Below are 144,179 nucleotides of genomic sequence, written 5' to 3'. Positions count from 1 at the left end.
ACGGAAACTGGGTGGGCATGGAACAAACCCATCCCTAATTAGACTCTAGCTAGTTCTCTGTTTTGATATGCATTCAGGGCTCTTCTGTGTGTGGGGAGCAGTGCAGGATAGTAAAGGTACAAGCTCGCAGATGAAAAAGATGGAACTTGAGCTCTGGCTTGGGTGTAGCAGGATTTGGGCAAGGCTGGACAAAGCGTGGGTGACACAGGAGAAGAGCGGAGAGGAGAGAAACTGCAGATTTGGAATCAAGAGGACTGTAGAAAAATGTCTTAGAATTTGATTGGACTGTAGATGCCAATGTGAAAGAAAAACACAAGTCAGAGAATTTAGTAGAAGATTCTGAGCCTGGGGGACAAGGGGCTGTTGGCACCATGGGTGTTGATGGAGACTTTGGAAAGACGTGATTCTTTGGAGCAGAGAGTCCACGTGGTGCTGACTCCACCCTGCACTCTGTATCTGGGAAAGGAGAGCATGATGGAGCTGGGATCCAGTGTCCAGGGCTGACCTCTCTCCTGTGCACCACTCCCTATTCCTCGTAACTCTTACAGCAATTTCGCTGCCCTAAGGAAGGAGACAGGTGTCCCCTACACTTGTTTTCTGGGATAGAAACCCAGTACGGGATCCTTGGACTTATCAACTTCACCTAAAGAAATTAAAGTATGAGTTATAGGATTGTGAAGGGTGAAACGAGTTCCTGGATTCTTGACAATTATGTGATTTGACAAAATCCACATTGGAAAAAAGTAACACAGAGTTTGGAAGGAGAGAGGAATATAATTAAGCCAGCTGGAAATATGGCGTCAATATGCCTGTTCAGGGGAAGGATTAGTGCATTTGAACAAGGTCACTGTGACTCAAATATTGTACTGTCATGATGTTATCCTGAAAGAGCGTAAATAAATCTAACCTCTTGTGAACGTCCAGATAATACAAATTTGGAAAGATCTAAAAACCAGCTAAAACTGATACTGACAGCTAAAGACGAAAGTTGTTGAAACACTGAAAACTACGATGGGATGATATGTTAATGGTTTGAACTAAAATAAATTTGGTATTTTTGGCTAGGGAGAATTTCCCATCTATGCCATACTGTCTGAGATGTTAAGATGCTCACATCCACAGTTAAGAGGCCAGGGAAGTAACAGAGATATGCCCAGGGGTCTTTCTAAACGACGACATTTATTTATGGCTTTCCTTAGAACATGATCAGAGGTTTATGGCAACGAGGAACCATATCTAGTGCTTGAAAGATTTCTCCCTTAGAAGTATTGATGGCTTCAACCAAACAGATTGGCTTTGAGCACAGAAGGGAGGAATCAATTAAAGAACAATGCTAAAGGCAAGACTTGGTGAGAAAGAAAATGTTGGCTAGCAAGGAAAGAGAAATGGAAATTTTGAAAATCCACTAGAGAAGAATAAGGGAGGGAAGAGAATGGGTAAGGGAAGAAGGGGAAGGGAGGGGATGAAGTAGGTAAGGCAAAGGGAGAGAAGGGGAGGGGAGGAGAGGGGAAGGAGGAATGGAAGGGGAGGAAGGAGAGGAAAGAGGAAGGGGAGGAAAGGGAAAGAAGGGAGGGGAGGAACAGAAGAAGGGAGAGAAAGGGAGGGAGGGGAGGGGAGGGTGAGAAGGGGTAGGGAGACAAGGAGGTCTTTGATGAGATGAAGGAATTAAAGAGGGGTTGGTCAAGTCCTGCTTTTGATAATTCCATTCCAGGTAGAGATGGACTACTATGACACTGGTATGCAGGAGGTGATAAAACGGAGAAAGATCAGTATTGGGGGCGGGGGGAGATTTGAGAGCTGAATTCAGAAGCAGATTGAAAACCAGATGTAGTAAAGCGCATAAAGGAGCATGGTACTAGGATGAGTGTCCTGAACTTGGACCAGAGACCTGGATTCTAGTCCCACTTCTGCCTCAAACTTTGAGCAAGTCACACCATCTTCCTGGGCTTGTCTCTTTATACGTAAAGTGATGGGCTCAGACTAGGGGACCTTGAACATCCCCTCCCTCTTCTATAGCCATAAACTCAGTGAAATCAGAGACTTACATAAAGGGAACCTTCCAGACTGGAACATGTATTTAGCTTTTCTAAGTAAAAAATGCTTTGAATGGGGGGGAAAAAAGGTTCCACTCAACACTTGGCGAGCAGTATTTGTTCTGTAAAATAATTAGCAAGTAAGCATTATTGAACTGGGTTGTCCCATAATTACGAGAGAATTAAAAGGAAAAAAAGAATTTAGGAGACTCAATATTCCCTCACATAGATCAGAAGAGTGATTAACATAAACTATGGGTGGATGGCTAATAAAGATAAAAGCAGGAGGAGAAAGCTAAGATCGGATGAAAAGAGTGCCAGTCCAGGGGTCAGGAGCCTTGAGTTCAGTCCCAATTCTGACTCTTCCAGGATCTGGACATGTTATTTCTCCTCTGTACCCCAACTTCCAAAGGAACCTAAAGATCATGGATGCCAGCCTCTCATCATGTAGTCATCCACCTGTAATCATTAAAATAGTCTTTCTGCTCTCTGTATGTCTACACTAAGAAGATCCAACTAGGAAGAAGAAGCTAGTTTATGTATTTTCAGGAGTAGTGCAGGGAACTGGCCACAGAGGTGACTGGAGAGCTGAGAAGGCAGAAGAGGACAGCAAAGCAAGAGACATTAACAACAGCAAGGAGCTACTGCCACACTGAGCTGGAGGGACAGAAGAGAGGAGGTGCTGTTGCTGGAACCCAGAGGCCGTGGTCACCTGATAGAAGCTCCAACCACAGTGGGTCCATCTGGTGGAAGCTGGAGGAGCCATAGAGATGTGGCCACTGTCAGAGGTGCCAAGATCTAAGGGATAGATGGTGGCAGAGAACATCTGTGGCAAATGCAGACTGCCGGGGTCAGCACTTCCTCCACACGAGCAGGGAAATGGCAAGAAAAGGATCTGAAGACAAGCAGGCCAGGACTGGCATGAAATCCAAAGTCTACCTTCTTACCATGTTCACCTATAGATCCTGCAACAACCTAGGGTCCAGGTCTTCCACACGTTTGAGGACATCGCTACTGCCATGCCTTGTTTTCTTTCTTTCTCAGCATGATGTTCAAACTTCCTCACACAGAATGGTTTTCAAACCTCTCTCATCATCCTAATTCCTCTCCTCTGGGAGCTCCCTGGTCTGTCCCCTTAAAACGTGGCTTCAGATGTTCACAAGACCCCAGGTGTCCATAATACCAGCTCATACACAGGACTACTCCCGCCCTTCTCCTGGCAACGTAGCTGTTCTCTCACTGTTGACTCACACTGAGTTTATGAACAATCAAGACCACATATCTCTCCCATGTGATTCCAAGTCTTCTCTGACTTGTCCTAGCAGGGTAATGTACATATTTGATAAACACAACTAAATTCATCCTCTCAATCACTGATTAAAAAAAAAAAAAGTAGAACAGACCAAGGACAGAACCTTGTGTCACTCCACTCAAGACTTCTGTCCAAATTAACTCAGAACAATGACTCAAAGCTCACTGGGTAGGGTTGCTCAACCAGCTTCAGATTCACCTAACAACAAGAGAATTAGGCAAGATTTCATCAAAATCTTTACTTAAATAACAATTTATGGCATCTGTGGCAATCAGGTCCCTTCACTTTGCATCTGAAGAACAGAGTGTACTCAACTAATATTTGCTACTTTGAAGGCAAATAAAATTATCTTGATTTATACACCTCGACACCTAGTGACCCTGTGTAAAGGAAGTCCGCATGGTCATTTTAATAGGACATGAGAATGTATCCATGTTGGCTGCTGGTGAGCACCATTTTCTTCTCAAAGTTTGTTCTAGACTTCTGCTAGCAGGCACCAAGAATGTCACCAATATGTTATTCCTGGCATTTATTCCTTTCTTCCTTTTGAAAACTGGGGCAATATTGCCCCATCCAGTATTTGAGTACTCCCCTATTTTCCTGAAAACCCAATATACTCCAGAAGGAGCTGGGCCAGAGCACAAGAGAAATTGGGCCCACATAGCTTTGTTCTTTCTCCTTCGTTCTCTTCCTCCTCCCTCTCTCAATTTCCTTCTCCCTCTGAATCAGTTATTTATTTATTTATTTATTTTATAGCTGGGGTGGAGGAGGAAGAGAGAGAATCCTAAGCAGTTTCCACACTTAGCATGTGGAGCCTGATATGGGGTTCGATCTCAGGACCCTGGGATAATGACCTGAGCTGAAATCCAGAGTCAGATGCTTAACCAATTGAGCCACCCAAGAACACCTGAATCAGTGCTTTAGAGTCACTATAACTGCATTAGCTGCTCCAGAAGCTATCCTATAGGCAACTCATGAGGGCAAAAGCTAAGAATATAGAACAACTTGATGCCCAACTGCCCAGGTCCCCACACCCTGTCTCCTACAAGGTGGCTTGATTTGGATAGGGCTGTGCAGGGGACATACTGTCCACAAAGAAAATGTGAAAGGAAATTTTCTACTCCTTTCCTCAACCCAGAGGAATCCCCTCCGGGCTCAATGAATGCTTAGAAAATGCAAAAATGAACACAAATGACTCACTTCCTACTGAGAGGAGACAATGCCCATGACAATTCTTGATAATCTTAAACTCTTGATACATATACAGCAATTATTTTGTTAGATGCAATCGTCCATCTCTCTCCCCACTATAAAAAAAAAATGAAGTTGTTGAAAGTTCACAGACATTGATTAAAGATGTATGCAAAGATTTAGGCATGAAGTGTTTACTAATGCTATCAGTTATACCAGAAAATTGGAAACAATCTCAATACCCAACAATAAAGGATTGTTTAACTACATGATGGTATATCCCCATACAGTAGAATACTGTGCAGATATTAAACATCGTGGCAAAAAGTAGATGGAATAATGTTCATAACATACTATTAAAAGGAAAAAGCAAGCTAAAAAAGCAGAATGCTACACACACAAAGAGAAAAGTTTTTCAAAAGATGTGTTATAGTTACTATAACTAGTGCAATTATGACCGGATTTTAATTTTTCCGCAGTGATACTCCTGAAGTAAGGAATGGCGGACAATAAAAATTTATTTTTGCTAGCCAGAAAGAAAGAGGAAAGGCCCCCCCCTTTCAAGGTTGTCTTCTGCCAGATGAATATGAAGCCAGTTCAGACCCCACTGTCCAGCTTGCCTAGAGCCCCATGGGCAGAGCTTCCTTGGTGCCACGATCCACCTCAAGAAAAGTTATTTAAAATGGGGCTGTCCTAGCCAACCTCTCATCCCAAAATACCAAGGGCCACTTCAGCCTAGAAAAAATGGCAGTGCCAGAGCCCTGTGGGGTTTTGAAGCCGAGCAGCAGCCCTAGCGCGTGAGAGGATCCTCCCTCCTCTCTCTAGGCTGCTTGCCCAAAGGTTTACAGACAGCTCCCTTTCCATCCCACAAGAGGAGACAGGCAGATGAGTCATAGCACTGGCTTAGATTAAAGGAGTATTATTGTGTTCGCAGAAATGGATCTACTCTATTATCCGTTTCTTGACACCTTACATATAGATAGGCTTTTCCCACCAGACTGGGCAAGTTTCTTTAAAAGCCAATGACTTTGTTAGCTAAAGCTAAGGAATGACCAATAAGAGCTAGAAACTCATCTGTCTGAAAAGCTGCCAGGCTGAAAAGATGTAGTGGAAACACTGAGGAAAGTGGTTTATAACCCTCAGACTTTAGATTCAAGTCTGCAAAGTGATGCCATTCTTCTAAAAATACACAGAAGAACTACGGAAATCCTTTCCTCTTTTCTAAGAGCTTTTCCTTTCCTTCTTTTTCTTTTTAAAGAAATATACTAGGTCTGGCTTGTAAAGGAGATTCACCACCTCAGATTTCACTGTTTTCGTGGGGGTGATGGTCGTGAGATACTATTTTAAGGACTTCCTTCTCTTATACAGATTTTTCCACACTGGGAGGATAGATAAGGTATGTTTCACTAGTGTTCCTCATTAAACCCACATGTGTGCCAGCAGTCATTTCCCTTTGTCTTGCTATCCCATGACAACAGATTGCATGTCATAGGAAACTGGAATGGGGACCTTATTTGGTTTGGATCTCTCTTCTCCATTGTTTAATTCCACATTCAATTTTTCATTCTAGGTCTGCTTTTTTTTTTTTTTTTTGCAGAAATATACTATGACTGAATATAGGAATAAATAAATGAATAGGTGTTGTTTTTCTGGACTCATACACTTTTCTGAAGCACTTTGACCAGCATCCCCCATCCCCAGCATTCTATCTCTGGGATGAATGTACTAGTTATTCAGTAAAGATCCAATGACTCTGAGGGTTGCTGGGGGGGGTGGGGTGGGGTTATGGACATTGGGGAGGGTATGTGCTATGGTGAGTGCTGTGAAGTGTGTAAACCTGGCAATTCACAGACCCGTACCCCTGGAGATAAAAATACATTATATGTTTATAAAAAAATAAATAAATAATTTAAAAAAAAGATCCAATGACTGATGGGCCTATACCTACCATAAATGTGTGCTCTCCATACCTTGTTTACCGTTAACCAAGTTCCAGTAGTGAGCTTCCCCATTTTCTTTATTGCTGTGATGTACAGATACCTCCGTGGGATTCTGTCTCTCTCATCCATCAACCTAGACCATCTGTCCATTAAAACAAACAAATAAATAACCATTAAAAAGCTTCTACCAGGGCGCCTGGGTGGCTCAGTGGGTTAAGCCGCTGCCTTCGGCTCAGGTCATGATCTTGGGGTCCTGGGATCAAGTCCCGCATCGGGCTCTCTGCTCAGCAGGGAGCCTGCTTCCCTCTCTGTCTCTCTCTGCCTGCCTCTCTATCTACTTGTGATCTCTCTCTGTCAAATAAATAAATAAAATATTAAAAAAAAAAAAAAAAAAAGCTTCTACCAAGTGCCAGGAAAGGAGGTGTAAGGGAGCAGAGAAAGTTTCACATTTCCTGTTGTTGAATCTAGGGTTGGCTTTCAGAGGAAGCTGGATGTCTTTCCAATCTAATATACTCTGTTCTTTGCTACCTTGTTTTGTTTTTCCTTAAGAATGCAAAGCTATGGGGCATAACTAACTGGGTGCCTCAGTTAGTTAAACAAATCTCTTGATTTTGGCTCAGGTCAAACCTTTGGCAAGATCCTGGGCTCCAACCCTGACTGGAGCTCTCCAGTCAAAGCAGAAAGCAGACTCTGCTTGGGATTCTCTCTCCCTCTCCCTCAGCCCATCCCCCCCCCTCCCCTGCGGCACACAATATAATTAATTAATTTTTAAATCTTAAAAAAAAGGAATGCAAAGCTATGATGGCAAACTCTTTAAAGGATACCAGCTATTTATTTTTTGAGTATCAACTTTTACACAACTGTCACTGTTACTCTTTTCATTAAAAATGTGATTTAAAAATATTTTTTCTAAATGGGATCCATTAGATCTAAGAAGTAATGTTCTTCCCACTTATCAAACATTAACTGTGTGTCAGGCATTGAGTAATAGCTTCCACAGTCATTATTTCATTTACTCCCTTAACAACCGTCCTATGAAGGAGATGCCAACATATGAGGAAACTGAGAGATTAAGCCATTTGCCCAAGATCACACGGCTAGAATGGGAATCTTTTGACTATTCCACAGAAACCCATCCAAATTTTGTCAACTAAAGCCTATGAGTTCGGCCACCAAGAAAATGTTTTCTGAGGACGCAAACTAGAACCGTACTTGCATTCTATGAAGCCCATACCTTCACTAAAAGAGGCAGTCAATCAGGCAGCCAAAAGGCCAAACTGACTTGTTACACTCCACCCTACCAGCTGGGAGCAGGTCTGGACATCAGACAAGCCTGATTTCAAGTCGCAGCTCACTCACTCACTGGACATGCGACCACAAGAAAATTATTTGCTCTCCCTGATATTCAGTTTCCACATGTATAAAATGGAAACAGCAATATAGGTCGGAGTCTATGAAAATACCAACTTCCAGCTCTTTTTGAACCCCCCAAAAAGCATCTGCACGTGGTTCAACCCAAACTCTTCAGTAGGTCGCTGTACAGATTAAACAAAACCACACAGGAAACAATTAAATGGCACTTCTACGTAGACTGTGTCCTCCCGACTTCATTTCGTTCTCGTCAATATAGTCTGCATTTTCGGTGGCACTTTATAAACACAGAGACTGGCCTGAAGTTACGTAAGTGCTGGGAGTTGATAATTCAGGAGACAGTACGACTGCACGGATGGTCGAGAATTAACAACCAGCGATCTCCCGATCTTCTGAGGCCTTACAGCTCCTGCTCAGGGCGTCCCCCCACCCCCACCGGTCCCCGTCATTTTGTCTCTTAATTACTAAGTAAATTCACAAATACCTCTTTCTACAAAGTGAAAGAGTAGGGGCTTCGGAGCATGTGGAGCACTCCTCGTTAACACGAGGTTTGAAAATCCCATTCTCCGCCCGAGTCCAGGGCGCCAAGGGGCGGGGCCGGGGCGAGCAGGGTGTGTCCGCGGCGCGCGACCGCCGCGAGTTAGGCCCCCAGCTCGCGCCCCCAGCTGGGCCGCGCGGCGCTTCGCCGCCCGCCCGCCCTGCCCACGCGGGCAGGAATCGCAGCCGGAGCGAGCGTACCTGCCGAATGCTGTTCCCTTGCTCGCCAGGTGCCAGGCCCTGCTCTCGGCTCCTCACGTGCATTATCTTATTTACTCCCCCACAACATTCCCGGCAAAAGGTAACTGTCATTTCCTCATCTGCCAAGTGAGGAAACACCTCAGGGAGGTTGAGTTTCTTGCCCAAGGTCCCGGAGCGGTGGACTCGGATTCCAGCCAGGGCAGCCCCGGGACTTCCACACGGAACCCGTTTTTTGTTTGTTTCCCTTACGGGGTAGAGGCGCTTCGCCTCAAAAGCCAAACAACTTGGCCATCCGCAAGCGACCGCGCTCGGTCTCGCCGACCGGCACGACCTCACCGCTCGCCTCAAGTCCAGGGCTCCGGGCGCGGGCGCGGGGCGCGGGTAGGAGGAGCGGCACCGCCCCCAGGGTATTTAAGTCCCGTCTGGAGCCCAAGGGGCCGGTCGCTCCCGCTCCTCCCAGCTCGCGCCTCCCCTCCCCCTCCCCGCTCTCTCCCCGTGCGCCCCCACCCTCCGCCCGGCGCTCGCCTGGCGCGCGGGCAACGGCCGGCGGGGCGCGGGGAGCGGGGCGCAGGCGGCGCTCGCCTCTGCGGAGCCGCCCCCCGGCCGCCGCCGCGCATTGCCCAGCCCGCGCCGCCAGCGCTGCAGCCGCCCGGCTGCCCGTCCCGAGTGCGCCGCGGTCGCCGGAGTCCGGACGCCGGCCCCGTGCAGCCCCGCAGACGGGCGAGCGGCTGTGGACGTCCGACCAACAGCCCACAGCATGGATTCGGATTCCGGCGAGCAGAGCGAGGGCGAGCCCGTGACCGCCGCAGGTACAGAGGGGCCGCGGCAGCCCAGCCGAGAGGGCCCGGGCCGGGAGGAGGGGAGGCTGGGGCAGGAAATCGCGAGTATTTCTCGGAGCTGCCGGGCGGGAGGCCGATCCCTTCCAGGCCAGGACCGGGGATTGCTCCGCTCCGTGAGTTTGCTGTGAGGCTTTCCACTGCACTTGGGCGCGCGGGAGGGAGAAGAGGTGCATCTGCGGGTGGCTCTCCGCGTAGCTGCGTCCTGCGGCGGGCTCGGGTCGCCCGGGCTGGGTGGGGGTAGGGAAGGGTTCGGGAAATCAGCGTTCTGTAGTTTGCTGCAGCGAGGGTTGCAACACATCTGCCCTTTGAAATAACTTTCTGTGCGGCGACCCTGTCCTCGAACCCTGGCGCCAGGGACGCTGCGGGACAGGTGACCCGGTCCGAAGGCGTGACAGGGGACTCCGGGAAGGAAAGGACCCGCGGGTGGACGGGCAGGGGTCAAACCACAGCTAGTGGCTGCGGTTCCCTAGGCTGCTACACGAGCGGAGCAGAGGGGCTCGCCCATCGCTGCCCCGCAGAGGCAGAGGAGGTCCCAGCGGAGGAGTCCGGGAACACAGCCACGGCTGGGGGGAGGGGGGTGCTGCGGGGGCGTAGACGCGGGAGTCGGGCTTCGCCTTTAAGAGGCGCCGCCGGCTTTTCACAATCGATAGTTATCGAAGTAATGGGTGGATGCTTGCTTTGGAAAAAATGAATATCCTCCCCCGCCTCTCCCTGATACTGAGCAACAGGAGGAAGCCACCCACAGCCTTGGGTCGACTTACCGCTGGGTTCTGCCCACCTTCACCGGTCCGCTCCACCTGCCGCCCACGGGTCCACGCACGGTAGCACTGATCGCCCAGCCCACCTGTCCCCAGCTCCCGGCACCCTCTGGGGCCCTGAAGGCTAACCGCGGCCGGCAGGCAGACTTGTGACCTTAGAGTTGACCCTCCTGTTACAGACCTGAGGTCCTAGACTAGTCCCCACTCTTCCCTATGTCAGACCAGCATCCTAAGAGTGGGGACCAAGTGCCAGGAGGCACTCTCAGCCCAGGCGTGGGTGAAGGAAAGGCAAGCTCAGGAACCAGGCAGGACAGCGCCAGGCACTGTGCCAAAGGCATCTTCACAGTATCTAGCTAGGTGGTTATTAGTTCCATTTTACAGAAGCCCAGAGAAGCTAAGTAGCTTGCCCACGTCTCATAGCAGGGAGTAGCCAAGGGCAGAGTGATTCCCTATCCACTACATGGTACCCCTCCGCCTCTCACAAGGTGGCTGTGGTCAACGCCTTTGGGTGGGTGGAAGAGATGAGGCCGGTCAAGAGGCAGGGTGGCATTACCAAGATGCCTGTGTTGAGGATTCCTCTGTGTGTGTGTGTGTGTGTGTTTGAGTGTATGTGTAAGGGTTACCTCCTTTGTGCAGGTAGGTGTGGATATAACTAATTGACCTGAGCCCTTTGCCTACTTGTATATTTCTGTGGCTAGGAAGCACCAAGATTTTGTGTCATGGGGGACTTGTGGATCTCCTCGCATCTATTTAAAGTTCCAGTGGGTGTTTATCTAAGTGTATCTGGAAAGATGGGGTAGGGTTGGGGGCTGCTGACCTTGACACTTTACTGTCTCAAAATCCCAGGAACTAACATGCTGTCCTCACCCCACCTTCAGGTCTCTTACGCAGGTTGATGTTTCAAGGAGAGGAGAAGGAAGCTTAGAGAAAGAAGAGGGAGGAGAAGAAGGGGGAGGAGACAATCCAGAGGAGGAGTTGGTGCTTTGGTAAAAGGGGAAGGAAGGAGTTCTCAAGTCCTGTTTCTTCTCTGCCAAGCCTTCCCAGCCCCAGATGGGTGCGTGTCTGTGTCAGGCCCCTGCGCTAACAGCAGACCTTACCACTGAGGTCAGATGGGTCCCATGAAGAATAGGGCAGCCAACTCTATGAGCTGTCACCATGTGTTTGTGTCTTGCTGTTTCTTACAGTCATTTCTTCTCTGTGCACGAATCTCTCAAGCTGAACATTTAATTGAATATCACAAGCCATTCTGCTAAATGGCATTCCATCTCATTATTCTTAGTCTGAAACTATTTTTCGTGACAAAGCTTCAGAACTAGATGCTAATTCATTGCCTTGCTGTAGTTGCATCCTGTCAAATGGAAACCCTTGTTGCAACTTCAGATACAGGTTAAATGAAGCTATCCTTAGGGGTTGACCTTTGTCTCCATAAGGAATGAGACCATCTGTGGACCTGTATCTGTGCAAGCTGGGTGCCTTTGTAACTGGGGACAACAGAGAAGTGGGACTTCTTGGAGTATTCATTGTGTGTGTGTCTGTGTGAACCTAAGTGTTGGGGAGTTAAGATGTGAGGACTGTTTCCTCCTGAGTGGCCTTCCCTTTTAGAACTTGGAAAAAAAAAAAAAAAAAGCCCTGCCATGAGATGTACCCTATTAAGGTCAAGAGCCTGTATTCTTGGAATCAGAAGGACCTAGGTTTCATGCTCTACCTGTTGGGCAAGTATCTTAACTTTTCCAAACCCGTTTCTCCCTCTGTAGAATGGAGATAACAGTAGTACCACAAAGAGGTTGTGAGGATTAAATAAAATACCACATGAAAAGTGTTCCCAGTAATCTTTCAGTACATGGTAGCTGCTATGTTGATTATCACCTGACAGGATTATTTATTGTAAGAATACTGCTAAATAATGTACGCCAGTGCTTTATAAAATGTAGATCAGTAGACATGTGTAACACATATTATTGTCATTATTATCATATTAATGTAATTGCCTGAGAAGGTTTGTATGAATTTCACTCTCTCATTCTCTCTGGGGTGAGTGTGTGTGTGTGTGTGTGTGTGTGTGTGTGTGTGTGTATGTTTATGTTTGCTAGTTGGTTTGGAGGAGGTTATCTTTAATTTACCTCTTCTATCCTCCTCATCTTCCAGCTCAAGGTGTGAAGATGGAGACATTCAGAACTATTACCTTCACCATCCCCCTTTCCTCTAACTCTGGGTGAAGTAACACAAAGCAGAGAAGCCCTTACCCAACCCACCGGCTAACTTGGAGATAGTCATTTTCATGCCACTTCAAATGAAACAAGAGGAGGTAACCCTTCCAACCAGTGAACTGTTTTCCTTCAAGGTAGCAGGAGGCCCAGGAAGTCCTCATCCTTCCCCTTCCATTTTTACCCATCTCAGTCACCTTCCCAGTTACAAATTGGCAGAAGAGTAAGAAAGTCTCCGAGGACCACCTACTCTTGACCCCTTTCAAGAGACGTTTCCAAAGATCTCCCCAGTGCCTGTGGTGCCCTCATCGAGCAGGACAACACTGTGCATAGTGGGTGAAGGGGGGAGATGAGATTTGTCTCCAGCTGTACTTTCTGTTTTTCAGGAAGCACAGGATGAGGCTTCTGTATCATTCTGCTGCCTGAAACTCTACTCTGCCTTTCTATCGTTTGGGGTTCTTTCTATGATTAGGAAAGAAGCAGGGTTTATGGAACACTGGATTCATTCCAGAGACCCAACTTGGCAGTCTGTCATTTGGCAAACCCCCGATCCATCTCTCAGAAATTTTAGCACTTGGTATATTAACTCGACAGTGATTAAGAATCTTTCCTAAGAAGCAACAAGCAAGTAAACGTTAGCAGTGTCAGCTTTTTCTCTTTTAGGCCCGTAAAACAAAGACAGTCTATCCAGCTGAGGGCAAACAGGCTCCTTCCACTCACAGCTAGGTGGTCCGGGACCGTCAAGTGCTGGGGTTTCTTCACAACCCGGGCAGGTGCAACAGAAAAGCATTTCCAAGCAGTGGAGTCAAGATATGGTAGGGGAGCTTCAAGACAGTAAAGGAAATTGGAAGACAGCAGGCCTCTAACCCTGCCTTTGCTATCCTTCTCATTGCCTAGGTCCTCAGTCTGGTCCTTGTAAACAAAGTAGCAAGGTGGATCAGGCAGGTAGGGTTTAAGTAGGTAGGATTCTGTAGGTGGCTAAGAAGAGGAAAGGTGTTCCAGAAGTCAGACACCACTTGAGCAAAGGCCCAGATAAGCAGGGAGGTGACTGGGTGGAGAGCATATACTAGGGAGTACTGGGAAATAAAAGTATTGGAGTGATAGGGCCACATAGAAAAGGGTTCTTAGTAACTAGGCCTGATGGGGCCAGAAGGGACCCTGATGAGCTGATCGTTATGCAGAGACAGGACTGACTGAGAGCTGGGTTTGCAGGAGCTGCATCCAACAGACACGGAGTGCAGGACTGCCTAGGCTTGGAGCACCGGTGACCAGGGGTGGCCGCAGTATCAGGGCAAGTGGCAGCGCTCAGGCGAAGCAGAAGAGGGAGGATGCAAGTGTCATTTCTGAGAAGCAAGCAACAGAGGCTGCTGACAGACTGTATAAAAGCAGTGAAAGGAGAGGGAGAGTGGAAGGAGACTGGCATGCTGAGTCGGGGTGAGGGCCGGGAAATACAGAAGACGGACTCCCCGACCCATGCTTCCCAGCTGCCCCCCTTCTTTCTATCAGGCACTTAGCGGTGGTGTTTTGCTTACAGGCACTTGTCCGCTGTGAACAGTAGACCATGCTAGAGCACTAGCTTCAGGGGATTATGAGGTTTGGCAGTTTGTTGATTCTCATTGTTGGGTTCCTGGTGGAGACTGTTGGGTAACCCTTGTTGACTGACAGATTGACAGTGGATGGGCTGGCCAGCCTGGGACGGAGACCATCTGAGGATGAGGTACCATGTGCCTGTTAGTCACTGTCTTGAGTCTTGTTCCTGTTTGTGGACATTTCCAGGGACCTCTGCCTTGTTCACACACTGTCTGTAACTGCTTTATGGGTCAGGACCTTGTCTTGTGCTTCAGGTTCCTGAGATTTTATGGGCATAATAAATGAATGTGCATCTTGAGGAGCCTCCTGGGAACTCTGCACTGAGAGACCAGACAGCCAGAAACCTTTCCTATGCAGTGGAACTGCCAAAGCTTGCCTTCAGTGTTTTAAGATTTCTTGTGCTATCTGGAACCCGGTGTTGGGAAGTATGGGGAAGGCAGAGAGGTAAGGACACTATCCATTCTGTCTTCCAGGGCTTAAGATCAGATGGGGAGACAGGACACATATAGCAATGGCCATGGCCTGCACCAGTGCTTGAAGACTCCTGACCCCTTGCCCTGGTATTGTACCCAGCCAAATCTCTGTTGTCTTAATAACAGCCACTTCCCATTGTGTGCTTTAGGGTTATTCTGGTACATTCTCATCTCTTGTCCTGGATTGTTAGCTCCCTAAGGGCAAGGATGGGGTCATTTTCACCTGTATCACCTCCCACTAACACCTTGAATCCTGAACACACTGGTAGGTTTCTGGCTGACTGGCTGGCTGGCTGGCTGTGTGCCTGCATGGATAAGTGAAGACAGGCACAGCACAGGGATACTGGAGGTTCAGTTCCAGACCACTGCAATAAAGCAAATATTGCAATAAAGGTAGACCAGGGAATTTTTAGGTTCCCCAATGCATATGAAAGTCACATTTACACTGTAACATAGTCTCTTAAGTGTGCAATTGCATGATATCTTTAAAAAAAACAATTTAAATACCTGAATTTTAAAATCCTTTATTGCTCAGGCACCTGGATGGCTCAGTCAGGTAAGCATCTGACTCTTGATTTCAGCTCAGGTCATGATCTAAGGGTGAGATGGAACCCCACGTGGAGCCTGCTTAAGATTCTCTCTTTATGGGGCGCCTGAGTGGCTCAGTGGGTTAAGCCTCTGCCTTTGGCTCAGGTCATGATCTCAGGGTCCTTGGATCAAGCCCCTATCAGGCTCTGTGCTCAGTAGGGAGCCTGCTTCCCCCTGGCTCTCTGCCTACTTGTGATCTCTCTGTCAAATAAATAAATAAAATTAAAAAAAAAAAAGATTCTCTCCTTGTCCCACCCCCCCACCTCTTTCTCTCTCAAAAAAAAATTTTTTTTAATATTTTACTGCTAAAAAATACCATTATCTGAGCTCTCAGTGAGCTATTATAATCACTGATCACAGATCGCCATAATGAATGTTAATAATAATTTAAAAATTTGAAATATTGTAAAAATTACCAGGATGTGTCACATCTTTATGTCACACTTCATGAGACATAAAGTGAACAAATGCTGTTGGGAAAATGACACTGCTAGACTTACTCCACCAAGGTTGCCATAAACCTTCAGTTCAGGGGGAAAAAATCTGCAAAGCTCATTAAGCCAAGTACAACAAAATGGGGTATACCTGTATGTGTATGGATGGATGAATGGATGGATGGATGGATGGATGCTGTTGTAGGCTGTTTCCCCAGGAAGTGGACTCTGTGATTGACGTTGGCATGCACTGGTTTATTTGGGGAAGGAAAGGGAAGGGGAGGGACACTGGATTAGGCAGAGTGAGAAGCTGAGCTCCAATGCACACTCAATAATAGCCTCTAGCTCTGGAGCTAGAACAGCCCTTCAGAACTGTTCTTAGTCAGGGTGAGGGGCCAGGCCTTCATGTCCCCTTAAGGGGACAAGGTTGGTCATTAGATGGAGGTCATCCCAAGGAACAGGGTGCGAGCTTGGGTGAAGCTGTCCCCGCCCACTGAGAGCTATCTACAGGCCCCCAGAGGCTTGTAGCATGCTTGGCCCTTCATTCTCCAGGAGGAACCTGGGCAGGACATTGCGATATCCCCCGCAGGTGGTCCCCAGAATTCTTCAGGAGCATTTCATTAGAAAGGGCAGCCCTCTCTACCAGCAAAGCTCAGGGGATAGTCATTGAGCTGTAAATTTTACCTAGACCTCCCTAAATCCTAGATGGATTTATTTGTCAGGAAAATTTAGATTGCCAGATGAAATTAGCCATTCCAGACCTCATAGCTCTGCACCCAGTTGTTCAATCCATTCAATCCAAGAGGTATTGGCTGATCACCTGTTTCATGTTCAGAGTGGCACAGGGTGCTATGGTCACATAGAGAAATAGAATTCGGTGGGACCCTACCCTCTAGAAATTTGCAGCTGTGTTGAGGAGAGAAAACACCCACCCAAAACTGAATCTGCAAGACGGAGGCATCACCAAAAAATGCTGTAGAATCTGGAGCAAGAGGCATTGTGGTCTGGAATTCTGGTGGTGAGCTTCATGGAGGAAATGGGCCTTGAGGGTAGCCTTGAAGGAGTGAAAAATTTAGATGGGGGTAGAAAAAAGAGAAGGTGGCAAGGCTGGGAGCCTGTGAGGAGCTTGGCCTGACCCAGTAGGGATCTTCTTAGAGGATCAGCAGCAGAAAGTTGTCGTACTTAAAAAGTAAAATTGGGGGGCGGCTGGGTGGCTCAGTGGATTAAGCCTCTGCCTTCGGCTCAGGTCATGATCTCAGAGTCCTGGGATGGAGCACTGCATCAGGCTCTCTGCTCAGCGGGGAGCCTGCTTTCACCTCTTTCTCTTACTGCCTCTCTGCCTACTTGTGATCTCTCTCTCTCTCTCTGTGTCAAATAAATAAAATCTTTTTTTTTAAAAAAGTAAAATTGGGTGTCATAGTGGTACTTGTAGCCAACGTGTAAGTTTCTAGAGCTGGAACAAGAATATGTGTGAGTGTGTAAACATAAAGCCCTATTTCCTATGCTATTTTTTTTTCTTTAAAAATGTGGCACGTGTTTTTTAATTTGTCAGCAAAACCAAATTATAGTCACACTTTCCATTAGCACTCTCCACTAACTGGTTCCTTTTCCTCCAGAGTTACCATTGGCTCCCACTTGAATTCACATGCAGATCTCTATAAAGACACTATATACATAATTTGGTTTTGTTTTTTTCAGTCACTTGGCTTGCAGCTCTTCATGTAAAATGCCTGTGTAGGTGGGTGTTTGGGCTGTATTCTGGACAAGTATAGAAATAAAGGATAGAGAAAATTTTAAAAAACAAATTTTAAAAAACAAATTTTCTCTAACAACCCGATCTAAGAAAACGTATAAGGAGAGTGAGTACCCTTGTCCCCCATATATATTAAGGCATGCCAAAAAAATCTATTACTTTTTTGTACATCAGAGATGAGTTTGTTTGTTTTTAGGCAGTTGCATGGTCCGAATTCTGATGCTGCTTTCGAACAGTCTTCACGTTCATATTGGCTTGCCTAAACATCATTGCCTGGGAATAAATTCGAGCCTGTTCATGGAAAATCTCCTAGTGTGCAGACTATAAAAATGGAAAGCTTGGTGGCACAGAAAGTGCTAGACACACCCTAATAGAAACCAGTATTTTGTAACTCGGTTCTCCAGAAAAAAAAGACATTTTGGTGGTGTCCAAAATACTGGTTTAAACTGTTGAAAAACCTCAGGAGCAGCCACTGTCTTGTAGGTTCTCTTCTCAAAAGTAAAATATGCTTTCTGTGAAACTGTTCTAACGGTGCAAGGAAACATTTTGGTGATACGTAGTTTTATGGAGATTCCTAATTGATATTTTTATAGTGGAGGCGTCCTATTTCACGCAAGGGAGGAAGTTCTGTCACGGGCTGTTCTGCTGAGCACGCATGTCCAGCAGGTCTGATTTGGGGCCTGTGGGTTGTGCTGGGAAAGTCAACAGAGATTTTGGTGTAGAACGTGGGAGGGAGATGATGGGGCCTTCTGCAGGGCAGGCCTCAACAGCGACTCTGTCTACCTGTGCCAGTGTGCTTCCTTGGTTTCCTTAGGATAACACTGACACAGTGAGGGAAGACTGGGGTTGGGGTTATAGAGGAAAGGGCATGGGGTTTAAGAAGTTGTGGCAAATATCTAACAAGATGAGAAGCTGTGAGGATGCTCTTTGCCAGCCAGAGTCCAGTCCCAGAGGGCTAGTCCTAAATGTAAAATAATAGTGATGTTTTGAATTTTACTCATTTATTTCATGTTAACTAAGCACATATAATGTATTCAAATCTGGACTGATTATTTATGTGATATTTAACCCTTATACCAGCCTTCTAGGATATGTACTAGAAATAGCCTCATTTTATAAACTGGGAAACTGAGGCACAGAGAGGTTAAATAACTTGCTCAGGAATGTGCATCTTGTCAGTGGATATGAAGTCAGGGGAACTCCAAAAACAGTGCTCTTGTACAAGGTAGATTAGGTAGTTAAGTTGTTGGATGCCACCAGGCTCGTTTGTATCCCCCTTCAGCTCCCATGGGGCCCAGAATCCTGACTGTTAGGTTTCTTCATGAGGCTCCTTCTGGTAGGACATGCCATCTCCAGAAGGCCCTGTGTTAAGCACGAGACATCACCTGCATTAGCCCAGTAGCACATTGGCAATGACTGGCTGGCCCAGATTCCTGTTCTAGAGTTGGTGAAGGGTGGTTTGGCAGGGAGGATGGAGAGAGGGGCACCAACCTCCTACCGGGGAGAGAAGGTTGTAGAAGGACTCTGAAGCCATGCACATCTCCAGACCATGGGACATGGTGGGTGGTGAATGTAGCAAACAACGAAGACAAGAGAAGGACTGGAAAGCAAAGTCAGGAGAGATGCTGAAGACAGACAAACATTCCTTTTATCAGAGTGTACTTAAGCTTGCTGGGTCCTCAGGCATTTTTTTCCACTCCAGCATTAAGTCATCCCAGATAAAGAATTCTGAGGGCATGATGACCCATTGGATTCGAGGATGAGCAGAAACCCAAGGGTGAGCCTGCCTCACAGTGAAGAGAAGTTGAGATTCAGAGCTTGATTACTGGGGTTTGGGTGTTCCTGCAGTCTCTTACTTGCTGCTTTTTAGTAACATTAGTTTCTGACCAAAGGAATGCAAGCTCATGGTAGAATGTGTGTAAAAAACAGTACAAAGAAGGAAATTAAATTGAGCCCTAAGAATAGATGTGCTTTTCCGAAGCCAAAAAACAATCCTGAAAAAATGCAAGGGAACTTTCTTTGGGGAGGGAGCAGTCTTTTTAAGAGAACAAGAGCCCCCACAACGCAATGTTTTCTTGGGGACAGAAGCCTCTGGTTATGCTGCCAGGCAGTGTCAGAACCAGAGCTGGAGGCCAGATCTTCTGGCTCTTCTGTCCTTCCCAAAATCATACATAATTTTTAGAAAAGGATCAGAGTTATTCTGGATGTTGTGATATCAAAGGGACCCTGCTCTGTGTCCTCCCAACACCTTGTCCTGTGTTCTTGCCACCCCTTCCGCACCAGGCACGTCTGTCCAGACTCAGGCCACCACAGACCCACACCAGGCCTTACCCCTCTGCCTCGCCCCTCCTCCCCTTAGTCAGAAGGGCCCTACACAGAGCCCTCAGAAGATTATTCACAGTTTTTAATAGCCAAAACACGTTTACTGGGTTTTATAGATGTCCAGTGACAATTACAAAGGTTAATCTACTTTTGAGTTTAATAGTTACTGGTTTCAGGGATAGATTTATTGACTTCTAGTTCTCCAGTTATGATTTTTATCTGTGTTTAGATTGACTGTTTTTGTAAGGAAACAGGGAAATTTGTTCATCTGTGTTAACCTCTCTACCCTTAGGATTTAAGGGTATTCATATTGAATGATTCAGTCTCAGTGAAACAAGGCAGGCAGAGTTCAGTTAAAACAGAGTCAACTTTAAGAGAGCCCAGAGCAGGATCTAATGGGAATTCAACAATAATATCTTGGCTTTTTTTTTTTCCTTTCGAATTCTCCGACCATATGTAATCCCGGTTTTCCCAGACCCTTCTTCCATTGCTCCTCCTGTGTCCATCATTAATACTTTTTTCCTACACATGTCTCTTCAGGCTGAGCCCTCAGCCTGGTCTTTTCTGACAATATACTTTCATTTGGGAGAGACTATTCATTCTAAAGGTGCAAGGCCAAAAATTCCCAAAGCTGCAGTCTCGCCCAGTCCTCTCTCCCAAAAAATCCTGCCTTTCAGGGCATCTGGGCCTCTCCTCCTCACTGGCCAGGAGGCCCCTCATCTCAGCACCTCCACACCCAGACCATTACCTCTCCCTCAGCTTTCCCCCGGTTTTCTGTGGCCTCCTTAGCCACTAAGTTATTTGGAGTGAAACAACAGTAAAGGCAGAAGAACAATGAAATACCCTGTACACTTGATCCACAGCAAAACCAGGACATGGATAAAGCAGGCATTATTATTCTCAGTTTACAGATGAAGATACAGAATCAGAGATTACTCCAAATCACAAAACAGGTGCTGAATTTTCACTATTAAAAACTGCACCACCACCCCCACCAAAATGAGGGCAGCAGCAAACCTACGTATCCAACCTAAAAAACAACATTCAGTCAAATAGCTACTGAACGATTAAATACATAACAACATTTCCACACGACAGAAAATTCTTAAGAAAAATCTGGGGGGCGCCTAGGTGGCTCAGTGGGTTAAAGCTTCTGCCTTCGGCTCAGGTCATGATCTCAGGGTCTTGGGATTGAGCCCTTCATCGGGCTCTCTGCTCAGCAGGAAGCCTGCTTCCCCCTCTCTCTCTGCCTGCCTCTCTGCCTACTTGTGATCTCTGTCTTTTAAATAAATAAATAAAATCTTAAAAAAAAAAGGAAAATTAATTTGAAGAACATATAGTAGTATAAGGAAGAGTTTGCAATATAATGCATAATGAAAGCTTGATAATCTGTGATCTCACTTGTGCTCCATACGTGCATATGCACACATATTATATGTACATATATTTACTTATACACACACACGCCCCTATACATACATATACATACACTCGTTTTTATAGAGAAGGGGGAAGAGTCTCCTTCACACTCATTTATACACATAAACTTTTTTTTAACTTTTTAATTCTGGAACAGAATTAACCATTCTATATGATGAGTTTATGGGTAATTATAATTTCCTTCTTTGTACTCTTCTTCCAGATATTTCACAGTGAGTATATAACTTTTAGCAGGACATCTTAATTTAAAAGCATCAAGTGAGATCTGGTGGCCTAGTCCACTGCTCATCCTGTGGGCTTTTTTTTTTTTTAAAGATTTTATTTATTTATTTGGCAGAGAGAGAAAGATCACAAGTAGGCAGAGAGGTAGGCAGAGGCAGAGGGAGAAGCAGGCTCCCTGCGGAGCAAGAAGCCTGATATGGGACTCAATCCCAGGACGCTAGGATCATGACCTGAGCCGAAGGCAGCCGCTTAACCAACTGAGCCACCCAGGCGTCCCTCCTGTGGGCTTTCTTTTAGTTTTGTCCCAGTTCCCTCCATCTTATTCCTTGAAAGCAGTTCTTCCCTCACTTCCCTGTGATCTTCTTTCCCCTCAAACAAGTCCTCCCTGAGTCTCTCTCAGGGCTTCTTCTGGTAGGAGGCATGCTCCAGGTTTCTCAGCCCTCTTCCTGCTCACCCACTGCCCGGGCTGTGGCCCTCCACTCTCCCTGGTGCCTCCCCCGCATCATTCTGTCCCATCTGGGGCCACCTGGCCTAGGCTTCATGGGCCCTCGTGACATGAAGAGGAAGTGTGGGCCGTCAGAGTAGGTAATGAATAGGTAATGAGCTCATAGATTTGGGGTTCAGAGTCCAGCACGGGGTACCAGAGCCTCTCAAGCCAAATGCAATGCTGGAATGAGCTTGCTGACTCAGCCATCTTGGCCCCTGAATGTGGCCTCGCTGACGCTAGCTGACTGTCATTGTATGCAGCTGGCATGACATTTCTCTGTCCCTGACCTCTATCCCAAATATGAATGACTATGACTTTACACTTTTTCATTTACACATTGATTTTGTGTCTTTATTACTTTTTAAAAAGTAGGGTGAAAAAAGAGGGGTGAGCATTTAAAATCCTATTATAGAAGGATTATTGGCTTTTAGGAGGTACTGGTCTACTGCCACCATTGGTCTGCCATTCTAAAACAAAATTATTATTGAGGAGCTGTATGATATTAAATATCATGTGTATCTGTTTGTGTGTGTGTGTGTGTGTGTGTGTGTGTGTTTCTAATGGAATTAGAAATTTAATTGAGGATTTCTCATGCAGAGGGTTTCTTGGAGCCGAAAATAACAGACATCGTGGCCCCAGTGTTCTTTACTGCCTCCCTATGTCCACCTTATTCTGCTCTAGCTAACCAAATAGGGGTAGCCCAGTCAAGAAGCTTATAGGAAACAGAAGTGCTAACCATTTCAATTCACCTTTATCAGAATTTTTAACCTAGGATTTTGTCTATCTTTACTTTCTTGGTTTATGATATACAAAATGATTATTTTTATCTCTTTTCGGATATAAAAATATATATTGACTATGTTCACCCTCCAAGAAAACTTCATCCTCCCATTTAAAAAAAAAAAAAGTCATTTAATTTTCCCTTGGAAAGCAAAGTCAGTTCTTTATTAAGCAGCCATATCTCCTTCTTATCAATTGCAAGGGAGTGAATATGACCACTGTGCTTTTTAAAAGAGAGATCAGGGAATAGGAAAGGCAGAATAGTCAAGATAGGAGTGAGTTCTTAGAGAAAGTAGGCATTTATGCCAATAATGGATGATACATCCTAATACCAGCATTTGTAGTAAGCACCCAGGAATTATCTCCAGAAAGCTGTCACCAAATACCCCCACCCCAGGCTTTCCTTCACCCCAGGAGGGAGGTCAGTGATGAACTGAGGCATGGGTGGGATGAAGATGTCTGGTTCCAAACATCCTTGGATTTTGTTTGTTTCCTTTTTTGTTAAGAAAAAAAAATCACATAAAAATAATTCTGCCAAATTGTCATAACCCAATGAGAGAAACTGGAGTCTAAGTAAAGTCTGAAGATAGTTGATAATTAAGGTGTCAAGATTATCTTAAGGCAGTCTGGAGGCAGGCAAGAATGAAGAGCAGCTGGTCAGGACATCAGGAAGTCAGGTCACATGGCAGGGAGGCAGAGCGGCAGGGGGCGCAAGAAGGGCCACGCTCTTGAGTCACTAGGCCTGCAGCGGTCCTGCCTTTCATGGTTGCCCAGCCTTCTGGGACCTCTTCACCTGGAGGATAGTACCTCTTAAAGAGTCCAACACTGAGAAAAGCTGGCTCCCCAGCAGCAGCCTCATGACCTCTTACCTCCTTCCAGAAGCAAGTCTCACTCCTGACCTGTCCCCTTCTGTCCTGTTTCCCTGGCCCCAGATCGCTGTCTCATCCTTAATGCTCCCCTTCCCTGCAGCCTTTCCCACCCAGGTGCATCTCTCTATTTCCTCTCCCTGAACCCCCCACTCACCTCACAAGCCCTCCTAGGCATTAGAGGAATGAAGGCAGAGGAAATTCTGAGTCTGAGACGTGCGGCCATGACTGGTCATGAAACAAAGATCTTAAAGCTTCCAGAGAGAATAACCAGGCCCTTTTACCAATGGACTAGCTTTCCAACTAGCAGCACCAAGAGCTAAATAACAGTGGTACAATGCCTTTGAATTCTCAAAGCAAAGGATTTCCCAGATAGAGTTCTGAACCCCATCAAACCATCAGTCGAGTGTGTAGATGGAATAAAGTCATCATAAGACACATTAGGTGTCCAGAACATTACCCTACCACATTCCCTTCCTTAGGGAGCTGCTAGATCAGGAGTCAGCCAGCTGAGGCCCCCAGGCCCCGTCCGGCCTGCCATCTGTTTTTGGATGGCCCATGGGCACTTTTACTTTTTCTTTAATGGCTACGTTTAAATGGTTCTATAAGTACCCAGATATATTTTGTCTTTTGGCCCTTTGTTGTCGGGCTCTTTCAGGTAGTTTGCTGATGCCTGTGCTGCACAATGTGTTCCACTGAAACGGGGTGTAAGTTAAGAAAGAGGAAGCCATGAGACGGACACAGGAGAGAAGGGAAGAAGGATGGAAGGAGCACCAGGGTGGGGGCCTAGCGGGGGCTTAAGAGGGAGAGGTGCCCAGATTTGGACCAGTGCACCAAGAGTGCCCCAACAAGTCTCCAAGAAAGAAAATTAAAGTAAAAGATGAGTTGATGTGTCTGAGCCCATTGAGAACATTGTATTGTGCTAGGAACTTTGGGAGTAAATTAGTGCTAGGTAGATAGAAAACTAACAAGAAAAACAAGGCAGTATTTAACTCCTGAGAAAATAAGATGAATAAAAAAGGAAATGCAGTCATGGAAGCTATAGAGCATACATGAGTCACCTACGAATGGTATCCAAGTCACAGTGATGTAAATCACTGAAGTCTGATTTAACCAAATATTATAAACCAGAATTAAATGGGAAAGTGGAAGGAGAAATGAATGGGGGAGAGCTAATTTCTTGGCTTCCATAATAGGAAGTTAAAAGCACAGTGGAGGACTAACAGTATAAGCATGTAATTTATGTCTTTATGTAAATATAAAGAGGTAATTATTAGTTGAAATAGCTAAAAGAGTTTAAAGTGTTTTTCCATGAAAAGCCAGCATCCAAAGTGGGCCAGAAGATGCTGCATTTTGGATAAGCCCTAGAGTGACCAGACTTTTAAAATAATGTACCCATATCACTTTGAAAATAGATTTCTAAAATAATAAAAAGGAAGCATGACTGGTGAGCTGGAGGAGTGATGTCCTGGCAAGCATGCCCAGGTGGGAAAGAGGCTCAGTGGGGGTGACCTCAGGCCCCTGGTTGGAGGAGACAGGCTTCAGTGTCCTGGGGCCACACTGGTTCTGATTATTGTTATCTCTCCTGACATAAGTGTGAAGACATTTCAATAAAATGTCAAGACTTATAGCCATTTGCTCACGCAATGAATGTTCTCTGCGTTTCATCCCTGGCTGGAGCCATGGGATAAATACATCATGATGCCTGCCGTCCAGCCGCTCACAGACAGACGGCACATGACGTGACTCATCCAGCTGGCGTGTGATGGCTCTGCACTGGGCCGAGTAGACTAGAGGGAAATGTGGTGGCAGGGATGCGTGCTCAGAGGTCAGAAGTCCTTCTGTGGAGCCTGGAAGGTCAGATAGGAATCGGGAGGAAGGGGGTGAGGGAGGCACCCATGTCACCAGGGAGCAAGATGTGCAGAGGCACAGAGAGGACCTGGGAGTGATCAAGCCTGGTACTGGGAGACCTGGGTGTGGCCGGCAGTCAGGAACTCAGAGTCTGAAGAAATGAAGCTGGAGAGGGGAACAGAACATAGATGCTTGGCCCAGCAAGGTAGCATGCCATGATAGAGCCTGTTCTTGTCTCCCCCCCTCCCCCAACGACATTGCTTCCTGACTTGTCACTACTGGTTTTTTGAGGTTTAAATTTATTTGAGCCCCTACGTTGTGTCAGAGACACAACTGTGGATACAGCAGGGCAGGTCCCTGCTTCTGCAGTTTGCAGTGGACAAACCAGTGATATCAGGCAGGAGGTCCTTAAATAGGCCCTGTGTTGGGGGTGGGGGGTTCTGGATAGAACGACTGTTCAAGGGAGGGGTGTAAGGAAGAGCAACACAACATGTTTGCATTCAGGTAGAAGCTGCATAGAGTAAAGCATGTGGGGCTGGGGCAAGGATGAACCACTTTCTCTTTGGGCAGAAAGGTGGTATGACAGGGAAGTGAGACCTGGCAGGATGAGCTGGCCCTGAGGGTTTGGGCAGAGCTCCCATTGGCAGCTATGTCAGCACAGGGCGGCCTTCTGGGGCTGGCAGTCTGTGGCTTGGTCTGTGGGAGCTGAGGCCAGCACAGGGACAGGCCTCGGGGAGAGTCTGCCGACCGCCTGTTCTGTGGTGACCACAAGCTGTGGTCTGATGGAGGAGGCAAGGACCCCAGGAAATTTATGGAGGGGACATTCTGGAGGGAAGCCACAGAAAAGGAAAGCTGGAGTCTCCAACATCAGTGCCCTGGGTTTTTCAAGGAGAGAAAAAGGAGGCATTGCATTGCTGAATTGGGCAGTTGCAGAGCAGAGCGAGAGCTCGGTGGATGATGGAGAATCTGTGAGAGAAAGGAGCCTGAGAATCCATCCTATGGGCATCTGCTCATATGTCATGTATGCTCGGTGCTGTTCTTCTATGGACTTAAAAACTCCATTTCTGATTCTGAAGAAGTTAATATAAAATTAGCAGAATCATCTCGTCCAGCTCCCCTATTTAACAGACCAAGAAACCAGGAAGGTGAAGGCTTGGGCCCATGATACACAGTGAGCACAATGGGAGCAGTGGGGCAGCCTGGGGTCGGCCTCGGTCCTCCACGCCCTGCTGTCTGCACAGTGACTGAGAACAGGGACAGGGGAGCAACTCCGTGGCCACAGCTCTGTATCCTGACCTCACAGGACAGCCATTGTCAGCATCTGGGGGTGACCACACCAGATGACTTGATTTGAAATGGTAAAACAAATCATTTAGAGACATCTTCTGCCATGGGACAAGTATGGAGAAAGTTTAATTTAGAAAGGAAGCCTCAAAGAAAGACACATTTGTGTGTAACTTCCAGGAACACGAGTTCTCCACAACTTGTTTTGTTCCTGAGTGATGTGAGTGGGACGCTCTTGGCTGACAGCGGTTCTGTCTGAAGAGGGGTCCCAGCCGAGTGCAGGAGTCCAACCTTGGAGACTTTGCAGGTGAATGAGAGACCTGCCGTTTCACCTCCCCTCTGCAAACTCCATTCCCTGAAATGGCCTTTCCCCTGGACCAGAAATGACCATGGCCCCAGTGGATATCCCAAATGTGGTCTGACTTATGTCTTAGATCTCAAATCCATGGACAAAAAAACAAAAACAAAAAAGCAAAAAAAAACAAAACAAAACAACAACAAAAAAACCACAATTACTACAGAATATATGTAAGGGTTATTATTAATGATATATTACATGTGCCCCTTTCCTGTTGTTCCGCTTTCAAATTGACTGAAATCCAAATATGTCATTGTACAAAATTTATATTTCATTAAAAAAAAAGTAGAACATTGAGCAAGGCACGGTACTGTCTGCCAAATCTTCTCGCATCTAGAAGTACCTTCTGGTTTCTTCTCCCTCATGTGTTCTGACCTCTCTAGTACAGCTACTGTTTATTTATTTTCTTTTTTAAAAATTTTTTATTTTTTAACAAACATATAATGTACTATTAGCCCCAGGGGTACAGGTCTGTGAATCTCCAGGTTTACACACTTCACAGCACTCACCATAGCACATACCCTCCCCAATGTTCATAACCCCACCCCCCTCTTATTTATTTTCTTTAAACTCACTAAGCTGTGTTAATCTAATCACAGCACCTTCCAAGAGCCTCATTCCTTTAGGCTTACCTGCCCACTATCTCGGGCCATTATTTTATTTTTTTTCCAGTATAGACTGGAATGCATTCCATCTTATTGCCTGATTTTTTTTAAGGTTTTAGGTTTTATATCTACACTCCAAATTTAAAGAATTCCAAAGGCTGACATTTTTATTACATCAGTCTGTTCACTAATTTCACATATTACCAAGTTGGCATCCTCCCATGACTCTGAATGCGGCATCCTACTGGTGTCCTTGTTAACAGTCTGCTGGCCTGAGCCTGGGTTTTCAGCGCCTGCCATGGAGAACAGTGTGGGAGCCGCCGGCAGAGAGGGGATCACCCAGAGAGACAGATGTGGCCCATGTTATTGTGATCCCCAGCAGCTCCTGGGTGTTAAAATATCGAGTGAGCGTGAAGGGATGTGAATGGGAAGGCTCTGGGGGTGGCAGGAGGGTGGGGGTGCTGCCATGGAGAGAGAGCTCCTGCTGGAGTGGAACACGGAGGGTGTGGTGGGCAGCACAGCTGGTGCCCCAGGGGATGCCGCCGCGCGCAGGGGTGCAGACGGGCAGGACCCAGCTGGGCCGCGCAGGTGACTTTCTGGGAAAGGCAGGGCATGAACTTGTGCTGAGTTCAGAATGTTCAGTAGGTACGCCATGCCTCCACACACCGTGCCAGCATGGATCCTGAACAGATAGAATCCGGGCCTCAAAGAATGAGAAGGAGCACTCTACATCGTTCAATCGGTTATTTGTTTACAGACATTTATTGAACAACTTGTATGTGGCAAATGCTGCCGTCGTTGGGAGGATACACAAGTCCTCTGAGCATCAGTCCTGGAATAACTCAGTGCCAATCACAGTGCAGCACTGGAAAAGGACCACACTGGATATGGGTGCGAGCATGGGTGCAAGGGCCCCCCTTCCTGGAAGGACGTGAGTGCTGGAGAACAAACCTTCGCTGCCCCTCTGCTGCCTGGGCAGGGATCCATGGGACTCCATGGATGTGATGGGCACAGAAGACCAGGGCAGCTGGGGTCAGGGCACTAGCCCCAGAGGAAGCCCACTGAATTTCTGGTGCTGCTTGACTGTCAACTGCCTGTCTTCAGCCATCTGGGCTAGGGCAGAGCCATCCATGTGAAGGGATGAGCTGCCCTTTGGCGTCTGATTTCAGCGCGTCCTCTAACATCCAACAAGCAGGCATCTGAGGGGATGAGACGGACAGAACCAGGGGTTCTGTGGGAGGCACTCCTCCTCAGTGTCTCCTGCCACCTCCTGGCTTAGGAAGGGGCAGTAGAAGGGACTCCTGAATGTGCAGGTGGACACCTTTGGACACCCTTTCCCCCCTCACACACCTGCTGCTGGGTATTTGTTACTTTCTGTAGATTAGAATATAGGGTTCTTTGATCATGTGTCTGTGGATATGAAAGTGTGTATGCCTAGGAGAGTGTTTGGTAGAATATACACATGGGGACTGTGACGCATGGAGGGGTTATGGGAGACTCATTTTCTTCCTTTAGTGTATGCATCTTTTCTGACTTTTCTCAATACTCATTAATCATTTTTTGTAATAAAATTGTTAAAGAAAATATTTTGAGAAATATTTTATTTGAAAATAGAACAAGGAGAACAGTATTGAAAATTATACCTGTGGATGGTGTTTATTGCTTTATTCCTGAGAGTGACCCATCATTCACAGCAGCTACCTATTTTGTGGGTGCTCTAGGGAAAGAAAAGAAAAATCTAGAGAGCTTAAGATAACTGTTAAAAAAAATCGTAAGTATGTGTTGATTTTAGGGGATTATTGCTCTTCTACACATGAATAAACATTAAAGAAATTGATTCTCCACTCATCCCCAGTCTCAAAGCACAACACTTGTCACAAGCGGCTTTATGGGTGAGTTTTACTAAACCTTTAAAAAAACAAGGAGGCTACACAATCCATTTCATGAGGCTAGTTTACTTGAACATCAAAATCAGACAGGGACTGTACTAGGAGAAAGTTATAGTTCAATCTCACCTTTGAGCATAGTTGCAAAATGCTGAATGAATACAATACTTACTATGGAATTCCTCAGTATATTATATGCGTGTATGTTACATACATACTTATACACTATACTATATATAATGTACATATGTAATATGCATTATGATGAAGGGGTTTTATTGTGGGAGGCAATGATGATTTAAATCAGAAAGTCATTTAAAAACTGGTTAGATTCACATATTAAAAGGGATAAACCATATGGGGATCTCAATAGGAACAAAGGAAGTGTTTGATAAAATTAGATACACATTTCTACCTTCAAACAAAGCCTTACTAGGAAAACCGGAGCAGATGGAGGATTCTTCCACTTGGTAAGTGGTATCCATAAAAAAAAACCCATAGCAGAGATCATATGTGGCCAGGGTCGGGGTGGGGAGGATTTTAGAGGCAATCATGGTAGTTGAGAACAAGACAGGGATGCCAAATAGCACCCTTATGATTCAGCATTACACTGGAAGCCCCCAACAGTGCAACAAGGCAAGAAGAAGAAATGGGAGGTAGAAGAAACTCATTTTGTGTTGGCAATGTAGTTGTCCATATAAAAAAATCTGAGAGATGCTACCGAAAATCAATTAGAATTAATTACAGAACTCAGCAAAATTTCTCAATTAGAGATAAATATACAGGAATCAGTTGGATTCCTACATATCACCAACAACCATTTAGAAACTATAATAGAAAAAGATTATACGTGATGTAGCAACCAAAACCGTATGATACCCAGAAGTAAATCTGACAAAAGATATGCGAGAGTTTCACGGGAATGACTCTTAAAGCATTATCAAAGGACACAGATCTGACAAATGGAGAGATAGATCATACTAATGGATGGGAGGCTTGATAGCATAAAGATCCCTGTTTGCTCTAGATTAATACAGCATGTTCATGGCATTTGGTCCAAAGATCCTTAAATTCATGTGGGAGAGTAAAGGCAAGAACAGTCAGGACAATTTTCTTTTAAGATTTTATTTATTTATTTATTTGAGAGAAAGATAATAACAGAAATAGAGCGCAAGCAGGGAGGAGGGAGAAGCAAGTTGCCCACTGAGCAGGGAGCCCATGCGGGGCTCGATCCCAGAATCCTGGGATCATGAACTGAGCCAAAGGTAGAAGCTTAACCGACAGAGCCACCGAGGTACCCCAGTCAAGACAATTTCTAGGAAGAATAAAATGGTGGGGGGATAGGCTTCCCTGCAGCCTATCAAGATTTATTATGAGTTCCAATAGTGAATACGGTGTGGTGCTGGTACTAAAATAGTTTAGTAGAACACAGTACAAGACACAGACCTGTTATAATTTTGAAATTTGGTAAGAAAAAGGTGGCCCAATGGGTGAGTGGGACAAGGATGAACTATTTGATAAACGGAATAAATTGTGAGGAGACAAAGGTACCTCATGCAGAATGCACGAATAAATGCCAAATGGATTAACGACCTGCGGGTGGGAAGCAAAACCTTTAAACTTCTGGAAGATATATGAGATACACTTCCCACCTCATGGCAGGAAAGGATTTCTTAAAACAGATACAAAACCCACTAACAATAGAGGAAAACATTGATAAATTGTACTGTGTTAAAAATTTTAACTTCTGTATGACTAAAGACACCACAAATAAAGTGAAAAGGTAATGCTACAGACTGGAAGGAGATGGTTGCAACTCATGTGACCAGCAGATGATTAGAGTCCATAGCATACTAAAAGCTCCTGCAAGGGAGCCTGGGTGGCTCTGTCGGATGACTGTCCCATCTGCCTTTGGCTCAGGTCATGATCTCAGCGTCCTGGGACTGAGTCCCATGTCAGCCTCCCAACTCAGCCAGGAGTCTGCTTGTCCCTCTCTCTCTGCTCCTCCCCCTGCTTGTGCTTGCTTTCTCTGTCTCTCAAATAAATAAATAAATCTTTTTTTAAAAAAAAGAAAAGAAAAGAAAAAGGAGCCCCTACAAATTAGCCAGAAAAAAACAAACAATCCAGTGCGCGGGGGGCGGGTGGGGGGACTGGGAGGGTAAGGCAGGAGTTAGTAAATTCTACAAATCGGCAATTCACAGAAGAAGGACCTGAATGCTCAATATACACAAAAATACGTTGAATTCCCCTAGCAGAGAAAGATATATTACAACAAGCTACTACTTTGTACCTATCAGATTGGCAGGAAATTAAAAGGTGGGCTGTTTGAAGTGCTGATGAGGAAATGAAATTGCAGGCACCCCTCGGCTGCTGCTGAGAGTGAAAATTAGTGCTGTCTGCTGCGAAGCAACCGGCAGCCTCGGGCCCAGGAGCCGGCGGTCGCCTCCTAGATGTAGAGCCCAGGAGACTGACGTGTGTGCACAGAGAGACAGGTCTGTGGACGTCTTTGCTCGCAGAAAGGGGAAAGAACTGAATCATCCATCACCAGGAAACATGGGGACATCGTATAGTCACATAAGCAACTCCATGCCTGAATACGATAAATCTTGAAAGCACGATCGTGATCGAAGAGTTGCAGAAAAATGTGTGTGGTCTGACATCCTTATCTGAAGTTTTAAAACACTCTAAACGACATACTGGTGATACATGCTTTCTCAGGAGGCAAAACTATAAAAATGAGGAGACAGATACATCAGCTTCTGAAACACAGATCTGGGGAGATATAAAGGGAAAGAGGGAGCTGAAAACAAGGAGGGCATTTTCCTTAGCTCTGTCTCCCAGGACAAAATACTGAGATTTGTCACACCTGGGCAGGGGCCAAATGACTAGAGTTTTTCAGATTATCTTCCATTCTGTCTATGTATTTGCTATGTGTCATGGTTTTTAAAACATTAATTTTTCTGAGGGCGAAAAAGAACCCATTTCCATTTTTCAAGTGGGCAGTAATTCAAAGCACATTTAAACTAATTGATCTTTGTCACTCGAGAATAGCAGTTTAGCGTGGCGGGGTGAAGCACGGGACTCTGGGGCCGGCTTCCGGGTGTGAACCCAGCTTTGCTGCTCCCTGAATGGTGGCTTCACATGAGCTATTTAATTTCCCTGCTGTGGGTGCCTGGGAAGGAAGACATAGAATGCCATTGCTGCTGCTGATGATGATGGTGATGATGATTGGCATGTGCTCATAGAGTTGTCGCAAGGGTGTGATGAGGTCGTGTGCATTAAACACTTACGGAAGTGGGCTCTCTTATCATGCCTGAAGATGACCTACTATCTAGACAGACCCAAGTTAACTTATTAGATGCAAGGGAGAGTCGGGGAGGGGATGAACAAGCTCTGGTTCAAGAAATCACGTAAGTAGATGTTGTGTTTGGTGCTGGTGGTTCTTCTACTGCAGTAAGACAAAAATAGCTCTCAAATCTCCAAAATTAACCTGTGGAGTTGGAGATGACTCAACCCCCAGCGACTTCACCCGTATCTGCCTCAGTTAGCTCTGCTAAGTAAAATCCTCACTCATTCACTTTTCAGAGCTGGCTGTAAATCAGTAGGAAAAACAAAATCAGTATGTAACTGTTGAAATATATAGCATTCCCTCTAAAAATGAAAGCAACATCTATCTTCAGGTTTTGATGAGTATGTGGCATTGTTCTATCACCTAATAAGAATGATTTTTGTAGTTAAATGATGAAATGTAAATCTCCTCGCTAGATGGGGACTTAAATTGAAGCCTATTTAATGTCTCAAATAAGTGAGAAATCACATTCGGGAACCAAGGATGATTTTCTGAAAGCAGGTGCCAGAAGGCCAAGATGGCAGGCTTTGTCTGGAGCTGATCTGAACTTGGGCCCAAGCAGTTCTCCTGCTTACTAGCCGCATAGCTGTGAGTGAATTACTTAAATCTACCGTGGTTCAGATTCCTCATCTGTAAAATGAGACTCCCCACCCCTCTCTTGAAGCACTCTTGGGAAGATCACATACGTGCTGCCCACCATCCCAGGTACGTAGTCTGTGCTCAGTAGTTAATAGTATCTGTGACGTGATTCTTAATTAAATGAGCTGCTCAGTGCTGATGGGTGGGGGGTTTGAAGGGGGTCTAAGACAAAATCAGATAAGGTGCTGATAGGTCTTACTTACAGCTGACCCTGCCAATCTCTCTTCACCTTACTTAGAACAAGAAGTTATTTCAAGGCCCAGGAATTTTTTGAAATGAAAACAAACAAACAACAACAACAACACACACACACACACACACACACACACACACACACACACACACACACAGTTGGTCTTCTCCTTAAAGATGATCAAGTGCTGCTCTTAAAGAGTAATTATTTGGGACACCTGGGAGGCTCAGTTGGTTAAGCATCTGCCTTCGGCTCAGGTCATGATTTCAGGGTGCTGGGATTGAGTCTGCACGTTGGGCTCTCTGCTCAGCAGGGAGCCTCCTTCTCCCTCTGCCTGCTGTTCCTCCTGCTTGTGCTCTCTCTCTGACAAATAAATAAATAAAATCAAAAAAAAAAAAAAAAAAAAAGGAAGAACGATTCAGTGCAAGGTGTTGCAACAATCAGAATCAGCTCTCCCGTAAGAAGTGTCCCGTTTTGATTACCATTGCTTTTCTACATTTTTGCACAGCATCCTGAAATGTCCTGTACAGCTGGGAAGATTCATCATGCTTGGACCCCCCAAAACACTCATTTCTAACCACTGGATGAATGACTCTCGAGGACTGAGCAGCCACCAAGGGCAAAGCCCAAACTCTGTGCCTGCTCCCAGGCCTGGGCCAACAGCAAGATTTCCAGCCAAGCCCGAGCTGGTTGGGAACAACTGGCCAGTGCGACACCCTGTCCTCCACGTTTGCTTATCTGGCAACCTAGTCCTTCTTCCTTCCACCCTCCCTCCCAGTCCGGCCATACCCAAGCCGCCTCTCACTTCCTGCCCTCATTTTTCACTTACTAGGAGGGGCAGTTTGGTGGCGGGCCCAAAGAGGGGAGAGAGAATCTCCAGGAGGGATACAGTATGGCCCCGACTACAGGGATTCCCAGCAAGCTGTGGATAGAGACTATGCTTTAACCAGCTAATATTAGGTAGTTACATTTTTAAGAAAGAACCTGTTTATCTCCAGGGATCCCCCATTGACAAATTCCTTAGGGAAGATGGGTCTCTTCACTGGCTCCTGCTTGATGGAAAGAGGTAGAGTTTGGGTGGGCAAATGGGACGCTCAGGGTGGGGCAGGTTGGAGTGAGGTGCCTACTGGGCAGGCTCCCATGACCTCCAGCCAGATTGCCCTAGGGCCCCGGAACTCAGCGTGCTAAAACTAAATTCATCCACCCCACAAGCTTCTAGATGCCTCTTCCAGTTGATGGTGCATTCCTTGCCCCCTGCCCTCAGTTAACCTAGAAGAAGCACTCAGCATCATCCTTGACTCATCCCTGTCCCCCCACAGTCATCCGTGCTGTTCCTGAGTACCCCTCCCCCTCACCCATGGGACAAGCTAAAATCACAATCACAAGCGCATTTCACTAATTATCATGGCTTCCTACTACCTTGGGGGAATATCTCAAGGCAAGTAAAAGTGTTTCAAATCATCTTAATAGAATTTTTGAAATTTTTACGGCCCGTTTCTTGTCAGATCTGATTAGATCATTACTTTTACCTTATAATTTGGCTGTGGAAAAGCTCTTACGATGAGAAGGATAATCGTCTACTCTGCCATTTCCTTGCTGTTCACTTATGCTGGCATGATTAGGGTATTGTCTTCAGTTTTGGTGCTTGCTGGAATCTTCTGAAATCACTGGTCCATGTTGTGAGGGTTTAGTTGAAACTAAATAATGTAATCACTGAGTCTGTTTAACCAAGCACACATAAACAAATGCTGAAATAAATCAAAACTTGTGAGAGGGGATAAACAAGTGAGGGATACATAAACACCCCCCAAATCCTGAGAGGGGGACTTTCCCCACTTCCCTTATGTCCCCCAGTCAGCCTGCATGTTCAGTGTTAGGAAAACTTCACTCCTCTCCTAAGGAGACAGAAACAGAGGTTCTAACATTTTCATTTTGCACACTGCTTCCCTGCATGTCAGGGTTACCCCACCTATAGGACCCACAAGCCACCTGCTTCTTACTGCAGTAGTGGAAATTGGGGGGACCTCAGGTCTCGGGCGCAGAGGTGAGCCCAGGAGATACGCACTCAAGGCAGGTGGCTCTCTTGGGTTGAGGGGGAGACCCAGCCTCAAAGAAGTCTCAGGGTGTGCTCAGGGGTGACCTGCAGTCAGAAAAATGCATTCCTCACCATCCCAGGCGATCCATGTTTTACTGTGATGCCTCTTAAACTATCCCAAAATATCTTTTTTAAGTCTCAAAAATGCCATCTCACGTATGAAAGAGACTAAACCAACAAAGGCTTTTTTTCATGGGCTTCTAAAGCTTTGGTCATTTCTCTGTGGAGAGAGGGAAGGATCCAGGTTTTTGCTTGTCCCCAACTCAAAGACCCCACCATCACTCAACGATCTCATTTCACTGTACCTCGTCTAGGGCCATGTTTTTAATGTTCCAGCAGTACACAAACCACAGCTTTATACAAGGAAAGGACAGTGCTTTCTAGCTGACTCCACTGGAGCTGCAATGACTCAATTAGTAGTTTTCCTGGAAACCATAACTCTTTAGGTTCACATTTCAAAACACTACTTAAGGTTGCTTAATAGTTTTGTCCCCATAACTACATAGGGACATCCAAGAACTGAAGCAGACCAGTGTCTTCTCTAGAAGGTTTTTTTGTCATTGTCATGGAGATCCAATCCTGCAGACCACCTCTCCCCCTAAGCCAACCCCTTCCCATCGTTCACACAGAGAACAGACAAGGAAGCAGGCAGGGAGAGGAGAGGGTGTCACTCTCCCCACTGGGTCCTGGCCTCTTGTCAGTAGTGAAGGAGGGAGCCTGCGGGACATGACCAGTCCAGTCAGCTTTTCTGGTTGTGTGTGCAGGTGAATAGAGAGGAAGGTGCTCATGAAAGTTCCAGTAGTTTGTGTGTGAGGCTGCTACATCCGAAGGAGGCGTGCTTTTTTCCCCAACAGTTACATGTAGGTGACTGAGTGCCAGAAATTTGGACTACCACTGATCACCCTCTGCTCAGGGTCTTGCCCTTCCCATGTTCCTTGTCTGCTGGGTCTCATGTTTCAACAGATGGTGCTTATTAAGTGCCACACATTGTTTGCCTCTGGGTACCGTCTCCACTCCTAACTTCTCCTTCTCACTGTTAGCTCACTGTCTTCCTTGCTATCATCATCTTAGGCTGTTTACAGAAGTGACATGATCCCGTGTACAGCACAGGCCATGACAGATAAATTTCCAGTTTTATTATTTTGACACAGCTATCCACACACACCTTCCCCACACTCCTTTACTAGAAGTGGAGAAGTAACAGAGTCGAGAGTAGGGAGAGGTGGGTGGAGTCTGTCCCCCAGCCCCTCTATGCCTCAGCACATCCTGGGTGGATGCTCAGAGCTCCTCTTCCCTTATAACCAGCGTTTGCTTTATTTTTCCCCAAATGTACTACCTGGTCTTACCACGCTAGAGCTCATCTGCCTCTTTTTCTGCCCACTCGCCCAGCTCGGTAAGATCTTCCTGCTGTGTGTCACCACCGTTTGGCATTTCACCATCTGGGAGAGCTTAGTGTTGTCTCAAATGTGGAAACATCACTTGTACTATGGCTGAACATCATTTATAGAAGCATCAACTCAGCCGGCCCCAGCACTTTTCCGTTCAGTGAGAGACCCACTTAAATTATCTTTTGCTTTCTCTCTCCAAACTAAATGGCCACCATTGTCACACCAGTCTCCCAACATGGCTCTGGTACTTTTATTTTCTTTGTGAATATTCCAAGAGGACTTATTCTCAGAGCACTGACCTCGCATTGCTCTCACTTGAGCTTCTCCATCAACCTTAGTGTAAGGAAACCCCTGTTATGCTTCAGTGATCAATTTCACAGCTTCCTCCATCTTGTCTCATGGTACTGGCCAGGGGAGCTATATAGTAGCTGCATGATCACATTTTTATCTCCATTCTCAGAGACTCTGAGGTGTTGTAAACAACTCCTTAGCTTTTGTGGCTGGGGAATGGGAACTTTTGTACAAACATGGTTAAGAGAATTATCCCTGGCCAGAACAGCCCTCCAAAGGCTTGTACACAGCAACAAGGGGACAGCCTGCGCCAAGACCTAACCTGGATCTCTTGGTGTGTTTTTTTTTTTTTTTCCCTTTTTATTTATTTTTTTTTTCAGCGTAACAGTATTCATTCTTTTTGCACAACACCCAGTGCTCCATGCAAAACGTGCCCTCCCCATCACCCACCACCTGTTCCCCCAACCTCCCACCCCTGACCCTTCTCTTGGTGTTTTCCCAAAACAAATATGTGTCCACCAGTTAGGCCTGTTTCCCCAAATATCCAAATACACTTCCAACCCTGGCTCCCAAAACTTGCATTCTTTCTCTCAGCCAGCACTGTTTCTCTCTGATAGATCACCCACATAGTCCCCCCTGCAGAAGGCTGAGAGAGAAGAATGAAGAGAAGGAATTCTCTGTGCAAAAGTCTTCTGAAGACGACTGCCCCTCTGGCTCTCCTCATTGTACACACCCTCCCTTTAATCATGCACACATGTTGGAGACATTGGCTCTCCTTGGCCCTGCCCAGCCGATCCCTGGGATTTGTAAAAGTTGACCGGAGTGTCTTGATTTTATTTCTCTCAATCCTATCCCAGCATTTCTCATAATATATACAAGATGATTTTGTGTGTATACAAATTTTGTAAGGTTCAGGAAGTTTGAGAAGTGGGTAGACTAAAAAAACTACACAGGTATTTTTTTATTATTATTTATTTTTTATTTTTTTATAAATATATAATGTATTTTTATCCCCAGGGGTACAGGCCTCTGAATTGCCAGGTTCACACACTTCACAGCACTCACCCTAGCTCATACCCTCCCCAGTGTCCATAACCCCACTCCCCCTCTCCCAACACCTCCTCCCCCCAGCAACCCTCAGTTGAGTCACTTATGGTTTGTCTCCCTCCCAATCCCATACACAGGTATCTTTACTGTGGGTCTTCTCAAAGCCTTTAATAAGCTACCGGGTATGGCAAAGCCTCAAAAGCCAACCATAATCTGTGGTCATACACAAAGTCATTGTAACTCACCACAGATCCTTCTCTCCCAGAGCACCTAGCAGGATGAGTGTTCTGGCGGATCCGTATTAGCCATGTCCTGATCATGCCAGAGTCACCTTGCAAGCTTGCATTACCAGCCATCTCCTGAAGCTTTTCCTACTGGCAGTCTGGGGTAGAGTGGGAGAATCTACTTGTTTTTGTTGTTTCTTAAAGCTTTCTTGGTCATTTTGATGATCCATAGCACTTGGGTTCCTCTGCTCTAGACTGTTGCTATTTCGGGCTTCAGAGATGCCACACCTGTGACCCTCCTGAGCCCTCAACCCTGGAAGCCTGTACCCTAAGTCCCCTTAAACATAAATAACACATTCTTATACAGTAGAGATGACTGAAAACTTAGCAGGAAAACCACCCCAAGCCTTTGTGATTAGGGGGAAATTACTGGCCTGTACATTTGACTTTAGAAACCACTTTGTAACATGGTAGCCACCCCTACCTGTCCACATTCAAGTCCCCCTTTAGCTGTCCCCAGCTGTTCTCACTCAATCCATTCTGGGACATTTTGTATGTTTCTGCATTTTGATTCATTTGTCTGTGTCTCCCATCCCTGTGGGACCATATTCAGAGCAGGACCCAAATGGATATTTTGGGGTGATTTCCTCCATAAGCACTTCATACAGAGCCAAGCTAGCCATACTATTAGGCAGACTAATTTAGCCAAACCAGTTTATGGCCAGACTAATAGGAAGTGCTCAATAACTACAGAGCAACCAAAGGACAAAAGGGACTTTGCCCAAAATGAGCAAAAGGGATTAAGTTTACAGAAATGAAAAGCAGAGAGAACGGCAGAAAATCGGTAAATGTGGCAACATGAGCATACAACTTACCTGCTGAGATGATAGGCAGGTATGTATAATTTTCTACCACCCTCAGAAATTTTTCTTCAATTCTCTGTTCAATTGTTAACTCAATGATATATGCATCACTCTTGGTTTCGGAATAGAGTGACCGAGTTTTCCCAACGTCCCTGCCACTGATCTAGTTCCAGCCCCAAAAGTCCACCATATGGGAAACCCCTCCATCCTGGCAGACCAGGGCAGCTGGTGGCTCTACTCAAAAGACAAAAAGAATCCCCTGACCAGATAAACTTGCTACATCACATCTATCCACCTGAAATATTGCTGCTGTAACAAAGCAAATTACCACAAACTTAGTGGCTTCAAACAACACAAATGTATCCAATTATACCTCTAGAGAATAGAAATCCCAAGTGGGTTTCACAGGGCTAAAAATCAGTGTATCCACAGGGCTACACTGGAGGCCCTAGGGGAGATTGTGTTTCCTTCCCTTTTCTAGTTTCTTGAAGCCAGCCATTTTCCTTGACTGGTGGCTCTCTCCTTTATCTTAGCCAATGACTACATCACTTTGACCTTATACTTCCACCATCACATCCCACCTCTGTGTTCCATGCTCTCCTGCCTCCCTCCTTCACTTTGAAAGACTCTTGTGATTGTATCAGGCTGACTGGATGATCCAAGGGTAATTTCTCCATCCCCAAGCCCTTAACTCAATCCCATCTGCAAAGTCTCTTTTGCTGGGTCACACAGTTTCCAGGGACCAAGACACGGACATCTTGGGGCTGGGGGTTATTTTGCCTACCACACCCAACCCTCTCAAAGTTGATAAAACACCTCAGTGTATTAAAGGAGTGTTTTAAAGTCTCACAGGAAAAGAATCTAACTGCTTAACCCAGTATTTTCCAAACTTATTTGGTCAAGAATCTCCTTACCCCAAAGAGTGCTTTTTTTCACCTCTTGGAATCCTGCTGCTCTTGCTGAAGAGAATTCCATGTAGTGAGTGCACTGAGAGTCCAGACCTCCCATGTGATGTGCAGACGAGGATGATTTTGAGGGAACTGATTTATAGATTCGATTCGTCTTTCTCACCTCAATGCATACTCTTTTCTACACTTTCCTACCTGAGGAACAACCTGGGGTCAAAGCATGGTGGACCTCTCTCCTTTCCACTCTTGTAGTCAGAGTTCTAACCCATGAACACTCAGATGGGGACTGACTGACATGCAGCCGGGGTGCAGAACCTCCCTGGTCAGACACAGGGAGGACAGGAAGCTCTGGTGCTGGTGGTGCCTCTTTGAATCAAGGTGCCATAATCCACCCCTACACATCTCATTTGGAAGTGCATCCCCAATAAAAATTTATTTTTTATGTTTACCAACATTTTAATATTATATGTTGTACCCCAAAACAAAATAGCTTACTCTAGAAGAAATGTTTTAAGGCATGAAGATTTATGATCACTGGAATCATCTTTTAATTTAAATTTCTTGTATGCATCCTTTGGCTGTGGAGAATTATGATTAATTGATCAAATAAAGCATTTTCAAGCATAAAAATACATTAAAATTCTCTGGGTGTCATGTCATAGAGATAAGGGGGGGAGAACAATGTAATATTTCTAATTTTTTTAAAAATTTTATTTATTTGTCAGAGAGAGAGAGCGCCCAAGCAGGGGGAGCAGGAGGCAAAGGGAGAGGGAGAAGCAGGCTCCCCACAGAGCAGGGAGCCTCACGCAGGGCTCTATTCCAGGACCTCGGGATCATGACCTAAGCCAAAGACAGACACTTAACTGACTGAGCCACCCGGGCGTCCCTAACATTTCTGATTTTTAAAGAAGAGCTTGCTCTTAACATTTTAAAATGGACAATAATGGGTGTTATATCACTGTAGTGCTATGTTATTTTGGACATATTTAAAAGAATGCTTTAACAGGCTAATTTTTAAATATTCACTTTATAATATCTAGAAATTATATCTATTAACAAATTATAACTATTTAACCTTAAGGTGAAAAATACTTGCTGTCAAGGGTGCAAGGAGGTACATAGTTTTTTCAAAATTCTTATGGGAGTATATGAGCAAAAGGTGTGATAGCTACTGGTCGAAAGAAGAATGTTCGCATTGCTGGAGGGGAAAAGACTAGCAAGGAAGCCTTGGTAAAAGTGTCAGCTTCATTTCATCTAGGTTGCCATGGAATGGGAGAAGATATTTGCAAATGACAGTACAGACAAAGGGCTGATATCCAGGATCTATAAAGAACTCCTCAGACTCAACACACACAAAACAGATAATCATGTCAAAAAATGGGCAGAAGATATGAACAGACACTTCTCCAATGAAGACATACAAATGGCTAACAGACACATGAAAAAATGTTCATCATCACTAGCCATCAGGGAGATTCAAATTAAAACCACATTGAGATACCACCGTACACCAGTTAGAATGGCCAAAATTAACAAGACAGTAAATAATGTGTGTTGGAGAGGATGTGGAGAAAGGGGAACCCTCTTACACTGTTGGTGGGAATGCAAGTTCATACAGCTACTTTGGAGAACAGTGTGGAGATTCCTGAAGAAATTAAAAATAGAGGTTCCCTATGACCCTGCAATTGCACTACTGGGTATTTACCCCAAAGATATGGATGTAGTGAAAAGAAGGGCCATCTGTACCCCAATGTTCATAGCAGCAATGGCCATGGTCGCCAAACTGTGGAAAGAACCAAGATGCCCTTCAACAGACAAATGGATAAAGAAGATGTGGTCCATATACACGATGGAGTATTATGCTTCCATCAGAAAGGATGAATACCCAACTTTTGTAGCAACATGGACAGGACTGGAAGAGATTATACTGAGTGAAATAAGTCAAGCAGAGAGAGTCAAGTATCATATGGTTTCACTTATTTGTGGAGCATAAGAAATAACACGGAGGACATGGGGAGATGGAGAGGAGAAGGGAGCTGGGGGAAATAGAAGGGGGAGACGAATCATATGAGACTGTGGACTCTGAAAAACAATCTGAGGGTTTTGAAGGGGGGGGTTGGGTGAGTCTGGTGATGGGCATTAAGGGCGCACGTAATGCATGGAGCACTGGGTGTGGTACATAAACAATGAATTCTGGTACACTGAAAAGAAATTAAAAAAAAAAAAGTGTCAGCTTCAGCTAACAGAGTGAGAACCCTGAAAGCGCCTGGTGCACTCAGCACTCCTTCCCTGCCCCCATCCCCGCACCCAGAGCCACCAGTGCCTGAGGCCCTGGGCACACAGGAGGGCTAGACCAGGGCTCCCCTGTTGGTTTCCTTTGCACCTTGACTGTAGGCAGCGTCCAGCGTCAGGGTCATTTGACTGGGAAGTTGCTTGAAGATTCTGTGGTTTCAGACTTTAAAAGAGCATGCACTCCCTGGGCTGTAGGATGCTCCTGGCCTCGACTGACTGCCCGACTGCTGCTGAGCCTGCCACGCCGGCCCCCCTCCAGCCCAAGCCCCATGGGGCCTGGGCCTGCAGGGATAAGCCCCAGAGCAGTAGAGCTGTCCTGAAAAGGCCCAGAGCTGAGGGAGCAAGGTGGGGCCCATGGGGAGGGGGGAAGTGGGTGCGGGGAATGTGTGGGAGCCTTGTTTAAATTGTGTGAGAGTGTTTTTTGAGTCTGTCCGTGAGACCCAAGCATCTGGGTGTTAATCACTGAGCACTGAGCCATAAGCCCCAGGTGGGCAGACCGTGTGGAACATGGGGGCGGCCAGGCAAGGGTTGCGGGGCCTGACTGGCTTGTATGGCCATGTGTCCACTCTGCCTGTCCTGTTACTTCCCTGTGGCCACAGAGCACTGGATACAATCTCTTTAGATCCTAGAAGGGTCTTCAGTCCTCAAAGGAAAACTTTTTTAATATAAATTCGCACTGTATTTTACTACCTTCTTCTTCTGCAGTGTTTCTCTGGTATTTCATCCAGCAGATGCCACTTCATCCCTGTGCCCAAAACAGAGCTGGGTGTTGTGGGAGACACCGTCTCCACCCTCGGGCAACCCCCCTCTCCTCTGGGCCAGTAATACACATACACGCTGTAGCGGGATGGGCAGTGGGTTTTTGATGTCAGCTCTAGCTAACTGCCCACACCACAGAGTAGTTCATCAAATCTAAGGCATCACTGATTGTAAGAGGTTCTTTTATGTGCTCTTAAGAAAGAAAAAGGTGCTGCCAATTAAATTGTGAGTGACTGCTTTCTTTTTTACTTAGAAATGTTATACTTATTGAAAGGTCCTTTTGGACTTGCTTAGACATAGGGTTTGTTTTGTTTTTTTTAATCTTTTACTCTTGTTCATTCATAAAGTGGAAAAGAAGAGAACCTGACTGACTTTGGTTGTTATAAGCTTCTTCACATTCAGGGTACTACTTGTCTGAAGCATCTTTGACTTGGAGTTGTTGGTGTGTGTGTTTCGCACGCAGTGCCCTTCTGTTGTCTCTGCCAACTGAGGGCATCTGAGTGCTCTTGAATTTTCTCCCCAATCTCTGGCTCCTGTTGTGCAGATTGCTTGTGTATAGATAAAGACAACCACAGTGCATGTGTCCCTGGCAACAGTGACTGTAAGACACACAACAATTTCCTAGATAGAGAACATGAAAAAAAAATACACCTTAGACTCAAATTATGGGTTCTGAGACTCAGTCAAAAAGACTGCCATGATCGGGCATCCATGTCCATCCAGGGAATGGCGTTGGCGTCGTGTGACGTGCTTGTTGCAGTAATTTGCACAACTGAATAGTGCAGTTCTCTGTGAGTTAAGAGGGTCAGGAAAGCATTGTGCAGGAAGTAGGTATAAAAAGGTAAGATTTGGCCTAGAGAAGAGGAGGCCACTTCCAGAGAAGGAAGAGGGTGATTAGAAGATTCAAGAGGATTGGGGCACCTGGGTGGCTCAGTGGGTTAAAGCCTCTGCCTTCGCCCTAGGCCATGATCCCAGAGTCCTGGGATGGAGCCCTGCATCAGGCTCTCTGCTTAGCAGGGAGCCTGCTTCCTCCTCTCTCTCTGCCTGCCTCTCTGCCTACTTGTGATCTCTGTCTGTCAAATAAATAAAATTAAAAGAAAAAAAAGATTTAGAAGATTCAAGAGGATAAACAAGCATGGTATGTTGAGAGGACAATGTAGCAATCCCAGGCTTGGGTGGAGTTTGGTCAGGGAGTGGTGGGATATAAAGTCTTGTTTTTGTTCTAGGAACGTAAGTTCAAATTATCGTGTTTCACTTGTAGAATCATAATAAACAGCTCTCATATTTCTCTAACTTTTCTCTCTTTCCTCACACTAGGTCCCGATGTTTTTAGTTCAAAGAACCTTGCCCTTCAAGCCCAGAAGAAGATCCTGAGCAAAATCGCCAGCAAAACCATGGCGAATATGTTGATCGATGACACCAGCAGCGAGATCTTCGATGAGCTCTACAAAGTCACAAAAGAGCACACCCACAACAAGAAGGAAGCCCACAAAATCATGAAAGACTTGATCAAGGTGGCAATCAAAATCGGAATCCTCTACCGACACAACCAGTTCAGCCAGGAGGAGGTGGTCGTTGTGGAGAAGCTCAGGAAGAAGCTGAACCAGACCGCCATGACCATCGTCAGCTTCTACGAGGTGGAATACACGTTTGACAAGAACGTGCTCTCCAAGCTCCTGCACGAGTGCAAGGACCTGGTGCATGAACTGGTGCAGCGACACCTGACGCCCCGGACCCACGGGCGCATCAACCACGTCTTCAACCACTTTGCCGACGTGGAGTTCCTCTCCACCCTTTATAGTCTTGATGGAGACTGTCGGCCCAACCTCAAGAGAATGTGTGAAGGAATCAATAAGTTGCTAGATGAGAAAGTCCTCTGAATGCCTTCTCTCCTCCCGGACTTTGCTGAGTTCCGGTTGCAGCACCAGTGTGGTCCAGGTTCGAATCAAGAAAACAGGAAACCCTTGTCCGAGATGCCCGTGTCCTACCCTAGTTCCCCGTCTGCCGTTGATGCCAGATTTCACTCAGGTGTGTTTCTTCCTTGAGCCCACTGACAAGCTCTGTACTTCCAGGCACCTTGGTCAGCCAGCCCAAAGGACATTTCATCTCTTCTCAGCGAAGGCTGCTGTGCTCATCGAGGTGAGCTCGCTTCATCTTGGGGAGCAGAAGGAGCCCTGGACCAGGAGCTGGAGGACACGGATTCGGTTCCTGGCTTCACTGGGACAGCCATCCTCAGGATCCTGGGACCACAATGCCCACCTGCCCACCTCCCAGGGCTGCTGGGAGGTTCAAATGAGGCAACATATGTCCACACTTTTGAAAACTCTAATATAAGGTCTCATTATTTTCTCTCTGGAGTGTGAGATGGATCCACCTGGATTTAGACTACTAAGCAGCAGAGAAGAAAAGAATAATAGTATCTAGTGGGCCGGGTTTACAGTCTGTCTCTAGATGTGCTGTTTCAGACACAAATGAATACAAAGGTATGAAAAAGCATAGCAGCAAACTGGAAAAATGTTTTCCAAGAGCTGTGTTTTTAGGTCCCAGATGCAGGTTTATGATCCTGCAGAGGGAGTCTTTCCAGTGGGGTGGGGGTGTGGAGATTTTCCCACTCCTGACGCAGGGGCAGAGAACTGTGCTCCCTGCAGGCTAGGCCTCCCCCTCTGAGGGGCGCCGCCCATGAGGTGAGGTGTGGGAGGACTCATCCTGGCAGCGTGGGAGCGCGGGCAGAAGGAACCCCTATCCACCTCTCCTGGCCTTTCACATCCCATTGTGCTAGTTTCTTTGGTTCATCAATAAATTGAAACTACCCTTCGAACAAGAGGTTTTGGAGTTGTGGTTCCAAAATAAAATACCTTGGAGTTAGATTAGAATAGGTTAAGAACAATGGGATTGAAAGGCAGACAGTGCTGGGCAGGAGCTGTGCACTCAGACTCTAGGGCACACTGGGAGGGCAGGCACAAAGGGGGCCCCGGGAAAGCTCGCTCACAGACATGTGGCCACCTTCTCTGACCTGCTCCCAGCCTCGCTTTCACGTTGTGGCTTCTGACATATTTTTATCAACTCTTAACAAACATCAGGACAGGGTATTTGCTGCCTTCTCCTGCCTGCAGGACACCACGTTAGGAGACTTGCTCTCCCTGCATCACCTCCCATCCCGCTCTGCTTCTGGTACCTGATGATTATGTCAAAATACCACAGTAGCTCCGCCGCTGGCTCAGCCCATCAGAAGACGGCTTGTGGGAGGCTGTGAGGTGACATCCTATGAGCCTCCAGTGGCCATGCTGCCTCGTGCCAGCATCAGTGCACACCATCAGTTAAGTTCTTCCACTTCCAGCACTCAAAAGTAGTTCATAGGAGGGGCGCCTGGGGGGCTCAGTCCGTTAAGCATCTGGCTTCAGCTCAGGTCATGAACTCAGGGTCTTGGGATGGAGCCTCACGTTGGGCTTCCTGCTCAGCAGGCAGTCTGCTTCCCCCTCTGCTCCTCCCCACTCACGCTCACTTTCACTCGCTCACTCTCAAATAAATATTTAAAAATAAAATTAAAACTAATTCATAGGAAGGATGACCAGGAGGGAATAGGGACCAGGTAAGTCAGCCCCTAGCACCCCCTCACAGACCTGAGGACTGAACTTTGATACCTGGGCCCATGTGGGCTGGGGACATGGTTCGGCAATGGAAGCTGCAGGTGGCAGGCTCCTTCCTTCCCAGTCACCCACCAGGCAGCAAGCAGACCGGCAACAGCTGAATTTTCACTTGGAGTCTTCAATGCCTGCCTTGGTGTACTCGTCTAATTAAGGACTCCTTCCTAGTTTTAGAGATGGTTCTAGAAGCAGCAGGTCCTTTTTCACTAAGCAGCTACCCAGGGAAATCAGACCCAGCAGGACTGGGTGGAACTATCTTCTGCCCCATCTGAGACACAGCAGGGAAGAAGGTGGCCACTCCACAGGCCACCGCACACATCAGTTTCTGACAGTCTGTGAGTCTCTAAGGAAACTGGGTCCTCCTTGTTCTCATCAGAGAAGGACCACCACTTCCACCAGCATGTCTCAGTGGGTTCAAAAGCAGAGCATAGACCAAAATCTGTTCTGCTTCCTTAGACACCCCCACCCCCGCCGCCCCGCACTGAGGCAGCCAAGGGGCGCTCTAAGTGTGTGGCCAGTTGGGTGTAGCTCAAGCTTATCAACGGTAGCCAGAGGAGCTGGGCTATCCAGGCACAAGTAACCCACATGCCTCCAAAAATAGCCCAGGCCAATCCCATGTGTACAATTTAAACATAACCATTGGCATATAAACTCAAGTGATTATCAAGTGTCATCAACAAGCTGAAAAGCTTACAAATTTCAGACACTTTATGTAACAATCTAGTGAACCAAAAAAAGAATCACATTATTGGTTTATCCTAAGGACTCTACCCACATCACTCTGTGGCCCTGAAAGCCTGTTTTGGCTGGGGAAAATAAATACACACACACACACACACACATATGACAGAGACCAGCAGATGCTTTCTAAAACAGGACTAGGACTCTGTAGATGTGCATTTGTGCTCAGAACTCTACAAAATTTTCAGTAATGAGAACCCACAAAAGCAAAGTTAGAATATTTGCATTCAGGTGGCACCAAAAAGAACAGATTTCAAGAGAAGCAGCAGGACAAAATCATGGCGCTGAGCAGGCCCCACATGCCCTTCAGAGAGCAATGCGGGGCTCAGCAGGCAAGGGCGCAGACAGCGCGCAGCCTTTAAGGGGGGGTGGCAGGATCAGTCTGCCTCTGTCCTTGGGGAACACCCCTAGGTCTTCAGCCATCTGTGAGCACCCAGGTCTGTCCCCTGGGAGGATCACGGACTTGGGCTGAAATATCCCCCCGCCCCCCAGCCCTGGTTGTGTGCCCTTCCTCTGGCATCTGAGCCCTGCAGAAACACATTTCCTGCCGGCTGTGCCTGCCGTGTGTCTGTGTCGCCCTTCCTCCCTGGGTTTGCATCTGTTGAGTCTTGACACCCTCAGCAACTCCAGGTCTCTGCTCAGTGACAAATCAAAATGAAATGACTTCTCCATCTGTGCTTCTCCTCCAAACTCCCATCTCCCCCATCTGTACATTCTTCAAAGCAAATCAGTACATTCACTGGCAACTCAATGAACTTCTTACATCCATTTATACTTTGAAAAAAAGAGCTCAGGGCGCCTGGGTGGCTCAATCAGTTGAGCGTCTGCCTTTGGCTCAGGTCATGATCTCGGGGTCCTGGGATGGAGCCCTATGTTGGGCTCCCTGCTCAGTGGGGACTTTGCTTCTCCCTCTGCCCTCCCTCTACCCCTGCTTGTGTTCTCTCTCAAATAAATAAAATCTAAAAAAAAAAAAAAAATCAGGCCTGCATGCCCTCTGCCCCATTATCTTTGGGGGTTGTTTTGTTTTGTAATTCAACACGGTCTCAGGTATCAAGAGCAAAACCAGTCAGTGAAAATTCTAGGTCAGCTAACTTGGGCTGTGAGGACACTGGATTAGCAGAGGCTGTCCAATAACGAACAGGGACATTGACAACAGTCGTGAATCAGATAGCCTTGAAAGAGAGGGTCCCTAAGGCCCTCCCAACTCCGAATTGTGTGGGGCCACAGACCAGACCCACCTCTGCTCTTACCTTAGAGGGAAGTTTTTTTGTTGTGAGGGGGAAGACTCTCCTACAACCCATTCCTCAAAATGGCATCTTGGAGTCCCTGAGAATTCTGGTAGGGGAACGGGGGGAAAGAAGGCGTGGTAGCAGGGGAAAGGGAAGAGGCCATGAGTTCTAAAGGGAATTTGAGATTTTTGTTTCATTCTGGCACCTTTTTTTTTTTTTTTTTTTTTTTTTTCAAATAACATCAGTTTAAGTACCTTCTGAATCTTGTGGGGATGAGACTTCATAGCTGGAGGATGCCATCAAGCCTCAGGGTCTGAGGCCAACCCATCCTGGCAATCCTAAAGAAACTCAAAGGTACAAGAGAAGCCATCGCTAGCGATCACAAGCACTGTTCCCTCCAAGGAAGGGAACAGAGGAAAAACCTTACAGAGAGAAGTTGCCTGTACCCATTCACACTCTGTCCCAATGCCAGTTTTTACTAGAGTGCAGAATCCCAGGCGTGAAGAGTGTGTGTGGTTCTGGGATCCCAGGAGCTAATTCTCTGGCTGAATTTAAGAAGGCACCTTGGGACCCAGGTTTTGGTGTCATCAGATTCCTCTGCACTCAGAAGAAGGAAGAACAGCCAGAGTAAGCCATCTCTCACTCCCCACCCCCAACAGCCCCTCAGTGTGCTACTAACCTGTTATTTCCCTTCCTTGTCCTTCTTTTGCAGTGCGGGGCAGGGCTCTGCAGAGTAGGGGTCCCGGCCACCCACCCAGGCAGCCAGAGCTTGGGCAGCCGGGCCCCCCAGGCCGTGTTATAAAGCTCCTCCTTGCCGACTGCCAAAGCCCTTCTGGACGGGTTCCTAGGACAAGAGAGTCTGGGGTTTGGCTCCCAAGGAGGGGCTGGATGGAAGCCAGAGCTTGGCACAGAGCGAATGCTGGAGGCTAGCCGGGGAGCAGCAATTCGTTATGTTGTGGAAGGAGAAAAGCACTCTTCCAGGCTCTGTCACTTGGGAAGGAGGAGCCTGTGGGCTGGTTCCTTCTGTGTGACTGGGCTCCTTCCGCCTCCCAGAACTGCGTTTCCCTGGGGAGAAGGTCTTACTCCTTCAATGGTAGGATGGGGCAACCCCTGCTTTGTGGTTCAGTAACAGTGACAACTTGATTTTAGAACTGGATGGTGGGTTTGGTTTGGGGGAGACAGGTATTTGGAGGTTTGGTTTTTTGTGGCTTCCATATGCAGTGCAAAACGTAGGACATGGGACAAGCCATGAGCCAGAAGGTTTAGTCTCAGCTCACCTGCTACCTGGTGACCTTGCACTTCACCTCCCTCAGGCCGTGAAAACAGAGCTGCCCTAGATCACTAAGAACCCTTCTCTTTCCGTAGTTCTGTGTTCTGAGCATCGTGGGAGAGAAGTTCTGGGCATTTTTTTTCCTTGTGTGCTTCTTAAAAGGGAAACTATTCATTAGTTAAATGAATATAGCTTCCAAATTGACTGAGAAATGACTCCTTGATGATCCCCTTCAGGTCTTTTGATCATAGATACAAGTTCATGATTTTAGAGGGGAAAAGCTTTAAGCTAGAAAATGCAAGGTAAAATTAGGACTCCAGGGGCACCTGGGTGGCGCAGTCAGTTAGGTGTCTGACCCTTGGTTTTGGCTCAGGTCATGGTCTCAGGGTCCTGGGATCCAGCCTGTGCTGGGTTCTGCATTCAGCATGGAGTCTGCTTGAGGTTCTCTCTCTTCCTCTCCCTCTGCTCCTCCCACTTGTACTCTTTCTCTAATAAATAAATAAAATCTTTTTTTTTTAAAAAATTAGGACTCCATAAGGACCAGAGAAGGGAACAATGTGAGCCGAGGTAGAAAGCCAGTCAGTCCACCGCTTAGCTGGGGTCCCCTGGGATAAAATGTCAGGACCAACCATCTACTGAGACATACATTACAAAGAGAAGTGTCAGCCTCAGTAATGTATCTCTGTAGAGATAACACTGTAAAAGGCACAGTTGTAAATAAGTCATTACTGATGTGAGTCAAATATCATAAGAAATGATCAGAATTATTTTCAAGTATATTAATAAAGCCATTCCCCCAACAAACAAGATTTTTATGGAGTTCTCGGATCTTTTCTTTCCCTTGAATGGTAAAACTCTGATTTCCCTCTATGTGGTAAACACATTACGTCACTGAACTAACTCTATTTGTACATACAAATGGCATTCTTTGAAACACCCTCAACATGTGTCTGTAGAGAGTGTACTTCATGCACCCTGGTGTAATGAACTTTTCTTTAGATACCTTTATTGAGATGTAATTCGTAAAACATACTATTCACCCATTTAAAGTGCACAATTCAGTGGACTGGGGCATATCCACAGATGTGTGCAACCACAAGTACACAATTTCAGAACACTTTCACCCCCTCAGGACGCCTGGTCTACTGCCTTCCTCCCCTACTCGGGCCTCACCAGCAATACAGAAGTTGCTCTTCCCTTGCCCAATAGCACCATAATAAACTTCTCAATATTGGAAGTTCAAGTTGAGCCTCAAGCAGCATCTGTGCTGTTCCGTGAGAACAACCTCACAGCGTCCTGACAGGCAGCCTCTGTGGGGAGCTGGATCCGGCTCAGTGTGAGGATGGCAGGCTGACCAGACACCTGCAGTTGGCAGCTCCCTCATCCTTTTGCTGCTCCAGCACTGGACCCCGAGTCGACGGCCATGCTGGGGGTGCCACAGAAGGAGCTCGGGTGTCGTGTGGGGCAGAGGGCCTCAATGTGTGGACCCTGAACCACCTGCATCAAGATTCCTGAGGACAGGGAATGGTTCCTTCGAAAATGCACAGTCCACCCCAAAACTACCTGAGCCAAACCTCTGCATTATGAACAAACTCCCTGGTAATATTTAGACACAGAGTTTTCTGGCCCCAGTAGAGAGGGCTTGACTTGCCACCCCTTGCATCTCTATGCTTCTCAAAGGATGTGTTTTTCCCTCCTGACTCTTCCAGCTTTGAGTCTGAGTCCCTCACACTCTCCCATTGTGTCCACGAGGCCCCCCCTAGACTCTTGCTGTTCTCTTGTACGCTGTCAGCTGGACCTATCACAAGTCCTGTCCTCACAGGCTGCGAGGGCCTGAAGGACAGCTGTCTTCACCACGGTGGACACCACCCATTCTCTCCAATGCCGAGAGTCGCAGAACTGTGGGGAAGGTGGCAGGAGGCCAACCGTGCTATCCTGGCCATGCTGTGAGTTTCACATTTGCCATATTTTTTTTTCCTATTTCTTGTCTCTCAATTAATGAATTACCTTCTAAGGTGGCTCTCTGAAAATGTTTTTCTAAGGAAAATGACCTGGGATGCTGATCTGGAAATGTAATTTGGTCCAGTTGCTCCAAGAATAAAAGTCCCTCAGGGGCATGTTAAAGATGGCATCCTCTGCTAGGCCCTTCTCAGGCCTTTTTCTTTCCAAGGCTCCCCCTTGAAATGCCAGTGAGGGGCAGGGTTCTTTGGAACCTGGAGGGCTAGGAAGCCGAAAGACCTGCCTTTCTGATCTTAAAGTCCATGTGGGCTCAGACCAGCCATCCCCGGGACTTCCAAACAGAAAGGAAGGGAGGTAGGGCACACATCGACACAGGAAGAGGCTCCCAGGAACACAGAGGTTAGGTCCCACATGATTGCAAATTGAGCAGGGCTACCCAATCCTTTTGGTGGTCCCTATCCAAGCTCTCTTGCAGCAAAGGGGATCTGGCTTTCTGCCAGAGGAAGAAAGCTAGAGGCTGCCTTTCAGAAAGATATCTTAATAGCCAATGGAGCAAAAAAAGGAATGAGGGAGCTCCAGCCATGTTAGGGGTGAATGCTCACAGGCCTCCCCAAAGAGCCAAGTACCCCTCACTCTGGGTCCACTAGCACAGGACAGGACTAAGGTGCTGGTGTACCACCCCACCTGGCCAGGGTGGAGTAAGGCCCCATAGAAGTGAGGGCTTGACCCAGACCTCTTGCCTCTGATCTGACAATGGCAACTCATTTCTGGAGAGACCAACCAAGTGATGGTTCAGATTATGAAGCCATACCCTGATGATTCCCCAAATTCAATCAATGAAACTGATTTCATTGAAATCAATGAGCTGCTTCCCACCATTCTACGTAGATGGAGGCCCCTTCGCTCATCATTTGTCAGGGGCAGGGAATTTTGAGTTTCCATCTTGCTTCTCCACACCTTGGCAGCCATATTCACTCTGTTCTCCCATTTTTTTTACTGTAGTAAAATATACAGAACATGAAATTTTCCATCTTTGCCAGTTTTGAGTGTACGGCTCAGTGGTATTCAGTCTGTTCACATTGTTGCACAACCATCACCATCATCCATCTCCAGAACTCTTTTCATCTTGTAAAACTGAAACTCTGTACCCATTAAATAATAGCTCCCCATTCCCCCTCCCCCTGGCCCTTGCAAACCACCATTCTTTCTGTCTCTATGATGTTGACTACTCCGAGTACCTCCTATAAGTGGAATCATACCGTACTTGACTATTTGTGGCTTCTTTCACTTAGCATAGTGTCTTCAAGATTCACCCCTGTTGTAGCGTGTATTAGAATGTTCTTCCCTTTTAAGGCTGAAGAAGATTCCACTGTGTTTGTACCACATCATCCTTATCTAGTCATCCATCCATGTGCACTTGGGTGGTTTCCACAAGTCTGCTATTGTGAATAATGCTGCTATGAACATGGGTGTACAAGTGCCTCTTTGAGACTTGCTTTCAATTATTCCCAACGTGGAATTGCTGGATCATATGGTAATTCTGTTTTTAATGTTTTCCATAGCAGCTGTACCTTTTACATTCCCACCAACAGTGCACAAGTGTCCAATTTCTCCACATCCTTACCCACATTTGTTATTTTCTGGGTTGGTTTATTCGGCGGGGAGGGGTGGTTTATTTTTATAGTAGCCATTTGAATGGGCATGAGATGGTATCTCATGGTGGTTTTGACTTACATTTCCTTACTGATTAGTAAAAGTTGAGCATCTTTCATGTCCTTATTGGCCATTTGTATATCTTTGAAGAAATGTCTGTTCAAGTCCTTTGCCCACTTTTGAATTGGGTTGATTTTGTTGTTTTTAGGAATTCTCTATATATTCTGGATATTAATTTCTTTTTTTTAAGATTTTTATTTATTTGACAGAGATCACAAGTAGGCAGAGAGGCAGGCAGAGACAGAGAGGAAGGGAAGCAGGCTCCCCGCTGAGCAGAGAGTCCAATGCGGGGCTCGATCCCAGGACCCTGAGATCATGACCTGAGCCAAAGGCAGAGGCTTTAACCCACTGAGCCACCCAGGTGCCCCTGGATATTAATTTCTTACCAGTTATATGATTTTCAAATATTTTCTTCCATTCTGTAGGTTGCCTTTTTACCCTGCTGATAGTGTCTTCTGATGGACAATTTTTTTGTAATTTTCATGAAATCCAGTTGTTTATATCTTCTTTTGTTACCTATGCCTTTGGTGTCATACACAAGACATCACTGCCAGATCCAATGTCATGAAGTTTTTGCCCCATGTTTCTTCAAAGAATTTTATAGTTTCAGGTCTTACATTGAGGTCTTTGAGCCATTTGGAAATAATTTTATTAGCACTTTATTGTCGTTATCATTGTATGGTCTTTCACTTCCTCGTTAATTCCTATGTTTGATGCTACTGTAAATGGAATTCTTTCCATAATTTCCTTTTCAGATTGTTCATTGATGGCATATAGAAATGCAACTGACTTTTGTCTGTTGACTTTGTATCCTGCTTCTTTGCTGAATTCATATATAAGTTCTAAGAGGGTTCTTTTGTGTGTGTGTGTGTGTGTGGAATTTTTAGGGTAGCTGCTACTGTACTAAGAGCTGAAATTGACCAACATTAACCATCCAAACCTTCCTCTGGAAGTTACAAGATGGTCTTATGCAATAGATTCCAGTGTTCTAAAATAGTTAGATCAGAAAGATTATTCCACTACAATTGTTGTATAGCAGGTGAGATCAAAATCCCAAGAAAAGGAGAGAGGTCTCATGCTCTCTGTATATGTATACCCATGTGTGGGACACAAGCACCTGCTTTTTAAATTCCCAAAACCACAGAAAAAAAATTTTTTTTTTCATTTTTTAAAGTCAAATCCAGTTGACAAATTTCCCAAAACCTTCTAAGTTAAGCACAAACAACAGGAATGCTCGAAAGATTCTTGGTAGATGGTAAGCTTTCCAAGAACATGAACAAGGAAAACCAGTCCATGAGCATGCATGTGTGATGCCTCCAAGCCTAGAGCAGGTCCTCTGACCACCACTATTGGAAGGAAGAAGTGGGAAGAATTTCACTGCAGACTAATTCATGCCAGGATGACGTGAGGGGAGACTGCAGCCCCTTCACCCAGGACAGAACTGCAGCTTGACTGGGCTGCTGAAACAAGGCCTTTGTAGGAATTGGGTTCCTCCTGACTCTCCTCCCTTACATTGTAAATGCCAGGAAGAAAGGACCCACAGGGGAGTGGGTGACCCTTACAGTTATGGCTGGCCAATTCCTCATTTGCCTGAGAGTTCCCAGAGGAAATGCAAACAAATCAGACCACACTTGGCTGCTGGCCAATGAATCTTTGAACTTCTTAAAAAAAAAGTCTTTAAAACTTTGGTTCTGACCCAAATCTTTTGCTGCAGGATAAAAACCGCTAGGCCTCAAGTCTCTGTGTTTAGGGAAAGTGTGTCTGTGGCATTTGAATAAGGGTTTTTATCTCAGAGATGGTTCCTTGAGTTCCACCAGGTTCTATAAAAAGCTCACTGTGCCTCACTCTCAGTGTTCAAACCTTCCTGAATATTTGGTGTTTCCCTCCACCCCTCACCTGTCAGCTGTTTCTACTTGTGACTGTCCCTAACTCTGTCCTCCTCCTTATAAGCCCCCTGTTGTGCTTTATAAAAAGGCCCAGAGGATGCTGACTTTCCACTGAAACCAAGACAAGAGAAAAACTCTCCAGCAGGAGGTGTTTGAAAGGTATTTGTTGGGGCACCTTGGTGGTTCAGTTGGCTATGTGTCGGACTCTTGGTTTCAGTTCATGTCATGATCTCAGGGTTGTGAGATCAAGCCCCACATCGGGCTCTGTGCTCAGCAGGGAGTCTGCTTGAGATTCTCTTTCTCCCTCAGCCTCTCCCTCCACTCATGCGCGCACACTCTCTCTAAAATAAGTAAATAAATAAATCTTTAAAAAAATAAATAAATGCTTCAGTCACTGGTATTCACTATCCAAAGTGGTCCTAGAACCTCCAGTGCCACAAAAAAATAAATAAATTTAAAGAATTGGTGAGCTACAAGATGCCATGTGTTTCTTTTAGGCTAAATTGCACATCAGATTTTTTTTTCCATTCCCCCTTTGTTGCTGCTCACTTCCGCAGCAGGTAATACAGCAGGTACCTGCCTTCCAAGGCCAAATCTCCTGCCCTTATAAACACAAATCTCAGGAGGAGAGAGAACCAAGTTTTCCAGGTCTAGGAATTCCTTAGTCCTGTGTGTCCTCCAAATCAATACCTCTACTGCCTCCACTTCCATACCTTCCTGGAAATAATACTGAGTCCACTCAGAGCCTCTGAGAGGAAGTCTGGAGGAAGTGAGCTGCCAGCAAACCACCAGGCAGAGGTTTCTTACCCTACTCTAGCACCAATCTATCTACACAACATGGACATTCAAACAGCAGCCAAACTCTCCCCAGTGTGTTCCGAGTATGACGCTTGAAACTCAACCTGAAATCTGCCTGTGCCAAACCCACAGCACATCTGGGAATCAAAGGCCTCAAGAAAGTTTCCCAGAAAATCCAAAGTAGGTGGAAAAGGAGAACAGGAGAGGATTCCAGACTCAAGAGAAGAAAGATCACAGATCATACCCTAGGCACATTTTTTAAGAAAACTGGAGTGAGCAATAATTGTTAACCCATTTCCATAACTGTGCCTTTAATTAACACCTTTACAGAGTAGGCCCAAACTGTTCATTTTCCCCTGAATGACTTTTAGTGACAATCGATGAGAACCAACTCCATTTCAGAATTAATTTTCTTTTATGGCACATTTCCAGATGTGTCACAGGGCATAAAGTGTTATAAAATAGTATTCTCTATTATCCTTAGAGTATCAGTATAAATTTATATGTACATAAATGTACTGGGTCGAGTATTTTAGGACAGCACCAAATAATTTATAATGATGTACGTCACTAACTAGAGAAAAAGAGGTTCTAGGTAGGCCTGCTGCTTGCTTCCCTATTAGGCATCCTTTCTTTTTGCATTGGTGGCAACATGTCATCTCCTCCCCCACCGAACAGATTTACTTTAGCCATCCATAAAACAATTTCATACTCTACCATAATATTTATGGATTAAATGTGATACTTGACCTCATTTTGTTCAATTTTCATGTTTTTCTTGCCATTACATTTATATATTTACAATGGAAATTTCTAAAATTGGCCAGAACTCTGATGGAGCAGACAAATTATGAGAGCAGATGAAATAACATATTCATAGATTATTTATGATGTTGTAACTTTCTAAAGTGCTGTGAAGTCACCTCCTCATATGAAGATAATATTGCTAGTGCTGGTATTTATGGAAAGTTATAAATGAACATGTTGGATGCCTGTTTTGGGTAATGGCAGCTTTCAGGGCTTTGGAAGAGTCCTTCACTGTAGTCACTTTGTTTGACATAATTCTTTCCTCTAGGGAATTTCTTCATGGCTGTTTAAGAGGAGGTGACCCTGGAGGGGGGTTGTCAGGGCTGCTTATAAGTGGGTACAGTCACTGTCTCTTGCCTGGGTGAAGAGTGGTTTCTTAGAGTGTAGTGTGTCCCATCTCAGGCTGCCTTGACTCTCACACATGCTGATGGGAATGTAAAATGGTGTGACCACTGTGGGAAACAGTGTGGTAGTTCCTTCTAAACTCCACCATGGATACCATATGACCCAGCAATTCCACTCCTTGATAAATACCCAGGAGAACTGAAAACATATACTCATAAAAGTCTGTACACTGATGTTCATAGTAACATAACAGCTAAAATGGGGGGCACCTAGTGGCTCAGTCAGTTAAGACTCCAACTCCTGGTTTTGGCTCAAGTCATGATCTCAGGGTCATGAGATTGAGCCCCAAGATGGGCTCTGTGTTGGGTGTGGCGCCTACTTAAGATTCTCTCTCTCCTTCTCTCTCTGCCCCTCACCATCCCTGACTCATGCCAGCTCTCTCTCAAAAAATAAACATCAAAATCAAATGAAACATAATTGCCAAAAAGTGGAAACAACCCGAATGTCTACCAACTGAAGAGGATAAACAAAATGTGGCACACCCATACAAAGGAATACTATCTGGCCAGAAAAAGAACAAAGTATTATTAAATGCTACAATATGGGAGTCAAGATGGCGGGAAAGTAGGAGGAGACGCCGTTTCAACCTGTACCCTAAAGTGAGCTGATTACCTACCAAAGCACTCTGATCACCCATGAAATCAGCCTGCAATCAGAATTATACACGTCTGGATCTCTAAAGGAGCAGAAGACGCCAGTGGGCAGAAGCACCACAGACTGCACCACAATCGATACATCCAGCTGCATCCATTCAGTCATCTCTTACCAAAATGACTAGGAGGAGGAATGCCCAACAGAAGAAAAGTACAGAGGACGGACCTTCTGCAACAGAGCTAATGGCTATTGAAATAGACAATATGTCAGAAAAGGAATTCAGGCTAACAATTATCCAGGCAATAGTTAGGTTGGAGAAAGCCATGGATGACCAAACGGAATTGATTAGGGCAGAAATGAAAGCCATCAGGGATGATGTTCACAATGTTAGGGCAGAACTGAAAGCCACCAGGGATGATGTTCAAAATGCTCTCAATGAATTCCAATCTAATCTAAATTCTCTAAAAGCTAGTGTAACTGAGACAGAGAAGATAGAATTAGTGATCTGGAGGACAAACGGATAGAAAGGATCAGGAGGAAGCCTGGAACAAACAGCTCAGAAGCCACGAAAACAGAATCAGGGAAATAAATGATGCCATGAAACGTTCCAACGTCAGAATTATTGGAATCCCTGAAGGGGAGGAGAAAGAAAGAAGTCTAGAAGATATAGTGGAACAAGTTGTCTATGAAAATTTTCCCAATCTCATGAATGGAAACAGCGTTCATGTACTAGAGGCAGAACAGTTTCCCCCAAGATTTTAGATTCTTGAAAGTCCTCGTGACACCTGATAGTTAGAATGAAGAATTACAATTCTAGGCAGACCCTCTTGAAAGCAGCTAGGACAAAGAAGCTCCTTACATACAGAGGAAAGCCCATTAGAATAACGTCAGACCTGTCCACAGAGACCTGGCAAGCCAGGAAGAGCCGGCAAAATTCAGAGTACTAAATGAGAAGAACATACAGCCAAGAATACTTTATCCAGCAAGACTGACATTCAAAATGGATGGAGAGATAAAGAGTTTCCAAGACCCGCAAGGCTTAAAAGACTATGCAACCACCAAGCTGACACTGCAGGAAATATTAAGGGGAGTTCTATAAAAGAGAAAAAATCCTAAGAATATCATTGAACAGAAATATAGAGACAATCTACAGACAGAAAGACTTCAAAGGTAACATGCTGTCAATAAAAACGTATCTATCAATAATCACTCTCAATGTGAATGGCCTAAATGCGCCCATAAAACGACACAGGGTTGCAGATTGGATAAAACGACAGGACCCATCCATATGTTGTCTTTTGAACCTAAAGATACACCCAGACTGAAAGTGAAGGGATGGAGAAGCATCTTTCATGCCAATGGGCCTCAAAGAAGGCCAGAGTAGCGATTCTCATATCAGATAAAGATTTTAAACTAAAGACTGTAGTCAGAGATACAGAAGGACACTACATAATTCTTAAGGGGACTATCCACCAAGATGATATAACAATTGTAAATATCTATGCCCCCAATATGGGAGCAGCCAATTACATAAGAAAACTATTAATCAAGATAAAGAGTCATATGAATACATTAATAGTAGATCTTAACACACCTCTCTCAGTAATAGACAGATCACCAAAGCAGAAAATCAATAAAGAAATAAGAGCATTGAATGAAACATTGGACCAGATAGACCTCATAGACATATACAGAACATTCCACCCTAAAACAACAGAATACTCATTCTTCTTGAGTGCACATGGAACCTTCTCCAGAATAGACCACATACTCAGTCACAAAGCAGGACTCAACCGATACCAAAAGACTGACATTATTCCCTGCATATTCTCAGGTCACAATGATTTGAAACTGGAGCTCAATCACAAGAAAAAGTTCAGAAGGAACTCAAACACCTGGAAGCTAAAGACCACCTTGCTTAAGATGCTTGGATCAACCAGGAGATCAAAGATGAACTTAAACAATTCATGGAAACCAATGAGAATGAAGATACTTCGGTCCAAAACCTATGGGATACAGCAAAGGCGGTTCTAAGGGGGAAATACATAGCCATCCAAGCCTCCCTCAAAAAAATTGAAAAATCCAGAATACACCAGCTGTCTCTACACCTTAAAGAACTGGAGAATCAACAACAAATCAAACCAACTCCACATGCAAGAAGGGAAATAAACAAGATTAGAGCAGAGATCAATGAGGTAGAAACCAGAGATACAGTAGAACGTATCAATGAAACTAGAAGCTGGTTTTTTGAAAGAATCAATAAGATCAATAAACCATTGGCCACACTAATCCAAAAGAATAGAGAGAAAGCCCAAATTAATAAAATTATGAATGAAAAGGGAAAGATCACAACTAACACCAAGGAAATAGAAACAATCATCAGAAATTATTACCAACAGTTATATGCCAATAAGCTAAGCAACCTAGATGAAATGGATGCATTCCTGGAAAACTATAAACTCCCAAAATTGAACCAGGAAGAAATTGACAACCTGCATAGACCGATATCTAGTAATGAGATTGAAGCAGTGATCAAAAACCTCCCAAAAAACAAGAACCTAGGACCTGACGGATTCCCTGGGGAATTCTACCAAACTTTCAAAGAAGAAATAACACCAATTCTCCTGAAGCTTTTCCAAAAAATTGAAGCAGAAGAAAAACTTCCAGACTCTTTCTATGAAGCCAGCATTACCCTGATCCCCAAACCAAGCAAAGACCCTACCAAAAGGAGAATTTCAGACCAATATCACTGATGAATAAAGATGCTAAGATTCTCAACAAGATCCTAGCAAACAGGATCCAGCAGCACATTAAAAAGATTATCCACCATGACCAGGTGGGATTCATCCCTGGGTTGCAAGGTTGGTCCAACAATCGCAGATCAATCAATGTGATAGAACAAATCAATAAGAGAAGAGAGAAGAACCACATGGTCCTCTCAATTGATGCAGAAAAAGCATTTGACAAAATCCAGCATCCGTTCCTGATGAAAACGCTTCAAAGTATAGGGATAGAGGGAACATTCTTGAACTTCATAAAATCTATCTATGAAAGACCCACAGCAAATATCATCCTCAATGGGAAAAAGCTTGCAGCCTTCCCGTGGGAAGGATGCCCACTCTCACCACTCTTGTTCAACATAGTATTAGAAGTCCTAGCATCGGCAATCAGACAACAAAGAGAAATAAAAGGTATCCAAATTGGCAAGGAAGAAGTCAAACTCTCTCTCTCTTCGCAGATGACATGATTCTTTATATGGAAAACCCCAAAGACTCCACCCCCAAACTACTAGAACTCATACAGCAATTCAGTAACGTGGCAGGATACAAAGTCAATGTACAGAAATCAGTGGCTTTCTTATACACTAACAATGAAAATACAGAAAGGGAAATCAGAGAATCGATTCCATTTACTATAGCACCCAGAACCATAAGATACCTGGGAATAAACCTAACCAAAGAGGTAAAGGACCTGTACTCGAGGAACTACAGAACACTCATGAAAGAAACTGAAGAAGACACAAAAAGATGGAAGACCGTTCCATGCTCTTAGATTGGAAGAATAAACATTGTTAAAATGTCTATACTGCCTAGAGCAATCTATACTTTTAATGTCATTCCGATCAAAATTCCACCGGTATTTTTCAAAGAGCTGGAGCAAATAATCCTAAAATTTGTATGGAATCAGAAGAGACCCCGAATTGCTAAGGAAATGTTGAAAAACAAAAACAAAACTGGTGGCATCACGTTACCCAATTTCAAGCTTTACTACAAAGCTGTGATCACCAAGACAGTGTGGTACTGGCATAAAAACAGACACATAGACCAGTGGAACAGAGTGGAGAGCCCAGATATGGACTCTCAACTCTATGGTGAAATAATCTTCGACAAAACGGGAAAAAATATACAGTGGAAAAAAGACAGTCTCTTCAATAAATGGTGCTGGGAAAACTGGACAGCTATATGTAAAAGAATGAAACTCGACCATTCTCTTACACCATACAAAAAGATAAACTTGAAATGGATAAAAGACTCAACGTAAGACAGGAATCCATCAGAATCCTAGAGAAGAACATAGGCAGTAACCTCTTCGATATCAGCCACAGCAACGTCTTTCAAGATATGTCTCCAAAGGCAAAGAAAACAAAAGTGAAAGTGAACTTTTGGGACTTCATCAAGATCAAAAGCTTCCGCACAGCAAAGGAAACAGTCAACAAAACAAAAAGGCAACCCACGGAATGGGAGAAGATATTTGCAAATGACAGTACAGACAAAAGGTTGATATCCAGGATCTATAAAGAACTCCTCAAACTCAACACACACAAAACAGATAATCATATCAAAAAATGGGCAGACGATATGAACAGACACTTCCCCAATGAAGACATACAAATGGCTATCAGACACATGAAAAAATGCTCATCATCACCAGCCATCAGGGAGATTCAAATGAAAACCACATTGAGATATCACCTTACAACAGTTAGAATGGCCAAAATTAGCAAGACAGGAAACAACGTGTGTTGGAGAGGATGTGGAGAAAGGGGAACCCTCTTACACTGTTGGTGGGAATGCAAGTTGGTGAAGCCACTTTGGAGAACAGTGTGGAGATTCCTTAAGAAATTAAAAACAGAGCTTCCCTATGACCCTGCAATTACACTACTGGGTATTTACCCCAAAGATACAGATGTAGTGAAAAGAAGGGCCATCTGTACCCCAATGTTTTTGTTTTTGTTTTTTTAAAGATTTTATTTATTTGACAGAGAGAGATACAAGTAGGCAGAGAGGCAGGCAGAGAGAGTGAGAGGGAAGCAGGCTCCCTGCCAAGCAGAGAGCCCGACGTGGGACTCGATCCCAGGACCCTGAGATCATGACCTGAGCCGAAGGCAGCGGCTTAAACCACTGAGCCACCCAGGCACCCCTGTACCCCAATGTTTATAGCAGCAATGGCCACGGTCGCCAAACCGTGGAAAGAACCAAGATGCCCTTCAACAGACAAATGGATAAGGAAGATGTGTCCATATACACGATGGAGTATTATGCCTCCATCAGAAAGGATGAATACCCAACTTTTGTAGCAACATGGACAGGACTGGAAGAGATTATGCTGAGTGAAATAAGTCAAGCAGAGAGAGTCAAGTATCATATGGTTTCACTTATTTGTGGAGCATAACAAATAACATGGAGGACATGGGGAGATGGAGAAGAGAAGGGAGTTGAGGGAAATTGGAAGGGGAGATGAACCATGAGAGACTATGGACTCTGAAAAAGAACCTGAGAGTTTTGAAGGGGCGGGGGGTGGGATGTTGGGGAACCAGGTAGTGGGTAATAGGGAGGGCACGTACTGCATGGAGCACTGGGTGTGGTGCAAAAACAATGAATACTGTTATGCTGAAAAGAAATTAAAAAAAAAAAAAAAAGAAATGCTACAATATGAACAAACCTTGAATATATTATGCTAAGTGAAAGAAGCCAGAGACACAAAGGCCACGTATAGTATGATGCTATTTTTTAAAAATGTCCAGAAGTGGTAAATCCATAGACACAGAAAGAACATTAGTGGATTCCAGAAGCTGGGGAGAGGGGAAATTGGGGTTAACTCCTAATAGACACAGGGTTTCCTTTGGGGTTGATGGAAATTATATAGTGATAATGACTGTACAATATAGTTAATATACCAAAAAATACTGACTTGTATACTTTAAAATGAAGGATTTTATGTTATGTGAATTATATCTCAATTAAAAATGGCCAACATCAAAGGAATATGTGACAGTCTTCACAGAATAATATCAACAATGTCAAACTTAGTAACTACAAAATGCAACTCTGAAGAGGACTGCAGGCAATTTTAAGAAAATTAGTCAGATATATCTTCTAAAGCATTCTTCAGAAAAACACCTCTGTTTTTTGGACAGAATAGGTGTGGAGGTTTTGAGGACAGAAACAGCTAAGAAATGTGACTGTGTTACAAGAAAAATAATTCTGCTTTATGTTATCTTTTAAATGATGATATCAGTATAAAGACATTAATTTTTGCTTTAATGTAAATAGTTATGCTTTCCAAAAATTTGTTAGAAAGTTTTATTTATCTATTTTATTAATCCACTAATAAGCCAATTTGTCGATCAATGAAGATTTCAAAATATTTTGTAATTTTAAATTCTATATAATGCTCTCATTCACTTTCAAAAACATCTTAGTTTCCACTATAAATTCCATGGTCATCCTTCTTAGAAAGAAATAATCAAGAATAATAGGTAATAGTTCCTTTGTAGCCTGAGGAACCAAGACACTTCACACCCTTACTGGGGAGCTTGTGGGGCTCCTGCAGACATCTGTGTCCCCACGCTTGGTGCACTCTGCCATCCAGATAATTCCCCCAAATGAAGAACTCCCGAAGGGCAAGGACCCCATCCCATTCCCCAGGACTTAGCATCATGACACCCTGCTGGGAGTGACCCAGGCACACTGGCTGAGAAACTATGCTCAGAGGTACTGCCTCAAAAGTTGATGTGCTGGGGGTACCTGGGTGCTTCAGTTGGACTGTTGATTTTGGCTCAAGTCATAATTTCAGGGTCATGAGATCAAAACCCAAGTGGGCCTCCAGATTGGGCATGGAGCCTATTTACAATTCTCTCTCCCTCTACTCCTCCTTACTGCTGGGAAGCACATGCCCGTTCTCTCTAAAAAAGAAAAAAAAAATTGATGTGGCTGAAATAATTCATTAATTTAAAAAAGATCTTTTACATATATAAATAAAATGGTCAATAATTTCACACATGTTTATTTCATTAAATAATTATACATGTACCTCCATGTGTGTGTATCTGTATATGTATGCTGGATTAATTTGCTTATCTCTCATCTTAGGTGATGATTGTTTTCCAATACAAAACAATAAAGACAGTGAATCATCAATCATCAATGGTTAACTTGTTGAAAATAGTTTTCCCCTGGCTTTATAATTACCTGTTTCTATTAAATAATCACACATTATTTAAATATTTAAATAATCACAGCATTATTTAATTTCCTGAGCTAACTGTCAAACTAAAATAAAAACAAATTACTATAATTTCTCCATTTTCTTTAGACTAGCTGGACTTTCAGCATTCAGAGTGGCTTCAAATCTTTAAGTAACCAAGAAAAGAAAAAACAAAATACGTCTCTCTCTAGTCAGAAAAGAAAATCCCCCATCAGTCTGCTCACAGAAGTTATGGCACCCTCTAACTGGCAGAACTCCCAAAGGGCCAGCTGCTTCTCACCAAAGCCACAAGGTGGGGAAGAAGAAAAGAAAAAAAAAGAAATAATAAAATGGGCAGAGGATGTTCAAGGACAAATATAAAATCCCTGTAGTCCTAACTCTTCTGCTAGGTGTCTGTGTGACCTCAGGAAGTCACTTCAGCTCCCTGAGCCTCAACTTCTTCATCAACAGGAAAATACAGCAGTTGGGCAGATTAAGCACATAATAGTGTTTGGAACAGTTTCTGACCCAGTGGCACTCAATAAATGTTACCTTGTTGTGACGGCAAATTACTTTTCCTTGGAGGTCTTTTAGATTTAATTAGGGGTAGAGAGTCACTGTGGACAGGAGGTATTACGTAGATGAAGCTAGAAGGCAGAGAGTTCCTTGCAGTCTACTAGTTGGGAAGCCCCTAATTAGAAAGAGGTTGTTATAAACTAATTACATACTACTTAAGACAGGACAAATAGGCTTCATTTTGAGTGGCAACTTAAGACTACCAACTATTTAAGAGGTGGATGACTGAAGGGCTATGGTAGGAAGGATTCTGAAGCTGAGGCTTAAGTCCAGAAGCAGGAGGGATGTGATAGATGGCAGCGTCTGTCCTGAGCTTGGAAATGTGATAGCAGGTGCCACTCTTGATCTTCTGTGCACAAAAGACCCACCTGCAATGACTTTGACAAAAGAACTTCAATAGAAACTCAGACAAATACTACTACTTCTTAAACCAAGAAATAATTTAGTAGAGAATCACTTCATTAAAAAAAAAAATACGGGAGACAAACCATAAATGACTCTTAATCTCACAAAGCAAACTGGGGGTTGCTGGGGGGAGGTGGGATTGGGAGAGGGGGAGGGGGCTATGGACATTGGGGAGGGGAGGCGAACCATAAGAGACTATGGACTCTGAAAAACAACCTGAGGGTTTTGAAGGGTCAGGGGTGGGAGGTTGGGGGAACAGGTGGTGGGTAATAGGGAGGGCACGTTTTGCATGGAGCACTGGGTGTTGTGCAAAAACAATGAATACTGTTATGCTGTAAAAAATAAATAAAATGGGAAAAAAATGGGCAAAAAAAAAAACACAAAACACACACACACACACACACACACACACACACACACCCTTAACAAAGAAAAATGCCAGTACTAAGAAGATACATGGCATTACAGGGACAACTCCTGAGAGATATCCTGCTTTACTGACTTAGACCCTTGAAATCCAAGGAAGAGGCTGGGAAAGGCAACCCTGTTGGAGAGCCCCCGAGCTGACATTTTCATTAATAAGTTCAATGTCCATGGAAGGAAACTTTAAGAAACAACAACCCTCAAAAAAAAAAAAAAAAGAAAGAAAGAAAGAAAGAAACAACCCTCTTCCCCTGCTCACCCTTCCCCCAAAACCCTTCTATTATGCACAGAGAAATTAGCAGTAGAGTCCATAGTATTCTCCCACAAAGAACATTCCCAATAACCACTCCCAGTGCTGGGGAGAGCTGGGCTCAGGCTGGCCTACCATAGCACTCTTAGCTGGGGCTGCTCCAGGCAGAGGCTAAGGCTTGTGCCCTCCGGGCCTGTCTGGCATTGTCGGTGGACACAAGTCTTCAGAGGCTTCACACTGATGGGAAGATTTCAGAAGTCCTCTTCTACTCCATTCTGCTTTCTTAACCAGTGCTTAACTGCCATAATAAGAGGGCTCTTCCTTTCAAAGCTAACAGCATCCCCCAATTGTAGGTACAATATCTTTTTTTAAAAAAGATTTTATTTAGGGGCACCTGGGTGACGCAGTCATTAAGCACCTCCCTTCGGCTCAGGTCATGATCCCAGGGTCCTGGGATCGAGCCCTGCATCGGGCTCCCTGCTCCATGGGGAGCATGGAGCTCCCTCTCCCACTGCTTGTGCTCCCTCTCTCACTGTGTCTCTGTCAAATAAAGAAATAAAATCTTAAAAAAAAAAAAAAGATCTTATTTATTTCTTTAGGGGGGAGGGGCAGAGGGGGATAGAGGGACAAACAGACTCTGCACTGAGTGTGGAGCCCAACACAGGGCTCTCTCTTATGACCCTGAGATCATAACCTGAGCCAAAACCAAGAGTCAGATGCTCAACTGACTGAGCCACCCAAGCACCCCAGTACATTATTTTTAATAACCTGGCCAAACCTAAAACATACAGAGGAGTGTTCCAGTTCTATGTCCACACAGAGTAAAATATGCCTCTTCCTTCCAAATTCTGTACTGAATTTGATCAAGTGACTCAGGAATACCTAAGATAGGAATGTGTCCTTCATGAAATTTAAACCTCATTAGGGTAGTACCTCTTCTGACCAAGAGTAAAAAGGACTAGATTTACCCTCCTGCCCTCAACAACTGGGAAACTGTAGAGATTACATGAAATCATGATATTCAGACACTAGAAAACACCCAGTGCAGGACTCTTGTTTTCTCTGAAAGAAGGGAAACAAAAACCAAGGGAAACAAAAGCAAAAAATGATTATCCCAGCTGACTGCCTGGAAGCAGCTTCAGGATCAGGGCACAGGATTGGGAAGGAAAGTCCCAAGAGATCAGGGAGGCCAGGATGGCTAGAATTTGGGATGCAATAGTTTGTTTCCAGCCAAAATGCCCCCATGAGACAGAGGCAGTATCTTCAGAAAGGTGTTACCTTAATAGTGTTAACCCTAAAGACTGCTTTGGACTCTGGACTTGAGTCCAAGCAACTTAATTGCACCAGAACAAAACTTCAATTCTCTCTGAATTGCCTTTAAAGTTTAAGAATGGATTTAATATCAGGATTACAGCAAGGAAGGGATAGAATAAGCACTGATGGTTTTTTTCTAGATTTGACCTCTGTAGGGCTGTAAATCAAAATCTTGGTTGAAAGTCAGATCCAAGATGGCACTAATAGAAATATAATGCAATCACTTACGGAGTTTACGCTTTCTAGTAACCACATTAAAAATAAAAAGAAACATGTGAAATTAATTTTGATAACATACTTTTAGTCTAATATATTTAAAATACTATTTCAATATCCTTAATATAAAAATTATTTTACTTTTGCACTACGTCTTTGAAATCCAATGTTTATACTTCAAACACATCTCAATTCTGACTGGCCACATTTCAAGAACTGCCAGATGACGAGGTACAAAGGGCAGGGTCTGAAAGGGTCCTGAGCATGGGAACTTCTGCCCCCCGTGAAACCCTCTAATCACTTAGGTCTTTCTGCTAACCAGTCCCATCCTGAGGCTCTGTAGGAGCCACTCTAAGTCAGTCCATTAGCATAAAATCAGGTCTGCTCAAAAAGGCTCCTTATGAAGCCTGTGTAGATGAAGACTGGTCCAATATTTGGGTCTAAATCATTTCATTTTTCCCATAGCTCATAATAACTCTTCTACTTAACCTGAGCTACTATTAGTCAACTAAAATGAAAAAATAAATTCTTAACCTTGATCTATCAGGTCTTATACCTTGATGATCAGTGGGGACCAGCTTGTTCCACTCACTGGTTTTGCCCTCAACTTCATTAAATTATATAGTAGCAATTCAGACCAAACCCCTCCTCCTAAGAATATATCGCACCTCGCCTCTGTTCCTTTCTGCTTGTCACACAATGTAAGGGATGGAGATGTGCAATCAAACAGATTTCCAAGTACTTTTCCTTCAATGAAATACCAAAAAATCTCTGGGCTCTATCTGCTCATTTAGCACATATCCTGCCAGACTGCATCAGGGAAGAACTTCCTAAGGTCAGCTGTTTAGTGGCCTCAACAATATGTTCTGGAGAATGAAAAGTACTCATCCACTTAGGAAAATAGTTTAAAATAACTAAAGAAAATTGATTCCTATCTTGGAAAGAAGCCCACAATCTAGCTGCAAAAGAATTCATTATATTTTGAGCTTTACAGAGGCTCCAGGAAACTCATGGCTATTTGACATCATCCATATTTCCCCCCTGCCCAGGTCTGTCTTCCCTGTATCCAGGCCACAATCTTTAAGTTCTCAGGGTTCTCTAGACCCACCTTTTGGGTACATTCCTATCTTGGATCCGGCACCTACCATAAAGTTTCCCAGGTGATGCATAGGAAAACACATTTCCTTTTAAGTAATTCTGTTTCCTGTTTCCTGCTGCTTATTCAGAAGACCCGTTGTTCCCAACTTTCCTGATGCTGTTGGCCTTGTTAATGTATGGTTGCCCCCCCATTATCACAGTGCTCACTCTTCTAAAAAACAGGCAATGCTAACTTAGCTGGTAAATCTGCCTTATCATATTCATTAGCTACCTATCTTAAGTTTCACTGATCAAATGTCCACTGTTTTCTGTCCTAAAACAAGTTCTTTTAGATCAGTACAGCTTCATGGACATCTGCTATAATGCAGAAACGTCCTTCTCCAAGTCATAGTATTATAATCACACTGTATTTGCAGGGAGATTCCTTAAATGGCATGGCGCCTTCTCATAGGACTTAGCTTTCAGGTCAATAACGGTCCCATCAAGCACTCATGCTTCCTCTCCCCCACCTGGTAGAATTGGCACAAGCTAGTTTCACCAGAACCCCTTTCTGCTGACCTGTATCTATAAAATAGGTCAGATCACTCTGCTTTACTTTTCGAAGAGCCATGGGATTGCTAAAATCAATCCCTGGATATTACCTGGTCTCAGATTACTTACTTTGAGGGGACAAGTCATTCATTCAGTAAGCTGAGCCTCTAACACTGAGTGCCTATTATGTATCAGGCAAAGGAACATAAAACATTTACATGGCCCTTATTCATAAAAAGTTCATAGTCTCATTATGCACACAAATAAACAAGTAGCTTTCATACAATCATGAATCCTGGCCCATTTGGCAACAGCCCGCTCTCCCTTCACGAGGCCCTTCTTTTCAACTACTGCAGCAGGTGTGGTGCATTTTACCTTCTGTGCCCCAAAGATGGGGCTGCAAATCTCAGAATTTGTCTGCTATACATTATAGCCAACAGTAGGCACAAATCGGTGAGATTTAATGCCATTTTTGATCTAGCATTGTGTTTTAGGATACACATGCAGAAATGGCCAGCAGACTCAGAGTCTTTGGTCACTAAGTCACCAACTGACTTACTGTGTTTCTTGCATCTTCTGGTGGCTTTAGGGAGAGGGAATAATAGAAACAGAACACTGTTTTGAATGCTCTGGTCAGGTTACAGAGGATAGGGACATGCACCTGAGGATCAATCCACACTCTAACCTGTCTGAAGCCCACAAAGTTCTCTTTGAACATCACACAGAAACAGCAGTATCTTTACTTTTAACCAATTAGGCCACATTCTTCGGGACCGTTATGAGTAAATTACTCTTTTCATCCTATTCCAGTTGCGTCTGTTCTGTTTCACCAACCCCATCAAATCACTGAGTAGGATTTACTTATTACTCAGCTGTTTAGACAATAAAAAAACGCACAGACCAAAGAACAGTATAGATAATTTTGTATTTATTACACGTTTAACTGAATTTTTTCCAATTAGAGAATTCAACTCCAAAATAAGGTAATTAATGCCTGTTAGGTTGTCATTCTCACTTGCATTTTTCTCTCCTAAAATTTTACACAGCAAAACACCTTAAAGACATGTGAATAGGTTCAGTGCACTTTCAGTGGCTCACAATTATGGGACAAAGACCACATTTATCCATAAAAAAGACAAAGAGATCAATATTGTACAATATTACGGACACGAAATGAAAGAGAAGAAAAAATACAATACTGCATTTTCAGCACAACTGTTTTGGTAGAGGCTAGCAGGTCACTGCTTAAAACGCTGCCGCTCTGCAGGGCACATGCTGCGCTCGGCAAGCTTGGCACATGAGCGCTTGGGGACTGCGCTGCTTCCATCTGTGGTATCTTCAGAAGGACCCTCACTCGGGGCCCACGTTCCCCTGAGCCTGATCTGCTCGCCCCACAGGGACTACTCTGGTGGGAGCCTGTCCGCCCTGTATTCACCTCCAGGTTCACGCTTGCTGTCTCTGGCCTTCTCACACAGCTGAGGGACCCCACCAGAGCTCTTACTTCAAATGTTGCCCCCTCACATGACTAAACCATGACTGTACAGTAAAGAGACTGTCTACCCACAAAACTCATTCTCCCTACTTTAGAGTCACAGCTCCTGCAGTGCAAAAAAGGTTGGTGATGCCTGATTTAGAATTTAAAATATTGAATTAATCTAGGCAAAATATATACTGCTCTGAAGTTCTTTACAATTTACTCTTTTTTGTTGTTGTTTTTAAAACCATAAAAATATAAACATTGTAAACATTCTACTAATCACTTCAGCGGAAACTCTGACACCCTATTTTCCACTTAGTGAGTTCAGAAAGAACAAAAATGGCATGAAGTTCCCCGTGGCAGGCCAAAACGACGTCCCCGCGCTAACCTACCATTACACGTGTCCCACCATTAGACAGCTCTGCCGGCCAAGCCATGTCTTTCATGACAACTGCCGCTGCCACCCCTGAACAATCTTACAGCCAAGCAGCACTATAGTTCATTGTAAGCTCTCCCAGGCGGTTGTCCGTCTGCTTGCTGGACACCTTATACCCACTGCTCCATATTCAACCCAGCCTTCATGATCACACAAACACATACAAGTAAGGGCGCAAAAAAATTAGAGCACCTCCTTTGCCATACACTACTCTCCTCTACAAAGTGAGAGAATACATCTTATTTCTTTGTCAGAGTAAGAGCAGAATTAGGGGGGTGTTGGTGACAGAGGTAGAAATAAAGAAGCTGATAAGTTTAGCCCCCAGTGTCCACTACACCCCAGAGAGAGCCCATTCCCTTCACTACAACACTGCTGGGAACTTGAAGATGAATCTGATCTTCTACTCAAAAGGAAATTCCAGTCACTTATCATTGCTCTTATAGCAAGGTTTCACTGCATGTTTTTAAAAAGCATAAAATTAACAAGGTGCTACCTTTTTAAAAACAAATAACTTTAATATTAATTTTTTAAAATAGCACTTGAGTTTTTAGGGAGGAAAACACTAGACATGAAAAACTAATGAAATCTATCAGCTCTGGGGACTCCCCTTAGTATCTGTATCAGTTATGATTAATGAGATAATTTAAACCGAATTCCACACCTGCATGACAAACAGTACCAATTAACCAGAGAATTAACTGCAAGGACTTAAAATTATATTACCAAAACAGTATCCATGGTGAAGTGTCAGAAAAAGTGAAATAATAAATATTTTCCACAGCACCATAAGATTTTATAAAATACTTACTATTTCAGTTTTTAACTTTAATGTACAATCTCAAGATTGTGGTCCATCATTCATAGTAGGTTTAACCTCTTTTACTGATAAGAGTTCTGACAGAGGCCATAAAGGCACAACTAACAACAACAAAATGTTATATTTTACTGAAGAATCTGTCTGGTATACTTAAGCAGTCACTGCTTTGGTTTTATCCACTGAGTACTAGTGGACTCAAAAAGCCAGTAAAGATGGCTTTGCCATTTGTACTCACAAAATTCAGCTTGTCAAAAGGACCTAAATGGACCTAAATGGACACTAAGATATTCACCATAACTAAAATGTTCTTTTATATCTGTTTGTTTTAGTACTGTGTGCTCTTATAGGTTGTGTTTCCACATGACAATATTTTGTAAATGGCTCTTGGTTTTTAAAATAAGAATACAGTGATTCACTTTGAATTTTAAAAATAAATGCAAGTGGGAAAATAAAAAAATTTTGTAGCCAAATTATCTGCAAGTATGTGTAATGAGTTATCCACAATAAAAACTATATCACAGATTGAATCCCCCCAATATCCAGCATGCTCATGGATCTCCTAAACTGTTAGTGTGTGCTGTGCCAACTTTGTTCAGTACTGATTTAAGCAAAACATAACTGAAAGTAATGACCTATCAAAAAGCTTACTGCATTCCAAAGCCAAATATGAATTAGGTCTGGGATTATCAATGCCATGTCTGTCTCCCTTCCATTAGTGCAGAAAACTGAGACTTGGCTTTACTACAAATCAGCTAGCACTAGAGGAAATTTGCTATAAAATTATTTATAACAAAATAAATATTTTCAGTCCCTCTACACTAAGTGACATATAAATCATTAGCAATTTATAACATTAGTTTAGGTCACTTTTTGGGGACCCAAACATACTGTACAATCCTGAGTAAAAGGTTAAGGATACAGTTCCTTGGGGATCTTTCTTGATCAGGATTCATAAAGAAAACACATAGAACCATAGCTTATAATAAGCCCGTTTTCAATAGAAGTACCAAGAGTTCTTTTTACTTTGGTAAGTACGTTTATCTATGTAAACCATTTATTCTGATGGAGTAAAATATAAGCAGAGACTCTGCTAGGATCCCCCCATCACCTTCTGACACTGATACAGTAAATAGTCAGGAAGAGTAGAGCAGGAGGATCTAAACCACAGGGCTAATACGTCACCATGAACTCGAAAATGCAGCAAGCAGGGGATGGATGGGAGCAGCTGACAGGCCAAAAGCCCTTCATTGCCTACAATAAAACAAAAATTAAAAGTTCTTTAAGACAAAGGGACTTAAGTAGACATTTCTCCAAAGAAGGTATATAAATGGCCAACAGGCATGTGAAGACATTCAACATCACTGATCAGTACGGAAATGCATTCCTACTCATATATAAATATATATATATGAGTATATATATATGTGTGGTGTGTACACACACACACACACACACACACACACACACACACACACTCATATGTATGTATAACAACCACTGGTGAGGATGTGGAGAAATTGGAACCTCTATGCACTGCTAGTGGGAATGCAAATGGTACAGATGCTGTGAAAATGATATGGCAGTTTCTTCAAAAATTAAATATAAAATTATATAACCAAAAGAACTGAAAGCAGGGACTTGAACACAGATTATCTGCACACTCACATTCACAGCAGCATTATTTCTAATAGCCAAAAGGGGGAAGCAACTCAAGTGTCCATCAACAGATGAAGAGATAAACAAAATGTGGTACATTCATACAATGAATAGTAAATAGTGTTCAGGCTTAAAAAGGAAAGAAGTTTTGACACATGCTACATGAATGAACCTTGAAGACAGGCTAAATGAAATAAGTCAGTCACAAAAGGACAAATATTGCATGATTCTGCTTATATGAGACACCTAGAATAGTTGAATTCATAGAGACAGAAACAAGAATGGTGATTGCCAGGAGGCAGAGAGGAAGGGGGAATGATGAGTTAGTGTTTAAAGGACACAGAGTTTTAGCTAAAGAGGAAAAAGTTCTGGAAGTGATGGTGGCAATGGTTGTACAACAACGTGAATGTACTTAATGCCAAAGAACTGTACACTTAAAATTGGTTAAAATGGAAACTTCTGTCATGTGTAACTTACCACACACAAAAAATTACTTAACAACGTCTGAATAACACACTCATTTGAAAGGTACTCATAACAGGAAATACAGCTCTACGAAATCGGATACTCATAGAGCTGATTTGTGTTCTGACTGTGAGCAAGCCCCTATAAACACAAGATTGCCTTTTCGTAACTCTACGAACCTATAATCTCAACAACATGAAGTCTTAGTTTCTGTTGCAGGGTCTTTAGGGCAGAAGGCAGAGCAGCTTGAGATTCTGATACTTTAACATTTTGCTTCACATCATTTGCGAAGGATAACCAGAGTTTGCCAAAGTTTTCAGTTGAGATTTTTAATGGCCTGAAAATAATTTTTATAATTAGATTTATGTCCAGAAGAATGAAATAATTCTCAACAAACAAATACATATCAAATAACTCATGGGAATAGAACGCAATCTTTGTAAACCTGGGTCCTGCAAAATTTATATTTTAAATTAACTATGATTAGAATGTTTATCGTCCTCCAAACTGATGAATATTATATATATAATACTGAAAAAAGATGTTATTAAAGTGTAGATGTCTTTTCAATAAATCACTCAGTTCTCTCTTTGTCTAAGTATTAGTAATTTCAGTAAAATTTTACCAAGTAATTTCATGAATCATTTAAACATAAAACTTTCATGTATACTTTGGATTTGGGGATAGTAAGACACTATCAACATCATATACAAGAGTATGAATAAAAGGATCTAGCACCTTATGTAAACTAGACCAAGGAAAGAATTTTAATAAATGTATTTTTGAAAACGGTTCATGAGGAGCGTCTGGGTGGCTCAGTGGATTAAAGTCTCTGCCTTAGGCTCAGGTCATGATCCCAGAGTCTTGGGATAGAGCCTGCATCGGGCTCTCTGCTCAGCAGGGAGCCTGCTTCCTCCTCTCTCTCTGCCTGCCTCTCTGTCTACTTGTGATCTCCGTCTGTCAAAAAAATAAATAAAATCCTTTATTGAAAATAAATAAATAAATAAATAAATAAATAAAAAAGAAAACGGTTCATGAGACTGAAGATCAAATAGTGAACATTGGGTCTCTGGGGGTAGAATTTTAAGGAACTTTCAAATTCTACTTATATTTTTCTATAGTATTTGAATTTTTATAATAATTGCACACTTATTTTATAATTAGGAAAAATATTTTTTAAAGATACATAGGATTTTATTAATACACACTGAAGAACTGTTTATTGTATATATTGTACTTTTTCAGGTCACTAGTGCTTACCATGGGATACACCTTTAGTCAGAGAATATAAGTTTTTAGAAGGCTGGATTCTATCTTATACAGCACATATGCAGAAATATATTCTTTGAAAGAGTGACAGACGTGTTTTTACTAAAAGATTTTAAAGAGTAAGTAAAAATTATAGCAGTGTAACACAAATGAATGGGTAAAGGTTAAAAAAATTTTATAGATATTCATTGGCATTCTGCGATCTTGGTTCAGGCAACCTTCAATTTAAAAAATGCTTGAATGCAGTAAAATATAGGGACACCTGGGTGGCTCAGTTGGTTAAGCAGCTGCCTTTGGCTTAGGTCATGATCCTGGGGTCCTGGAATCGAGTCCTACATCAGGATTCTTACTTGGTGGGGAGCCTGCTTCTCCCTCTGCCTATTGCTACTCCTACTTGTGCGCTTTCTCTCTCTCTCTCTCTGACAAATAAATAAAAATCTTTAAGAAAAAAAAAAACAGTAAAATATATCCATAAAACCAAATGAGAGCAGAAGAGTGAAGAAGTTATCTTCAATTATTCTGATAATACTGAATAGTGTCTAGTATAATGCTAAATACTGACAATATCTCTAACAGAAGTTTAATAACCTTGAGTAATTTTCTTACAGATCTCTAAAGCTTAGTAAACAGATTTTATGAAATAATTATTCAAATAAATGAAATATAAATGAGAGAAACTTTAAAAGCTTTTTTTAAAAAAGCAAGGCAGAATCTCTGAAGTTATTTCAGCTTAAACATTACTTTAATGTTACTTTCTCTCAGAGGTTTTCCAAGATTACTACTCAACCCCAGCCTAAATCAGGTCCCAAATTATAATTGCTCTTCGTACCATTTACTTTCTCTTCACAGCACAATTCAAAATTAGATATGCATTCATGTGATTGTTTAATGTCTCTTCCCCAGACTGAACACTCCCTAAAGGTAGGGACTGTATATTTATTATACTCCCTAGCACCTAGCACAGTGTTTCTGTCCAGAGAGAAGCCTAATAAATATTTGCTTAATGAATGAATAACTTGAATTAACTTTGCAGAAGATATTTACCTAATGAAATCTAATAGTAATAAGTTTACAGAAAATTCTAGCTGAACAGACGGAGTATCCATCATCTGATAGTTTATAAAACCAGAAAGATTGCCTTCTGTAAAAGGTTCCTCCATCTGCACGCTATATTGAAAGGTTTTGATGCTTCCTGCTTCTACTGGGGGCATGCAGCATCCAGGTTGCTCGGTGATCTGTAAATAAAAATAATAAAGATACTGAAGAAGGGATCAATACAGACTATCATATGAATACCAATTTTCTACTTTATTGAAGTGATACAAAAACACACTACTGTAAGATGCTGAAAATAAACCACATCATGAAAATTCACTAGCACAGATAATTAAGAAATCGTATATATGTAAAAGATATGTAACAAATTGCACTAAAAATCTCTGTAAAATATAGCAACAACTATATAAAAATTATTAAACTTGTATCTTTCGGTTCTCAATCCTGGCTAGCACCAGATGTTTAAAGCTAGGAAAGTTGGCGCACCTGGAAGATTCAGTCAGTTAAGTGTCTGCCTTCAGCTCGGGTCATGATTCCAGGGTCAGGTTCTCTGCTCAGCAGGGAGTCTACTTCTCTCTCTCTCTCTCTCTCTCTGCCCAGCCCCCTGCTCCTGCTCTCTTTCTCTCTCTCTCCTCTCAGATAAATAAAATCTTTAAAAAATTAAATTTATTTTTTAAAATCCCAGGGGAGTTAAAAATGTGTATATAAACACACAAACACAGGTGTCTTCCCTTCTCAATCTATACACTTACTCAAGCTACGGGGAAAGAACTCAAGCAACTGGATTGGATTTTGTTTTGTTTTGTTTTAATTTCCTTAATTTTTTACTCATGGTACCATTACCACAATTTACAGGGCAATATACCTGATATAATGAAAAGAATAAGAAAAAGACAAAGCTGCAACAGATAAAAGACCTTAGGAATGTACATCTAATTGATACCACATTGCATTAATCAGTAATTGCACTTTTGCAAACTGCGGCTGTGACAGTCCTGAACAAGAAGATTTTCCTATTTAAGTTTAGTAACTTTTCTGACTTTGGATCATCATTCCTTCTGTGGCAAATTTTTACAGTTCTTCTGATGCATTTGGGACAACTGTCTCAAAGTAACCTGTAGCTTTCCTGACAACTCCTCGCTCCTCTCCCGGCTAAGAACTGTAGCCCTTTTCTTTTGTTTTTTTAGAACCTTCTGCTACCAAATCCACCACTTCCACCACGAGATCCATAACCATCACCATTGGAACTCCCCAAGCTTCTTCCAACAAAACTGCCCCCCTTCATGGGTCCATAATTTGATTGCTGTTGTCCACTATAACTTCCAAAATCATTATAGTTTCCACCACCACCACAGTTACCACCTCCAAAATTTCCTCCTTCATTGTGACCATCATATCGACCACCATCACCACCATTTCTGCCTCTTTGGTATCCATATCCTGGTCCACCAACACCTTTGCCTCCTCTACTACTATAACCACGACAATCACCACAGTTGCCACCATCACCTCCTCTATAACTGCCTCTGCTGCCACCACCTCAACCACCATAACTTCCTCTTCCACCAAAGTTTCCACCATGGCCAAAGTTAGCACCACCTCCAAAGTTTCCTCCACGACCCATGAAGTTGCCAGATCCACCTCCATGACCTCTTTGTGATCCAAATGACTGCAGTTCTTGTTTAGAAAGGGCCTTTTTCACTTCACAATTACGCCCATTAATAGTGTGATATTTCTGAATAATTTTATCAACTGTATCATGATCATCAAAAGTTATAAAAGCAAATCCTCCTTTCTCTGTCTTCCATAACTTCTATGGTTTCAATCTTGCCATACTTTTCAAAGTAGTCTCCCACATTATATTCTTCTGTATCTTCTTTAATACCAACAAAAATTTTCTTCACTGTTAGATGGGTACCAGGCTTTACAGAATCCTCTCTAGAACAGCTCTCCTTGGTTCCACTACACGCCCATCAACCTTGTGTAGTCAGGAACACATTGCTGCATCACCTCTTCAACACGAGAGTAAGTCACAAAACCAAAACCCCTAGAAAGTTTTTGTTTGGGGGTCTCTCATCACCACACAATCTGTAAGTATCCCCCATTTTTCAAAATGTTCTGTTAAATTAACATCAGTTAGTTTCTAAGCTCAAACCACCGAAAAACAGTTTTCTCAACTGTTCTGGTTCCTTTGGATCAAGGCCCCCTCCTCCCAGTGGCAGCAGCAACAGCTGGAGTGGGGCTTGGGGATGGCTGGGCAGCAGTTTTACCTGCATTTTGAGGCTGGATTCTCTTTCATTTTTTTTAAGTTCCACTGGTGATCTTAATGCCCATCTAGAGTCAGGAACTTCTGCCCTTGTCAGTGGTTCAGGCAATAACCCATTCAACACATTTTAGCCCACAGAAGAAATGGAGTCCATCTTGTGGAGTAACTCACTGATCTACTGGTCAAATCTCATTGTAACTCCACCAAGGACACCCATATAATAACGTAATTAAACATTTCCAGAAATCACAATCCCTAAAGCTAGGGAAGAAATGCAATTGGTGCCCAAGCACTCAGTACAGAATAATAAATCAATGAAAAGAAAAAGGCAGCAGACAATATACATATTTATCCTTCAATATTCTTACTCTTTGATGTTCTGCTTTGTTAATCTGAGAACTTTGTCTCAGTGTTTATAACAAGAATGAATGACACATTTAAAGAGTGCAAAAAAACCACAAAATACACACTGAAAATAATAACACAGTAACACATACCATGTGCCAAGTACTGCTATAAGCATTTTACAGATATTAATTCATTTTCTCCTCACAGTAACAGGTAGACACTATTAATATCTTCATTTTAAATGTGAGGAAACTCAAAGTTACATAACCTGACCATGTAACACAGCTAATAAGTAGCAGAAGCAAGATTCAAAGCTAAGCATTCTGAGTCAACAGCCCACCTTTTTAACTACTGTGCTCTATTGATACTTGCTTTATCTTTATGGCCTTCCCCAATACATGTGGAAAATCTTTATGTTTCCTTGTCTCTTTTGAATAATTTATCCCTACTCAAAATAATAAAGAAAAAACCTGTCACACCTTTGGGGTTTTATACTAAAGAGAAAAAAAGGATGTGGAAGAAATTTATAAACCATCAGGAGATCAAACATCAGAAACACTAAGTAAGCATTGTCCATTTAAGGCAGAAATAAGAAACCATTCATTGTCTTACCTTGAAATTTTCTGCTGGAGCAATTTCTAAGTTAGCACTTTGCAATTCCAAACCACTCTTATTAGAAACTGACCAGACCATGAATAAACAATCATCTTTCCAAATTTTGTAAGAAGACACTGATATGGTTTCATTATGACAGACCTCCACAAGATCTGAATGCATGTGTTCAGAAGTTTCTTCTAGCAAAGAAGAAGCTAAAGAGGTTTCATTAGCAACTGAGGGTGCAGTGGACTGAGAAGGGTGAAAACCTTCCATATTTTTATCAGTGAACAAAGAAGGTGAAGAAGACAGCTTGCAATTGGAGAGTTTCTCAACTGAGGGCAGTTCTGTGAGTGACTCAGAATCCAAAAGCTCAGAGTTGAGAGAAAATTTACTTAATTCTTTGTCTCCTCTATCCTGCAAAGTATCCAAATAATAATCATCTTCGTAAGTTGCATCTGATGAAGAACCAAAGTAAGAACAGGTCATATGAGCACTGGTTGTTTCTCCACTTTTGGTTTCCTTGACTTTTGATTTCCTTCTGAATTTGTGAGATACAGTATCTGCTTTTCCTAGCTGCAAAAATAAAACATAATAATTCCACCAGTCATGAATTTTAAACATTTTTCTGTAATTTCAAATGAGCATCATTTTACTAACTTGTTAAGATTCTATCTATAATGCATAGATTAACAAAAGAATCAGAGATGAATAAAATGTTAAGCCCTAAAATTCTGACAGCTACCTCACTTTGAACTATTAGCTAAGTCTTATTTCTCATAAAAACATAAAATCAAAAAAAGAAAGTCAAAAAGTCATTTGTGAACAATTCTAAAAATTCGCTCAGTTTTGGAATGCTAGAGTAGAGAACTGCAAAAATTAAAAACAGTGAGGGGCACCTGGATGGCTCAGTTCGTTGGGCATCTGACTCTTGGTTTTGGCTCAGGTCATAATCTCAGGGTCATGGGACTGAGCCCTGCATTCACTCTGTGCTGAGCACAGAGTCTGCTTGAGATTCTCTCCCACTCTCACTATCCCTCCCAACTACTTGCATGCACTCTCTCTAAAAAAATAAAAATAGGGCACCTGGGTGGCTCAGTCAATTAAGGCCTCAAATCAGGTCATGATCCCAGAGTCCTGGGATCAAGTCCCACATCAGTCTCGCTGCTTAGTGGGGAGCCTGTTTCTCCCTCTCCCTTACCTGCCACTCCCCCTACTGGTGCTCTCTCTGTCAAATAAATAAATAAAATCTTTTAAAAAGATAAAAAAATTAAAAAGTAAAAATAAAAAGCAGTAACATTTTAAAAATAAAATAAAAACAGTGAGATACCTAGCCATTTTTTGGGTTTCCAGAGTTGTCCTGTAGAAGAGAAGATACCTTAAAATACAGGAATGGCTCAAACTCTGGTTTCGTAGTCTACAATAACCATGATTTCATAGCCCACAAGTCAATAAACAGAAAGAAAAACTGATTTTATCTCAAGAACTAACTGGCAGTAGCTGACCAAAAGCAGGCAAGAACTCTATCAGTGACTAGTGACGTTTCCTCCAGATTCAGGAAATGGGAATGGCAAATCTGCCTTCCTTGAACCAAGACTCCTGGGAAATGGTCTGCAAATCTACATTAAGAGTGGATTGATGGGGGCGCCTGGGTGGCTCAGTGGGTTGAAGCCTCTGCCTTCGGCTCAGGTCATAATCCCAGGGTCCTGAGATTGAGCCCCACATCGGGCTCTCTGCTTAGCAGGGAGCCTGCCTCCCCCCATCTCTGCCTGTCTCTCTGCCTACTTATGACCTCTGTCTGTCAAATAAATAAATAAAATCTTAAAAAAAAAAAAGAATGGAGTGATGGCTCACAGTTCACTCTTACCCTCCAAAGTCCTATCTAGAATCAGTGTAGCAGATTGGCACTACTCTAAATTCACATCTCCAACCTCCTTGCGGCCATGCGGCCATCACTGACGAGATTCTAGTTAACCAGAATTCTAGTTCCTCTTCCATACCCTTTCACCCCCTCAAGTCCCAATACTTTTTCCAACTCTCAGCAGATAAGTTTGTCTCCTATCTTTTGATTTGGAAGTCATCAAACAAGAACTAAAATTTTATTCACACAAAAATGAAAAGGAGTGGGTGGGTGAAGGACTTCCATTTTCAAGTAGCTGTGGGACTTGAATTAGACTGTTCAGTGTTGCTCCTCAAGTCACTAGTGCTCGGAGTGTTTTCATTTGTTTTTCGTTTTCTCTTTTCTGTGTTTCATTTTGGGTAGTTTTGAATACTTTGTCTTCAAGATTTTTTTCTTCAGTACTGTCTAATCTGCTGCTAATCAGAAGCTCCACAAGCCATAAGACACCAGAGTGACATATTTGTTAAAATATTTAAAGAAAAGAAACAGTCAACCCAGACTTTAGAGAAAATAACTTTCAAAAATGAAGGTAAAAGAGAACAAAAAACCAAGAAACAGACTCTTAACTACTGAGAACAAACTGAGGGTTACCAGAAGGGAGGGGCATGGGGGTTTGGGTTAAATAGATAATGGGGATTAAGGAGGGCAATTGTAGTCATGAGCACCAAATGTTATATTAAATCACTAAATTCTGGGGCGCCTGGGTGGCTCAGTGGGTTAGGCCGCTGCCTTCGGCTCAGGTCATGATCTCAGGGTCCTGGGATCGAGTCCCGCATCGGTCTCTCTGCTCAGCAGCGAGCCTGCTTCCCTCCTCTCTCTCTGCCTGCCTCTCTGTCTACTTGTGATCTCTCTCTGTCAAATAAATAAATAAAATCTTTAAAAAAAAAAATCACTAAATTCTACACCTGAAACTAATATTACACTGCAGGTTAACTTACTAGAATTTAAATAAAGGGGCACCTGGGTGGCTCAGTGGGTTAAAGCCTCTGCTTTCGGCTCAGGTCATGATCCCAGGGTCCTGGGATCGAGCCCCGCATCTGGCTCTCTGCTCAGCGGGGAGCCTGCTTCCCTTCCTCTCTGTCTGGCTGCCTCTCTGCGTACCTGTGATCTCTGTCTGTCATATAAATAAATAAAATCTTAAAAAAAAAAAAGAATTTAAATAAAAACTTAAAAAAACTAAAAATGAAGATAAAGTGGAAGGCAAAGATGAGGGGGGAAAAAGCCTTGATCCTCAGAGAGAATTATGTAAAAAATTAACCCAAAAACCAGGTGGTGGGTAATAGGGAGGGCACGTACTGCATGGAGCACTGGGTGTGATGCCAAAACAATGAACACTGTTATGCTGTAAACAAATTAAAAAAAAAAAAAATTAACCCAAAAAGCATCTAGTATACCTTAAATGAAAAAACATCCTAATTATATTTCTAATAATGAGCTCACCATAAAAAAAAAAGGGCTCGATCATTTGTCACACTGAATGTTCTCTTGAGAAAGACTGTTTAACTGAAAGCTTTGCACTTTGTTGAGAGCTTCAATAGTAGCCATGGGATTCACAGATCAGGGCTCCATAAGCCTGGGTGCACTGTGACTACTGAGAACTTCCCCAGCGGTGCTAGGGAATTCACAGGTACCCTTACCACAGTCAGCTGGAACACCTTAAAGACCCAAAATAAGTCACCCTGCTGCTGAAATCCAAATGCTGAGACATCATTCAGATACATCTTATTAATACATCTAGATTGAATTTTTTTTTCCTTAGGAGGGAATATCAAGTCTGATAGAAATGGGGTGTACTAGAAAAGAAAGAGAAAACAGGCAAAGAGTATAGGGATGGAGGGAAAATTCCACCAAGAGAGAAGGAAGATGAAAGAATTGGAATGATGTAAAACTGAAGAAAATGTAGCTCTAACCACAATTTTGTACCAGGTAGGTCCATCAGTCCACCAAACAGAAAATTACATGGAATTCTGAGATGCTCAAAAATAGTACCTGCCCTTCACTCCTATTTTTCATTCTTTTACTATGATAATAATGTATCAGCATAAAAAGTTTTTTAATCATAATGCCGGAGTATAATTTTCATTTTGGGTAATTCCTTTCAGTCTCAATACACTTTTATCTTCTTAACAGTTATAAACAAAGTATAAATAAAACTTTATATTCTGCCTTTTTGCCTAATATATTACATGTATTTGTTATTTTACAATGCAGTATTTATCATTTTTAATGGCTAAGTAATATTCTGAGCTAATATAATTTATGTACCTATTTTCCTACTATTAGACATCTAAACTGATTCCTAATTTTTACTATTAAAAATGCCATTTGAGAAGTATTTTTTCCACAGACATTATCAATATTGTTGAACTACTGTTATTGCCAATACTTTCATCAAGCCCCCTTCCCACTGAGAACTGTGAAGTTCCACTGAGAACTCCCACAGGAGTAATACCTGTGGTCATATGTGTAACTTCATTTGGACCCTGACCCTTGCCCCAGCTGACTGGACTACAGAAAACACCTGACTCAAGCTAAACTTTAGCTAAACTCAAGCTAAACTAATTAGAATTTCTCTTTCAGGAATATAAAAAGTATGTCATTGGTGGCTCTGGAGCTGGGAAAGCCATTTCCCACCATGTGTATGGGAGCCAAGAACTTTTGTTGAGCCAGTTTTTTTGTACAAGACAGGGACACAGATTCCCAGAGGAATATAATGGACTACTTACCAAATTGATTGTACTTTCTGATCCTAGCCCAACAAATAATGATGATGCCAGCAGCTGCTTTTCTTTCTCCTCTTTAGATTGGGTAGCGACTTGACACTGATCCTTTTTTGTTATACTTTGGTCTACATTCTCCATTATTATACTCTCTTGAGGAACAGGCGGAGCTTCAGTTTCATCCCCAGTTTTGCCTTCCTTCTTGGGAAGATAACCCTCTTTCCCCCACAATTTCTTTATACCTTCCAGCTTCAAGCTATTTGTCCTAAAAAGATTAAGGATGAAATCAAAACAACTTAAATAACTGCTGAAGTGTTACCTTCTCAAGGCATTTTTAAAAACACATGATTGCCATAGTCTTTTAAAAACAGCTTTCAGGGGTCCCCCGGGTGGCTCAGTCGGTTAGGCAACGACTCTTGATTTCAGCTCAAGTCATGGTCTGGGGGTTGTGAGATTAAGCCTTGCATCAAGCTCTGCACTGGGGATGGAGCCTGCTTGGGATTCTCTCCCTCTGCCTCTACCCCCACCCCCTGCTCACACTCTATCTCTGACAAATTAATACATAAATAGATAAATACATACATACATACATACATACAGCTTTCATATTCTATATGTCAGGAAGTAAAACCTAGATTTTTAGTTTCAGCCAATTTCCCCTCACCCCCCAGCTAAAGGATTGAAGGCAAAAGAACTCTAGACGTAATTAAAAATTTTAGATCACTTAATTTTCATTTTACGGCTTGAATAAGTTATCCAAAAACAGAACTACTATAAATTAGTTCCTTTCCTCCATTGACTTTTCAAAAATACCTCTAATGCTGATGAGTTAAAGATCAGAAATGACTTTTTATTTTCTTAGCTATAATCACCCAATGAAGGAAGACACTATGCAATAAAATCCTGTTGAAAGCAAAAAAAAAAAAAAAAAAAAAAAAAAATCATTCAAACCCATTCTTAACCCATCCAAAAAGTTTTCTTAACGTGAACACTAGCTACATTTTCAACTATTATAAATGTACTTTTATTAAAATGAAATGAGGTCTGAGCTATAAAAGAAAAAATTAAGAGTTTTGGCATGAAGGTTATGTTTCTTTATGCTTGAGTTGAAGAATTAAAAGTAGTGATTAGAATTTGGACTCACCTACTTTTGTGTAAAAAGTTATAGCTATGAATAATCCCAAGTGCAGGCTGAAACAGCCAAAGATTACCTTTATTGTTTACATATAAGAACTATGTGTCCATTGCACTTGGCTCATTTAAGCATCCCTGTCATAGTCCAAAACAGCATTGTAAAATTTGTACTACAAGATAGATCATGGGGGCGCCTGGGTGGCTCAGTGGGTTAAGCCTCTGCCTTCAGCTCAGGTCATGATCTCAGGGTCCTGGGATCGAGCTCCATATCGGGCTCTCTGCTTGGCAGGGAGCCTGCTTCCTCCCCTCTCTGGCTGCTGCTCTGCCTACTTGTAATCTCTCTCTCTCTCTCAATCTGTAAAAAAGAAAAAAAAAATTAAAAAAAAAAAAAAGATCATGAAATGAATCTAACAGAAAAACTCAGAAATATCTGTACTGGTTATTAGTCCCTTCTAGTCTGTTGGAATCATGATCAATTTGGTTTTCTATACTATGCCAGAAACAAAGACAGGTGGTTATACCTCATACTGAGTGAAGAACTAATGCTATTGGGGCGCCTGGGTGGCTCAGTGGGTTAAAGCCTCTGCCTTCGGCTCAGGTCATGATCCCAGGGTCCTGGGATCGAGCCCCATATCGGGCTCTCTGCTCAGCAAGGAGCCTGCTTCTCCCTTTCTCTCTCTCTCTGCCTGCCTCTTTGCCTGCTTGTGATCTCAGTCTGTCAAATAAATAAATAAAATCTTAAAAAAAAAAAAAGAACTAATGCTATTAAATACAAATTAGCTGAAAGACAATGTGAATGTTAATAAAGAATGCCTAGAGGGAATTAGTCTAATCCTCCTCATTGAATTTTACTGCTGAATGTTCCTTTACAAATATCTTGATTTCTCCTTTTCTTTCACGTACCAAAAGAGCCTTCTAAAAAAGTTTTTTTTAGAAAAAGTAAAACTATTAGTTATCCATCAGACCTGTGGAAAGAAAAGCAGTTTTCTTGCATGAGCAGATCAAAAATGGTCACAGGGGACACCTGGGTGGCTCAGTGGGTTAAGCCTCTGCCTTCAGCTCAGGTCATGATCTCAGGGTCCTGGGATCGAGTCCCACATGGGGCTCTCTGCTGGGCAGGGAGCCTGCTTCCTCCTCTCTCCCTCTCTCTGCTTGACTCTCTGCCTACTTGTGATCTCTCTCTGTCAAATAAATAAAATCTTAAAAAAAAAAAAAAGTGGTCACAGGAACCACTAAGATGACCCCCAGCATCTCTAGGATGCTCAACAGCAGAAACTCAAAGGGATTCATAAATGCCCACAGTGTTTCTATAACCCTGTTTATAAAAACATATCCTTTAATTAAGAAGAAAAAGGGGAAACTCCCCAAGTTTTACTAGTAAATTATTTAAATATCAGTTAACAAAAAAAGTTAAGTGTGGTGGACCCTGGGATGCTCCCAGACGACCCTTCAATAAAGGACTTGTTGCCCCAGTCGCTGGGAGTACAGCATGCTTTGGCGTTGCCTCGGCTGCAGAGGGACACATTGCCTGAGACCATATACCTCCCTGGGCAGCCCACACCCAGTGACTGACGAACATAAGTGTAGAGTCCTGGCCACCCATGTGGACCCAACTCAGGACAACTCTGAAGGGTCACTCTAACTTCCGAGCTCCCCACAGGGTCAGCAGAAACTGCTGTTAGACTGCATTGCATCTTAACTCCTTCCTCTGCCCAAACCTGCTTCTTTCTCCTTCTTTCCACAGGTAGTGATCACAAGGGCACTCCTTTACATTCTGCATGCTAAATCCATCATGGAATGCACTTCCCAGGGAATCCAGTCCACAACAACAGGCAAAATAGGAAAGGAGAGGAAAAATAAGCCTGAAAGGAGCTTCAAGATATTTTTAAAGACTTTTCTGGCACATTTCATCTGCATACATGCCTATTATCAACATAAATTCTCTGTCATGGATTATGTATTGGCAGCCTAAAAAGCAGGAAAAGTAAGTAAGAACACAAAATATGTTTCTTTACAATGTGAGACATACTGTAAAAGATTTTTTTTAAACATGAGTCATCTTTGCTTGGGTTTTGATAAATTCGTGAGTTTACATGGTATACCTTTGTATTGTTTTTAATCAGATCAATCAAACACAGATGTAAATTCTGGCCAAACTAACTTCAAAAGATTAGGGATACACTTTAATTCAGCTCTAGGAATTCCCTTTTCAGATAGTCCCCAAAGACGGCCTAAGGTAAGAAATCCTAAGGTAAGGTAAGGGCTTGCTACTACTTTATTCTCAGCATGCTAGAGATTGCAAAAGAGTGGCTATCTGCTCTCTAAAGCTGATTTGCCTTGTCAAATACCACATAGGTTCCCAATTCTGAAATCATGTGTAAGCTGTGGTCCTCTTTGGAAAGAAATTTTAAATTCATCCCTCATGTTCCATTTCATGGTAACACAGCATGTGTGTTATTCCTTAGCAGCTCTGCCAAATGTCATTTCTCTCAGAGTAGTACATGTATATGTATAGGATTTACAAGTAAATCAAGTCCCCCAGATCTTAGTTCAGTACTAAACAAATAGATGCTGTCACCTGTTGTGCAGGTAAAAGAGACTAAGTTTCCTCCTTGGGTTTAGAGGGTTCCTGTCCTCTCCTTCCCTTGTCCCAGGGTTCTGTCGGGGGCATTTAATTGCTATCACCACTACATTCAAATGCTCACAAATCATATCTGTTCCTCATACTTGGAATACCAAAATTAAAGGTCTGGGAAAGAAAATGGTATCAACAGAGCAGTAAAAAAGTCTAAGAGAATTTCATTCAGCATATCATCTTATATTCCTCATAATTTACATAGATTAGAGTCAGTCTTCTGATATATAGTTCTTCCAACCATCATGCTAGAAGACTAACAAATGCAAAGATGAACATAAAATAAAGTGACTGACTCCACTATGAACATATGAGGACTCAAAATCTTTCAAAGTTGCCACCTTTGAGATTTTATTACATTTATTCCAACAAAGCTGCCATTACTCAAAACATTTTTTAATAAGCACTGAATAATATATGGAATTGTTGAATCACTATACTGTACACCGGAAACTAGTGTAACACTGCATGTTAACCACACTGGAATTAAACTAAGTAATTAATAAGTTAATTAAACAATTAACTAAAACCATTAAAAAAGTTTTAACTCTTTTAAGAAGCTTCTTCACAAAGAAGGAAGCCATTTTCATTACTTTATGTCACGTCAATAACCAAAGTTACCCAGAGTGATCACTAATTTCATTTGGTTAACTCAGCTTTTGGATATTGATAATGATGGCAATGACAATTAGTATTCATAGTAGCAGCTTCCATGTATCAGCCACTTCCTATGCACTGGATTTTATGAGGCACTTTGTATATATTACCTTACTTTTTTAACTTAAAAAATTTACTTATATTTCCGGGCAGATACGTTCGTTAGATTACTCCTTTCTGCCCGTGGACGCCGCCGAGTAAGCATCGTTGAAGTCTCCCCTCCCACCGCCGTCATGTCTAAGTCAGAGTCTCCCAAAGAGCCTGAACAGCTGCGGAAGCTCTTCATCGGAGGTCTGAGCTTTGAAACAACCGATGAGAGTCTGAGGAGCCATTTTGAGCCATGGGGAACACTTACGGACCGTGTGGTCATGAGAGATCCAAACACCAAGCGCTCCAGAGGCTTTGGGTTTGTCCCATATGCCACTGTGGAGGAGGTGGATGCAGCCATGAACGCAAGGCCACACAAGGTGGATGGAAGAGTTGTGGCACCAAAGAGGGCTGTCTCAAGAGAAGATTCTCAAAGACCTGGTGCCCACTTAACTGTGAAAAAGATTTTTGTTGGTGGCATTAAAGAAGACACTGAAGAACATCATCTAAGAGATTATTTCAAACAGTATGGGAAAATCGAAGTGATTGAGATCATGACTGACTGAGGCAGTGGCAAAAAGAGGGGTTTTGCTTTTGTAACATTTGATGACCATGATTCTGTAGACAAGATTGTCATTCAAAAATCCCATACTGTGAATGGCCACAACTGTGAAGTAAGGAAAGCGCTCTCTAAGCAAGAGATGGCTAGTGCTTCATCCAGCCAAAGAGATCGAAGTGGTTCTGGAAACTTTGGTGGTGGTCGTGGAGGTGGTTTTGGTGGGAATGACAACTTTGGTCGCGGAGGAAACTTCAGTGGTCGAGGTGGCTTTGGTGGCAGTCGAGGTGGTGGTGGATATGGTGGCAGTGGGGATGGCTAGAACGGATTTGGTAATGATGGAAGCAACTTTGCAGGTGGCAGAAGCTATAACGATTTTGGCAATTACAACAATCAGTCCTCAAATTTTGGACCCATGAAAGGAGGCAATTTTGGAGGCAGAAGCTCTGGCCCTTATGGTGGTGGAGGCCAATACTTCGCCAAACCACGAAACCAAGGTGGCTATGGTGGTTCCAGCAGCAGCAGTAGCTACGGCAGTGGCAGAAGGTTTTAATTACTGCCAGGAAACAAAGCTTAGCAGGAGAGGAGAGCCAGAGAAGTGACAGGGAAGCTACAGGTTACAACAGATTTGTGAACTCAGCCAAGCACAGTGGTGGCAGGGCCTAGCTGCTACAAAGAAGACATGTTTTAGACAATACTCATGTGTATGGGCAAAAAAAACTCGAGGACTGTATTTGTGACTAATTGTATAACAGGTTATTTTAGTTTCTGTTCTGTGGAAAGTGTAAAACATTCCAACAAAGGGTTTTAATGTAGATTTTTTTTTTTGCACCCATGCTGTTGATTGCTAAATGTAATAGTCTGATCATGACGCTGAATAAATGTGTCTTTTTAAAAAAAAAAAAAAAATTTACTTATATTTCCTAAAATTTACTTATATTTCCAAAATCAAAATCTACCTAAAAAGATTGAAGATTTGGCTCCACATAAGACATTTAGACAAATATATCACCAATTTTCACAGTGGCAGGAAAGAAGCTCTGGAAGCATTTTGAGCAAAGTATGCAACCGACTTTAATGAAGTCAGTTATCTTATTTTATGTTCATCTCTGTACTGTCAACCTTCCAATGAAATGGCTGTAAGAAGATTTTGAGAAATGTAAAATAACATGCTGAATAATCACCTGTGTATAAAAGGTCTCACATACTTCTTTAAAAAACCTACGTGTGTATATATACATATATATATATATATGTGTGTATATAACACATACAGAAACATACATACACATACATACATACATACAATATGTAGTAATAACGCACATATCATTATCATCTGTAAACTCTATGTACATTATGCTGTCTTGGAAGGAAGCAAGCTCTCTTACAAGTTCTCTTGTCCAACATCAACACCTTGAAAACAATAAACAGAAACCACTGAAACAAGAGCTGAAAGATTTCAGCTTTCAGGGATGCTTCTACTTTGAAATTTAAATACTCCTATGTTCTCAATTTTAATAATAAAGGAACTTACTCCTTCAGCCCGGTCTCTGCACTATTCCCAGATATATCTGAACCAAGAGAAATGCCAGCAGGAGACTGTCGTCCAGTGAAGCCAGATGAAGAAAAGGAAAGTCCATATGGTTCAAAATTGAGAACTAGAATTTTAAAACAATAATTTTAAAACAAAAACAAGTTCATATTTAAAACAAAGCAAAAGTTAGAGGGGAAAGAAGAAATTAACAAAGTTACCATTCACTACTGAAATAAAATAACTGAAGGTTAGAATCCAATGAAAATTTTTATTTATTTTATTTTATTTTTTTAAGTAACCTCTATACTTAGCATGAGGCTCAAACCTACAACCCAGAGATGAAGAGTTGCAGGCTCCACCAACTGAGCCAGCCAGCCACTCCTCCAATGACAATTTTTAAGCTGGAAGGGACTCTGGAGGTAACCTAATCAAATAATTATAGTAATAATAAAATAGTTATCATTTATTGGAAGTATTATCGTCTGTAAGCCATTACTTGATCAAACACAAACAGTATTTCACTTTTATCTTTCATCTCCCTAAGGAGCTAAAGGAAGATCCAATTAGGAAAGATAACTGATAAACCAGGTCACTGAAAAGTTGCTACTCCCAGACAAAAATGTTTAATGAGCTATGAATAAAGAGATAACCATGTTTTTGCTTAGCAAAATAATCTTAGGCACATTCCCATACTGAATGGACTAATGGAGCCCTCAGTGTGAAATTTCCCTTACTGAAAAGAATAAGGTTTACTCAGGTTCAGATTCCTGGGAATCTGTATACCCAAATGAATTCAATCAAGAACGATAAAAATTCATATTGTTATTGTAAAGCAGAAGTCAATATCCATTCTCCTCTTTTAAGTAATAGAAACCTCACTTCTTAGCTAGGTACATGGCCTCCAGAAAAGAAATGACATTTCCAGACTCCTGTGCCATGTGCTTGAGCTCCAGCCAATGAAATTATGTACACATTCTGTACACAAGTTCTGGAAGGAATCTTCCTGGACAAAAAAAAAAAAACGCCTTTCTTCTCTCCCTTCCTCCTTTACATCCATGAAGCCATCATCAATCCTAGGCTGCCCACTTCTGGAATTTCTTTAACAGGAAAGAGTAGTTATCTTCTGCCTTGTAAAAGGCCACATTTTGTTAATTTGTTTTCTAATATGCTATGTAGCTATACCTAATCTTAACTGGCATATTTTTATCTTTTTGGACTACCTGGATTATAATACAAAAGACCTTCTTAAATCATAAAGAGTGCTTTATAAAATATAAATGTGAACTTCTCTGTTATCTTCATTTTACAAAGGAGAAACTGTGGCAGGATTTACCATGAACTTATCAAAGATTACAAAAATAGGAAAAATGATAGAGCCAGATAAGAAATCAGATACCCTGGTTCTAGAGCTCCACTCTCAAGTATTCTATTATACTGTCTCTTCCAAAAGAAACAACACCTAATCCAAAGAGAACTAAATAAACTAGTTTAAGATAGAAAAAATAAATTCTATATCTAAAAGAATGATACAGAAGAGAAATCAACGTGCAGTAGAAAAAAAATGATAGACTAATTAATAACCAGAAGAACTGAGTTCATGATGTACATCAGGTATTAACTGGGTACATGAACTAGACCTTAACTTCTCTGTCTGTAAAGTGAAGGATTTGGGCTAAATCAGCAGTTTCCAAATGCTGATTTGATAACCAGGATCAAGCTGACTTTGTAGAATCTCCCACATACAGCCAAGCTCTCCAAGGTTCAGAAACAAAAGACACAGGAGTAAGGCTCAAAAATCTGTATCATTTTTTAAAAACTTTGTGATTCTGATTCATAATCATGTTTGGAAATCACTTCTCTAAATAGACAATTATCATATCATTTCACTCATATGTGAAATTTAAGGAATAGCACAGAGGACCACAGGGGAAGGGAAGGAAAACTGAAGGGGAAGGAGTCAGAAAGGGAAACAAACCACAAGACCGTGGGCTCCAGGAACCATCCTGAGGGTTACAGAAGGGAGTGGGGGTGATGGGTACTAAGGAGGGCACGTGTGCTGGTGAGCACTGGGTGTTATACACAACTAATGAATCACTGAACACTACATCAAAAACTAATGATGTACTCTATGTTGGCTAACTGAACATAATTTTAAAAAAAAGACATCAATTCTCTAAATCTTTACAAGGTCCTTTTCAACTAGAAAATCCTCCTATTTTAAGCTTTTCAATCATGTAGTGTAACTTCCTATCCCATTTTGACCTCTTTTTAATAGCATCCATAACTATTATCAAGCCTCTGCATTAACAAAATAGCAGTGAAGAGCTCAAGAAATGTTTCCTATGCACCAGTAAAAACAACTTAAGCCAAAGCTCAAGTAAAGATTGAGCAGAAAGAATTCAAAATCAGAGGTAGAGTTTAAGAGTGGGGAGAAAAAAAAACTAGACACAGAAGGGAACAACATCTGGAGACAGTCAGATAAAATTCCTAACCTGAGACAACAGAATTAAGCACTGTCATCTACGGAAAGCCTGGAAAGGCTCGAGGCTGAGAATGAACTTCAAACCACATTATTTTCATTCTTCAGTAAAAACTTACCAAGGTCATTACAGAGGTGAATGACTAGAAGAGCATAAGATTTTTTTAAAAGTTAACTAGACATATAAGAGTTCATGTGCGTGTGGAGAGCAAGAGGAAAATAACAGTATGCAGAAAGAGTCAGAAGGAAGTAGATGGCTGAATTGCAACTTATACTTTTTTGGTGTCATTTTAAGATCAACCAGTTAGTTGTACTCATATGCCTACCACAGAGCCTGGAAAGTACTCAACAAAATCATTAGATGATGAATGTGGAGATGAAGAGCTTTCAGCACTGAACTTCTCACTATCACCATTCTGAACTCCTACAAAGATAATATTCAGCAGTCTCTCTTTATTAATATGCATACTTCCCATCCACCATCCAAACATCTGAATAATCTCCTTTTTACCAAAATCATGACAGACATCTTTCCCTGACAGGCTACATTTCTGAAATGTAAAGTTATTCTTTCTTTTCTTAGCTGTTTCTAACTTCATTGATCAGACATTCTGTTCGAGGAAGCATTCTTAAACAGTTTATATAAGCTGCTCAGAATGAAAATGAAACTCAATAGTCCACAGTAACCAGATTTGTTTTTTCAAACTTTTCTATAGATATGCTCACCTAAGTAACTATGAGCCCTCCCTTCAGCACAGTGACCCAACATGATAATTCCACCTTTGAGTTCCTTCAAAATTCCAGAATGGCTTCCTTAGGCACTTATGTATATGGAGACTATGACTTTGGGAATATCTCTGGGCTAACTTCTTTTTTCTGGGTATCCAAATACCTAATCAGGGTAAACAAGTCACAAGCAGATTTAAAGAGAGATGATAAAAACATTCTCAGTTATTTACAAGGCTATACTGTCAATCGCATTAAAAAAAATTGTGTCCTTGGGGCACCTGGGTGGCTCAGTGGGTTAAGCCTCTGCCTTCAGCTCAGGTCATGATCTCAGCGTCCTGAGATCGAGCCTCACATGGGGCTCTCTGCTCGGCGGGGAGCCTGCTTCCCCCTCTCTCTGCCTGCCTCTCTGCCAACTTGTGATCTCTCTCTGTCTCTCTCTCTCTCTCTCTCTCTGTGTCAAATAAATAAATAAAATCTTTAAAAAAAAAAATGATGTCCCTGCAATTAAGCTTGTTACAGACCCATGAAAACTTACCTTTTTCCTGAGAAAACTTTTCCTCCTGCCGTTGGTGGTGAGGTTTGTAAGGTGCTGCCCCCTGACTAAGTTCTTCAGCCACAAAACCATCCAGAAAAGATAAAGAAGCATCTACCTGTATTAGCATGAAGCAAAAATTAAAAATTAAAAAAATTTACCCTAAACAGTAGACTATACACTCACATAATTTTAATCCATGTGTCCTAAAAATAATTTTTAAATGTAAAACTGAACTTCAATTCTGAAAGTGCCACCAAGCTCTCTAGCTTTCTAAAACATCTATATTCAAATCAGTTAGCTAAGAACGTTAACAATGTAAGTCTTCTGCAATTGTGATCAATTTCAGTGCCCTGCAGAATAAACGGCAACCAATATGTTACAGCATCATATGTTAGGGGCGAGGACTGAGACAAAGACAGTTCCCACCCTCATGAGAATTGTAACCTACTAGAGAAGACACCTGTACCAGGAGCTACAGCTTCTGTATTAGTTTGTGCTGGGGGCTAAAAATAAGGTGTGGGCAAGGCTAGTTCCTTTTGGAGACTCCAAGGAAGAGTAAGCTCCTTATCTCTTTCAGTTTCTGAAGGCACCACTATTCCTTGGCTTGTGGCCACATCACTCTGATCTCTGCTTCTATTGTTAGTTGGCTTTCTCCTACTTCCTCACCTTTATGTCTTGTGATCATGCCTTCTGGACAATTCAAGATAATCTCATCACAAAATCCTTAACTTAATCAATCTACAAAGTCCTTGTTACCATGTAAAGTTCCAGGGATTAAGGTGTGTACACTGTGGGGAGGCCACTATTCAGACTCCCACAGTGCCTCTGATTTAACCATCCTATTCTCTTCTACCTGAAAATGCTTTTTCACAAATCTATGGAAAATTACTTAATTTCAGCAGGAATAGAAAGGTATGAGAGAATGATTAAGTGAAAAGAAATGAGATTAAGAAGAGTAAGGGGAAAAGAAGAAAAGAAAAAGTGAGCAAAGAGTGAAATCTACACAAAAGGCTATGGCAGTGGTGGCTTCAGAAGCCACAGGTTTGCTTCTGGTTTAGCCAAGTGTACACTAACAGCTCAGGTAATTAGAAGAGCGGGTGAATCTCAAACAGTTAAGTGGCACATCACACTCTGAATCTGGAAAGGTTTAGTTTCTTTTTTTTTTTTTTTTAAGATTTAACTTATTTACTTGACAGAGAGAGACAGCAAGAGCAGGAACACAAGGAAGGGGAGTGGGAGAGGGAGAAGCAGGCTTCCCGTTGAGCAGGGAGCCCAATGTGGGGCTCGATCCCAAGACCCTGGGATCATGGCCTGAGCCGAAGGCAGATGCTTAACGACTGAGCCACCCAGGCGCCCCAAGAAAGGTTTAGTTTCGATAAGATTCTTACAAAATGAAGCTATGTCATCATCACTATCTTTTACTGGAGGGAAAGAGGAAATAGGTTACTTCCTAGTTTACTACTGTATGTAGCATATTTATTCACCAGTTCAATGAATGTCTCTGGAATGCCTACCAAACATGAAAGCAAGGCCTCTGCTTTTAGGAGCTATCTGAAAGAACCAATGGACAAAGGTTCAAAATGAATACAAATCTGAGTCAGAATTAGTGCGAAGGCTACCTCTTCTATCCTCTTTCTCAACTATATCTGACAAATAAAAATTTGTACAAATCTGATTTCCTTTTGGCAATTTCCTAATTTATGCCAGTCTGGGGGAGAGAGCAGTATGCACTCAGGGTGAGTAATAACTGAGCCCATTAGGTTAAAAAGGGGGCTGGCTGAAAGGTGGGAAAAGGAAAGATGGGTAATCAGGTTCTAAAGTGGGAAAGAAGTTAAGACACCAGGGGGACAAAATGCAGCAGAGAACTACATACATTCTCAAAGAAAACAAAGTAATAATTAAATGACATATTAGAAAAATTAAAAAAAGACTAAAAATTTTTAATTCTTGAATTACTGTATGTTAAAACAGATGGTCACAGGATATAAATGCCTTCATTGCAGTTCTCCAGAAGAGATACTCCTCTATTCCTGACTAGTCGGGATCACTACCGACCTGTAGCTCTCAAATTCTCTCTCATACTAATGTGAGAAAAACTCCGACCTTCATCGTCAGTGTTACAGAAACTATATTCTGATATATTCCAAATATATCACAAATGGAAGAATTAACCTGTTATAGACAATGTGATTTTTACAAAACTAAAATACAGATGCCTTACCACCATGTCTTCACAGCTCTTATCAACTGGAAGCAAGATCTTCATAAGTTCCGCATTCTCACGTAAGTGTTTTAATTCAAATGCGTGCTGTCTCATACAAGTATCCAGAGATACGGTGAATTCCTGGATTAATCTCTCAACTATGTTAGAAGAGTGTGCTTGGGATGTCAACTTGGTAACAGCAGCGATTAACCAGGCTTTTGTTTCTGAAGAAACTGAGTCGCTTATAAGTAACTTGTAGAGCTTGGTTAGAACTTCCTCTGGTGTGTCCTTATCTAAGAGGTAGTAATACTCCCCTAAGACCTATGAGTAATATATAAACAAAGAGATGTTTATATAGAAGCATCAAGTTACACAGCAAACTGTACTCAGAAATCCAAACAAAGTAGCTACTGCTGGAGTCAATTTACTCTAGATTAAACATACTATCATAGCAAATTATTGGATAAGGATAAAACTATACATTTTAGGTTCAAAATTATATAAGAATTGGAACTCCATACAAAAAGGTTTTCCACATCTTTACCATTAACAATATATAAAGCAGCCCACTTTTATAAGTTCACTTTCTTCTGATTTTCAGGTTTGGTTATTGCTTTTTATATGCCTGTGCACACTCTGTTATTTATTTTACAATAAGCACTTAAACCAGGGGTTCTCACATGCTAATATGCATGAGAGTCACCTGAGGTATTTCATAAACATATAGATTTCTAGGTTCTACCCCCAGATATACTGAGTTAATATATCTGTCTTGGGGATCTACAATATACATTTTGAACCAGCATCAGCTGATTCTGATGCAGATGATCCAAAGAAGAAACTCTGAGGAACACTGATCTATGTTACATACTTTTTTTCTTACATCTAACTTACTTAGGTGATACATAATCCTACTGGCCTAAGAATCATTAATAACTGATAATTCGGGGCACCTGGGTGGCTCAGTGGGTTAAGCCTCTGCCTTCGACTCAGGTCATGGTCTTAGGGTCCTGGGATGGAGTCCCACATCAGCCTCTCTGCTCAGCAGGGAGCCTGCTTACCGCTCTCTGCCTGCCTCTCTGCCTACTTGTGACCTCTTTCTCTGTCAAATAAATAAAATCTTAAAAAAAAACAAAAAACCAAACTGATAATTCATGGAGTGTGAGATCTTTCCTAAGTGCTACTTATGGAGTATTTTCATGTCTTTGAGTAACACTGGCATCAGCAGGTTAAAAAAAAAAAAAAAAAAAAACAGGGAGGTGAGGTGACAGGCAAGGAAAAATTTATAGCTAGTAAAATGAACAGGAGGAAAAATAAATAGAACTAAGTAAGTTTAATCTTTTTTTTTTTTAAGATTTTATGTATTTATTTGTCAGAGAGAGAGCGAAAGCACAAGCAGGCAGAGGCAGAGAGAGAAGCAGGCTCCCTGCTGAGCAAGGAGCCCCACATGGGACTCGATCCCAGGATCCTGGGATCATGACCTGAGCTGAAGGCAGCGGCTTAACTGACTGAGCCACCCAGGTGTCCCAGTAAGTTTAATCTTTAAAGTAGCAAGATAATTTTTTGTGTGGTTTAATAAGATGGAAGGCAGCTCTAGAAAAGCTAGTAATCTAAATTCCAGTTCAAAAATTAATGGGAAGATGGAATAGGTACATTTTTCCCTATTCTTCCCAATAAGTATACCTTCAAGGTTTTTACCCTTGATGTTATATATAAAGCACACATAAAAAAAACACCAATATGTGGAGAAAAGAAGGATGACTGCTGGGGCGCCTGGGTGGCTCAGTGGATTAAACCGCTGCCTTCAGCTCAGGTCGAGATCTCAGGGTCCTAGGATGGAGCCCCACATTGGGCTCTCTGCTCCGCAGGGAGCCTGCTTCCTCCTCTCTCTCTTCCTGCCTCTCTGCCTACTTGTGATCTCTCTCTCTGTCAAATAAATAAATAAATAATCTTAAAAAAAAAAAAAAAAAAAAAAAAGAAGGCTGACTGTACAGTGGGTTATCTGCTGCTTCATACACCCCAGACTGGGTACTAGTAAGCCAGCAACCTGGAAACATCAATGGGTGCAGACAAACTGGCCCCAAGTAAAGCCTGCCCTCTAGCGAAAGAGCCAGGAGGCCAGAAAACTTTAAGACAATAACCCTTCTACTCCAGCCAAGCACTACACAGAAAAGAACCATAGACCCACCCACACCAGCACAGGCAGAGTAGAGAGCCAAGACTTCCACCCTACCAAGCTGTAAGAGGTACCCCCATTCCCACACAAGGGTAGTGACTGAGAAGTCCCAGTGGAGAACCAGGACTTTCATCCCCACCAACTGTAGAGAGGCCCACTCCTCCACAGTGTCCATGAAGACTACATATGAAGCCACTTCACCTCTACCCAGTATAAAGAGGGACCCCACCCTACCTCTCTAGGGTGGGGTCAAGAGAAGCCTAGAGGAGAGTCAGGACTTTCGCCATGCTCAGCCATAGCTAGACAACCCCTTCACAACGTCAGTGGAGGCCACACAGTAGAGATCTCAACACCTGTGTCACAATACCGTCACCAAAAAAATCTAATCAACATTTATTGGACATACCATCCAACAACAGCAGAATACCCATTCTTTTCAAGCACCCACAGAACATATAGTAAGATATATCTTGGGCCATAAAACAAACCTCAACAAACTTAACACAACTGAATTCACCAAGTATTTTCTCTGAAAACAATGGCATTCAAACTAGAAATCAATAATGGGAACTTTTCCAAACACTTAAAAATTAAACAACACTCTTCTATACAATTTTTCCAGAACACGGAAGAGGAAAGAACATTCCTTACTTCAGACCAAAACTGTAACAACAGAGTAGAAAAAAAATCTCATGAACAGAAATGTAAGAATTCTTTTTTTTTTTTTTTGAAGATTTTATTTATTTATTTGACAGACAGAGATCACAAGTAGGCAAAGAGGCAGGCAAAGAGAAAGAGAGGAGGAAGCAGGCTCCCCACCAAGCAGAGAGCCGGATGCGGGGCTTGATCCCAGGACCCCAGGACCGTGACCCGAGCTGAAGGCAGATGCCTAACCCACTGCACCACCCAGGTGCCCCGATATGTAAGAATTCTTAACAAGGAATCTACAAGAAATCTACACACACACACACACACACACACACATACACACACACACACACCCTAATTAGTGAGTTTAGCAAGGTTGCAAAGATTGCAAAGCAAGATTGCAAAGACAAGATCAAAATATAAAAATCTATTGTACTTGAATAAACTAGCAACAGACATGTGGGTACCAAAATTAAAAATACAACTTATTTACTACTGCTCTAAAGAAAGTGAAATGCTTAAGTAGAAATCCAACAAAATTTGTACAGAATCTGTATGCTATGGAAAGAAATAAAAGCACTATAAATATATGGAGTGATATGGAAAAAAAAAAAAAATAGCTGCCAATACAATAACCATTTAGGCAAGGATTACCAATACTAAAACCACTGGTGAAAGACAGTTGAGGAAAAGATGTTCATGAATAGCCACATAGAATCACCTTACAGATTAATTACAAATTACCAAGAGAAAGGGCATCTTTACAATGGAGAGATCTAAATAAAAGTCATCATCTTAACCAAACAATGAAACTTAAAATCACTAATGACTAGAGGAATTGATACCAAATGCGTCCTGATGATGCAGTGGAAAGTACATGATATTGTTGATGTAGTATTCTTGCTAAAAGTGTTTAACCAAACCAGAAATAATGAGGCAAATTCAGAATGCTGGATAGTCTATAAGTCAACAGCATTCATCCAAAAAAATCAGTATCAAGGAAACTGAGGATCAATATAAAATAAAAGAGGCTAAAAAGACAACCAAAGGCAATTTGTGAACCCTGACTGGATCCAGAGGAGTAGTAGAAAAACAACCATAACAGACCTTTTTTGGACAAATGGATAAATATGAAAATGGACTACACAGTAATTGATATTAATGGATTAATGTTACATTTCTTATTACCAATGTAATAATGGTTCTATGACAGGACAATGTCATTCTTAAAGATTCACAGTGAATTTTTTAAGGAGTGTCATGATATCTGCAACTCTACTGTAAATGGCTCAGCAAAACAAACTGTATATAGAGCTATATACAGATATAGATATAGATGCAGTAAAGCAAAGGTGGTTAAAAAATATTAACTGGGAATAAAGATGAAAAGTATAGAGGTACTTATTATAGTAGTCTTTCAATGTTCCTGCAGTTGAGAAAAAAATTCTTAAATAAAAGTCTGGGTAAAGTTTAAGTTAACAAGCTAACATTTGGCCAAAGTATAAAATATTAAAATATGTACAGCCTATGATCTAGTAGTTGTACTTCACCAAATCTCCCCCTAACGAAACTTACCCATATGCACACCAAAAACTATACAGAGGTGATGGTATGCGTGCAATTACCTATGATTATATTATATACATGTGACCTTCATCCTACAAAGAGATGATCTCCTTTGCTGGCTTTGATGAAGCCAGGAGGCATGTCGGGAGGTCCATATGCAAGAACGCAAACGTAGCTCTGGGAGCTAAGAGTAACCTACAGTCAACAATCTGAACCTCAAACACTCAGTCCTACAGCTGCAAGAATCTGATTTCTTCTAACAACCACATGAGCTTGGGAGGGAATCCCTCACCAGTCAAGATTCAGATGAGACAGCAGCCCCAGCCAACACCCTGACTGCAACCCTGAGAGTCTCTAAGCAGAGCACCCAGCTGTTTGAAGCACTAAGTTTGTGGGAACATACAGCAACAGAAAACTAATAAAACAGACACACAGTGTTCACATATTCTAACACAGATTTGCACAGAAAACACAACAAACGTATTGTAGACACAGATAGCTAACCAAATATCTATACTTAAAAGATCAGACAAGAGAGACGGCAGGGAGAATGAACAGACAAGTAGATGGTTAAGTGACAGAAACTAGCCACTGGGAAAGAAAATTGACAGCTAGAGTCAGCAGAATAGAACTGAATGACTTCTGAAGGAAATATATTGTTAGTATTTGGTATTATAAAAAATGTCATAAATACTTATGATCTAATGTACTTTGCTCACCCAACTCATAACTTGAAGAAATTTCTGTGGATAAAACACATTTTCCACATCTAGCAAAGTGAGATAAGACTGAACTGCATAAAGCCTTAATTGTTGATCTTCTGTTTCATCATCAAAACCTACAAAGAAATTGACACATCATTTTAACTTCCACTAAATTCTCTAAGGACTCCATAACAAAACACTTAATTTTTGGATCTCTATTTTACAGAATGCAGCAATTTACTAACCTTCTGCGAGCAGTCTCATAAAGTTATTGGGAATATCAGGATGCATGACATCTCCTCCCACTGAAAACACAGCATTCATTGTCTGAATAAACCATGCATTGTCAGGAGCATATGTGTCCACAGTGTTAAGAAGAAGTACACTTCCAAGTGCCATGTATTAAAATTATCTTTGCACCAACCTTTTAAAGAATAATCCCCAACCCATCCTACTTGTCATTTTTGCTCCTAACCTCTGCCAATAAGTTGTTCTATACTCCAGTTTAATGTAAAATAGATGCTCAGTAAAAACTTATTTAATAAGCTTAATAAACTTAAGTTAATGTTGCTTCATCTAGCACTGTTCCTTGGATGTAACTAAATATCCAATGAATAAGTGTGAAATAATTTAAAGAAATGTTCCAGCTGACTAAGAACAAATAATGGAAAATGATACACACTTCAAAGAGGCTAAATGTGGTGTGTCTACCAGAACAAGCTGTTTAACGTCTTCTCTAATCTGTCCTGCTTCAGTTCTAAAATTCTATCATTCTGCTGGCCAGAGCTACAGCACTGGCTAGGAAAAAACTATACTTCAGCAATTTCCAAGACACCTGGATTAACACTGTGCATTTACTCTTTCTTATATTTAAATAACAGACATCTTAAAAAGAATGGAATCTCCTTGTGACCTACAAAGTTACACTGACTTTTAAAAACCAAATGTGAAGAAGAGTGACATGTGGAGTTCCCAACCACCTTATCACAACAATTTCCAGTATAAACAACAGTGGAAAGGATAAATTTTAGATGCTGATCCCTACTCCCAAAGCCCCTCTGTAAAATAAGAACTTTTATCAGAAAAGAAACTAAGTATGAAGTAAAGTCAAAGATAAGGAGGCACTGGGACTCCTGAGTGGCTTAGTCAGTTAAGCATCTGGCTTTGGCTCAAGTCATGATCCCAGGGTCCTGGGACTGAGTCCCACAACACGCTCCCTGCTCAGCAGAGAGTCTGCTTCTCCCTTTCTAAAGGTATCCTTGACTCATGGTCCAAATAAAGGATATTTCTCAGCAAGCTCAGCTATTTTGCCAACCAAATTGACAATAATATATTCTTCTTTGCTCTGATGTAAATATTCAAGCATTTTCTGGACAATCACTGTTATATTCTGTGCATTAGTAATTCTGTAAAGAAGTTCCAAAGTCTATTTAAGAAAGAGAAATAAAAACAGTATTACAAAACTATGCATGATAACTCCAATAAATACAGCATTATATAGGTTTATAATACAGTTGATTTTCCCACTTTTGCACAGGTCAGCTGGGCAGTTGGTTAGTGGGTGCTGAAGAAATGCACATTTTAACTGAAACAGAACTTAAGAAAGATAGAACCTAGTGTCAAAAAAATTAATCATAATCAATTGCAAAGTCTAAAAGGCTTCTACTGATCTCAATAAGTATAATCTGACTACTACTACATAAGAGGCCACGTAAAGACTAAAAAATTTAAAGGCTTACTTCTTAAACCTGTATTACTTATGCCTGTATGTGCACGCATATATACACACATAAAACACATATAAAAATCCAGTCTTGCAAACTATTTTCCACACTACCCAAACAATTGAAAACAGCCCTTGAGCAGGTTTGTCAGCCGGGGGCAAACGGCCTCTAATGGACAACGGTTGGTGGCTCAAGTGCTTCAAAGCCTCAGCAAGGCCTATGTTCAGAATCTCAGGCAGCAAGGAGAAACTGTGTTACAGCCACCGTCTCAGTGCTCAGGAATACACCTCTTGCTTCTTCAAGCAAGATGAAGGAAGACTAGAACCACAGTAAGCTCCCATTCGGCTGGGCTTTCTTAGGCCCTACATTAAGGTTCTAAAAATACTTTAACTCCCAGAAATCAATGAGACCAAGGGCAGTCCTGAGAAGATATTATTTACTGGTATTTTAGGATCAACAATATTAGCTGCAAGAGAATGTCTACATATCCCACTTGTCAGACTTGTTCATTAGGGCTCTTTTCAATTTTTCAATCTTTATAGCCAGGATTTCAAGTACAGAAGGTAACTGTTTCAGTTAATCTTTGACTCCATTTAAAATCTACAAAAACACAGGTCCCCCTATCGTTAAGTTTTCAATTTATCTAGCTGTCTCAGACATGCTCCCTATAGATTCTAAACTATGTATTATATATTTTTAGATAATTTACACCCCATTTATTTCCTACTCTAAGACCATGCAATTTAACATTTCCAAGACTGCATGGGATATGATATTTTTATGTTACCTCCTTCTTTCTCCCTGTAAGAAAGATACGTAATAAAACCAAGAAAAGGGGAATCCCAGTCCAAAGCAACAGGTCCCGCCATACCCAGGGACCGAAGTTCCTGGTATGCAATTACTTATAGAGGTTAAATGTGACAGTGGCATTCAAAGACAGTACTGCAATACCATCTTGGGATACCACTCAGTATCTTCCCTGAAGGATTCAAACTACTTTTCTCACTATAGGTAATAGAAAAACAGATCAGACTTGACCATTTTAAACAGATCAGACATGATCATTATATTTTCCCTTTGACTCTCATTTTTAAATAAGAGCCCCCAAATTAAATATAGCAATAAGAAAACTGTACCTAAGTCAACTGTGCTCAATTTAGTAGCCAATCACACAAAGAAAATGCATGCTCTATAACTGTTCAAAGTGAAAGAGCCATATAATTATTAGTTATTGTCCTTTGGTGCCTTATCACTTTTCTATGATGCCTACACACAGAAATTAGTATATCTGTAAATTTCCCAGATTCATTTGAGGTAGGTAACAGTTTTCGGATGATTAAAAACATGAATGCAAAAAGAAAAAATATGGAGCACCTGGGTGGCTCAGTCATTTAAGCGTTCAGCTCTGGATTTCGGCTCAGGTAATGATCTCAGGGTCAAGAGATCAAGCCTCACCTCAGACTCCATGCTAAGAGTGGAGCCTGCTTAAGGGTCTCTCTCTCTCCCTCTCCCTCTGTCCCTCCCTCTCTGCTCTCTCTCTCTCAAAAAAAAAAAAAAATATATATATATATAGATATAGATAGATGACAATTTCTCAGAAATATTTTTTTCAGGAACGGCACCTTTAAAAATTCAAAATGTATAATCTTACCTTTTAAAATTGCAATTACTTAATGAAATAGTGTTCTTTCAATAAACTTTTTTAACTCACTGCTTTTAAGTAATTTAGATGTTCAATAAATTATTTTTAAAATCAAAAATAAAAATAAACACTCATAGGTCCCACATAACCATTTTAAATGAAGGAACAAACTGTTTTCTTTAATGAAAATTAACAGAAATACTTATACAGACACTTAAGTGGACACTGAAGCTAGCTTACAAAAGGAAAAAGTTGAAACAAATTAAGTAAATTATACACCTTTCCTTCCAAGCAGTTCAAATAATTTTGGGGTATCTTTATTAATTTTTTCAATAGTCCTACATATTTAATAGAAAATTCATTAGCCCACTTTACAGATATTAAGGAAAATATGAAAAAATATTAATAGCCATAAATTACACCTTAAATTGTATTAACAGAAAGACCTGGAAATAAAATTTAGTTTTTCTTTTGGACCAAAAAGATATTAATGAAGCCATACAGGTAACTGAATGTAACTCCTCCAGCTCATAGTTTAAATCCATTTGTGAGGATACTGACACAAGGACTTTTTAGAAAAGCTCCTTAAATTTTAGAATAAAATATACTCAAAAGTTAAAATACACCACACACACACACACACACACACTGCCCACTACTTTATTCTCTCCATAATACCAAAAAAAAGTTTAAAAGTTCTAACACTTTGCATACACTATTCAAAATACCAGTTTACCTCTCTTTTAATAATGGGATCTGGATGGTCTAAGCATTCAATTATTGTCATCTGGTGCTGAAGAGCCAGAGTGGGATCCTGTTGGATAACATACGTAAGAGCCTTCAGTCCTAGAAACAAAGATTACGTTATACAATTGACTGGAAACAAATACCCAGCAAATTTCAAGAGCCCTCTTTGTAATTTCTGTCAAAATTATTTAATCATCTTGGAGCACCTGGGTGGTTCAGCATGATCTCAGGGTCATGAGATAGAACCTGTGTCGGGCTCCACCCTCAGCAGGGAGTCTGCTTGAGATTCTCTCTCCCTCTGCTCTCCCCCTCCCCTTTAATGCATGCATGTGTGTTCTCTCTCTCTGATAAATAAGTAAAATCTTTTTTATAAAAAATTATCTAATCATCTTACCTAAATATTTGAGATTTATTTTAGGTGACAGAACAAATTTTCCAATGCACTTGGCAGCCTTCTCAAGTAATTCTGATTTAGGATAAATAGAATAAACTGTATGTACACATTCAAACAGAATAGCTAGAGAAAGAAAATATAAAATATCAGGGATAATGTTAAGGTATAGTAAAAAAAATACTTGTATAGAACTCACAGCAAAACAAACTAATTAAAAGGTCAGTTTTAGTAAAAAAATCTTACTTATGGAAAATTTTCAAAGATAGGAACTTTGTTGTTTTCAGGCTTACACAGTTATTAGGATTATGCGACCACAGCACACTCTAAAGAGAATTACCTATTAATAGATAAAAATAATGAATTCATTCATGCAACAAGTATTTACTGAACACTTCCTATGTGCCAGGCATTGTTGTAATAGGATGGACACAGCCATGGAAAAAAGACAAACACCCCTGCCCTTAAGGAGCTCACATTCTAATGGACACATAGATAATATATTCATTGTTTCTATATAAACATGTATTTCCAACACTCCTTCAATGTTTTAAAATAATTTGTTCTCAGGCAGTTCCTATCACTCACACAAAGAATCAATATATGTAGTTTATTTTAATATAATCATTTTGGAATGTTCTAGCATTTGCTTCAAAGTAGGACCACTTCATAAAAATCCTCAGGTCAGTTCTTTAAAGCCAACCTCAAAGAACCTAGAACCATCAACTGAACATCTTGGTAGTGTTCAAATTTGATTTTCTAATGTAGTTAAACATCTGATAAATATGACAGATGATCAAAGTAGACACTAAAATGTTTTTCAAGCTCTTTTGAAGAGCCTAAGTCAAGGAGCTGGAGGTTCGCCACAGTAGAGAACCAGTGAAGTATCATTACACCCTGCATGTGCTGTGGAATCACCATAATGAGAAGTGACACACAGACTCATCAAACTCAACAGTTCTACTACAAGCTGAAGCATATCCAAGTGTCCTTGATAGGATCGTTTCTTCTCTAGTTCCAAAAGCCTAAAACAAAACAATCAGATACTTTTTGTGTGTACAAGACAGATCTTGAATATTCAACTAGCTTTGTTTTACACTGCTAAGTTGCCCATCAATTGATTTAAATCTAAATTTTGTATAAAAAGCTTTATATGGGGGCGCCTGGGTGGCTCAGTGGGTTGAGCCGCTGCCTTCGGCTCAGGTCATGATCTCAGGGTCCTGGGATTGAGCCCCACATCGGGCTCTCTGCTCGGCAGGGAGCCTGCTTCCCTCTCTCTCTCTCTCTCTGCCTGCCTCTCTGCCTACTTGTGATCTCTCTCTGTCAAATAAATAAATAAAATATTAAAAAAAAAAAAAAAGCTTTATATGAACCCCTTCTATGGAGAAAGAAAGAGAGAAACCAGAAGTATAAAGTTCTCTTTAAGAAGGGAATGGACTTTAAAGTTAATTTAACCTAAAAAGAGGGGTGCCTGGGTGGCTCAGTCAGTTAAGCAGCTGCCTTCCACTTAGGTCTTGATCGCGGGGTTCTGGGACTGAGCCCCTCATCAGGGTCCCTGCTCAGCGGGGAGCCTGCTTCTCCCTCTCCCTCTGCCTGCCACTCTGTCTACTTGTGCTCTCTCAAAATAAATAAAATCTTTTTAAAAATTTTTAAAAATCAACCAAAAAAGATACTCTGTATATTCAGATGTTGTGCTGAAAATATTCTCACTCTGTGCTATGAAAACAGTAGACATTATGACTTAGTGAACTAAACAAAGAGAGGCTTGGTCAAGTGACTAACCAACTAAGACAGGAGTGGATAAACCACTACTAAATCCAGACCTTGGCCTACTTTTGCAAGCCTGTAGACTAATTTTCACATTTTTTTTATTGAGATATAATCAACATATAACTTATATTAGTTTCAGGTATACAACTACATTTTTTATTTTATTTTTTTTTAAAGATTTTATTTATTTATTTGATAGAGATCCCAAGTAGAGAGGTAGGCAGAGAGAGAGAGAGGGAAGCAGGCTCCCTGCCGAGCAGAGAGCCCGATACGGGACTCGATCCCAGGACCCTGAGATCATGACCTGAGCCGAAGGCAGCGGCCTAACCCACTGAGCCACCCAGGCGCCCCTACAACTACATTTTTTAAATGTTGTGAAAAAGGGGCACCTATGTGACTCAGTCAGTTGGGCATCTGACTCTTTGTTTCGGCTCAGGTCATGATCTCAGGGTCTTGAGACTGAGCCCCACACTGCGCTCCCCGCTAAGTGGAGAGTTGGCTTGAGATTCTTTCTCCCTCCTTTTCCTCCCACTCTGCTCCTCACTCCTCCCTCCTGCTTGTATTCTCTCTCTTTCTCTAAAATAAAAATCTTTTAAAAAATAAAAATAAATGTTAAAAATTAAAGTTGTGAAAAAAACAAAGGAGAATTTATGACAGAAACCTATGTTACATACAAAGCCTAAAATATTTACTATCTGGCCCCTTTTTAGAAAAAGTTAACCAAACCCTGAACTAACCAGCCAGTCCTAAGTAAGATTAAAAATAATGCTTTGCAGGGGCACTTGGATGGCTCAGTGTGTTGAGCCTCTGCCTTCGGCTTATGATCTCAGGGTCCTAGGATTCAGCCCCACATCAGGCTCTCTGCTCAGTAGGGAGCCTGCCTCCGCTCTCTCTGCCTTTGTGATCTCTTTCTCTCTGTGTCAAATAAATAAATAAAATATTTAAAAAAAAATAATAATGCTTCACAAAATAATATTAATAATAATGCTTCGCTGGTGTACCTGGATGGCTTAGTTGGGTTAAGTATCTGCCTTCGGGTCAGGTCACGATCCCTCGGTCCTGGGACTGAACAACACATCAGGCTCCCTGCTCAGCGGAAAGCCTATTTCTCCCTCTCCATCACCCCTCCCCTCCACTCATGCGCTCTCGCTCTCTCTCAAATAAGTAAATAAAAATCTTTGAAAAAAAATGATGCTCCATTTTCTATTTTAACTGACATGGTTTCCTTTACAGATTCCTGCCATTCAAAACTCTGCTGCTATCAGACTGTGTTACTACAAAAACTTCTCATTACTCACCTAAAATCTAAACTTATTTAGATGCTTATAAAACTTCTGGAAAGCTAGTACAGATAAAATTAATAGTTAGAAAATTGCATTTATTAGTCAACTTAGGCATAAATGAGCTGAAAAAGAATTTAACAGGTTTTTAGATTATTTTTCCACTGGAGCTAAATTCCTCTATTCCTCAACTCCACAAAAATCTGAGTATAAGTCCAAAAATGAAATAGCAGCCACCCTCCTGGCTCCCCTCTACAGTGGTTTCAAAAAAGTGCTTCTGAGGATTTTTAAACCTAAAAACACAATGCGAGGTTTTGTTTTCTCTTCCAGAGCAACCCAGATCCAAACCAAATATCGAGTAAAAATTACCAAATTAAAAATTAATAACATTCTAACATTTATGATACTCTAATTTTATCATAGGTATTTTGGGTTGGATTACGCAAAAAATTCAAAGTTCCACTGATACCATATCCTTCAGACTAGACTTTACTTTCATATGAAGTAAGTCTCTATCTACTGACCCCACTCTGGCAGGGAGATGTGAGTACCACCGATGGGGGTGGAAGCCCAGGTTCTCCACTCTGCCTCCTTTGACACTTGGAGAAGCAAGGGTTCCTTGTTCCTTCTGGGTGGGGGACAGGAACATCAGCTGATACTATCCTGCCTGGGAAAGGGGAAGGGGCATTACTTCATAAGTACTCCCTACATGGGAAAGGGGAAGGGGCATTACTTCATAAGTACTCCCTACGTGGCCACCACCGACAGTGGCCTGAGCATGCCTGACCAGTGGTGAAGGCTCCAACTCTCCACTAGGCTTCTTCTAACACCACCCCAGCAAAGAGAGGACAGGTACTTCGTTAACCCGCTATTTCTAACTATGCTAAATCCAGGCTCCCCACATCATCTCCGCTGACAATGCAAGGGAGGGCTGCACCTAGCAACACCTGGCACAGATGAAATTCTGGCTCTTCTCTTGGGCTTCTCCACCACAAGTTCAGGGGAGGGTTGGGAAGCTGGTTACACCTGGTATAGTGGAATTCCTGGCTTCCCACTGAGTCTTTTCTGCCATGACACAATTTGTTCTTTGTGATGCTTGGCTGGAATGCAAGGCCACTGTCTAAAAGTTTCCTATCTTGCTATTTTGCCTTTTTCTTATCTTTCCTTTGGCCAAACAGCAGGCTTTTTTCTTGGGGCATTTTTGTCTGTGCCTGTCAGAATTTCCAGGATGCTGGCTCTCCAGTACCCAGTCTCGGGACTATGAGGCAAAAACAAAACCCAGGGTACTCACTGTGGTATTGTTTCTTGCATCCCAAGGTCTCTAACCAGTCTACCTTCATTTCTCCATCTTTCAGAGTCATATGTTAAATTTACAAATAATACGCACTAAGTGGGAAAAACAGGGAAATGCACTTCTATCTACTTTTGGTGGTCTGTTCCTTGTACTCCATTTTATATAATTCTCCCAATTTATTAAATAGCTTACTAAAAATGTTACTCTCATCAGTACCTTGCCTACCAAACTCCCGTATCTCTGGATTTATACAGTAAAAAGTCCAAACTCATTTGGTTCCCGTGAGAGGACCTCTGCAATATGGCCTTTCCACTGTTCCCATGAATTGTCTATGAAGGCCGCTGGTAAGTCAATATTCTCTGAAACAGTTTTACACATCCCCACTTCTGCACTCTCTCTCATGTTACCTCTGCCTAGACCCCCTATATCTCCCTTCTGGCTATCTGAATCGTACCTACCTTTCAGGGCCCCATTACATCAATAAATCCTTATGTGTGTTCTCAAGCCCACAGTGATCTCTACCACCTCTGGTTATTCCCTGCACCACCCTCCACCACATAGCATTCTACCTTATACTGATATTATGCTTTCATAAATAAGCTATTTCTTCCATTGTATTGTAAATTCCTTGAAAGCAAAGACTGTATTTTACACTTCCTTATATGCTCTATAAGACTTTGTACAATGCCTGGTACATAACAGTAGTCAATAAATGTCTTCGATGTGACTTATATCTTAATTTAATAGTAAGGTAAGTTATAATAATGGTACTGTCATAAAAATATGGTTTAGAAAGTATAAAGACTAAAATTCAATCAGATAACTGATAAAAATCATCTTCTTTTCCTTTAATTCAATTAAAATATATTACTCATTGATTAATCTAGTGCCAGATCCTGGGATAGACACAGTTTCTTCCCTTATGAAGTTCATCATTTAAAATTCACATCCTTAAGCAAAAAAAAATTTATGTCAGCACTACTAAAGAACAGTCTACCATTGATAAAATCACTGTAAGTTATAAACCATATCAATACAAAAAGGGAGGGAGCCTAACAATGGAAAGATTAATAAAGGAAATAAATAAAAGAAACTATAAGGTTTCCATGGCAAGGTGAACACTGGACTGACAGCCTACAAAGAAACAAACTGTTGGTTTTGGTCCCAGAAATCTTAATAAAGGAAAGGTGCCCTAGTGGAGAACATTAAAAAATATTCCCTCAGGTATACAGCATTCTCCAAATCAAAGGAATGGGTAACAATGGCTAGATCCAAAAAGGGGAACTGGGTGGTAAGTGGTAAGGGTCAAAGGAACACTTACTGTTCACTGTATACCTTTGTGTACCTTTTGAATTTTGAACCATGTGCATATATTACCTATTCAAGAAAATAAAATTAAAGCTGAAATGTCAATTACCAAAAAATAAAAAACCTTCTGTAAGAAAAAGAAAAGTAGATCCTTTTAAACTCTGACCCAACATGCTAATTATATCTCAAGCAAAAAACATTTTAACCTGGCTGCCTGCAAAGACTCTGGCACTTCTCTAGAGCTTCTGACAGTTCCTAGCCAAACCACCTGTGCCAGCAAGGTTCACCCTTACCTCAGGCCTGACTCTTCTCATTACATAGCAGGATCCTAGATAATACCAACTGATCATTATGCTATACACTCCTAAGGGTAGGGACTGTATCTACCTCCTTTTCCTTTAATGTCCCAGACTCAGCATGGAGAAATAAATCAACTCTTTCCTCAATCTGTACCTGGTTTACAGATCAAGTTTTTGTTCTGTAAGCCTTCAATAAATTCTGGTTGAAAAAATGAATAAACCACTTTTATTGCCTTAATTACCATTTATATGTGCAAAACATAAATCTATCCTTCAAAATTTACATTCTCAATTCCTTATGTGCATTATCATCCCTGTACTAGTCTTATACTGCAATCTTTTCTCCTTATTCCTACTCCATCTTTGTCAAGCACTTTTCTTACAGTTAAACTAGTGCAATTTCTGCCCCCTAGTCAATCCTACGTTTCTACAATTATTGTCTTTAAAGATTCACAGTTTACCACTGTCTTAAAGAATAAGTAATGGTCTTCCACCCCTACTTCACAGTATTTTACTAGATTTTACTAGATTAAGAAATGACTTCTCATTTGAGTTACTCTCTCAATGTCTCTTTACTGGTCTTCTCCAGAGCATGCAAAATTCAAACTGTTTTATTTTGCTTCTGAATACTTCCAAATACCCCAATTTCTTTACTGAGCTTTTTCAAAGTAATCAATAAAGAACTAAAGTTCCTCCCTCTGGCTATTAAGAGTGGAAGTTTTTTGGTTACTTTCCTAAGTTCTCCACCCTCAAATCGCTCATCTCGTATTAAATTACTTTATAAAACTGTATACAACACATATATAAATATGTATTATTACATACATATGTATGTTATACGTCTTTGTCTATACCCTTCTCTTCCTTCAGTTGTCTTCTTAAGTATCATTTTTTCAGAAAAATCTTCCTGTTCCTCCTCTCACTTACAACTAGCTGCTACAGCACCCTGTAATTCTCCTTTGTAACATTTATACCACCTGTCCTTTGCCATCTAGTCTGTGAGGGCTGTATTCTAAGCACTTTGCACAGGGCCTGACAAAAAACAGAAATTTAAGCAATATTTGATGACCAGTTGACTGATTTATTTGAGAACTGTCTTACTAAGTATGGAACAGACCTACTGGTTACCCTTACAGTCAATAAGATGTTTAGTGAATACTTTCATTATAAAAACAATTTCTCTTAAAAAATGAAATATTTAGAAAAGAGAGAGATAACTTTAATAATGAATTTAGGTCAACATTTAAAACAATGCCATAATTTCAAATTATTTCTATTAGTTACCTAATGCTTGCACTGAAAAATAATAACCCAAAAAACCATTTTAAAAATTAACATATACAATTCTTTTGGAATTTATAGAATTCTAACACACATTTTGTTACACTCCTGGAAAACACTGTTAATCATTAGAGTAGCATTTACATATGTTACCTACCATATGTGACATTGTGATTTAACTCGGCTCTTCGTAAGGATTCATCAAGAACATCATACATTAATTCACTTGTCCTGTTTAAAAGATATTTTATTTGCAGTAGAATTATAGTATTATAACTCAATAAAACAGTTTTTCAAACTTCTCTCTCTTTAAAACTGAGGATCTACAGAAAAGAAGTGAAAGAAATTCATTTTATGAACTTAATAGAACTTCACTTCTTTAAGATTCCATTTGTTCTTTTTCATGAGTTTAATTTCCTGCTTTATCAAAGCTAACTAGTCAATGGAGAGATATCTAAAGTCAATCAACTCTTTCCTCTACCTGTACCTCATCTGTAAATCAGGCTTCTATTTGAATATCTTTATAATTTTATTTATAGTAAAATATGCTACCTGTTTCAAATTACTACAGTAAAATCTCACACATCCAGATTATTCCAGATTGTAACCACATAGTCTTTAAAAAATATTCAAACACTAGTCTTTCTTTGAATAGCACCAGGTTCTCTGGAAAAAAAATTTCAACTTTCATTTACATTAAATATAAATAAATCACATCTTGTGAAATGGGTTTCTATCATTCCTGTATCTTTGTGGTTACTGATTACAGTTACAGTAACTGGACTGAGGTAGACACTATAAGAAAATGCAATGCTTTGTAGAGCACTCTGCCTCCCAACCTAGAAAAGTCTTCTGCAAGAGGTCAGTGTGAAACTATGGCTTCTCAACTGGCATTTCTGTTTCAGATTCAAAGAGCAGTAACAGAAAAAAAAATACAACACATACAATACACAGAGTAGTCTTGCAGAGAAACTACACTGTAAAACAAAGAGATCAAAATAATATGAGGCGACACAAATAACTTGTGATGTATGTTACACCTTTTACAGAAAATTTCTTTTTTCCAAATATACAGTTATAAAATTTAATATGAAGTGCATGTGCTTTTATTCTGTCTTGACTAAAGTGTAACTACCCAGTAGGAATCCAGAACCATATTCAAAAATCCCTCATTTTATTGTGTAAGCACTTTTTCCAGACACTAACCACAAAGCAGACATTACAACCCTCCCTCCCGCCCCAAATTTGGTAATACTACACCTAGATTACAGTCTAGTCTTCTATATTTTAAAAGCCAGTGTCTGGCATAAGAGTCATAATTAACCACATGAAAATGTGGAAACATCTGCAGACATAATCAAGCAACATTAATACCCTAAGACAAAGAATGCTATAAAACACAAGAAAATATTCAAACAGACAAAATATAAATACAAAAAAAGTTTCCAGTAAATTAGCTCTTTCAATTAAATACACTGGAATTTTGTTATAAAATAACATTTTTACTTGCCACACTGAGCTAAGCATGGTTTAAGAAATACAAGTTTTGTGTTAACAGAAAATGTCAGAGTTGGGACAAAAAAGCAGAACATATTCTAATGTTCCACAACATCATAAGAGTTCCCCTATTTATTCATTTCATTGAGCCTAATTCTATTCAGCTGAGCGCTCTGGAGGTAAGCACTCTCTTTGCACATATGCTTTGTAACTTTGTACATATTCCCTAAATTCATCCATAAAGGAAGTAAGAAAAATAACGAGTTAATGAATTTATTAAATTCACTAAATGCCTCCAAAGTTACTTCATGACAACATGCCATCACTGGATCTTTTTAGACCAGTAAGGTCTGGCTGCATTACCATGAAATTCATGATTTTAAAACAGAATTCCAGTGAACTCCAACTAGAGCTACACAATAGGATAGGCTGGATTATATAAAATAAAATTAGGACGAACATTTGTAATGTGCATATCTACTCGCATCACCTCCAGTTTTTTTACTTAGGTTTCGTCAGGAATTGAGATTCAGAAACACAGAAAAAGTAACAGAGCAATACCAGGAGTGATACAGTCCAATTAGCTCTCATTAGGAGCTCCAGGAAAATGCACACTGACATGACACTGACAAGGCACTAGGAGGAGCAAGAGCCTAGGAAGACAATCCCTTTGTAAAGTCAGGCTAAAGAATTAGAAGGTACCCAAATGCACAGAGGAGAACCATCTCTCATAAAGTCAAAACACCGATTAGCAAAATTTTTTTTTAGCAAATATTTTCTTAAGAGAGAAACACATTAAGGACTCAAGCCATGGTCCTTGCTCTCAAGGGAACTAAAATTTAGTTGGGCTTGCTCTTGAACAGTTCAGGAAAAAATTTTTTAAAATATGTGTGCACACACACAAATATATAGAGAGTGAGAAAGAATAATAACACAAATGCAAATAATTGATGTCTCTAGAAAAAGGGTTTAAGGAAGCTTCTTGTACTGTTCTTGGAACTTTTCTGTAAGTTTGAAAACTATGGCAAAATAAAAAGTTACACAAAATATATATCATTAAAAAGACACCCATAAAAAGTTTAATATAAAGTATTGGCTAAAAGAGTAACTCAGACAAATGAATTAAAATGAAGCACTCACATCCAACCAGAGCAAGAATCAGCAAACTAAAGTCTGCAGGCCTATCCTGGCTGGATGTTTGTATTTGTACGGTTTTCACATTTTTAGATGATTGGGGGGAAAAAGATCAAAAGAATATTTCACAATACATAAAAATTATATGAAATTCAAGTTTAACATCCATAAATTTTTTTGGAACACAGCAATGTTCATTCATTTATGGATTGTCCTTTTGAGTTATACAATAGCCGGCTTGAATGGCTGCAAGAGACAACATACAGCCCACAAAGCTTAAAATATTTATTGTCTAGCCCTTCACAGAAAGTTTCCCAATCCCTAAACTAGAATGATTAAGAAGGTTTCATGAAAGATATGGAGCCTCAGAGGTCCCTTTCTCTATGAGCAGGATTTAGATAAGCAGAGAGCCAGGATTATCCTATCCTAGCAACCTGTTATGTCCTTCCTATGGTGGTTTATTAAACATTGGGAGAATCTGATTTATGAAACTTCTAGATGACAGGCTATCAAGGTATCAAGTTTACTTAGAACCGTTTACCTTTGATCATCTTTTCCTAGAAGTCCTAGTATTCGTAAAAGCTGGATTTGTAACCATGGTGCTGGCACACTATGGTAATTGAAATCTACTGGGAGCTTTCCTCCAACTACTTGCTTCAATATTGTTACAAAACTCCCCGTCAAGTCTTTATATCCAGATGAATTCTCCTATATCCAAAAAACAAAACAAAAAATGTTCTGTTAATGTCTTATCAAATATAAAATAGACCTGGTTGAAATGCCATACAGAATCTAACTTAGATTATATCTATATGTTCACTTAGAAATTTCAGGTGCACATTTAATGATATAGTACTCTAATCTAATTAGATTTCCTCCTTGATGAAACTGCTCTAGCTACCTGATCCAAAGCTGAATCATTCCCCAAAAAACTTCCACCAATAGCTACCTGTACCCACACAGAGTCTTAATCACATTTCATAATTTCTTATAATTATATCTTATATAGAAATTTTACTAGCCAATATCAGCAATTAGATCAAAAAGGGGAATGAACAGGCACACTGAAAAGGGGCATTATTTCTACTTTTGATGAAGATCAAGGCCTGTTTGCAATCTCTGAACTTTGTTTGCAAAAGACTTCTCATGTAAACGATCTGTATTCTGGGTGGAAGAGCACAAGTCTACTCAAACACTCAAGTCAAGTCTACTCAAACACTCAAACCTCCGAGAATCAGTGTATCTGATTTTAAAAATTAATTAATCCCACAGTATTTAAACATACCTGTGTTTCTGAATGAGTGTGCTTTGATTATCTATCTGACTAATCTCTTGGACTGGGGAAATTACATACACATTCCTCAAAGTAAACAACAGATTCTTCATTGTAGTTTTTAATCTCATTATCAAGGACACCTTTTTGGAAGGGAAATAATAGTTCTTTCAAAGTTTAGTAAACATTAGAGGAAAAATAAATATCTATTTATACCAATCTATTTTGGAGGACAATGCATAAAAATGAAGACAATCTTCAATTCTGTAATTGTAAACTGAATTCAATAAATATGCCATTTTGTTTTATAATAGTCATCGAGTCTCACATATACATAAAACATACAAAGGTTTTCAGGCAATACACTGGGGCTGAATTAGTATAAATCTATATCAACATTTAGAAAATTTTACCATACCATTCAACATTCTTTTAACATCCGACACAGTATCGATGTAAGGAGTCAACACTATAGTCTATATACCTTGCACAACCCCCACTGGCTCTCATTTCTAGAAGCTCATTAGACATCTCATGAAGTTGTATGAAAGAAAGTCACTGCTTCAGGCACCTGGGTGGCTCAGTTGGTTAAGTGTCTGACTTCGGTTCAGGTCACCATCTAGGAGTCCAAGAATCTGGCCCCACACACCAGACCCCGAGTAGGGCTCCATGACCAGCAAGGAGTCTGCTTCTCCTTCTCCCTCTGTCCCTCCCCCTGCTCGTGCTCTCTCTCTCTCTCTCTCTGATATATAAATTATTTAATTTAAAAGAAAGTCACTGCATGGGCGCCTGGGTGGCTCAGTGGGTTAAGCCGCTGCCTTCGGCTCAGGTCATGATCTCAGGGTCCTGGGATCGAGTCCCACATTGGGCTCTCTGCTCAGCAGGGAGCCTGCTTCCCTCTCTCTCTCTCTCTCTCTGCCTGCCTCTCTACCTACTTGTGATCTCTGTCAAATAAATAAATAAAATCTTAAAAAAATAAAAAATAAATAAAAAAATAGAAAAAAAATAAAAAAATAAAAAATAAAAGAAAGTCACTGCTTGAAAAACAACAAATATGGAATTTCAATCACCTCCTATAGCTACCATTTTTCCATGTGTCTTTAGTTACTCAAAAAACTTAGTCATTTAAAAAAGAGACTCTGTAATGTGCCTACAACTCATGCTATCAAACAACTTGCAAAAATTACTATTAAAAAGTCAGTAATAACCTGAAATGTTAATTCAGCATTTTACTGAAAAATCTGAGATTCCTTTTAATTCCATAATTACATTTTTTTCATAACTACCTTTTTCTAATAGCAACTGCTCAGTATCTCCTGAAATTTCCAACTTACCTTAATCATCCTAAAGTATATGTGCAAAGAAGCAGCCATGACCCCAACATCTCTGTCACAAAGTGCTTTCCGAAACTTAATGTGAATATGCTGTACTTGATTAGGAGCAATGAGATGGAATTTATATAATGCCAGAACAGCTTTTCTTCGTATAATTTCCCTAAAGATAAAAAATAAAATCTATACAAACCATCTGACTTATCAGGCATTTAGTTTGAAAAGACTGTAGATGAAATGATTCCAAGATATCAGCTATTACCTTAATCTAAAAAGAAAGAATTACTCATTTTTGTTCATTTCTTTATTCCAATCCACTAAACTACAAAAAGTGGTTATCTCCAGGAGGTAAGACGTCAAGAGACTAAACACCTATGTTATATATTTCTGTAGTTACATAATTTTTGGTAACAAGCATGCATTTATTATTTTTGAAACAAGAACAAGCAAGGAAAATAAACAAACTTTTTTTCATTAACATATAATGTATTATTTGCCCCAGGGATACAAGTCTGTGAATCATCAGGCTTACACATTTCACAGCACTCACCATAACTCATATCCTCCCCAATATGAATAAACTCTTTAATTCCCTAATTCCACTTTTGAAAGCCCTCTCTTTAGAAATTAGGAAAGAATCAACAATTCTAACTTATAAAGGTAGTTCTGCCTACTAATAATAAACAGTCTCTTTATTAACATTGGAAATCTCATTAACATTTTACCTTCTATTATTTCTTTTTTTGTACCATGGGAAGCATATTCCAAATACTTTAGGGAGGCAGAGCAATAGAAAGGGAGACTCACATTAAAACATGTTACTCTTCCCCTTGCCCGACTCATGTTTCAAAAATATCATTACAATGAAGAGGAAAGTAGAACACCGGGTGGCTCAGTGGGTTGAGCATCTGCCTTCAGCTTAGGTCATGATCTTGGGGTCCTGGGATGAAGCCCCACATTGGGCTCCCTGCTCAGTGGGAGCCTAACCCCCCCACCCTCTTCCTGCTTGTCCTTACACTCTCTTTCTCAAATAAGTAAAACCTTAAAAAAAAATGAAAAGGAAAATATACACTAATCCTACACTTAATTTTTAACAGATAATGTCTAGCACACAAGAAGCAAAATAACAAGTTGCTATCCTATATTCTACTGTAATTTCCAAGGAAGTATATCCCTTGTTATTCTCACTCATGCCTCTTTCTAAATATATCATATTTTCAAGCTATGCTGGCAGTGCTCATAACAGCAGCAAGTGTCACAGAAGTGAAGTATTTAAGTATTTCTGTTACCTAAAATCATAGAATCTCAAAATTGAGATTATTCAATGCAATCCTGTGTGTTCCACTCAAGAATACCTTTTAGAACATTCCTAACAAATGTCAAATTTAGCTTCTTTTAATTTCCATTAAGAAGCAACTCACTACCTTCCTAGGCAAACTATGCCAGGACGGAAAATTCTTTTTCCAGAGAAAGCAAAAGCAGATTAACAACAGATTTGCCGTCAATATTATTAATACTATGGTGCCTATAAACTACATCTCAGTATATGTATTGCTATTAAGGGTTAACAAATATCAGTTCTGAGAGAGAATAGGTAAATGAGATGATGGAATGCAAACACTCAACAGGCTCAGGAATCTGCAGGCCTGGCCCTTTGTGGTGGTACTAACAAAAGACATCAGGAGATCTGGATTGAGACCATAGGTCTGGCATGGTGAAATTCAAAAGTCAAGGCCAACCATCATCTTTGTGACATCCACTGGCCTACCTATAGCTCTGACCCATGTTCTTCTGCATGGAGTTAGGTATGGCCATAAGGCCAGAAGCAGAGTTTCAAAAAGTCTAACTGGTGAAAGACAGGAGAGGCCAGGATTTGAAATTAGAGTACATGAGAAGCAATAAGAAAAAAATTCAGTCCTCAGAAGGATTTCACACAAAGGCTAAGTATTTAATTACCACAAAACAATGGGGATAAGGGAAATTTACATAAAAATAATGCTCTGCTATGATCAGATCAACCAGTAATTATCTAAGAAAAACTGTATTTTATTTCCAGTAATTGTCTATAGCCATCATTTTTTCTGAACACAGATCTGACATAAATAAAACATTAACAAAAAAATATTAAGAACGTATGTATAACTAAAATATTGTAATCACCAAAAAAAAAAAAAAAAAGGAAAAAGTGATTGCAAACTTTTTCCTAGCTCTAAAGGTTATGAAGTTAACTGAACTTCGTCAAAAACAGAACAAAAATGAAATAACGAAACAAAACAGGGGCGCCTATGTGGCTCAGTCAGTTAAGCATCTGCCTACGGCTCAGGTCATGATCCTGCAGTCCCAGGATTGAGTCCCACATCACGCTCCCTGCTCATCAGACAGCCTGCTTCTACTTCTCCCTGCTTGTGCTCTCTTGCTCTCACTCTCACACTCTCTTAGATAAATAAGTAAAATCTTAAAAAAAAATACTAACTTGTGAAAAAGTAAGTCAAACTGATAAGGAGAGTTGAGGAATTTATAAGATAGGATTAGCAAAATACTGTAAGTTAAGGTTTATCTGGATACATTCTGCTATAAAATAGAATTTGAACACTACAGTTTTGCTATGAAAACAACCTCAATACACTGAAGCTCTGCATTCATAGCACTTGAACCACTACCAGATTTTTTCCACTATGTCACTTTATCCTCAAAACAACTCTGTGAAAACTAACATGCTTCAACCAACCCCATATAGCCACAGGAAAAAGAGGACCACTGCTGGTTAGTGGTAGAACTGGGAGAAAAGCCATGGATTCCGGACACTAAACCTCACTGCCTCTCAGTTTAAATTTAGAAAGCTACCTGGCATTTTCTCGAACCCACATAAAATGAAGGATGATGCTATCAGGGATTTTTGCATTATATCTGGCAATCAAAGGATATCCTCCACCCTGACAGCATTAAGTTAAAGTTATAATAAAATTTTCAGTATCAATTTTTGTTTTGAAATATATAGTATAGAGAGGTACCCAGAAATAATTTACTTACTTAGAATGCTGAAGTTTATCTTCAATTAATGGAAGAACAGCTGGAATCATTTCTCGAGGGAAAATCTGGCTGACGATAGTAAGAGCCATACATACTTCTACCAGGTTAGTGCTCTGCAAGTCCTGACGTAATGATTAAACAAACAAAACATTCAGTGCAAATCTTGAAATTTAGGGTTAGTGAGTTCAACATTGCAATGGTCCTACATATATCAGTTTTCTACTAACTTTATAATTAATTTGTACATTCAGAACAGATCCTGGAGAAAAAGACAACAGCCAGAAAAGTGCATCTGACTAAAAGTCTAGAGATTTGCTTTCAAATGAAACCATAATAACAGCAGTAGGAGAATGTTTCACTTAACCCCTACAACTGGGTTAAGGTCTAATACTAGCCTCATTTTACCAACTCAGATACTGATCTAAAAGATCTTTCTAGGGGTGCCTGGGTGGCTCAGTGGATTAAAGCCCCTGCCTTCAGCTCAGGTCATGATCTCAGGGTCCTGGGATTGAGCCCTGCATTAGGCACTCTGCTCAGCGGGGAGCCTGCTTCCCCCTCTTTCTCTGCCTGCCTCTCTGCCTACTTGTGACTGTCTGTCAAATAAATAAATAAAATCTTTAAAAAATAAATTAATAATTAATTTAAAAAAATAAAAGATCTTTCTAAGCCCATTCTGTAAGCCTGGCTTCTTCTAAAAATATCTAATTCAATATGATTGAGGTAAAATGTCAGATACCTGGAAGACTAAGTTTAGACTTCATATTTACCAACATATAATACAGTACCTTTACAACTGTATTCACAAGGAGAAGCAGCAATTCATGATTTTCATGTAGGAATAAAGAAACAGCCAAATAACCTATAAAATTTGAGGGGGAAAGTCTCATTATTACCTAATAAAAATGAACTTTTCCCAAGAAATTAAACAAAGCAATAATATATTCAAAAATTTAAGTGTCAAAGATAACAGCTACAGGTTAACTATAAAGAGATTGCAAAATACAAGGTTCAAAAACTTCAGGAAGATTTCAGATGTTCTTTATTCTGAAATCTTTCATAATTATGTATCACAGGATATACCTGAAACAGAAAAGAGGTTCTCTGTACCAACTTGAAGTCCTATAAATGACGTAAGAGATACATCTTTTTCTTATGTGCATATCTCTACACAATCAATCAAAATATTTTCTATCTTGTAATCAAACATACAACTGTTGAAAAACTAAAAGCTACTGTAGTTACTAGGGAGTTACTGGCTATTTGTTATTATTGAATGAGCCACCCACTACCATTGCATATGATGTAAATCATATATTAAGCCATAAACAATACCTTATTTTCTCAATATGAAGATACACTATTGAAGGAATAACAGTTGAAGAGGAAAGAAACACTACCACATTAAATGGAATCATTGATTTAAGGAAGCATTTTTATTTCAATATTGAAAAGGACATTTTACGATTGAGAACATACATTAATACTACAACAGATGCATGTACATGGACTCTAGATACTCCATGTAACTCTCTTGTCACCCTTCATACTGATAAACATTTGTTAGACAGTTACTATGCATCAGTACATTACAAGCCTCACCTCATTCAATCCTTACCACTCTATGAAGTATTATTATCCCCCAAAAGAATATGAGGCCCAAAAAGGGTAACTGCACAAAAGTCTATGGCTAGTACATGGTGGAGCCAGCACTCAAATCCAATCAGTAGGAATTAAGTCATGTTTTAATCCCTATGCTGTCCTGTCTCTCCACACAGTCTACACTGAGGTCCTATTCCCTGACTTCCATCCTCACTGTTTTCCATTCTTCTCAATTCTTTCAGTCCTCTCATTAGGGAATCTAACTGTCCCCACCATTATCCACACACTGTGTGTGTATCTGCTGGGAATCATGGGAAAGCTGTAGGAAACCACCTGTTCTCACAACCAAGAAGTAGCAGCATGACAAAGAAAAAGGACTATAAGCAGGAGCAAAAAAGAGATGAGAAAAACCTTAGGGAGCATTTAAAGAGATTAGGTCTTACAGACTGCTGAGAACTCATGTGATCAGCCAAGATATCACCCACACCCAAGTCACCAATATCAAGGTATGAGAAGATGAACAAATTCAAAGACCATCTCAATAAAACCTTAATTTTATCTGTTACAAAGAATATCCTTAACTATTTTGACTCTCAGGAAATAGGGGAGAGAATATCTGGTGACTCAAAAGATGAAAAGGTTCCAGAAGAAAAGAATAATGACTATGATTATGGAATATGTTTGACATAAAAGTGTAACATATAGAATAAGAATACAAGCTTTGACTCATACATACTTGGGTTTACATTCAGGATCCACCCTTTATTAGCTATATGACCTTGGACAAGTGACTCAACCTTTCTAAGCCTCAGTTTTGTCCTATCTCCCAAGATAAAGCACCTAACATCATGTCTGATTTAATGTACTGAAATGTATTTTATTCAATTATATTTCTATAAAAAATAAGAAGTTGTCTCCATCAGAGAAAGCAACAAAACTAGTCTTATACATCTCAGGAGAGCTGAAGAGGCAATAGCACCAGAGTGAATACATATAGAAGGTTTAAATGCTATCTTAGGGGTGCCTGGGTGGCTCAGTTGATTAAGCAATGCCTTCAGCTTAGGTCATGATCCAGGAGATCCGGGATCGAAACCCACATTGTGCTCCCAGCTCCACAGGGAGTCTGCTTCTCCCTCTGACATTCTCCCCTCTCATGCTCGCTCTGTCTCTTTCAAATAAATAAATAAAAACTTTTAAATAAATAAAGTTATCTTAAAAAAAAAATTTCTAGGGTTCCTGGGTGGCTCAGTGGGTTAAGCCTCTGCCTTCGGCTCAGGTCATGATCCCAGGTCTTGGGATCGAGCCCCGCATCGGGCTCTCTGCTCAGCAGGGAGCCTGCTTTCCCCTCTCTCTCTCTGCCTGCCTCTCTACCTACTTGTGATCTCTCTCTCTCTCTCTGTGTGTCAAATAAATAAATAAAATCTTAAAAAAAAAAAAGTAACTCCATATTAAAAAAAAAAATTTCTACTCAGTAGCACACATAAAAAATGTCAATACCTATAGATAAATGTCCTTCCACATGGCAATAAAATATTTCCCTACGACCATAAGCCTCAATAAAATGACTCTGAGGTCTCTGTTAAAATAAGTTTTCATAACTATGCATAACACATGTACAAGCTTACTCACTGCAACATTATTTACAAGAGCAAAAAATAACCTATATGTCTACCAACAGAGACCTGATGGAAAAAATTATGGCCTATCCATCCACCCAATGAAAATGATGCAACTGTACAGAAGTATGAAGATTTCAAAACAAGGTACAGAATAATCTGTATAGCCATGTTATCTTTTGCATAAGAGAGAGTGTTTGAGTATACCAGTGCATTTGCTTGTTTTACAAAATGAAACAATGGAAAGATTAATCAGAAACTAATGAAAATAGTTACCTATGGGAATTAAAGAACAAACTGGGTAAGAGAGGTCAGAGATAAAAGTCAAACTTCTTTGATTATACCTTTTTATAAGGTCCTACCTTTTAAACAATTTTAAAAATAAAATTAAGTAGAAAATGAAAAAAATTATATGACCATCTAAGAAGCACAACATAGCAAGAGCTGTACAAAATCATAGCACCAACCATTTCATGTTGACTGCCTATTGTTTTCAAAATTTCCGTGCCTTTACAGATCTTAGAATTAGTTCAAGAACGAAAAACATTAATAAAACATTAATATATGAAAAGGCAACATCATAAGATAACGGATGGTAAAAGCCACCCAGGTGATCACAGAAGAGTAAAACTTGATTTGGAATACAAAGAGGGACAGACAGCATGCCAGAGGACATTCCCCTTGGAGGGAAGAATACAACAAATCTCAAAGAGTGGAGTGAGTGTCAATAAATAGAATACTGGGTGCAGCTGGTCTTAGTAGAATCTTCCCCCCAAATATCTCTCTCCTTCACCCCATCATCTGACAGGTGAATATAATTTGTGAAGAATGCTGGTCCTTGAAAACATAAAACTATCAACTGTTTGGAATAAAGAACATGTTATACTCCTATAATATTCTCACAAGTTTCCTTCTTGGATTCTGATACACAGCTGAACCTACATGAGTAAAAGATTTAAACCCTTATTTTAAAGGATATTTCCTAATAGCCCTAAACGTTGATTAAAAAGACAAAACTTTTTAAGAGATACCTCTAATCCTCACAGCTAACATTTGTGAAAGTAAGAACAGTATATTTTAAATTATTCAAGTCAATTTCAGTTTTTATTCTATAAGGATACTTTTTTGATCATTGAACTGATGAGGTCAGGCAGAATTTAAAATCAGCTTTGCTGAGACATAATTTACACACAAGAAAATGCACTCATTTTTAAGTGTATGCCTTAATGAGTTTTGACAAATACAGATAGTCATCCAACAATCACAAAAATAGGTAATTTTTAATCTCCATAACCCCATAATGCTACGGATCTGTAAGAGTAATTTCACTTACAGATTTGAGTTTTTGAAGTGTTCTCTTTTAAAGCTTTGGAAATGACAAGGCAGTGTTCTAAAAACACCCTATATACTCACCATCATTGATTTTACATAGTTGCTGGAACTTTAAGGGCAACATGAAGTATAAAAACCTTACACACATACATACCTACTCTTTTTTCTAAAAGGTTTCCTTGTTGTGCCAACTTGATTGCATGTATGTAGCCAAAGGAAGCATCATATCCAAGCATTTCACAATATATAAGTCTCACCATACATTCCTTCATCATTTTCTGCAAAACAAAATATCCAATAACTGCATAAATAAATAGAATACTTTGATTTTAAGTCTTAAATTATGTGGCAATCATTTCACAGGGAGATCTCTTAATCCTGGCACTGAAGAAATAACATATATACATATTATAAATTCATAATCTGAAGTCAAACTTTATAAATAGAAGTTGCTAAAAACTTAGCTTACCAACAGTTTTAGTAAAATTACTTTAACATTTTGTTAGTGGCAACATTATAAAATGAATCAATCATAGCTATTTCTTTTTTTTTTAAGACTTATGTATTTGAGAGAGCACGCACGTGCACAAGCAGGGTGAGTGGCAGAGGGAGAGGGAGCAAAAGACTTTTAAGCAGGCTCCACACTCAGCACGGAGCCGGACACCAGGTTTGATCACACAACCCCCAGATCATGACTGAACCAAAAACAAAAGTTGGACACTCAACTGATTGAGCCATCCAGGCACCCGAACTATATTTCTTTCTAATTCTTGGTGTCCCTGTGTAAAATTTGGTTGTAATATGAGATACATGATCTTCAGGCAAAATTTCACCCATGGTATTATGACTTGGCTTCTAGATTGGAGCACATGATTTTAATATTCTTTGCTAAATGAAAACATCCATAAAATTCCCATAAGTTAGTAATAATTTGTAAAGAAAATAATGTTTACAGTTAAAAACCAAACTGCACCCAGACTTTCTTCAGAATTATTTTACTGTACATAATATGCAATAGTTTGTTTTACTGGCATTCTTTTTAAATAACTCAGTTATTAGGAACGGAAGGGCATGATATCATTAATGCTATAGCTATTCCAACATTTAATTTTTTAACTGGGTCTTTCAGTACTTACAACACAAGCTAATAAGTTGTTTTAGGAGATTCTATAATTTGTTTTATTAGTATAATAATATTTGCATTCTCAATATTTATAGCAAATTTTAATCATAAATAAAAGATATAAATAAAATGTGCTTTAATATAAGTCCACAGCCCATTTTACTATCTAAAAATTAACTAGGTTAGGGTATTATACAAAATACTTAAAAAATAATAACAAGTATTTTTAAGTAAGGATAATAATATTTACTAATTCATATTTATATATGTATGTATTTATACACATAAATATACATATACACATGTCATATTTGTATACATAAACATGAAGAGTTTAAAAAAAAACATAGGAAAATCCTTGGAAAATAAGATTTAATTCAGGTTACTTATGTTAAAGTAATAACAATTAATTCATTAGTATTTTAAGACTACTAAACACTGAAAAAAACAAGCTTAAAAGATACTGGAAGTTCCTCTTAAAAGGCTTCCACATCAATTAGGAGTGAAAGTATTCATCTAATCCATTAAGTCATCCCTGGTTTTTTAACTTTGTATAGCACACATTTTTATTCTCCTAGTTTATGAGAAGAAAGTCCATTCCCTACTGCAGAATTTTTTTTTTTTTTACAATTTCTCTAACAAACTCTCATGGAACCTTTACCCAACCACCTCAGAGACAGACTATAAAGCATGCCCAGAGGCACCTGGGTGGCTCAGTTGGTTAAGCATCAGACTCATAATTTTGGCTCAGGTCATGACCTCAGAGTCATGGAATGGAGCCTGCATGGGACTCCATGCTGAGGGTGGAGCATGCTTGGGATTCCTTCTCTCCTCTCTCTACCCCTCCTCCATCATGCTTGCTCTCTCTCTCTCTAATTTAAAAAAAAAAGCATGCCCAGAGCTGGATAGCCATAATTATTATAAAATCTTCCATCCAAAATCTGGCTTCCTAAGTTCTACCTATTTATCTTGTTTCTCCAGGTGTGTCAATTATAAAAATGGAAATCAAACAAAGTAAAAGGAAAGAAACCATTTCTGCTTAACATTTCTATCAAGTATCATGAATAAATACACAATGATTTCAAACATATACACACATATACCTATCTACACACATACATATATATACACACACATAAATATATCAGATTAACTATGCTTTGAGGTTCATTTGTCCCAATATTACTATGATCATAAAAGGAAATATAAACATTCTCTTAAGCTATAAAAATGTTATTCATGTACATGATTGTGTGTTCATGCAAAATATTCACCCTAATATTCTTATTAGAAGAGGGAGAATACTCACTAAATATTTGCTGAATAATGTTGCTTGGCAAAACCTCATTATATGAAACCACATGAAAATTGAAAGAAAAAAAAAAACTTAGGTCTTAATGAAACTATGTAGGGACAGTGGCCTGCACAGTGGCTACTCATTGAATAGCTGCTAAAAAGGCTTTTTGAGAAATCAAGTTATATGGCTCAAGTTCTAAAATAACTGGAACTTGATTTTGCTGTATTGCAATACAGTGTTTTATAGCAAGAAGACCATTTTCTACCTCATTCACCTATATTCCAAGATGTAGAATAGCAAAATGAGAGATCTATAATATACCAATTCAGGACTGAAAGTATTACTTTAAATAAATGATATAGCGTAACATTTTCCCAGTACACAACATTAAAACAATAAGATCAGCACTGGGGTCCCATGAGTATTGCCACATTTATGTAATTATCATCATGCTGGCACTGAATTGGCATCAGTCAAGCAAGCCTTGCTCTGGCGCAGACAGTAAATAATAAAAAGCTAACTAACAATGCTAAAATAAACAACTGTATGCCTGTAAACAAAACAAAACAAAACAAAAAAGTTTAAGCTGGTGTCTGACCTGCTACCATCCATAACTAATTGTGATTATGATAAATTAGATTTTAGCAACTGATCAATCAGATGCCACTACAGACTCCATAGTGGACCTGATTTCAAATATTAAATGTGCTGGCACTGACTATGCAAACTCACCAGTGTTGTTGTGGGAGCAGAAACAGTTGCTTTCAGACTACTCAGTTCCTGCTGGATTAGTTTCTCTTCCTCCTAAAAAAGTGAAAGTATTTAAATGCACGAATAATGGTCTTTTCAAACTGTAGCAGCAGCTCTTAAAAGGAAAAATAATAATTTATAACATTTTCAACAGAAAGTAAACGTTATTTTAAAGGACAGTTATAAAAATTACATGCTTAAGATTAGCCTAAACGCATTTCTCCAAACCCTCCCAATCATTCCTGGAAAGAATAATCCACTGTTCCTTTTTCTTTCACTTAACTACTGTCCTCTCAAGGACAGTTTAGCAGAAAACGTTTTGTTTTGTTTTCCTTTGTTTTGAATTCAAGGTGGAGAGAAAGAAGAAATTTTTCATGTACTCGTCCAGGATAAGGGTCTCACACCTTCCCTTTAAGAATAGAAAGTCCTGGGGCACCCCGGCTGGCTCAGTCAGTGGAGCATCCCACTCTTCATCTTGGGGTTCTGAGTTTGAGCCCCACAATAGGTACAGAGATAACTTAAGAATAAAAAAAAAGTAAAAAGTCTTCATAAAATAGAGAAATAGGGTATGAAGGAAGAAACAGAAATAGGTCTTTTTCCCCTTAAGCTATACTCTTCCCTCTTCTTTTCTCACTATTCCTCACATCCCTTCCCTCAACTCCCATCTCTCTCTCTCTCATATACACAACAAATACACCAATGTGATAACTTCTGCTGCCTGCATTGTATTTCATCTTCTTAGCACACTTGAATATTGGCCCCATTTTTGGCTAACATAATGCTATCTTTAAATTACACATTCAGTCAGCAGATGTCCAGTAGGTAGCTTACCAAGTACTACTCCTGAGGTACTGCCACATTTAGATACCCTATGTACAGTTCCAAACTGCAATTTAAGACCAAAAATATTTTTTTTTAATTTCACTCAGAATCTCACAGAAATGAGTAAAGGACAAAATATTAAGACAAGCAATATTATGTCCATAAATAATGATTTCTGAATGTGAAGGAGAAATACAGCATCCAGTAGAGCATCATCTTATTTCAACTTAAAAAGAATGTTTTAGGGGCACCTGGGTGGCTCAGTGGGTTAACGCCTCTGCCTTCAGCTCAGGTCATGATCCAAGGGTCCTGGGATTGAGCCCCACATCAAGCTCTTTGCTCAGCAGGGAGCCTGCTTCCACCTCTCTCTCTCTATCTCCCTGCCTCTCTGCCTACTTGTGATCTCTGTCTGTCAAATAAATAAATAAAATCTTTAGGGGCACCTGGGTGGCTCAGAGGGTTAAAGCCTCTGCCTTCGGCTCAGGTCATGATCCCAGGGTCCCGGGATCGAGCCCCGCATCCGGCTCTCTCCTTGGTGAGGAGCCTGCTTCCTCCTCTCTCTCTCTCTCTGCCTGCCTCTCTGCCTACTTGTGATCCCTCTCTGTCGAATAAATAAATAAAATAAAATATTTAAAAATAAATAAATAAATAAATAAATAAAATCTTTAAAAAAATGTTTTAAACCCCAAGGGCACTTTGAAGAAAATCCTTCTCTCTGGGGATTTATAAGTCATTGTATATTGCTTATACCCATTTTAAGCCCAAGATGAAGGACCAATTCCTTGGGGAAAAGAAAATTTGTTTTACTCTTTCCCCTCCATGTCTAACACATAATCTCTTTCATAAATTAACTTTTGAGCAAATTATGACATAACAAAATAATCTTATAGGTTGTTGAATCTTGGCTCAACTACCAAAGTTTGTGGAAACTTAATATTCTATTCTAACTAGTCATTTTCAAAGCCCATTTGAGGCTGAGACAACAAACTTTTTATCTGGGGAGAATTAATAACGCTTTTTCTTTGTCCCCCCCCACCCCGTTGTTACAACCTAAGAAACTCAAGCTCCCCAAAGACGTTGAACAACAGGTTCAGATGGCAGGCTCTGTTCCGGTGTGTGAAAGAACTGGTGAGAAAGAACCTGTAGAGAAACTTTGTAGAAGGTAAGTGATGCTGACACTTCCACGGCACTAGGTATTTTCACTCGCTGGATGGCTCATCTAATCCTCGAAACAACCTATGGAGTACGTTTTGGTACTTTTCCACTTCAACGTCCAGAAACACACAGAGGCTCGAAGATTAAAGAGACCAGCCGCAAATGATAATGACTCAGTGTCACGGCCAACTGTGGAAATTCGGCCTCCTAGCTGTCAGTCCGGGAAGGAAAGTGACGCTTCCAGACAGACGCGGGGACGCACTGACACACACGGAGTCCCTGAACCCCGCGGGAGGGCCGGCCCCGAGGCTCGCCGCCGGACTCGGGCCTCCCAGCGCGGGGGCCTTTCGCCGGCGCCCCTGACCTTCCGGCTCGGCGAGCACTTACGTGCTTGGAAGTTAACGCAGTGATGCCGCGGACGAGGCCGCCCAGCCGCGAGGAGAAAGACGTCTTGACGCCCGCCGGCCCTCCAACCGACTGGTTCTGCAAGAAGAGTCCCGGCAGCGCCGTCAGCGTCTTCTCCACTATGTCGCTCATCGCCGCCGCCGCCACCGCCCGCGATCCGGTCGCCGCCCGGCTTCATGCCCGGCCCCTGCCTAGCCGCCCGCCCGGCCTCCGTAGACACTTCCTGTTTGTTTGAAGAAGAAATCTTTATTCGCGTCCGGCGTGGACAAGGACAGTGTCGTTCTCGAGAGAGGCCGCCAGAGGGCGTGAGAGGCCGCGCGGAAGAAGAGTCTAGCCCAGCTGGCGCGCGGAGGCTGACTTCCTAGGGAGGAATTGAAGGACCTCGTGGTCCGGTTTCGATGGCAACTCCGGGGTCTCCCTTTCCTTTTAGCCGCCTCCGCGCCGCGCGAGACGGTATCTGGAGGCGCATGTTCCTGGCCCCATTCGGCCTTCGTTCCCAGGCCGCGGGACTGCGGACCCTCCGCCCACCTTCCTCCCCCACAGCCCGTGGCGTCACTCGGCGCCACGCGTGGCCCCGGCCCTGAGCGAGCAGGGAACGCTCCCGAAGGAGAGCGCGCTGTCCTGAGGCTTCCTCACGCCGGGGTGTCGCAACCACTGCCGCTTCCTAACCGCCCCTGTTCTCCGGGATTTGGGGACGCAGTCGGGAAGGGGTGGGAAGTGGTCGCGAAGCTCTCCCCACCCCCACACCCCGGCGGACTCCGGCTCTGCGGCGGCGGTTTCGAGGTCAAGCTCCAGAAGCAGCCCACCCGGCCCGGCAGACGAGGGTGGGTGTTGTGCCCTACCCGCTCCCAGAGCTCCGTTCTTTCTCCCTTCAGAGATGATCACAGTGGTCCCTCCGTAAATACCTCATCTCCTTGTGGAGGAGGTAGTTTGCCTGTTGCAGTTACCCCAGCTTCCACCTAGAACCGAATCTGGTACAGTGGTTCTCAGAATGCGGTCTGGTGACTTCTGAGGGTCTCTGCGACCCTTCCGGCGGATCCACGAAATCCAAACTCTATGCCCAATACTAAAATGTTTGCTGTTTTCACTCTCATCCTTTTGGGAGTATACAGAGAAGTTTTCAAGAGGATAGTTGACTTAAGAGCTTTGCTAGTGGTGAAATGTGTGCTTGAGTACCCGTCTGTTTTCTAGAATGTTCCAAGGTATAGGGTATAAACATGTGCGCTTTCAGAGATTAACTTGTTTTTTCCTTACTACTAATAGTGTGTTCTCACAAGCTATCCTCACTTATACCTAGTCTCTGTAACCCCATCACTCCCCCAATAAGTGGGTTTTTTGAAATCCCTAAACTGTCCTTGCACCTATAAAGAAACACAAGAAAAAAGTTCATTTTGTGGACTTGCTTTGCAAGAATAGTTTTTAATTTATTGAAAAAGTATCTAAATGTTTAAATATTATTTTAAATTATTATTCTTTTAGAATTTAATATTTTATTCAAAGTAAATTTTGTTTTCTACCCTTTTTTAACTTTAGGTTCTTTTGTTGGCTTATGAAAGGGAGATTAGAAGACTTGTTTTCTCAATCTTCCAACAGCTAAAGATGCTGAAAAATACGACATTGACCTTAGTATCAGAGGATTCTCTGACTCAGGTAAAGGGGAGAGTCTGGGTGAAACCGTACATAAGAAAGGAAAGGAAATTGAATATTTTAAACATGGTGGGGCCTTTAAAAGTCAGAGCATTTTTGTTACCACTCTTTGAACTAGAAATGAAAAACCCACTGAAGCATCTTACAGGTGAAATTATGGTGTTGCACTGGCTGCAAAAGGGCAAATGATAACTGAGAGACTAATAAAGCTTGTGTGTTTCTCAGGAAATGCCTGCTGGATTAAAAAAAAAAAAAAACTCAAAAGAAATCATCTTTGGAAAGAAAGTAGCAAGCTACTTTCCAAAGATGCAGTAGCTCACCAAATTAGAAATTTAGTTGCAATTGTAAAGACTGAAATAATATCTGATCTGCAGAATTATATTGCCTTGAAGATGGAGCGAAAAATTATATAAACATAGATGTAGGCTAGGCTTGTTGTTCTGCTTGTATCTATCCAGTGCCAGTACTAATACCTGAAGATCTCTTATATAAATGCTTGGCAATAAACACCGGTAGTGCTGAAATAAAGCATTGACCAATTTTGGCGGGGGTGGGAGGAGCTAAGAGCAATATTTATTGAGCGTGCCAGTCATTGTTATAAGCACTTTCAGTGTATTAACTCATTTGATCCTCACCATACCCTATGAGGTAGGAGATCTTATTTGTACTTTATGAATGAGGAAAAGGAGGTATAGGGTGAAGTAACTCGATCCAAAGTCACACAGCTACCCAGTATAGAGCCGCAATTCAAACCTGGTTATCTGGCTTCAGAACTCATGCTGTCAGGCATCCTATATTTCCTCTCTCTCAGCCAAAAGTTTCTCCTGAATATGTAAGTTAAATAATGAAAAGAATGTTGGCATCATCCTGAGTGATGATGACCCTATTGACTCCTTCCACCGACACACTCTAAGGGAGTCAGTGTTTGCTTGCTTCGGTGAATGACAGGTAGCGTCAGGCCAGATAGACAGATAGAGGTGGAAGATGGAAGGCAGAAGAAGTGACCAATTTTTTAAAGTAAGTTTATCCTGGAACAATGGTGCTGATGTTTGCACTAATGGTATAAAAGCAATACTGGGCAAAAGTGCTGGCACCTTGGCACAAATCAAGGCAGAGGCTGCAAATTGTATTCTTCACCACCATACACTCCCATTGGGGGAGGAGAAAAGCCAGTTTACCTTAGAATATCTTTGATAAAGCAATAAGAATTCTTAATTTTATTAAATCTAGACCTTTCAGTACATGCCTTTTAAGCACTGAGTGTGGAAAAATGGGAAGTGCACATCAAGCAGTTCTGATGCACAACCACCGTTCTTCAAGGAAAAGGACTTGAGGACTTGTTTGACTTGAAAGCTGAACCAGCCACTTTTCTTCATTTATTAACAAACAGAGCCTTTCTTGAAAGTGAACAGCAAGTCTGTCACTTCAAGGAAAATAACTGAATTTGTTGTCACTGATAAAATTTAAGCTTTCGTGTGAAAATTACAATTTTGAAGAATGTGTTTTTACCACCAGGAGTTTGATAATTTCCCAATATGTAGGAACTGTTTTGATAAGACTGGATGTGATATTAATAGAATGTTATTTTTTGATCATATATAATTAAATGTGTCAACACTAGGAAGACCTAAATAACTCAGTGAACCAAAATCTTCCAAATGATCAATGCATGATGTTATAAAATTAGGGAGTGGATTAAAGATCCATTTAAAGTGCATTCTCACTCAATGATTTTAATGTAACCCAGTGAGAAAAGTTCACAGATATGTTTTCAAATTCCACGTTTCAACAAACCTTCTTGTTGAGTTTTGGTGGTGTACTAAAGAAGAATATCCACAATTATTTGAAAAGGCTATAACACTACTCGCTTTTGTCCCAAACTGCATATCTGTGTGAGACTAGATTTTCTTCATAAACGTCAAACAAAATAACCTATTGTCGGCTGATAATGGCTCCCAAGGATATATCCGCACTGTAAGCCTTGAATAGTGACACTTGTGCTGATGGAACTGAGTTCATGATCTTGAGGTAAAGAGATTATCCTATATTATCCCAGTGAGGCCTACAAGCCATCACAAATGTCCTTATAAAAAAGAAGCACCAGGAAATTCGCCAACACGCACACACAGGAACAGTTGATGCAGAGATAGGGGAAGAGATGGGAAGGAGGTAGCCGCAAATGAAGGAATGTTAGCAGTCACCAGAATCGGGAAGGGTCAAGGAGAGAAGTGCCTTCTGGAGCCTCCAGAGGGAGCACTTCCCTGCCCACACCTTGATTTTGGCCCAGTGAAACTTGATGTTAAACTTCCGGCCCCAGAACTGCAAAAGAACACATTTCTGTCGATTTGAGCAGCCAAGTTTTGGTAATTTGTTATAGCAGCCCCAGGAAGCTAATACAATCCCCAAACCAACAGATAAAATAAAGAACCAGGCATGAGAATCCAGCTGTTTTATGTTAAGCCTGACAGTAAAGAGATTTGCAAAATTGTGAAACAGTGCCATTCCTCTCACTAATTTTTTTTGTTCTGAACTGTTTTTCATCTTTTTAATGTTATTAACATATAATGGGTCTGGTTTTTGCTATTTTAAAATTAGTTAACACCTTAAACTTTTCTCAGTTTTACTTTTTAATTTAGTAAATATATATACATATAACTCATAGAAACAAAAGATTTTGGAGGTCCCTGATAACTTTCAAACATGCTGAAGGTCCTAAGACCGAAAAGTTTGAAAACTATCTAGTACATAGTAGGTACTCAATTATTTATTGAAATAAGTATATGCATTATTCAGTCACATCAGTTGATACATGAGTATAGGCAAAGGAACAGCAAAAGACTTTAGGGGTAAAATGAATGGTTGCAAGAGAAGAATACAGAAGAGTTCTTAGAGAAGAGAGAAATTTGGGAAAAGACAAAACTATCTCCAACTGACCCAACTGTGAAGAAGTTGGTGGAACAACTTCAAGAGCTTTCTACTCAGTGTGTGACCCAGGCACAAAGATTGTTGAAGCCCCACCAGTTTCTACCATTTCTCCTCTAGGTTCCATCTTGCAAAGCTAGAAGTTGATAATAGAGGTAAGAAACAAATGTCAAAAGCCCAGAAGTAAAATGCCTGGTAGGAAAATCTACAGAATGAATTATAGGATGTGGAAATTGGAAGAAATTTGGATGTTATCGACACATCCAATCACCTAATATTGCAGAAAAGGATACTGATACGTAGGCTGTAGAAGCCACTTGACCAACGTCACACAACCTTAGAGGTAGAACTGAAATTGCAGCCCTAAATCTAGACTTTGAGTTTGGAGCATTTTCTCCATACTTTCATGGATGGACAATGAAGAGGTCGCCTGTGGCTTCTTGTTCTGAGACTCTGGCTCCAAGTCCTGCCATGAAATGAAAGGGATATAGATGTTTTCTTTGAAGCCTGTAATTTTAGACTGTCCATTTTTTCTGTAAATATGGGCTCTCCTTTCTCCTTTTCCCATCTCCACCTTTATCCCAGGTAATTTCACTCAGAATGACAGGGATTAACCTATTAAATTAAACCCTCTAGAAGTGGATTTCCTCTCTTCTTCCAGTCAGGGAAGAAGGTGGCTCTCATTGAGCTGAAAATAGGGCAGAGAAATGACTCAGTACATTTTAAGAAAGTATGGTGGTCCTAAGACTGCAGCGGGGCCAGCTATCTTATTCCTCATGAGAATATCAGTAGCCCCACCACTTTCCAAGCAGGAAACAGTAGCCGTATTATAGCAGGGCTGCTATAACAAATTACCAAAACTTGGCTGCTCAAAATGACAGAAATGTGTTCTTTTGCAGTTCTGGGGCCAGAAGTTTAACATCAAGTTTCACTGGGCCAAAATCAAAGTGTCTCACTTGAAAATATATACAGATGTGTGAAAGGGTAATTTTTTTTTCTGCACTTCCTTAGCTTCCTTTTTAAAAACTTTTATTTTGAATAGATGTCAAATTCTCTTCATTCAAATCTCAAAATGTACAAAAGGTTATGCTGAGAAAAATCTTCCTCTCTTCCCATCTCTCATCTGTCCACTTCCCTTCCCTAGAAACAACTGCTACAATCTATTTCTTCAGAAATATATCATACATAAATGTTAGCTTTCACTCCAAAAGTCTTACATTCTATCATGTGACCAGAGAGAATTCAGCCTACTTCTTTCCAAGATCTATCTCTAGGGAATCATTCCTTCATAGAACATTTTCCCCAAAATTTTTGCCCTCATTTGATGGGACTATTAAAGACAGAAAACAGTTGTTCATGCTCACTTACTGCAAGATTGTCATGCTGTCCCAGGAATGTGTCTGGCAGCCACATGAAGGGGGAGTTCCAGGGACATACAAATATCCATGACTCCAGATCTCACCTGTGTCCTCAGCCAAATTCTCCCCTAGGGTTCAGGGGAGCTGATGCTATTTCTATTCCTAAGTCCCTCAACTTCTAAACTCCAGTTAGCTTTCTTCATCCCTTTGCTCTTGAGTTTAGCATTTGGCCATGTTTTCCCTGCAAAGCTCTTGTCAGCTCTCACCAGTAATTCTGACTCCCACTCCAGCTAATTTGCTTCCCTTTACCCCCTAATAACATGATGGTTAATATACCCCCAATTGCTTTGTTTCACCTGTCACCATCTCTGTGCTGGATTATTACAAAAATCTTCTAATTAGTCACCCACTATCACCAGTTTCTTCTCTTTTCAGTCAACCCTTCAAAGAGCATTTTCTATCTCGGAAATCTGATCATGTTATTCTCAGTTCAAAATAGTCTGGTGGAGGGGCACCTGGGTGGCTCAGTGTGTTAAAGCCTCTGCCTTCGGCTCAGGTCAAGATCTCAGTGTCCTGGGATCGAGCCCCGCATCGGGCTCTCTGCTCAGTGGGGAGCCTGCTTCCCCCTCTCTCTGCCTGCTTCTCTGCCTACTTGTGATCTCTGTGTGTGTGTGTGTGTGTGTCAAATAAATAAATATAATCTTTAAAAAAATAGTCTGGTGGATAAGTGCAAACTCCTTACCCGGGGAACATAGGCCTTGATAGCTTTACCATTGCCTGCCTTTCTAGCATTCTCTTCTACTAGGCTTAGGTTAGGATTTTTTGTTTTAGCAATATCAAGCTGCCAACAGTTCTCTAAGTATGCCTATGCCATGCTTTTAACTCTCATGTTTTTGCACATGCTGACTGTCTGGCATATTCTTCCATTCTTAACTAAAAAATTTCGATTTATCCTTTAAACAGAAATCAGGCAGTCACTTCCCCATGAAGCCTTCCCTGCCCCATGTTTGTACCTTATACAACCCCTACGAAAACTGGATTGAAATGATGTATTTATATGTCTCTCTCCCCTGTTAAAACCAAACCCTCAGGGGTAGGAGCATGTTTTTCTTATTCTCAATTCTAGCACAGAATCTATATGTATTGTCATGGGAAAATATTCATGATACATTGATGTAAGTGAAGAAAACAGGTTATATAACATATGTATGAATGGATGTGCCTGGGTAGCTCAGTTGTTTCAGCATCTGACCCTTGATTTCAGCTCAGGTCATGATCTCAGGATTGTGAGATTGAGACCTGCGTGGAGACTGCTTGGGATTCTCTCTCTCCCTCTCCCTCGTTCCCTCCCCCTATCTCTCTCTTAAAAACAAACAAACAAACATATATATGGTTTGAGTCTGTCTTTGCCAAAATACTTGTCAATCTCACACCTACCACAATTTTTAAGTATAAAATTATTTGCTGGATTTATTTAATGTCTTTCTTCCTCACTAGACTAAATTGTAACTTGAAGACAAGGATCAGGTGTTTACCACCATTTGCCTAGCACCTGGCACAATTCCTGACACTTAATAAGCACTCATTTTACATTCCTTAAATGGTGTACATAGAAAAATATTTGGACACATAGGTACCCAAATCTAAAGGTCATTGCCTAGGACAGTGGAATTATGTTTACTCTATAAACAGGGTTTATATACTTTTTGGTACTTTTATACTTTTTGATATTTATTGAATTTTTTAATGATAATATATTAATTTTATAATCATAAGAAAAATTAAAACCATTTAGGAAGGAAGCAAGGAACTAGGAACTCAGAGGTCCATCCAGGTCTCAACTCTACCTTCTCTGTCAAGGTAGGTTAAATGGGTTTGCCTCAGAAATGGGACTTGTGGAAGCTGAGAATATCAGGGATTAAAGCAGAATCAGAGAAAGAAATACAAGAAAAAAGACACACTAGGAGAACATCTGGTTATTTGTTCCCCACTACTGGCAATAATCTGTGGGAATATAAAGAAGTACCCATTGATGACCATCTCCACTATAACTAATCCCTAAATTTGTCCTAAAGTCTAAACAGTTCATTTGTCCTAGCATTTACCAGTGCTTCTTAACTTGTTAACAGATGTTTATTGTAAAAGGTATTCTGTGGCTAAATTAATTAGAAAATGCTGCATACTTCTTTTCTACTCTCAGCCCTGCTCTTAGAGATGTGCAGTGTATCTTGGCATATTCATGACCCTATGAAGTCCTGTAATAAAGAACCCTGTTTAATTTTGTTTAACTCAATATGTCCCAAATGTTTATAACATATGAAACAGATTTTTTTTACCAAACAATAAGCTAATATCTCATAAATAACTGCTTGATAAATAAAATTTTATCACCAAAATGGATTTCAGAGCAAGACTTCTCACATTGACGAAGAAAGGAAATAAGCAAATCCTTTCTATGGGAAATGAGTATAAAGCAAAATTATAAAATATATCCATTGCAGTGCTCTAGAAATCAATCAAATGCACACAACAAATTGAGAAGTGTCGGTTCATTAAAAATTACGACACATCAGGTAAAAATCAAGTCTATGTCATTTTTCCCAGAGGCTTCTCCTCCATGCCCAACTGCCCTATAAATTTGATTGGTGGCGTAATCTATCAGAGTGGAGCAAGTCATGAAAACCTTGTTTAATCTGGAGACAAATGTGAAAAATCCAGTTGCGTTGTCTGGCTGGGGTTGCAGTTCTGACTGGGGTAAAAAGTGGATTAGCCAGTAATATAAAACAGAGATAAGGAAATAGGCATGGGTAGTTGCTCTCCATCCATCCCTAGCCAACCAGAGGCTGCATGCACACAGAGGAGACACAACAGGTCCTGTTGGAAAGCAAAAGTTAGGCACACGTGAAAACTGCCTAAAATGTGAAAGTTCTCTCCAAACCACACATATATCTAATAGCAGAGAATGGAAGTCCTCTGTGTTTGAGCACAACCTCTGATGAATCCTGGGCTAGCCACTAAGCTATGCAGGTACAGGATGACCCTTAAAAGACCGGAGACATCAGTAAGCACACGGTGTGAGGGAGACAGTGACAGGTTGAGTCCAGGCAAATTTAAAAAGACAAGCAAAGGGGAAAACAGCAACAACTCTCACTGGGGCTAGAAATCAGAAACCAGATTTGCTACAGAATTTTATCTAAAATGTCCAGCTTTCCTGGAGGCATCACGATTTTGGACTTCAAGTTATAAAGCTGTAGTGATCAAAAGAGTTTGGTACTGGCACAAAAATAGGCACACTGGTCAATGGAACAGAATAGAAAACCTAGAGGTGAACCTACAAGTACATGGTACTTGTCAGTTAATGGTCAGTTAATCTTTAACAAAATAGAAAAGAATATGCAATGGGAGATAGTCTTAACAAATGGTGTTAGGAAAACTGGACAGCAACATGCAAAATAATCAAATTGGACCACTTTCTTACACCTTACACAAAAATAAATTCAAAATGGATTAAATCAAGACCAAAATGTGAGACACGAAACCTTTAAAATCCTAGTGAGAACACAGGTAGTAACCTCTTTGATATCTGCCATAGCAACTTCTTACAAGATATCTGTCCTGAGGCAAGGGAAACAAAAGCAAAAACAAACTATTGGGACTTCATCAAAATAAAAAGCTTCTGCACAACGAAGGAAATAATAAAACTAAAAGATAGTCTTTGAAATAGAAGATATTTGCAAATGACATATGTGATAAAGGGTTAATATCCAAAATATATAAAGAACTTATAAAACTGAACATCCAAAAAATGAATAATCCATTAAAAAATGGACTGAAGACATGAATAGACATTTTTCCAAAGAAAACATACAGATATACAACAGACACATGAAAATACGCTCAATATTACTAATCAACAGGGAAATAACAAATCCATACTACAATGAGATATCACCTCACACCTGTCAGAATGGCTAAAATCAACAACACACAAAAAAAAACAACAGGCCTCTTTTCCTGCTGGGACCATGGAGTGTGCAGAAGAGAAGGAAAAGAAGGTTCCTATTTGCCAGAAACCCTTGAGAAAGAAGTTTGCCCAAAAGAAATGCAAGGAGGAAGCTTATCTTTGAAAAAGCTAAGAATTACCACAAGGAATACAGGCAGATAGGTAGATGTTCTACAGAACAGAGATTTAAATGGCTAGGATGGTGCTTAAAAAAAAAAAAAAAGAAAAAGAAAGAAAGAAAAGCTGGCAACTTCTAACATACCTGCCGAAACCAAATTGTCATTTGTCATCAGTATCAGAGGTATCAGTGGTGTAAGCCCAAAGGTTTGAAAGGTGTTGCAGCTTCTTCACCTTTGCCAGATCTTCAATGGCACCTTTGTTAAGCTCAACAAGACTTCAGTTAACATGCTAAGGATTGTGGAACGATATATAGCATGACCTGAAGTCTGTAAATGAATTGATCTACGAGCGTGATGATGGCAAAAACAACAAGAAGTGAATTGCCCTGACAGATAACACATTAACTGGCAAATATGGCATCATCTGCATGGAGGATCTGATTCATGAAATCTATACTGTTGGAGCATGTTTCAAAGAAGCAGACAACTGTTTTGGCTCTTCAAATTATCTTCTCCGTGAGGAGGAATGAAGAAAAAGACCACCCATTTTGTAGAAGATGGAGATGCTGGTGACAGGGAAGACCAGATCAATAACCTTATTAGAAGGATGAACTAGGGTATCTACCATGATTATTTCTGTGCTCTGGTCAGATAATAAATGACTACTTTCAAATGGAAAAAAAAAGGGAAAGAAAGAAAAACAAACAACAGGTGTTGGCAAGGATGTGAAGAAAGAGGAACTCTCCTACACTGTTAGTGAGAATGCAGACTGGTGCAGCCACTCTGGAAAACAGTATGGAGTTTCCTCAAAAAGTTAAAAGTAGAACTACCCTGTGACCCAGCAATTGCACCACTAGGTATTTAGTGAAAGAAAACAAAAATACTAATACAAAGGGATACATTCACCCCTATGTTTATAGCAGCACATCTACAATAGCCCAAATATGGAAACAGCCTAAATGTCCACCAACTGATGAGTGGACAAAGAAGATGTATTTACATACAATGGAATATTACTCAGCCATAAAAAAGTATGAAATCTTGCCATTTGCATTGACATGGATGGAGCTAGTGAGTATAATGCTAAGTGAAATAAGTCAGAAAAAGACAAATACATGTGATTTCACGCATATGAGGAATTTAAGAAACAAAACAAATGACTATTGGGGGAAGGAGAGCAAG

The 144,179-nt window shown here is 41.2% G+C and overlaps 2 protein-coding genes, 1 long non-coding RNA gene and 2 pseudogenes across 4 annotated transcripts; 4 read left to right on the top strand and 1 right to left on the bottom strand.

The window, feature by feature from the left end:
* Positions 1-9,135: 9,135 nt before the first annotated feature.
* Positions 9,136-46,705, top strand: TNFAIP8L3 (TNF alpha induced protein 8 like 3). The gene is made up of 2 exons (XM_046010330.1): positions 9,136-9,394; positions 44,691-46,705. The coding sequence occupies exons 1-2, from the start codon at positions 9,343-9,345 to the stop codon at positions 45,251-45,253; spliced, it is 615 nt and encodes a 204-aa protein (XP_045866286.1). The 5' UTR covers positions 9,136-9,342; the 3' UTR covers positions 45,254-46,705.
* A 26,531-nt stretch (positions 46,706-73,236) lies between these two features.
* AP4E1 (adaptor related protein complex 4 subunit epsilon 1) lies at positions 73,237-133,193 on the bottom strand. Of its 2 annotated transcripts, XM_046009214.1 has the most exons (21): positions 132,931-133,193; positions 130,549-130,620; positions 127,551-127,674; positions 123,635-123,708; positions 122,850-122,971; positions 119,823-119,982; positions 117,757-117,923; positions 114,742-114,815; positions 107,356-107,478; positions 106,951-107,060; positions 104,135-104,274; positions 103,094-103,206; positions 102,864-102,982; positions 97,773-98,075; positions 95,552-95,666; positions 91,809-91,932; positions 85,209-85,467; positions 80,601-81,158; positions 77,363-77,553; positions 75,229-75,386; positions 73,237-74,179 (listed from the first exon to the last, which is right to left on the bottom strand). In XM_046009214.1, the coding sequence occupies exons 1-21, from the start codon at positions 133,078-133,080 to the stop codon at positions 74,019-74,021; spliced, it is 3,417 nt and encodes a 1,138-aa protein (XP_045865170.1). In that variant the 5' UTR covers positions 133,081-133,193; the 3' UTR covers positions 73,237-74,018. The 2 variants fall into 2 exon arrangements, with proteins under 2 accessions (XP_045865170.1, XP_045865172.1); XM_046009216.1 differs by lacking the exon at positions 75,229-75,386 and having other exon boundaries at positions 74,076-74,179.
* LOC123944274 lies at positions 89,794-90,824 on the top strand (annotated as a pseudogene).
* Positions 133,194-133,669: 476 nt separating the features above from the next.
* Positions 133,670-136,273, top strand: LOC123944275. The gene is made up of 3 exons (XR_006818771.1): positions 133,670-133,772; positions 134,482-134,598; positions 135,826-136,273. It is a non-coding gene; the product is annotated as an uncharacterized LOC123944275 (long non-coding RNA).
* A 6,627-nt stretch (positions 136,274-142,900) lies between these two features.
* LOC123943594 lies at positions 142,901-143,613 on the top strand (annotated as a pseudogene).
* The last annotated feature ends 566 nt before the right edge of the window (positions 143,614-144,179 follow it).

Source organism: Meles meles, chromosome 6 (genome assembly GCF_922984935.1).
Source record: "Meles meles chromosome 6, mMelMel3.1 paternal haplotype, whole genome shotgun sequence".
NCBI classification, from domain to species: Eukaryota; Metazoa; Chordata; class Mammalia; order Carnivora; family Mustelidae; genus Meles; species Meles meles.
The sequence above is the reverse complement of the archived record's forward strand: the minus strand, read 5'-3'. Positions and strand labels throughout refer to the sequence as shown.

Coding starts and splice junctions, on each gene's coding strand:
- AP4E1 (XM_046009214.1), bottom strand. CDS start 133,080: ATGAGCGACATAGTGGAGAAGACGCTGACGGCGCTGCCGGGACTCTTC. Junction 123,709..127,550: donor CCTTTTAGAAAAAAGAGTAG/GTATGTATGTGT, acceptor CAAATTTTATAG/GTTATTTGGCTGTTTCTTTA. Junction 117,924..119,822: donor TATACTTTAGGATGATTAAG/GTAAGTTGGAAA, acceptor TTTTGGATATAG/GAGAATTCATCTGGATATAA.
- TNFAIP8L3 (XM_046010330.1), top strand. CDS start 9,343: ATGGATTCGGATTCCGGCGAGCAGAGCGAGGGCGAGCCCGTGACCGCC. Junction 9,395..44,690: donor CGAGCCCGTGACCGCCGCAG/GTACAGAGGGGC, acceptor TCCTCACACTAG/GTCCCGATGTTTTTAGTTCA.